Here is a 120,087-nt window from a genome sequence, read left to right on the forward strand (position 1 = left end):
TGCGCAGAAAAGTGCGTGATGACCCAGGGAGATTGAACATAGTTCAACTCCCAAAAATCAGTCGTCACACAAGAATATGACAAAGGAGGATTAAATATGGTAAATATTGAAAACTTTATTGCAAGTCTAAAATTGTCATGGATTAAAAAACTTCTCTTTGATACAGCCAAGTGGTAATCTATTATAGGAGCAGAAGTTGATATAAGTAATGTTATTAAATTTGGACCGTTGTATGCTTTACAAAAACTTGAAAAATCAAAGAATATGTTTTGGAGGGATGTAATTAAATCTTGGAAATGGTTAATATGTCTTTTTGAGAAAAAAAAATCTTCTGAACGTATGGTTAATAGTGTTTTATGGTACAATGAAAACATAAAGGTAAATAGAAAAACTTTATATCTGAAAGAATGGTGTGAAAATAATGTATATACAGTTAACTCAATGTTAGATGAGAATGGAGATATCATGAATTATAATCAATTCATGGAAATGTATAAAGTAAAATCTCATTTTTTGGAATTTTTTGGTTTAAGACAAGCATTGAAGAAAGCAATGAGAGTTAATGGAATAAACCAGTTTATAAAAGTTCAAGAACCTACTATTCCCATATATATAGCCCCTTTCATATATTTTAAAAGAAACAAGAAAAAACTGTACCAAATTTTTAATCATAGTGAAGAAAAACCTACAGGTCAAAAGAAGTGGGATATACAATTTGATATCTCTCAAGAAGAGTGGAATACAATTAATAAAAATGTTTTTACTATTACAAAGGATACAAAATTACAGTGGCTACAATATCGTATAAATCAAAAAATTTTAGTCACAAATTTATTTTTGTTCAAAATAAAGAAAATAGACAACGATTTATGTTCGTTTTGTGTAAAAGAAAGGGAATCAATAGAGCATGTTTTGTATGACTGTGAAAATGTTGTTTTATTTTGCAAGAATGTGCAGTCATGGTTTAGGGATTTTTTTTCAGTAAATATTGTTGTTGATAAAAAAACCTTTTTGCTGGGTAGCTCAGAAAATGAAATGATCAATTTGATTAATTATTATTTAAAGTACTTTGTGTATGGTTGCAAATGTAGAGGCAATCCGCCTTTGTTAAATAACTTTATTACCACTTGGACAAATGTGTACAAAGTAGAAAGGCAGTTAGCATGTAAAAATGATTATGTAGATGTTTTTGAGAAGAAATGGAATACATTTCATAAATTAAAAGATTTATAGATTTTAGATCATCCAGAATATATAATATGTAATTGTATATATTAATTAGCCTATGTATATCATCGGAAGTTATTATCAATGTCGTAACAGTACATTTGTTATACATTTAAAACCTTTAGTTTGTGACAACCTATTAGATTAATATTATTTTGTATAGTGTACATATGATAAGTCAGAGTAATTTCATTCCTTTCTAATTCTCTTCCGTTTTTCCTATCTTTGAATGAATGCCTATTAGAGTGGATGTGTGAGTAAATGGTAGATAAAATACCCTGTACCCCCTAGTCAGGTGGCTTTGTAAGGGCATGATGTTAAAACCCTGACTGTCATAATGTGAATAAATGTTGTATGAACCTTAAAAAAAAAAGGAAAAAAAAAAAAGATAGGTAATGAAAGAGAGAAGAGAAAGAATGAATGATAGAGGAGAAAGAATGAATGGGAGGAAAGAGAGAGAATAAATTAAAGATGAGAGAATGAAAGAGGAAAGAGAATGAATGAAAGAGGAGAGAAAAAATAAAGAGGAGAGAAAAAATTGAGGAGATGGAGAATGAATTAGAGAGGAAAGAAAATGAATGTGAAAGGATAGAGAGAATGAATGTGAAAGGATAGAGAGAGAATGAATGTGAAAGGATAGAGAGAGAATGAATGAGAAAGGAGAGAGAGAATGAATGAGAAAGGAGAGAGAGAATGAATGAGAAAGGAGAGAGAATGAAAGAGAGGATAGGGTGAATGGTTTTTGCGGTCTCATCCGAAGGACCGCCCCATTAAGTCGCCTCTTACGACAAGCAAGGGGGTACTGAGGAGCATGGCCCTTCATTTGAAAGCCCTTCACTCAAAGATGCTTTGTGCCAAGTATGGTTGACATTGACCCAGTGGTTCTAGAGAAGAAGATGAAAATGTGAAAAGTTTACAATAACGACAACGACACCGACGCCGACAGACAACGGACAAATTTTGATCTGAAAAGCTTACTTGAGCCTTCGGCTCAGATGAGCTAAAATGAGAGAGGAGAGAGAAAAATGAGGAGAGAGAGAATGAGAGAGGAGAGAGAATGAATGAGAGATGAGAGAGGAGAAAGAGAATGAATGAGAAAGGAGAAAGAGAGAATGAATGAGAGGAGAGAGAATGAATAAGAAAGGATAGAGAATGAAAGAGAAGAGAGAATGAATGAGAGAGGATAGAGTGAATGAATGAGCAGAGAGAATGAATGAGAGAAGAGAGTGAGAATGATGAGAGGAATGAGAAAGAATGAATGAGAGGAGAGAGAGAATGAATGAGAGAAGAGAGAAGGAATGAATGAGAGGAGAGAGAGAATGAATGAGAGAAGGTATGAATGAGAGAGGAGAGAATGTCTCATGATGTGGTGTCTTGGGGTGTGGTGTCTCAGGATGTGGTGTCTCGGGATGTGGTGTCTCGGATTGTGGTGTCTCGTGATGTGGTGTCTGGTGATGTGGTGTCTGGTGATGTGGTGTCTAGGGATGTGGTGTCTAGGGATGTGGTGTCTCGAGATGTGGTGTCTCATTATGTGGCATCTCATGACGTGGTGTCTCAGGATGTGATGTCTCAGGATGTGGTGTCTTGTAATGTGGTGTCTCGTGATGTGAAGTCTCGTGATGTGGTGTCTCAGGATGTGAAGTCTAGTGATGTGAAGTCTAGTGACGTGGTGTCTCAGGATGTGGTGTCTTGTGATGTGAGAGAGGGAGAATGAATGAGAGAAATGAGAAAGATTGAATGAGAGAAGAGAGATGGAATGAATGGGAGAGGAGAGAGAGAATGAATTAGAGAAGGAATGAATGAGAGGAGAATGTCTCATGATGTGGCATCTCGAGATATGGTGTCTCGTGATGTGGTGTCTCGTGATGTGGCGTCTCGTGATGTGCCGTCTCGTGATGTGGCGTCTCGTGATGTGACGTCTTGTGATTTGAGGTCTCAGTATGTGGTGTCTCAGGATGTGGTGTCTCGGGATGTGGTGTCTCAGGATGTGGTGTCTCAGGATGTCGTGTCTCAGGATGTGGTGTCTCGTGATGTGCTCATGAGTTTCACTTTTCAAGCCAATTTCATGATCTCACACGAGGGTTACAAATTATCATACTGGTCTGTCAATACAACCTATCATTGGGTTAAATGCTGACGTGTTTCATACCCATTGTTAGGTCGTATCATTATGAGAATATTGTAAAGGCAATGTACATGTATCTTTCTTTGTAAGAGCTTTTGTGAAGTCATACTTCTAAATATACTAAACTTGCTGTTTACAGACTTTGCAAACAATGATGTATGTACTTGTCCTCAGAGCAATTTGATTTTTTTTTTTATAAATCTAAAACTCTAATTTAACAATCTCTGTGTCAAAATACATATGTATATAGAAACTAAGTCATCATTTCCGATGACAGTACATACAACTTTTGGTCACAGTGAAGATCTAATTTTGAGTTTAAAATACATCATCATTGACCTCTCAATCAATAAATCTGAAAACATGTACATACTGTACAGCTTTCTGGAACTCAGAGAGACCGGAAACGCACACCCAAGGAGGCTGTAAATCCTGTTACTCGTGTGACCTCTAGGAGGCTGTAAATCCTGTTACTCGTGTGACCTCTAGGAGGCTGTAAATCCTGTTACTCGTGTGACCTCTAGGAGGTTGTAAATCCTGTTGCTCGTGTGACCTCTAGGAGGCTGTAAATCCTGTTACTCGTGTGACCTCTAGGAGGCTGTAAATCCTGTTGCTCGTGTGACCTCTAGGAGGCTGTAAATCCTGTTACTCGTGTGACCTCTAGGAGGCTGTAAATCCTGTCACAGGGGATGTTCACGTGACCTCTAGGAAAGAATCTGCTTCATGGTGGTGTCTATGGAAGCATGCCAGAGAGAGGTACAAAGTTTCTACCTACAATAACAAAAATACTATACACACAAAAATATACCATACTCCCTTCCCATGTCAGGGAGAGAACAGAATTACTGCCTTCCCATGTCAGGGAGAGACAACAGAATTACTGTCTTCCCATGTCAGAGAGAGACAACATAATCACTACCTTCCCATGTCAGGGAGAGACAACAGAATTACTGCCTTCCCATGTCAGAGAGAGACAACAGAATCACTGCCTTCCCATGTCAGGGAGAGAACAGAATTACTGCCTTCCCATGTCAGGGAGAGACAACAGAATCACTGCCTTCCCATGTGAGGGAGATACAACAGAATTACTGCCTTCCCATGTCAGAGAGACAACAGAATTACTGTCTTCCCACGTCAGAGAGAGACAACAGAATTACTGCCTTCTCATGTCGGGGAGAGACAACAAAATTAATGCCTTCTCATATGAAAGCCCAGAAGGCTCATTCGAGATTCGAAATTCAAAATACGAGATTCGAAATTCAAAATACGAGATTCGAATTCAAAATCCAAATTAACCAATCAAAATGTAGGTCACAATAGATTAAAGGTTAGAGGGTACATGCATATACATGTAAACTTAAAATATGACAGAAAGCTTATCCTTCTAATATGTTTACCAAATAACGAAACATTTCTTCAAAAACTATAAATGTTTTGATGTATGCTTAGCATGCAGACAGGTCCGTAGAAAGCGGGGAGGGAGGGGGACAGAAAACTTGTTCCAGCTCCCACATATTAACTCTGCACTTCATGTGATAACCAGGTCAAATAATGACGAATACACCTCATAATGTACCTAAACTGAAATCGTATATGAAGCCTATTAACCGATGATACCCCTCCAACAATTGATTTTTATTTTAATTTTATTCAGTTATCTGTATATATAAACAATGGAGGAAATTCGAACCATGAATATATATTTATCTCTTTTTACATTTTTTAGGCTCCAGGAAGCTTAACCACAGGAACTGGTAATTTTGTCTGTAATATAATAATAGTATGGGTCTATACTTTATCACCTAATATTTATTAGGGGGTGATATAGCATAGAACCCTACTATTACTATTACGGACAAATTACCGGTTCCTGAGATTATACATACTTGAACATAGAACATACATGTACAAATATACGTGGATAAATTAGTGTTCTGTAATAATGACTAATAACGCACGTAGTTAAGCTTCCTGAAACATAAAAAAATATATACAAACAAGAGACAAAATAGATGGGAGAGAAGTAATTATTCATGGTTCGAATTTCCTCTATTATTTACACCCAGGGGTACAAATATCCCCCTCACCCGTTCATTTTTTGTATGCGCCTAGGCGCATACAAAAAATGAACGGGTGAGGGGGATATTTGTACAGGCATCTGCATCTGAAGTGTGGACACTACTAACCCCCAACCCCCCTTCTGATTTTTTTCTGCGGCGATAAATTCTCCGAAATGTGTTAATTCCTTGTCGATCCCATCGCTATAATCGTTCCACGCTTATTGTAAGCTTTAGAGATTGGCCTTCTACCGGTATAATAGCATACAATTTGTTATACCAATAGAAGGCCAATCTCTAAAGCTTACAAAAAGTGTGAAACGATTATATAAATCGAAATTGGGATCTGATAGACAAGGAATCCACACATTTCAGAGAAATTATCGCATCAAAAAAAAAAATATCAGAAAAAGGGGGATGGGTGTTGGTATTAGTGTCGTGTCGATACTTCAAGTGCCTGTGGATATTTGGTCAAACAATAATATGCGTGGTTTGTTCCTAATTAGTTTTTCTCTCCCCTCCCCCCTTTTTGAAATTGCCGGCTGGCTACGGGTCTGGTTAAACACTCGATAATCAATAACGGTAATTACATTATGATTTTCCCTTCATACATGTAGTTCACAGGTGCTTGGGTTATTTTGGCCTTTTGGGGTAGGCAAGACATTGTGACATTCATCAGAGAAATTTTGAACAAAATAATTAAATCAACTCAAGTAGACTGTTCGGGTGATGGTGTCGGGGGGGGGGGGGGATTTATTATTCTTGATAAATTATAAGAATATGATCATTCAAGCTGAAAGAAATGGTATGCGGGTAAACCTATAGATTAATCTAAAATCAGAATCCATTGCTACGGGGTGTCATCAGTTAGTTTTATTCATATTAACCTTCGATTCCATTTCAATTAAAGTGTACTATTTGAGGTGTATTCGACCTGGTTCCATCCCCCTCTCCACTTTCTATGAACCTGACTTTCTACAGGCCTTTGTGCATATACATGTAATGACATGATTTATAATGTCAAAATATTGCCCTTAATATGAATCAGTGTGATAAGATAAGTTTTAAAACGTGGATAGATTATTTTTCTGTCGTAATGACACATGTAGTTAAGCTTCCTGGACCCTAAAAAATGTAAAAAGAAAATAGATGGGAGAGAAATATTTATTCCTGGTTTGAATTTCCTCTATTGTTTATATATAATAGATAAGTACTTCACACAAACACCCACAGCTACGGGCCTGTCTGCATGCTAAGCATACACCATAACATTTATAGTTTTAAAAGAAATGTTTCGTTGTTTGGTAAACATATTTTTAAAAAATAAGCTCTCTGTCATATTTTAAGTTTATATGCATGTACTCTCTACCCTTAAAAATATTGTGAACTACATTTTGATTGGTTAATTTGGATTTTGAATTTCGAATCTCGTATTATGAATTTCGAATCTCGTATTTTGAATTTCGAATGAGCCTTCTGGGCTTTCGTATTATCATGTCAAGGAGAGACAACAGAATTACTGTCTTCCCCTGTCAGAGAGACAACAGAATTACTGTCTTCCCCTGTCAGGGAGAGACAACAGAATTACTGTCTTCCCCTGTCAGGGAGAGACAACAAAATTACTGCCTTCCCATGTCAGAGAGAGACAACAGAATTACTGCCTTCCCACGTCAGGAAGAGACAACAAAATTACTGCCTTCCCATGTCAGGGAGAGACAACAGAATTATTGTCTTCCCATGTCAGAGAGAGAACAGAATGACTGTCTTTCCATGTCGGGGGGAGACAACAGAATTACTGTCTTTCCATGTCAGGGAGAGATAACAGAATTACTGCATTCCAATGTCAGGGAGAGACAACAGAATTACTGTCATCCCACGTCAGGAAGAGACAATATAATTACTGTCTTCCCATGCCTGGGAGAGACAACAAAATTAATGCCTTCTCATGTCAGGGAGAGACAACAGAATTAATGTCTTTCCATGTCGGGGAGAGACAAAATAATTACTATATACACATAAATACACCATACTACTTTCCCAAGTGAAGGAGAGACATTAGAATTACTGCCTTCCCATGTCAGGGAGAGACAAACGATTTACTGCCTTCCCATGTCAGGGAGAGATAACAGAATTACTGTCTTCCCATGTCAGAGAGAGAGACAACATAATTACTGCCTTCCCATGTCAGGGAGAGACAACAGAATTACTGCCTTCCCATGCCAGGGAGAGACAACAGAATTACTGCCTTCCCAAGTGAGGGAAAGACATTAGAATTACTGTCTTCCCATGTCAGAGAGAGACAACAGAATTACTGCCTTTCCATGTCAGAGAGAGAGAGAGAACAGAATTACTGTCTTCCCATGTCATTGAGAGACAACAGAATCACTGCCTTCCCATGTCAGGGAGAGACAACAGAATTACTACCTTCCCATGTCAGGGAGAGACAACAGAATTACTGTCTTCCCATGTCAGGGAGAGACAACAGAATTACTGCCTTCCCATGTCAGGGAGAGACAACAGAATTACTGCCTTCCCAAGTGAGGGAGAGACATTAGAATTACTGTCTTCCCATGTCAAGGAGAGACAATATACACATAAATATACCATACTATCTTCTATGAAGCCATGATTCGCAGAACTTTGCTTGAGATTGTATCAACCACCTTCAGGCTGCAACATACTTTCTTTGCATCGTATGAATCAAAGGTCCTGGCTGTGATAGGAGGTAGATAGACAAACCAAGAGTTCTCTGTGTAAAATATTGTCCAAAATTGACCAAATTCAGCAACCTGTGAATATTTCATACATCACAGAAAATTAGAAATTCAGCTCGTATTCAACATTTGCAAAAGAGGAAAATTTGTTTCAATTAATGTCCTGTATGTCCCCATATAAAACTTGTATCTCCTAATGTGGACCCATCCTACACCCAGGCGCTAAAATTTGAAAAAAAGGATTATGTGACATTTGTAATGTAATATTTAAAAACAAAAATATATCGACACCTTCTTATGACCCGATATTCTGCCCTATTCACAATGAAAAATGTTCGGCGCTTACGGCCTTTGAGCAGGGAGGGATATTTATCGTGCCACACCTGCTGTGACACGGGACCTTGGTTTTTGCGGTCTCATCCGAAGGACCACCCCATTTAGTCGCCTCTTACGACAATCAAGGGGTAATGATGACATATTCTAACCCGGATCCCCACGGGACAAGGTCACAGGAAAGGTCGAAGTAAAAAATAATACCATAATTAAATAGTTACCACAAATATGTATAAGTGTAAGAGTTGTCATAGAAATATTGTCAATAGTTGCCTTGAAACTAAGCTAAACACCAAATAGGAAAAAGTGGGGTCAAGGTCAAAGAAAATATCAAGATCAAAGAATATTGATGCAATTGAATAGATGTCACTAATATGTATCCGCATATAGTGTTTGATAAAAATATTTTGAATGATTTCTTTGAAACTGAGCCAAATGGAAAGTGACGGAAGGACAGAAGGGCGGAAGACGGATATGACAAACACTAAATGCCCCGGCCATATTCATGGTGGGGCATACAAACTTGAATTTCAGAAAGCTTTCATGTAAAGTTCAAACTGTTTTGGCACAGTAGTTCTTGAGACGATAATCCCTATATATTTGCATGTGAAACTTTCATCTCTGTTGTGACATCCCCATACCCCCGGGGCCATAATTTTAACAAATTTGAATCTGCACTATGTCAGGAAGCTTTCAAGTAAATCTTCTGGCCCAGTGGTCTTTGAAAAGAGTTTTCCTATATGTTTGCAAATAAAACTTTAAACCCATACTATGATCTCATATTACCTCCAAGGGCCTTGATTTTAACAAACTTGAATCTGTATAACATGTATGTCAGGAAGTTAGGCCTCAACCTACCCTGGGTCCATGATTTTTGCGAACTTGAATATGTATTATGTCAGGAAGCCTTCTTGTAAATTTCAACTTTTGTGGCCTTGTGGTTCTTTGCTTAATTTCTATATGACCCCACCTTTTTTTTGCCTTTTCGTGGTTATCTCCACCTTAAAGAGGACATAACCCTTCATTTGAATAAACTTTAATTTCCTTCACCCAAGTATGATTTGTGCCAAGTTTGGTTAAAAGTGGCCTAATTTTTCAAAAAGATTTTTAAAGGATGCCACCAAAGTTTTACTAATTCTTGATTATCTCCACTTCGAAAAGGACGCGGGGGTTAATATGCACCAAATAGAATCCTCTTTACCCAAGCATGCTTTGTGGCAAGTTTGGCAGAAATTAACCCCGTGGTTCTGGAGAAGTCGAAAATGTGAATGTGAACAGTTTACAGACGGACGGACGGACAGGCACAAAAAAGACGACCACTATCACCAGAAAAGCTCACTTGAGCTCTCAGCTCAGGTGAGGTAAAAACTACAAATGAAATCAGTTAAATAATGCATACCCTAGATGCCGTCTCCATCTTGAATTCGTTAGATCTGTTCTCGGAATACAGGTAGTGGACAAACGGAAGATCGTTCTAATGCTGTGAAGATTATCAGTATAAATATAATACTGTTCGATTGCTTCGAAGACTCTTTGATGATCAATACAAAATGAAATGCACTCCAATTCTCAGTCAGTGTCGCTCGCCCAACATCAAAACAGTGAAAGAAAGGTTGTCACAGGTTTACAAATCACGTGATCCACTGAGTAGATTTTACCAACATTTAGAGACGGATCCATAATTTTTCAAAGTGGAGTTTGGACCTTTTCTTTCGCCCAGAAAGGGCCCTTCTAAATCCTTCAATGGGGAGAGAGAGAGAGAGAGAGAGAGAGACGCGTGAGCGTGAAAAATCCTAATAGGCCTACACAGATGACATTGCACCTAGAGGAAATATTAAAGACGTGTTTGACTTGTTGCGCAAATGAATTGGATGAATGATATCTTTAATGCTAATGAGTCTAAGAGCAGTATTTGAATAATTGCGTGCATTTTAATTATGCTATTGATATTATGCACAGTAAATAAAAACTTGATTATTAGGAAGCCACTTAGACTTCCACATAAATTATTTATATCCATATAGAAAATTAGATAGTGCAAGGTTTTCATGGTAATTGATTTTTTTTATATAATGACAGAGAATTCCGAATATCCGAGTTCCTTAATTGATAGGAAGTTTTAGTGAAACTTAAGTCATTGCTCTTTAATTTGAATTACATACATCATGAATTATACTAGTAATTAAGGTTTGTAAATCATGAATGATATACTTGAATTATTGGGCTCTGTTATCGATAATAACATTTTTTTTCAACAAAAAATACATATTATGCATTGATATAAGAATACCTTTAATTATAATTCAATTAATGATATATTTAGCATTTTAGTTTAATTATATCATATTGTATCGTTTGATATAAATCAACAATTGAAAAATGAATTGCTAAATTATTCCACCCAGTAAGAAGAACATATCACTATTTCAACGAGAGAGCAAGAATTCAATTAATTTACTACTTTAATAACCATACTAAGATGTAATCACTGGAAATAGTTGGGGGGGGGGGGTGTAACTGAATTAATTAAAGAAAGCAATAACCGAATCAAATTCACGCACAATAGTTTTGAATTAGAAAGCATGTATACAGTCAGGGAATGAATGTGAACTCTGGTAATGTTCTGTTGAAAAGAAATGTGCAATAATATTTTCAACAAATGGAATGTATCATTCATTTAACTGGCCAGAAATAAGCTAGAGTTTCTTCTTGTTGTTTATAAAAAGACAGATGTTAAGGAAAATAAATGATTTTCTTATAATATGAAAATCGGTTGCTTGGTACAAGTAAAATTGAGTTTTCGCCTCCAGTAATTCAATTCAAGATGACAGTAATTCTGGAGTAATTACAGATAGATACACAGTAATTCTGGAGTAGTTACAGATAGATACACAGTAATTCTGGAGTAGTTACAGATAGATACACAGTAATTCTGGAGTAGTTACAGATAGATACACAGTAATTCTGGAGTAATTACAGATAGATACACAGTAATTCTGGAGTAATTACAGATAGATACACAGTAATTCTGGAGTAATTACAGATAGATACACAGTAATTCTGGAGTAATTACAGATATATGCACAGTAATTCTGGAGTAATTACAGATAGATACACAGCAATTCTGTAGTAGTTACAGATAGATACACAGTAATTCTGGAGTAATTACAGATATATGCACAGTAATTCTGGAGTAATTACAGATAGATACACAGTAATTCTGGAGTAATTACAGATATATGCACAGTAATTCTGTAGTAGTTACAAATAGATACACAGTAATTCTGGAGTAATTACAGATAGATACACAGTAATTCTGGAGTAGTTACAGATATATACACAGTAATTCTGGAGTAATTACAGATAGATGCACAGTAATTCTGGAGTAATTACAGATAGATACACAGTAATTCTGGAGTAATTACAGATAGATGCACAGTAATTCTGGAGTCGTTACAGATATATGCACAGTAATTCTGGAGTAGTTACAGATATATGCACAGTAATTCTGGAGTAATTACAGATAGATACACAGTAATTCTGGAGTAGTTACAGATATATGCACAGTAATTCTGGAGTAATTACAGATAGATATACAGTAATTCTGGAGTAGTTACAGATAAATACACAGTATAAATACACAGTAACTCTGGAGTAGTTACAGATAGATATACAGTAATTCTGGAGTAATTACAGATAGATACACAGTAATTCTGGAGTCGTTACAGATAGATACACAGTAATTCTGTAGTAATTACAGATAGATACACAGTAATTCTGGAGTAGTTACAGATAGATACACAGTAATTCTGGAGTAATTACAGATAGATACACAGTAATTCTGGAGTAATTACAGATAGATACACAGTAATTCTGGAGTAATTACAGATAGATATACAGTAATTCTGGAGTAGTTACAGATAAATACACAGTATAAATACACAGTAACTCTGGAGTAGTTACAGATAGATATACAGTAATTCTGGAGTAGTTACAGATAAATACACAGTAACTCTGGAGTAGTTACAGATAGAATACACTGTAATTCTGGAGTAATTACAGATAGATACACAGTAATTCTGGAGTAGTTACAGATAGATACACAGATATTCTGGAGTAATTACAGATAGATACACAGTAATTCTGGAGTAATTACAGATAGATACACAGTAATTCTGGAGTAATTACAGATAGATACACAGTAATTCTGGAGTAGTTACAGATAGATACACAGTAATTCTATATTCAGTAATCAGCACTCCTAACACCTGTTGGAAATTTCCATAAGGCTGATTCAAGAAACGAATAGGCATATTCTATTTATTAAAAAATTATCAAAACTTAGATAGATAGACGGACGGACGGACGGACGGACGGACAGACAGACAGAAGACAGACACACAAACAATTATGGACATTGATAGACGACTGCCATATCGATACCAAAAGTGCTGTAATTGTAAATTACCAACAATCAGACTGGTTCCCGGTTGAACAAGGACTACGGCAAGGAGGTGTCTTATCTGGATTTTTATACACAGTTTATATCAATGACTTACTTAACGAACTTGGTCACATCAATAAAAACTTCGGAATTCATAATATAGAGTCATCGACCCCTACTCCCGCAGATGATATTGCCTGTTTATCGTCAACTCCGCACTCACTCCAGAATATGTTGGATGCAGCATACAATTATTCTTGTAGATGGAGATTCTCTTTCAACGCTAAAAAATCATGTATTATAGTATTCGGTAAATCTCACAATATCGTCTCAAATCAATGGTTAGTGGGCGATGAAATCATTCCTGTAAAGAGTGACTACAATCACCTTGGGATCATTCAAAACTCTCATTTCAAATCTCTAACCAGGACAAAGGAGGCATGTGACAAAGGCAGACGATCTTATTACTCCATAAAACACTTATCTTCAGAAAATTCCAATCAAGTTACTCTTGTGAATCTTTATAAAAAGGTAGGCCTACCTTCTACATTATATGGATGTGAAATTTTGAATGATCTTAAAACCCAGGATTTTCAGATGTTGCGTTGACTTCAACATTTTATCGTTAAAGATATTCAAAGTTTAAATCTATCAACGCGGTCCGATATGTGTGAAAGCTTATTAGGTCTCAGACCTATCATATCTGAAATTGATAAAAAGAAACTATTGTTTTTAGGAAAACTGTGCAATTTCTCTCACAATGTGCTGGCGAAACAAATATTTCTCTTCAGACTCTTTACATTTTTGTGTAACCCATGGGAAACCACGCACGGATTCATTAAAGACATTCTAGTCATTCTGGATAAGTACTCCTTGACGCAATATCTTGCATCTTCCTTGGAATCTGGTGCCTTCCCAAACAAATATACCTGGAAAAAACCCTGTAAAATCCTCTATTTCTCTTTACGAAAATTGTGAATGGAATAAACGAACATATCTTGACTCAGACGTTACGCGATTTATACAGTTACATGATGGAAAGGGGTTGCCAAGAATTTGGAAAATCATATGGTCGACACAAGAAACCAAAATTATTAAAACCTTAGTTAAACTCTGGACAATACCTCCCATGATAAACATATATACATGCCAACTTTGTAACTCCGAATATAATGATATGTTTAAACACATTGCCTGCAGTTGTCCCAACTTTTCCTCAAACAGAGAACAATTTTGGGACGATATTACAAACCTTGATCTGTGTGTCTGTGCAGAATTCTGTGCCCTTGTTGAAGAAGATTTATATACATATATGTTAGGTAAAGCCCCAATTTATCCACTGTCAGAACAGAAGGAAAAAAAGTTACTACTTATATGTGGGAATTATTTAATTAAAGTTTTTGCTATATACAAAAGGTGCATATGAATTTCAACTAAAAGTTAGTATACAATAAGTTCCTTAAATATCACATTTCCTTTCTTTTTTATTCATTTACATGTAATTATGTAATGGTAGTTTTTTTCTTCTTCTTTGTTCTCACATTTTCATATTTGTACATATGTTGTATGATTCATCCCTAATGTAATATATATATTTGATATACTCTCTGCAAAGAGGAATAAAATATTGAATGAATGAATGAATGGGTCATAAAAAGTCATTTTGATTAAGACATACAAGTAAATATTTCTATTAAAACAGTGTCCTAAAAGGTAGGTTTAGGATAATTGTTTAATACACCATGGCACGAAGCTGTTGTTTTTTTTAGAGAGATTTTTCCTACATTTCGGTAGAGCATATTTTGATGATTTTCGTAGAGGGTATTTGTTTTCCTACGGTCTCGGGAGACGATCGTGGAGGCGATGTGATGGATTTTCCATTTCACTGAAAAGTTTTAGACATACACATGTATATTTTTTTCTTTCTGGTAGCAAGATTTTCAAGCTTCCTATATAGTGAAATGCGTGATTTTAACCAAAATTATAGAGTTATCTCTCTTTGTTTTGTCAAATAAATCAAGTTTTATGAAAATTGGTTGTTTTGAATGTTATCGGAAACTCCAGATTTGGCTATCGGCGATGAGGTTTATAGTAATGTAGAGGATATCAAGAATCACATGACATACTCAGCATTGACCATTTGATGAGCTGTATATGAAATAAAATAAGATGGAAAAGACTTCTCTTCTAATAAAAAGTGCATTTTATTTGCCCTTTTTTGCTTTTATAAACAAATTGTATGATCTCTTCATCGGGTCTTGCTTCTTTTCTATGTATCATACAATGAAGTTAGATTAAAAATGACTCTCACATACAAAAATACGCGGAGTTCTGCGTCGTTTTATTTACTAACAGAGACATATAATACTCTACTTATAGTGACAAACATGTAATCAGGCTTAAATTGCAATTTGTTGTTCAAATAAGAGTGATTATTTGAATTCATGTACGTACAAGTATATGTGGTGTGAAATTCAATGAATGCAATGAAAATGAGAAATGAATTGTGTCAAAAGAAACAAATATCAAACAATCAGGCAAAAACCAGACCTATAGCATAGTATCAAATGGTCAGTGAATAAATGTGTTAAGTACATGAAAAAACCCTTTTCTGCATAATTATCAGATTAAATTGCATTGGCACCAAATTGCATGCCGTGCATGGTCGGAAAACATTTCCTCATCTGATAGAGAATGAGTGTACCATCAAGTTAAGGTTTGGTCACGGTGGACAAAGGGGTGTGTATTTATCCCTGTCCATCTCGAAGGAGTTTTATGTTCGTGCATTTTAGTGCACGTGTCAGCCACTATACATTCTATGTAGAAATTAGCATTGTTACATCTAATTTACATGTGGATTGGTAATATCATTGGGATGGTTATCGGTACAATGTTTATCTCTACTGTCCAGGAAATCTCTTTGTAATGCTTTAATTCAGTGTCATATTGACTATGCGTGCACATCTCGGTACGAAGGTTTGACTGTTAATGGCTTATTTCCAATGGGGTCCTTCTGATCTTATAATATGACATACCTAACACATTTATATTATTCGTATAACAAAATGATGCGAACAAGAAAGATATTGAAAGACATCGATTTGAATTACATAAGAATACTTTAAATATCTTACATTTCAACAGTGCTGAGTATTGAAAATTGCTGGAATACAGAGCTTTGAATGAATAACAACTGTAATAACTATGTATGAACAAGGCAGTGTGGATCAATAATACAAGAAGTCGCTATCTGCCATTTTCTTCATTTCATTGAGTAAATGTTTCTTAACTGCAGATTTGAATGAAAATTCATTGTTTATACATTTTATTTGATCAGGGAGAGAATTCCAGTCTTTGATGCCGTTAAAATAAATAGTTTCTGATTCCATTTTCTCAACCCATGGTAAAAAGAAATTAAACTTACTTGATCTAGTTGATCTGGATGAACACTTTCATCTAAAATTATTTTTCAAATAATCTGGATATTTTTCATGAAAAATATTAAAGACGTGATTCAGTGAAGCTGTTTTACTCTATTGCTATAATGTTCAAATACTCCAGCTTATCAAATACTTCAGCGTTGATACTACTTCTAGGAGATAAATCTAATAACTTTGTTTTGAATAATCTGTAGTTTTTCCTAAGCTTAAACGGCACAACACCCCAATGCAGTGTTATTTACAAGCCGTTAATGTGATAATTCTTTGTTTGTCAATTAAATCTAATCTGTTTATGAAATGGCTAACAACTGTTTTCAACAAACTTCCGCCAGAGTTCGTTTGCTCACAATTCGTAGGTGACGTAATGAGGCCTCGACGGGGAGTTTGCTGTTTTCAAATCTTTTCGCCCGAGGTCTCATATGACGTCACATATAATGGCGCGTAAAATATCGAAGAAAATATGCATATCGCAAGATTTGAATTTCATTGCTTAACTACGCAAACTGTTTCATTTAAAACACATGTAAAGTAGTTTTAGGCATGAAATGAATAATTTTGCTGAAAAAATTAAAAAGTTTAAAAACATATGCGATGTGTCCTTTAAGATCGATATCTGAAAATTCGTGGCGTATCAAAACATCCTCTATCACTTCTTGCCATATGTATAGTAGTAAATTCGTCAGATATCTAATACAAACACAAAGTTCCTTACGGTTTGCACACAAATGTTGAAATTTCAGGGTAACTCGAATCAAATTGTAAAAGCAGTAGATATCTCAAAATGGATGGTATATCAAATGAATGAAGGTCTGAATTCAATCCGTATCATTTTTAAAGTAAACACTCAGTTGAAAAAGTTTATTCGTATTTTGCATTGCAACCTTATCTAATTGGGAATAATTGAGCATGAAATTTCATACTACTCCTCGTCCCCTTTAGAAATAAATCTGATAGATAATAATTTTCAAACTCATTAACCTTTATCTGGTAGCTGGCTATCAGTAATTATAACTTTTCTTACTTTTAGTAGCTGCCTACGAGTAGATAACTTTTCCTGGTTCAAGTAGCTGGCTACTAGTAGCCAACTTTTCTCTTTTTAAGTAGCCAGTTACTAGTAGCTGGTTACTAGTAGCCAACTTTACCGATCTTATCTAACAATCAATATAACGTATAAGAAACATGGACCTCGTAATTTTTTCTCTCCTACTTTGGCTATCCATTACAAATCTTAAGATATGTAAGCATTATATATATGTATACATATTAATAATGTAATTGAGTGTTACAACTTCACTAACGGTCAATCGTCAGTTGCAAATTAAAATTACCATCATGCCATGAAAAACAACATGAAAAAACCCATAATATCTGATTTTATGATGGCATAAAAAATTATTGCCTGTCGTAATTATCCCTCTGCCATCACAAAATTGTACAAACTAAGTACTTGGGGTTCAACGCGAGTGTTTTGGTCACGTGATGCAGGAAGAACTTTATTGTATGTGGCTCTGCTGGCTCTTGAGACTGTCTTACTTCTAACCGGGTTCTGAATTTCCGGATCCGGTGATATAGTTCTGTCATCCTCACTTCCAAAGCCAGACGAAAGAGGTGACTTCGCTTCCTGTTTACTGAACAAGCTGTACATAGACAGTTTAATACTAGAGGTGCTCCGCATGTTTGGAAGTGTTTCCGAATAGAGACTTCCGTTTGTCAATGTTTGATTGGAACCTCCGTGTGAAGTTTTGGCTCGTGACATGAAGGACTGCCTGCTTACAATAGTCGGCCGATACTGATTATGCGGGCTGACGTTGCGACTGTATACGCGTGAAACTTTGTGCATTTCGTTGTCTCGATAGCTTTGAACTTTGTCAATTCTCGGAACCTTTTTGTTGACATGAAATCGAGGTTGAGAACGACTTGTGGTGTTAGGTATCGGTATCACTCGTTTCATCCTCTCCTCCATCAGACGTGTCTGCGGCTGTCCCCCGCCATCCAGCACAGGGACATGGGTCCCTTCCCGCCTTATAGCCGAATTCACATCTGTTGTTGTTTCAGATTCAGCCAAAAGTTCGTGTCCACCAGTTGGCAACTCTCGCGGGACTAAAAACCAATTAAGGAGAAATGATACATCGTCATAATGGCTGACTTCCTTTAGAAATATGACTCCTTTTGAATCTAATCGTCCTACATGTATATGGGTAGCTCAGTAGGTTTACGTGTCGACTGCTGATCCGTCGTTTGTATATTCGAGTATAGCAGGGGTTTTAATGGTTTTCTGATTTCTTTCTCTTAAAAATGTATTTTTAAAACTAAATAAGGTAAATTTGAAACTTTTCAATTTCAAACGATTATTGTACATATCCTCCATTTTCCATCCATATCAGATTTCTCTGGTGTGTTATACCTACTTAACTTTACAATTATACCTCCTCTGAGATTTAATATACATGTATATATATTTGGCCCCGCTTTTAGGCGTGTTAATGTTTGTATTGATGTGTGTATACCATGTGTATATTGTGTTTGCACGTATGTAAACTGTGTAATTGTGTCTGCGGTGGGGTTTTTTTTGTGTGTACGCATGCGTATCTTTATCTACAGGAAGATTATACCAAATACCTATTGGATTTCATTCAAATCAGAGATGATAGATGTTATGACTGGCAAGAGTTTATTGAACTTTGGGAGGGATCTGTGGATGAGAATGAGATTGGGGGACTCGGCTGCACGTACCGTTTTTACGCTCTTAAGTTAATGCAATAGCAATACTAGTAAAATTCATAACTATGACGTCAAATTCGCAAATAATTGTTTTGGGGGAACATTGTGAAGTATTTATTCAAATTCCGTAGCTTCATTTATTTTACCTCATAATGAAAGGTGAAGATAACGAACAGTGATCAATCTCATAACTCCTATAAGCAATACAAAATAGATAGTTGGGCAAACACGGACCCCTGGATACACCAGAGGTGGGATCAGGTGCCTAGGAGGAGTAAACATCCCCTGTCGACCGGTCACACCCACCGTGAGCCCTATATCCTGATAATGTTTAATTTAATTCAATGTAAAAAAAATTCTTATATTTCTTTCTTTTTGAGGAGATGCACGTCATACAATATGGAGCTTCCACGGGATGTATTTTTATAAAAACTTTTAATTACAGAACTTACTAATGATGGGTTTCCTCTCCAGGCGCCTTCTCCAGTAGATCTTTCTGTAGCAGTAGAGGAAAATGACGACGACAAGATAGATGACAAATAGTATTAACAGGATAGGAAGCACGATCACTAACGTGTTGTCCGAGTCTGCTGGGGTGGCACTTGTAGCTACTAATGTGAAAGAAGAAAACCCGAGATTAATATGAACATTTCTCCATAATGTCCATCTACATAACTATGATATGATAGTGGGGTATCATAAAACGAATCTAAGAATCAAATTTTATATAAACTCTCTAATATATATATATGATATAATATTCACTTACCACAAGAAGCTGAAATATAGCACAAGAATATCATATAAGACTTAAATTTATACGTACATTTAATGGAAAGACATATCATTTGCAGAAGATTATACACAATGTTGAAACAGTATGGCGTCACGCAAAGAGACATCAAAAGCCCCAAACTCCCCGTCGAGGCCTCATTTCGTCACCCACTATTCGTAGCATATATTCAACATTGTGTAGGCTTTTGCAAACTTCCGCCAGAGTTCGTTTGCTTACAAACCAAACTATTTGTAAGCAAACGAACTCTGGTGGAAGTTTGCAAAAGCCTACGTTTATAAGGTGCGTGAAGACCCGGAAAAACAGCCTAGGTAGCTCCACCATCCTGTGACATCATAGGTTTAAAAAAATGATTAAACTTCCTGCATGTTAGAATTATATATCTTTTGAAGGAATTTTATTCAATGGATAAAATAATATATAAAAAAAAAAATCTGCGTAACTATTTGATACCAATAAAGTTTATATTTTCTGATATAATAATAGTATCTAAGAATCAATTATCTATAGTTCTAAAAATGTAAAGGGTAATAACTCTTATGCTGGTATTTTCTCGATTGTGTCAATTATACAATGATTTTTGGAGAGAAAAAATCTCGAAACTTTGTAGTATCATTTTATGCTTTTTTTATTCTATTGTTCTTTGTTTTAGTTTGTTTTTTTTATTGTTTTACATGTAAACGTTACACTGTAGGGTACTTGTCTTAATTAGATAAAGCGCTACATAAATGTTTTCCCCCGATGAATTTTGTTTCCCCGATATGCACAATTAATTCATCTATAATTATAAAGCAGCAGTGTATGAAACTTTGGACATTAAAATTTTGTCATCTTAACCATTTTATTTTTTATTATACTGTTTACTGAAAAGGTGCGATTTTCTAATGTTGACATATATACATCTGTTGATCTATGCCTGATATCTTTGAAAAGGTGGCAATATGTATATTTTCTTTGGTTGTTGATTAAACCAAACTGTATGAAGTGGAAATTAATATAGATATTCCATTTTGAACCATTAATATTGATAAGTCACATGAGAATGGAGCTACCTTAAAAATAATATATATATATATATATATATCAAAATACACAACTTCTTTGTGTATCATTATATTATAAACAATAGATTAATTCATGAGCAATACCATTACATCAATAAAATACTGATTAGATATAGGGATGTCAAGATTGCTGCAATATAGCTTTTTTTTTTATGAAACACGTTTAATTCTTACCTAACATTCTACTTTCCTTTCTGTCGAATTTACAGTCGTTAAAATAGATGTACATGTACTATATTTGTATTCATATGCGCATTACTTACAACTGCAGCCCGTTCATGTAAAAATACATCAAAGGCAAACCCATTGAAAATGTAGGTACAGCGTATATGTATATGTAAGTATGCATAGTCTATGGGTATATGCAAGTCTATGCTTAATATGTACAAATTCAATAAGAGGCCTATGAGCCACTTTGTGCACCTGAAAAATTGTAAAAACATGACCCAAAGCTGCCCTCGGGGATCATGGTATTAACAAACTTTAATTAATCTATACTACATGTAAATAAGAATGCATGCATATTCATTTAAAAAGAGAATTGTCTACATATTCAAAAATAAACGCTGCGCCCCCTTTAATCCGCCACTGATTCCTATCTCATAGATTAAGCGAATCGGACCACAGATACATGTACATGTACCTGATATTTGGACCCACCACTCTCTTTTAAATGTGCAAATCAAATTTCACAAGACATATTTCCTGAAAATTCGTGGATTCTATATTTGATACATGGATTCTATATCTGATACATCTTTTTTTCCCCTTCAATTCTCAATGTCGTCTTCCGCTTTTATCACAATCTTTTTAAAAAGATTGGTTGTTTATATATTGTTTAAAGTTCCGCTCGAGAATTTTTCAACCATATAAAGACGCCATCAGAATCTTAAGGTCCACAGTTTTAGTTGATTAATTACCTGCATATAACAAGGTGAGAAACACATTCAGTTTGTACTTGTTAAATATGACTAATATATTACCTGTTTGTGACAGACTGAGTAGAGCTCCTGAAGCCGGTATCACGTGAGCAGACTGAGAGGCTTGGCAGTGGTCAGGTGACTGGGATATATTGACGTAAGTTCCGGAAGATATGACCTAATATCAAGATAAAGTTACAACAATTTACCTGATGTAATGAATGTTACGGTACAAAAACAATAATCAGATATATTTACATGCAATGGTAGCAATAAACCTATGTAAGTTGTATTTCAGTTCTCAATAAGAGTCTTGACTTCTCCGTATGACATACGTATAACAATCTATTCTACAATCATGAGAAGAATACATGTTGAGGTTCATTATAAAATCATGATGGGAAAAATGTTTACGATATTGTATTATGGAGAATATTTATAAACGATGGAGATATTCTTAGATTGACATTTCAACAAAAACAACTCAAGACATGAAAGGTTATTTTTCACTTGCTTGTGATCATTATTCTTTTGATCGGACGTTCCTTAAAGAAGTCAAATATGAGAGAAAAAGACTTCAAAATATATAGGAATTAAGAAATTAAGGTTTCCGGTAGAGATATGATGATTAATCACAGTCCAGGTTTCCGGTACAGATATAATGTTTAATCACAGTCCAGGTTTCCGGTACAGATGATTAATCACAGTCCAGGTTTCCGGTACAGATGATTAATCACAGTCCAGGTTTCCGGTACAGATGATTAATCACAGTCCAGGTTTCCGGTACAGATGATTAATCACAGTCCAGGTTTCCGGTACAGATATAATGATTAATCACAGTCCAGGTTTCCGGTACAGATGATTAATCACAGTCCAGGTTTCCGGTACAGATGATTAATCACAGTCCAGGTTTCCGGTACAGATGATTAATCACAGTCCAGGTTTCCGGTACAGATGATTAATCACAGTCCAGGTTTCCGGTACAGATGATTAATCACAGTCCAGGTTTCCGGTACAGATATAATGATTAATCACAGTCCAGGTTTCCGGTACAGATGATTAATCACAGTCCAGGTTTCCGGTACAGATGATTAATCACAGTCCAGGTTTCCGGTACAGATGATTAATCACAGTCCAGGTTTCCGGTACAGATGATTAATCACAGTCCAGGTTTCCGGTACAGATGATTAATCACAGTCCAGGTTTCCGGTACAGATGATTAATCACAGTCCAGGTTTCCGGTACAGATGATTAATCACAGTCCAGGTTTCCGGTACAGATGATTAATCACAGTCCAGGTTTCCGGTACAGATGATTAATCACAGTCCAGGTTTCCGGTACAGATGATTAATCACAGTCCAGGTTTCCGGTACAGATATAATGATTAATCACAGTCCAGGTTTCCGGTACAGATGATTAATCACAGTCCAGGTTTCCGGTACAGATGATTAATCACAGTCCAGGTTTCCGGTACAGATGATTAATCACAGTCCAGGTTTCCGGTACAGATGATTAATCACAATCGGGAGACTTTTCCTGGAGATACACAGACGAGGAATGCAGAACCAGAGTACAGCCTGATTCTGAAGAATGTCCCCACAATCCTTAGGGAATCAGGAAGGAACTTCACATTCTGAGAGTAAAGCCTAATGGGAAAGCTAACGACGATATGTCGGCAAGATATAAAAATCACCAGTCCATGAAATGTCATCAGTAGTTCCATGGATTAGAAAAATCTTGGAAGTGATAGGTTTGGAAAGTGTTGCTACAGCAGTTTACAAAAGAAAGAGAAAAATAAACCACTCTCCCTTATTGAAATTGCAACCGAGGTCGTGTGTGTGCCGAGTATACCATGTGTCAAACCTTTTCATTCAATTTTTTATTCTTTGGCTCAAATGTCCACGACGTTTCGTGGTTTCGCTCTTTGGGGTTATCAATTCGATTTTAAAATATCCTCCGCTTTGAAAACGGGAATAACTTTTCTATCGGCTTCGCTTATCATACAAATTATGTCCCATTCTCCCATTGTGTATATACACCATAATACGACCAGCTAGTAACATAATCAGAAGCAATGACTAGTAACTTTACCAAACATATATATCTTCTTGTTGCAGCACCATCTACCGTTGTATCAAAGTTGTACAACCCGACATAGTAGTCACTTCCGGATTGAATATTAACTACACAACCCAGGTTTCCTCCAACTGAAAACGTAAAATGACGGGCAAGAATTAAAGACGTCTTTGGGTATAAATCCTTTGAGTTTGATTTAAAAAGTTTTTTTATAAAATGTGGCGATGATTTTTGGGTTTTCATTTCACGAAGAAAATTTAGAGGGTGTAAAATGATATTTTAAAAAAAAATACTTCGACATTGTTCAAAGCTAGAGTTGGGTGGTAACAACTACATGTTTTGGAACAATTTTGATACTAAATATGACCAAAACTAATTCACAAAGGATGCATGTCATGAACTCTCTCAATCATACACATTTCAAGATGTTAGCTTACATAGAAGTTAGGTCTTGTATATATTCAGCGTTCTGGATCCTGTATACACATGTTACATGTATCAAGACAGTGCTTGACGTCATTTCCGATTAATACTAGTAAATTACACTCCATCCACAAACCAATGTTCCCAAATTCTCATCACAAAACACAATAACTTTACCGGAGTACAGTACGACTTTGTTGCAGAGCGTGTAGTTGAGCGAGATCCGTGAGCTGTCGGAGCATCCGTCCCAATCTGAATCCGTCCCACAAGCTGTGGATCCGTCATAATATGTGTATGTAAAGGAACCCAGTACTGGGGAGGGACAGGTTGCCATGGCACTGCCCTCTGAACCTGCAAAAGAAGCATCAGAATTTAAAATCATGGGCAATCTTTTACATCATTAATTTTCTCAAACCACTGTACATCTCCATAGAAAAAGTTGCTTTGTAACGTGCAATATCTAAATAAAACTACATGTATTGTTGAATGCGTCTGAAATAAATTTCAATTTTGAAAATACATGAATTGCGACGCGTTACACCAGCATTTTTGTTGTTTATACCCTAATGTATTTTCAAAAATGAAACTATATATTTTTTTTATTTGCATTTTACTTTCATTTCTGTCGGAATAAATAGTCGCACTATATTTATGAAGATTAATACGCACTTTGTTTGCATTCACAAGGAAATTACTATCATTCCAATATTGGCATTAAAGATATCGAAGGTAAAAGCATTAGAAATGTAATACAAAACAGTACTGTGTACAGGTGTTGATATACGTGTTTTATTACCTTGTGCATGTACATGTATATACGTTTTAGTACATTGTTTATGATATGCATGTATATGTTTTAGTACATTGTTTATGATATATACGTGTTTTAGTACCTTGTTTAACTAGAACCTGGAATAGCCCTACAGGAATAGTAGTGGTGCAGACATCAGAGACACCGTACGTAGCAGACACGCTCCCTTTCATTCGTCCCAAATCTACACTGTCCTCTACAAGGAAGAGGTTTAGATGTAGAAATTTTGATACCAACAACTATGCTGCACAAACCTTGTCAAATGATGCAGTGTAAAATATATGGATTATGTTTTATTAAAATTTTCAAACTTAGATTTTAAATTATAATATAAATGTTTTACCTGTTTGTTGATAATAATAATAGGAATATTGCGTAACCATGGTGATATCCATACATATATACAGATAAAGCTGAAGAGTTCCAATAGCTCCATACGTTAGCGACACTGTCGTCACAGTTCTATCAAAAAAGTTTGAATATCCGTGTTAAGTGTACATACAGATATGTGTCAAGATGATATGGTATATTATCTACAGTAACTTATACGTATTAAAGGGATATGGACACGATTTGAGCTGAAAATTTTCAAAATTTTATTTTTTTTATTTTTAGACGGGGTCTATTAGTTTACTGTCAGTCGAGGCCTCAAAACGGAAGCCGTGCAGAGAACACATGAATTGAATCAACGTGGAAGAAAAGAGTGCATAAATTGCGCTGATCATTTTGTACACAGATTTGAAAAATATAAGAACAATATTTTGAAAAAAAACAATCTTTTTATTTTTCATTGATTTATTAGATGAATTTGAATTATCTTTCAAACAGAAACGATTGTTGTTTCCATGAGCAAATATTCTTACTTTGTTTAAATCCGACCTTTTCTACAGAAGAAACCGAGAATATGCGAATGTATCCGGAGTTTGTCGTGTCATTTATTCTATGCACGCAAAAAATTAGTTTTAACGCAAGCCAACAACATTACCCCCCGACAACTGTACAGGCAAGGTTTTTTTTGACGTTTTTCTTATTTATTTTGAGGTCAAAAGGTCAAAGTCTCTTTTTCACTATATACTGTAGATTTGAGCTTGCCTCTAACTTTTATATATGTACTTGTTGGTGCATGTTTATCAGACTTCAAATCCTGATGACATTCAAGACTCATGTTGCTTTTGATATCCAAAGGTAAAGGTCATTATCACACTAAATACCTACTGTGGCTATTCAGAGCTTCATAGTTATAAACTATATAAAATACGTGCATGATTTTACTTCGTGAATGCAAGCGTGCATAAATTTCCAAACTGCAACTCGGCCATACGCATCTTTGATGTTTAATATTTTGAAATTATATAATTTACAGCTCTTTATATTATATTACTTTAAAAAAGATGTCTGCCTTGTGGACTTGTATATTTATGATTGACTATCACATGTATATATCTTTCATTGCATAGGAAACTTCTAGTCTTAATGTGTGTCAAAAAATTTGAAATGATGTAAATAATTTGTGAAAATGTTTACAATTTTATGTACATATTTACAGTTCTAGTATTTTAGAAACTATTTCTATGCCCCCGAGATCGAAGGTCAGGGAACATATTGTTTATGTCCTGTCTGTCATTCTGTAATTCTGTCTGAAACTTTAACCTTGCTAATAACTTTTGAACAGTAAGTGATAGAGCTTTGATATTTCACATGAGTATTCCTTATGACAAAACCTTTCCGTGGGGTTCGAATCCTGCTCGCGCCGGTAAGTGAGAAAATTTCCCAGTTTACTTTCGGAAGGTCGGTGGTCTCTTCCCAGGTACATTGTATCTGGGTTCTCTCTTCCACTAATAATAAAAAAAAAAACTGGGCGCCACCATATAACTGAAAAATTGTTGAGTGTGGCGGAAAGCATCAATCAATCAACCTTTCCGTGGGTACCAACATTTTTTACCCTGTGACCTTGACCCTGGAGTTTGACCTACTTTTTGAAAACTTTAACCTTGCTAATAATTTTTGAACAGTAAGTGATAGAGGTTTGATTTTTCACATGAGTATTCCTTATGACAAGACCTTTCAGTGGATATCAACATTTTTTGACCCTGTGACCTCGACCTTGGAGTTTTACCTACTTTTTAAAAACTTTAACCTTGCCAAGAACTTTTGAATAGTAAGAGCCAGAGCTTTGATATTTCATATGAGTATTTCTTGTAACAAGACCTTTTTGTGGGTACCAACATTTTTGACCATTTGACCTTGACCTTAAAGTTTGACCTACATTTTAAAAATTTTAACCTTGCTAATAACTTTGGAACAGTAAGTGATATAGCTTTCATATTTCACATGAGTATTCCTTGTGACAAAACCTTTCCGTTTGTACTAAACATTTTGACCTTGACATTTGACCTACTTTTAAAAAGATTGACATTGCTCATAACTTCTAAATGGTAAATATTAGAGCTTTCATATTGTACATGAGCATTTCTTTTGACAAGATCTTTCTACTGGTACCAAGATATTTGTCTTTGTGACTTTGGCCATCTTCGGAATTGGCCATTATCGGGGGCATTTTGCGTTCACAAACACATCTTGTTTTATACAAGTTTGGAGTGTTTACATGTCCATCTCATTATAACCTTTTCTGTGATACTGAAAATAGCAATGGAAACCCAACATTGCAATTTATTTAACCCTGATCAGGCATCAATCTGTATTATTAACTCAAAATCTCACATTGCAACAGTATTATATTCTTTACACAATTATAGTTTACTGTTCTGTATCGATGTTATTACTATCCAACAGTAATGCTTTTACAATTGTTAATTGTCCAGATACTGGTATATGCATAATATTCTAAAATGCCTGAATTTGCAGCACTTCATGTCATATTGTTTCACTTGAGAAGACAGTTGTCTGGTTTGTGGACTTGTTTATTTGTGGACTGTAACATGTAAATATTTTTCATTGCATAGGAAACTTCTAGCCCAAATGTGTGTCAAAAAATCTGAAATTACTATGTTACTATGTTACCAATTTTGTTACAATGTTTACAATTCACATGTTCTTGTTTACAGTTTTAGTAGTTTAGAAAATTTCCTTTACTAAAGAAAGAATTGGGGTGTTTACATATCCACTTGATTTTAACCTTCCATGTGTTATTGATTGGATGTATTGTGCAATTCCAAAGTAAGCCATTATCAATTTTATCTTTAACATTTGGTTTCATTATGTTGGTCCATAAAAAATAAGCTATTAAACATATACTGTCATATGTCAAACTATCATATGTTATCTTTCTGTTCTGTTGACATATTAAACTTTGTTCCATACCTTTATCTATATTTCTTTTCATTTACTTTATTATAGCATTCATGCTTTTTCACAAGAGTTCAGCACCTGATTTAGCTATGAAAAGCTGAAGAGCTAAGTGCTCAAATCAAAATGGTGACCCTCACTATGCAAGGTGAAGATAACGAACAGTGATCAATCTCATAACTCCTATAAGCAATACAAATAGAGAGTTTGGGCAAACACGGACCCCTGGACACACCAGAGGTGGGATCAGGTGCCTAGGAGGAGTAAGCATCCCCTGTTGACCGATCACACCCGCCGTGAGCCCTATATAAGATACAAACCAAGAATATTGAGGTTTAATAAGGAAGGAACTATCTCGGTGAAATGATAACCAAGAATATCGAGTTCTGGATCATATTGATTAAACAAAACTGGCCACAAGACTAGGAGGTCACAATACAAGCATTCCTTTAGATATTCGTTTTGGCCTCAAAACCATAAAAAAAAGAACAGACTTCAAGAAAATTTCGATTTTGAACACTTCTTTTCTTGTATCAAAAACACGAATAGGAAGTTGTACGTAAATCTGTAATTCAAGACCTATGTCTGATTAAAGTATTTGTCTGGAGAGTTTTCATATGAATTGTTATATTAGCATAACTGCACCATTTATGAAAGTTATGCATTGAATAATTTGACCCCGTCTTTCAGTACTTTCAGGACTTTGATTAATGTTTAGAATGCTAAACTAAGGTATTACTAATGATCAGCAAAAATTTGAATGTGGGTAGTCAAGGTACATGGGAGATACAGAGGTCACAAGTCCTTGTTTTGTAAACAAGGCTCTTGCCATGTTTTTGTTTACATACATTGTAGGTTAAATAACAAGCAGATTTTTTTTCAATTTATAAGTGAATTCGTAACACAATTAAATAGTTTCAAGTGTTTGGCACATCTCGTTTTGTTTTAAACACGCTATTTTCTATTAAACAGTCTAATGTAAACAAAAGCATGACACGAGCCTTGTTTACATACATGTAACAAAGAATTGCGAGTGCCGTATCTCACTTAGAACTCAACAATTGATATTCAAAGTTTAGTTGACCATTAGATATACTTTAGTTAAGCATTTTAAACAATAAAAATGGAAAAATGAAAGTTGAGAAAATTTTCAGCTCAAATCGTGTCCATGCCCCTTTAAACATGAATAGTCACCCGCTGTTCTCAGTTGGAAATTCGAACTAGCAACCATTGTCTAATGAAATTAACAATCGGTGTAAAGTTCACGACCTTCAACAAAAGCTTCGGTAAGGTGTTATAACTTTTATGATTTTTTCCTTACCTGGCTAGATAGTTGGACCCGCTGACCGTGTCGCATGTCCAGTTGGTACTCGTGTCCCCCGTGCCGAACCCCTTCTGTGACATAAACATAATGCTCCCCGAAAACTGCACTGTTCCATACTCGCTGTCCGTCCAGCTCCCAGAGGACAGGGGAAAGGTGCAAGTACATGCTGTCAAAGGGAAACGAGAGGCCTATGGGCTACATCGCTCACTTTGGTGGTTTCAATTTCCTACTTATAAAATCTGGTCGAGATTTTGGTGTTGTAGTCTGCATTGTATATGAATTCTACACTTTTCGAGGAATGCGCTTTTATTTAACATATCGTGTCCTTGCGGTTCATTCTTGAAGGTGAATAATTATTTTTGTATATCAATTTTAAACTTACTTCTACCCCAACCTGAGACCAGGTCTCAAGACCATAAACTGAGAATATACATTAGTCAAAATATTTATTACTTCCTAAGTATATCTTAAGATTTATCTAACATAGATGTTGGGAAAAAATCTACTGGTTTATAAAAGCATTAAATGCAAACATATACAGCAAACTTTATTTCTTTACAAAAAATATTTCTAAAGTTTGTTACATTCGAAATTTAGACTAAAGCCTCTTCTCAGTTTCTGGTCTTGAGGTCAGGACTCAAGAAGCTGTCAATCATATGAGCTTGTACACAATGATTATCTTTGTATATTTAAAATTGGACAAATTGCATGCATATGATTGTTTAGTAAATATTCTTTAAAGAATTTCATTCTTATGCAAAACTTTGAACTTTAGGTCATATGACCCCTTCCAAATAATGTCAACAAATGAGAGTCCACGATACACGAGGAAGCGTGCAGAATTTGACATACTGAGTCCTTAAGTTCATTAAGAAGACATTTCCTAATAATATTAGTATATAATCGTATGTAAAAATTGAAAACTTCTGTACTTTATTGTGGTCGGGGTGGTGGAATGAACCATTCTGAATGCACATGTACGAGGTTGCTGCAACTGAATTCTGTAAACTGCATTCATGCGAATCACCAGCTGATTAAGCATCGTCGGACACGCACGGGTGATCTCGTCTTTAACTCATCACTGGTGAATGAAAAAAACGAGATCATCCGCGGTTATCTGACGATGCAGAGGAAGGTATCAAAAACAAATTTCCCATATATCTTCATGTAAAACTTTACACCCATCTTCACTACAGAAGGAAACTTCTATGCAAGTCATGACTTTTTATGGTCCAGACCTTTATTGTGGCCCCGGCATTGTTTCACGGGTCATGGCTTGAACAATGTTTATGTACATTACTTGACGATGTGTTAGCTTTTCTGGTTCTTGAGATTTTCTAAACACCCCGCCCGATTTTCTCTTTTATAGTACATGTCTATCATTGAAAGGAGCATCGTTGGAAACTCAGTGCGACCGACCGTTGGTTTCCGACGATGTGAAAGGAGGTGTGGCCCTTCATTCAAACAATTAATATTTACATGAATCCCCTTTTCAACACTCAAGGATGGTTACTTACCTAGTGATTCTTAAGATGAAAAGTTTACAGACGCACTAACAGACGTTGGGCAAACTTTGAGCAGAAATTGTACACTTTATCAATGAGTATCGAAAGTCCAAATTCACAATGTGTAGAAACTATTGAATGTTTCATTCGTAGTTTTATATGAAAATCAGTCGACATATCAACAATTAAACAACTACATGTATGGAACGGATAAAATTTACGTATTTACAATTTATCTTTTGAGTTATTGAATCCCAATCGCCCTGTTTTGAAATCATTGAAATTTACAACTAGGATATCGATCCACTGTTAATTTGGCTTTGATGATTTTGTACAGTACATTTTACGGATCATACCTGTAAATGGAATTAGACACAGCAAAATACAACACAAAAGCATCCTCTCAAGTCATTGTATCGTCAAGAATTAACATGGTTTAATACAAGTTACTCGATCTGTCTAAAACTGGAAAACTTATTTGCACTTATTAATTACTTCATACATTTCGGTATCCAAGTTTTTAAAAGTGTCTTTTACATTTAAAAGGCCGTGAAAAAGTGTTAAATTTCTATACCGAACCTTTCATGTGCTGCAAACAATGCAATATGAATGCATGGTCAGTTTTCATTGTTTTATTGAATATCACAATATAATTATTCCTATTTATAGTGCACATAATTACCAGGAGTGACGAGAAACCAAAAGAAATGAATGAAAAATACACGAATAAACCTTTAATGAAAAATGCACTTTATGATATGTCCGAAAATTGAAGTGACCCTACCGTAACAATGGTGATATTAATGGATATATTTTCACAAAATTTGCTGGGAAAATTGGAGGATTGCCCCAAAATTCCGTAGGCAAGAAAATCGATTTCACAGAACAAATACTTACCATTTAATTATCAGCATAAAATTATTATAAAACATCAGATATTTAAATCGGTATGTGGACTTTCAACTGCGCAATGCCTAAAAAATGCCGTTTAAATCAGTATTTAATCTTTCTAAAAAGTTTCTAAAAAGTTCATAAGGAGAGAAATTAATTTAGTGTCCATTTGACGAATATGACATAATCAGAATTGTATCCCAGTCTGTAGGAGTCAACCTAAATGCGAGTTCAGGTCAAGGGCAGTGCGATTTAGACGACTGTCAATTCAAAGCCCGGGACAATAAGATTTAGGCAGCTCACTGTCAATTCAAAGCCGGGTGCAATAAGATTTAGCCGAGTTCACTGTCAATCCAAAGCCCCGGGCAATACGATTTATACGAACTTACATTTGATCTCAACATTTAGCGAAAAAGTGAGCTTGTCCCGGTTTTCATGGCTATGACTTCGAAACTCTAACTTTTGGTCCGGTTTCCACGGCTTCTGGGTCCTAACTTTCGTCCCGGTGTCTATGGATTCGGGATCCTAACTTTAGTTCCGGTCTCTATGACTATGACCTCGGGATTCCAACTTTCATGCGTATCTCCATGACATTGGCCTCGGGATCAAAACTATTGCATGAAAGAGTCATTGATGAGAGAGAATGGCAGTTTCCACACGAACACGGGTTTTGGTGGGGCGATTCAAATCACGAGATCAGAGGATAACGATGGATACAAAATGTCTGAAAAATACATTAGAGCAGACTTCACCGAATGGTCATCTGCACGCCCTGACCGCTTTGGGAATTAAAAAAGAAATGTATGGATTCCGTAATGAATGATGAGAGAAAAGCAGGGTACCACGTGACCGAGCGGGCATCCACATTACCCTCTAATATACTACCACTGCCGATCCGAGGGATAGAAATCGGGCTGCAGTGATTAGAAGCAAGTGCGTTAACCACCCTGTTAACCATGATGCATAAGAAAGTAGTAATAAAATACACGTGTAATTGTAATCATTGCTTTATTTCCCGTGGCATTCAAAATATGAAGACAATTATTTATCCACTCCTCCAGAAAAATGTGCATGTATTGTAAATGATTGCAATTTAACAAACAGGGCATATGGATGAGTATAAATAGATTTCATAATTTATTTATTTTTTACAAGTCCAGCTTATAAAACTCTGCTGCATTCAGTCTGAAAATCTTTTTCTTGTCTTCAAATGCCATGGAACCTAAAAGTCTTTGCAACAAATTGAACACAGTCTTATAATCTGCCTTAGCGAGATTACAAACAGGCCAGTCTGATCCATACATACACCTGTCTACTCCGAAGCAACCCAACACATGCTGAAAAAAAAAATAAAGGCAGTCAAATATTGTACATTGTTTCAAACCTTTAACATTGATACTACAGTATAAACTGTCTAATCTGAAACCTGTGAAATCCGTTTCACTGGGCATTTCGACCCTTATTTTTATTCTCAATTTCATATTTTCATTGGTCTTCACATTGATTATTCTGACACACTGTGTTCCAACAAAAAAGTTGTCTCTCAGTGCATGTCGGATTAGACAAATTTCACTGTATAATGCAATATGAAGAACTAGGGCTATAATCTAAAAATGCATAAAATGCCCCTTTTCATTCCTAAGATGAAACAAAGGCCATTTTGTACATGTACCTAATTCTAAGCACAGATAACTGGCAGAGATAACATACCTTTATAAGTTTTCAAGCATTTCTTCAACAAAGTTCATTTTAGACAACAAGGCATGTAAATTTTGTATAGTATTTCATTTTTATGGGAAAATATTGTATTTTGATATGCATTCTGAATATGAGTATAACCCCTTCCTCCAAAAAATAAATGATAAGTTGGAATAATAATTAAGAAATGGCTACTTTGAATAAAAGTTTGACAAAAGTCTATCATGACATCACAATGTACAGTAAAACTCGAATATAGCGAACACGGATATAGCGAAATTACGGCTATAGCGAAGTGAATACGATTTCCCCGGCAAATTCTTTATATATTCTATATAAAAATCTGCATCTATAACGAACACGGATATAGCGAATTTACGGATATAACGAAGTAAATTCCTATTCCCCTTGATTAAAAATGAACGTAAAAATCACCTTTTATAACGAATTTATTTTTTTCATTTTAAACTCTTTGTGATTTTTAACAATCGTTTTCCATTGACAGAAAGGATCCACACTTATTACAAAATTTCTGTTTGTATTTTTTCCAAAAAAGGTTGTTAACGCAAAACAATACTTACACATACGTTTAGGAAATATATTGTCAGTATTGTTTACTATTCTCGTTAATTAAATTTGAAGTTTGATTCCATTTATTTTATTGTACACTCCTTTATTTGTGTAAAGCAACAAGTAAATGACAATAGACTGTACATGTATGTATTGCGCAAAATTTTGTTGACATTTCTCTCTCGACATGTTCTTGCATGACTTAATAATCCATCAAGATAAATTATCATATATAAATCAATGTGTATATTTCTTGTATAAAAATATTTCTTCTCGAAAATATATAGGCTTCATTTCATTTAAAGACGATACAAGCGTAAGTATATCGATTGCAGCTTTCTTCTACAATTGATATACATGTAGAACAAATCAGTTATATAATGAATTCGTAATATTTGAATTATGAATTCGCTATAAATGTATATTGAATTACGCCTATAGAGTATTTTTATTGAGGGTCCCCAGAAATTCGCTATATCAGAGTTTTACTGTACTACAACATTATATTATAAACAGAGATCTTAGTCATTTTGACACTATCTAAAATCCCACACTTGCATCATTATATGATAAAAGTTCAAAATGTGTATTTATTTCAATTTATCAGAGTTAAAACTAATAAATTAACAAATAAACTATACGAGTCATCACAATTTTTAAGATGCGACACATGCATATACAAAATCACATATCAACATCAGAAAATTGCAATTTTCCTTCAACAGCACTGTCAAATTCCGCATAAACCAGTTAAAACAATATAATAGTATTCATAATGATTTCATGAAACTGTTTCTTTACAAAACTATTCAAAATTTATGAAGAAAATAAAATCTGTCGGATAATGATCTTGATAAAGGATTCAATGAAAACAGAGTTATTGCCCTTGAATTTAATATTTTGAAATATATTATTGAATATTTATATATATAACTTAGACTTTTGAAATATTTTATGTTTCACAAGATTTTTTATAATAACTACTCTAAACTGGGTTGTGGATGGACGGAAAAGGGTAAAACTATATGCCCCGACCACTTTGTGGCAGGGGCATAAAAAGCTTGAATCAAAATCGTTTTCAATTTCCCCTTTTTGATCAAACTGAAAAAAGGCTCCAACTAATAGATACGTTTTTTCCCCTATCATTGCTCTCGAGAAAATAATTCTACTGTAATTACGTCAATATACGGCTGGAAATCTTCAGTCTTCCAGGATTCCCAGTCTGCTTCTGTTACGAGACCAGACCTGCAAGTGATTTAGTCATCGACAGTGTGTAAAAAATAGCATCAATTTCTATTCTAGAAGTTGGAATCTTTGCTGAAAATATAAAGGAATTGAGTTTAAGATAAAATAACTACATTTAAAACAACTTGACAAAGTTTTCTGTGTTTAATAAGGTTAGATAAAAGGCAAATACACTATATACAAGTGTAACTATACTGTAGTTTTATATCAACTCATATATTAAACAACGTGATAATAAAAACCAATCTGTGATACAACAGTTGTGGGGAGTCTATGCGTATACTGTTAGTAAGGAATTCCAAATCAGTCAGATGACTCGGCTCTTTAAAAAATTACCTGACAATTCCTCTGAAAGTTTTCATATAAAAGAATTAAAAGTTTGGTGATTTACAGTATAATTTTGTGACTTGCAGTATAATTCTGTGACTTACAGTATAATTATGTGACTTACAGTATAATTCTGTGACTTGCAGTATAATTCTGTGACTTGCAGTATAATTCTGTGACTTACAGCCTGCAGTATAATTCTGTGACTTACAGCTTACAGTATAATTCTATGACTTACAACTTACAGTATAATTCTGAGACTTATAGTATAATTCTGTGACTTACAGTATAATTATGTGACTTACAGTTTAATCTGTGACTTACAGTATAATTCTGTGACTTACAGTATAATTCTGAGACTTATAGTATAATTCTGTGACTTACAGTATAATTCTGTGACTTACAGTTTAATTCTGTGACTTACAGTATAATTCTGTGACTTACAACCTGCAGTATAATTCTGTGACTTACAGTATAATTCTGTGACTTACAACCTGCAGTATAATTCTGTGACTTACAGTGTATTTCTGTGACTTACAGTATAATTCTGTGACTTACAGTATACTTCTGTGACTTACAGTGTATTTCTGTGACTTACAGTGTATTTCTGTGACTTACAGTATAATTCTGTGACTTACAGTATAATTCTGTGACTTACAGTGTATTTCTGTGACTTACAGTATAATTCTGTGACTTACAGTATAATTCTGTGACTTACAGTTAACAGTACAGTTCTGTGACTTACAGCTTGCAATAGACATTTGGATATTTTGCTATAGCAGCAATTTCTTCTCTCCATCCATCAATTGTTTTGTCCTTAACATATGGCTTGGCAATGTGATCAACAACAAACTTTAACCTACAAATTGTAAATAAACCCAAAGGTATTAAAATCAGAAATCTAAATAGAAGCAAATGAGGTCATGAAGAGTCCATACATGTTGTGTCTACAGAATATTTCAGTTTTTGATGAAGAACTTAATTTATCTGGAACAATTTAATGATTGAGCTACACATATGAGGACAAAGGAAACTTATAACATACTTTAAAACATGTTCTTACAACAACAACAATATATATATATATATACATATATATACATATATATATATATATATATATATATATATATATATATATATATATATATATAAGGCTAATTTATAAATTACCCCTCCCCCTTTTTTCATAATTTTCATACCCCCCTCCCAACACAAACCAAATATGCATTAATCCCTTAAATACAAAGATAAAGATGTGTCTAAGACCTCTACATCAAATACTATCTTTCGTATTTACTTCTGGATTAGCCCAAATTTCTGCTATGTTATCAAAACTTAACAAATTTTATTCCTATGTCAAAAAAAAATCTGTAAGAGTTGCAATCAACCCTCTCTCTCTCTCTCTCTCTCTCTCTCTCTCTCTCTCTCGAGAGAGAGAGAGAGAGAGAGAGAGAGAGAGAGAATACTTGTTATCACAAAGGATGCATTCTCATTATGCATCAGATGTATATGTTGGGTACATGTAACTTGTGAATCTCCGTTACCATAAACACAATTTAAACTAGAGATTGTTTTTATGAAAAACTAATGTCTCCCCAGGTTCCCAAATTGGAAGTGCTTCAAATGAAACCTCTTCCCCTTAATGTACTACATGGTATGGAGGAAAAAACATAAGCAGGAACATAGACATTATGAACTCCATTAGGCCACATAGGAGAAGTGTTCACAAACTATTTTACACCCTCCACCCCTCAGATCTACTAAAACTTTAAGGAAAACAATTGGATCCTCCTGTCCCTACAATATGCACATCTGCAAATAGCAATAAAGTATTGTACAAAATATGAAGTCTATCGGATAAGTCATATAGGAGGAGAAGCATTCACAAGCTATTTTAACATACTCCATCCCTCTTAGATCCACTATAACTTTTAGGAAAATAATTGGATCCTCCTGTCTCACCAATATGCACATCTACAAATGGCAATGAAGCATTTTATGAAGTTTAAAATCTATCAGATAAGCCAAATAGGAGGAGAAGTGTTCACAAACTAATTTACATCCTCCATCCCTCTTACATCCACTTTAACTTTTAGAAAAATAATTGGATCCTCCTGTCCCTACAATATGCACATCTACAAATGGCAATGAAGCACTGTACAAAGTTTCAAGTCTATCTGATAACCCATATAGGAGGAAAAGCGTTCACAAGATTTTGTGACAGACAGATGGGTGGACGGAAAGTATAAAAACAATGTCTCCCCCTGAAAGACGGGAGACAAAATTGGCAATTTGTAAATAAATGTAGTTGCTTACGATAATGGCGAACCATTCTTCGAACACCACTAGTCTTACCTAGGAAACTTTGAAACCACATCTGGTATATATTTCAGCAAAGGAGGTCTGTAACATTAAATAATACACTTTAAAAAGTGCAGCATTACAAATAAAATTTTGTAAATAAAAGGATAAATAAATTGACTTTAAAATTTGGACATTTCCTTCTTCATGTACTATCTACAGTGTATATCTGTTCTCGCAGTGTATCTTCAGACAGAATTTCTTTTTTATATTTTCTACTCGATGTACATATTTTGTTGTGAGCAAAGTATGACACAAGTTTTCTGAAAGAAATGCCCACTGAACAATAAATGAAATAGAGTAAATCTATACACATTCTCTTCTGGTGTGTTGACAACACGCCAAGGGCAAATTGAGGATATTCTAAAGCTGCTATGTTGATGTACTCACTGGGATAAGTATTGTATTTTTCAGTGAGGTTACACACCCATAAGATGACTGGCATGAGGGTGCACACCAGTGAGATAATTGGTCTGGGGGTGCACATCCGTGACATGACACTGACCTGGGGGTGCACATCCATGAAATGGCTGGCCTGGGGGTACATACCTGTGAGATAACTGGCCTGGGGGTGCACACCCATGAGATGACTGGCATGGGGGAGGGGGGGGGGGGGAGGTGCACACCCATGAGATGGCTTGCCTTGGGGTACATACCTGTGAAATAACTGGCCTGGGGGTGCACAACCATGAGATGGCTGGCCTGGGATCTGTCTTTGTACAATTGGTTAATAAACATTACCTTAAGAGAAGATCGTATGGAATTTGCAGGTCTTCCAGCACCTTTAGTCCTCTGTGAACGTCCTCTCTTGTGATCCAGTCCGGCTTTTCCATGTCCAAAATATGGCGACATCCTTTAAACAAGGCATGACTCTGCATGTCATTGAGGACCTCTGGCAGCTACAAATGTCAGATATATTTAAGGAGAGAAAAAAAAAAACTTCATTGTTCATGTGTACATAAGTTATCTCCCTTCTTAACCTTCAAAATATCAAAACGTGGAAAATTCTGATGTTGCATGAATTCTTCCAGCCCATCCCATTTCTGGAGATTAATGGCTTACCTTTGGGCTGGTTAGATCTATTCCACCCACGACTCCTTTGATAAATGGATAACTCTCTGCCTGACTCATTACCCACTCTGAAATATGAAAAAAATAGATTACTAGGCCATCTGTTAATTCTAGAAAATAATATTAGCTATTAATATACATGACAAGTTGATATTCTCTCAACACCCCCTCCCATAATTCCTAGCTACCTAATTCCTAGATATTCCTTTGTTGAAAGAGGTATATTGTACAATTTGTGGGTTTTCTGTGAAACATAGTTGTGGACAGCAATATAATAGTGCATGATTCTAGATTTCAGTCAGTTTATACTCACTAGTACAACATGTACATAGTACCCACGACAATGAGTATAGTATGTTAGTCATAATGTTCCTGTCCAGATAAGGAAAGAACTCACAGTCTGTGTATACAAACATAAATGATATTGAAATTTTCAAGTTTTATTTTTTCTCATTCGCTGTCAACACAACATAGAGAACATATTAAACAAGCATTCAAAAACAATATTCACGCATGCGCAAGTAATTCATATAAATATATATCACAATCTTGATAATAAATAAATACAATTATAATAATAGACTACATATACATTTAACCCAGAGGGTTTACTCTTTCATACAATACTCTGATATAATAAGTTAATTTATATCTGATATTAATTACCAGTGCCTATGTCTATAAATACTGAAAAAGAAAATGTAATAAGAGGCCCACAGGTCTTATCGCTCACCTGAGTTAAAAGCATCACTTAACTATCCCCAAAGGCTATGAAATCAATAATAATTTTCCTATTCTGCATTCTAATTTTCGGATTATTTTCCTATTCTAAATTACAATATTCAGTAACAGTATAAAACAAGATATATTCTAAATAGATAAATGCCGCTGAAATTACTCATACTGATGGAAGACTTTACATGTATGTTACATTAACACGATATGACTAATTTGGACCTGGCCATGAGTCAGTAGTGCCCTTGGGTTGTGTAATTCACAATCTTCGTACATCCCCTTTTGCTTCTCCTAAATATGCATTTAGTTTTTATACAGTATCAGCAAACTCATCGTCGGAAACCCACGGCTGATTACGTTCCATTCCTCTCTCCATCAGAGAAGAACGAAGCGTAATCAGCCGTGAGTTTCCGACAATGCAGCGAACTTAAAAGCAAAATTTTTCATATTCACTATGATAATATTGGCCCCACTTAGGAACCAAAACCCTTAACCCTGAAATAATGAAATTTACAATTTTGATAAAAGGTTCCTTCTAAATACCTATTTGATAAGTCGACGTGCTAACCTAGAGCTACTTAGGTAGGTGATGATTTTTTGTAGATGCTCCCTCATAGTTTAACTATATTAGGAAATTTTCATCCCAACACATAGAATAGCCACATTTCTTAACTTTTATAATTATTTGACATTACTTGCTTCCTCTGGCGTGCCGTTCAGGCACTGGACAAACACAGCATGTCTGACAGGGGTCTTTTTCAGGTTATCCTCCAATTCACAGGCCGAAAAATCCCTGAATATCGCTGCCTCGGCTGATGTGGGCCACGGATATTGGAATTTTTTCAAATTCCATATGTCTTAAATGAAATATATAACATTAGAGATCATAAAGCTGTTATAATGAATCCCTTAAAGTAAACTGATGTAGGAGATGGGGGGGGGGGGGGGGAGGAATCACAGGGGGCAGAAGAGGAGGGAGATATAGGGAGAAGGAATTGAAGGTGCAGAAAGCAGAGGAAGATGGTGGGAGGGGGGGGGGGGGAGGAATTGAAGAGGCAGAAAGCGGAGGAAGATATGGGGGAGGAATTGAAAGGGGCAAAAAGAGGAGGGAGATATGGGGGAGGAATTGAAGGGGCAGAAAGCGAAGGGAGATATGGGGGAGGAATTGAAAGGGGCAAAAAGAGGAGGGAGATATGGGGGAGGAATTGAAAGGGGCAAAAAGAGGAGGGAGATATGGGGGAGGAATTGAAGGGGCAGAAAGTGAAGGGAGATATGGGGGAGGAATTGAAGGGGACAGAAAGAGGATCGAGGGAGATAAGAGGAGGGAGATAAGAGGAGGGAAAGGAAATCAAAAGCAGTATAAGGAGGAGGAAAAACGGGGGAATGAAAGGAATCCAAACAAATGGGATAAGAGATGAGAAAAGAGGAAGAAAAAAATAGGGGGAAAGGAGAGAGAAAAACGGGGCAGAAGAGTTGGGTCCCTCCTTCCTCCCACTGACACAGGGGCAATACTTTCATGATTTTACAAAACTTTGTTGATAATGATTTACAAGAAAAATACCTTTTTATCTTCCAAATATCATAAACATATGTAATGATTCATTGTCTACCGTATACCTGTATAAGTATAATGTATATTGTAGACAAATGATGGGGGTATGATATACAGATATAATCACGTGCAGTATCCCTCCCAATTTTACTGCATATTTTAAGTGTTTACAATGTTAACAAGTCTTACGAAAATGGGAATCCACACAATCTATTTCACTGATGTCACACATTGTTCATTATGAATGTCCGATGTCTTATCTGTTGAAATCGTCCGAAGTTTTATCTGTTGATATCGTCTTGAAAGTTGACTGTTTACATGGATGAATCAGGAGGCGGATCGTGCATTTTCTATCGGAAGTTCAGAAAACGAAGAAACCCAGATACATATATATCTACCCTTTCCGGAATAGACCCGCCATACACAAAAAACACGGACAAAGTGGTTACAGAATAATAATTTTACCCGCCATTCACACAACAACAACAACAACAAAAAATAAATTAAAAAAAATAAAAAATAAAAAAAAACACACACACACACACAAAAAAAGAACAACAACAAAAATTTAAACAAACACGGACAAATTTTAAGTGGTTATATTACAGACTACTAAAGAAGTGCCAGTTTATAGATCGAGTTTTTTTGTTAAAAATTCTTGGTGATGTTTGAGTCATTCTAGGGCATAAATGGAAAGGAGAGGGTCTGGAAAAAAAATTTAAAAATTATAATAATGGGAAATTTTGCTCTTTCAAAAGTGCATAGTGGGAAGGGTGTAAAAAGGCCATAATTGTTTTAACTGCTTCTCAAAGGGAAAGGGAAATATGGAGAGAGAGAGAGAGAGAGAGAGAGAGAGAGAGAGAGAGAGAGAGAGAGAGAGAGAGAGAGAGAGAGAGAGAGAGAGAGAGAGAGAGAGAGAGAGAGAGAGAGAGAGAGTATTAATTGAGAGAGAGAGAGATTATAATTGAGAGAGAGATTAATTGATTGAATATTGTTTAACGTCCCTCTCGAAAATATTTCACTCATTTGGAGACGTCACCACTGCCGGTGTCCAAAGGCTGTAAAATTTAGGCTGTGACACGGGACCACGGTTTTGGCGGTCTCATCCGAAGGACCGCCCCTATTAGTCGCCTCTTACGACAAGCAAAGGGATACTGAGGACCTATTCTAACCCGGATCCCCACGGGAGAGAGAGAGAGAGAGAGAGAGAGAGAGAGAGAGAGAGAGAGAGAGAGAGAGAGAGAGAGAGAGAGAGAGAGAGAGAGAGAGAGAGCATGATATCTATTTCAATAAAGGGGTCCCTTTATATATACAATGAACTCATTTTTACCGAGAATTATTCTAAAGTTCTATATATTATGTGTTTCTGCAAATACTTGTATAATTGCAGATACTTACAATTTACACACTTCGTCACAATCTATGCAAATACATATGAAAATGGTATATATCTACTCTATTCTATTCTCTGAAAAACAATTTGTGACAAGTTGCTATGACAAGTTTTTTTTCCTGCAGAATATGTATTACTGAACACCTTCCCCCCTTTTCATAAAAATAGTGAAGGAATCCGGATTCATTTTCATTTCAACTTTTATATATATTTTGCGGGAAAGATTTCACAACATACGCATGCGCATTGTCCTAGCTTCATGTTGTCAAGTATGGAGAACTACAAGGTACTCTCGTGAAGTTTTCATGTAAAAGTTTGAAGATTTTGTCAACTATGCATAATATTTATGTCAATTCGTGAAACTTGTACAATTTCAGATTTTGGAACAACTTGGCAAAGGTGTTCAGTTCACTATTCTGAAAGTGGAAAGTAAAATAGATGGCAAAACGTATGTCATCAAGAAGGTACTATTACCGTCTTCATTATATATTCCATAGTTTTGTATCTGTGCTTTTTCCAGCAGCAAATATGTTATTTTATAATAACATTGTATCGTGGTAACAGAAAAATCCATTTGACTAGTGGTAATTAGTATTATGTATTAAGTACAACACACTCATTGCTCTCGTTAGTTTAATACATGTAGAATGGTTTCAAGAGTATATCACACATATATCTCAGTTGTCCTGAGTAGGAGATTTAGTCTATGAGGAAAACAGGTGTAGTATTGTGTCGTGAAGATCCGCTTTCGCATTTGAATTCATTCTGTAAACACATATTAGGTATTTTCTAGTATACACACTTCACATAATTATATAGATTCCGGGTAGGTCAAAGGCCTTTGTTATAGGTATAACTTACCTGTTTAAATGTGAGGAAAACAGTATCACATAACTAAATTTGGTTTTTGCAGTTCACTAAAGATTTCAGTTATGTACGTAATATGTGTTGTTGGTTCTTTTTTATTTGTATGTGTAGGTGTACATAAATACTTAAATATATCTTGGAGTTAATGTCCAGACCAATTGGTATAAACATATTAGTATCATACTGTGGCATTTGAAAAATATTGTAAATTAATTTGCTTTAATGCAATTCATCTATTGCAGTCATATGTGGTTAGGTAAATTTTTTCCAATTTAAAACCACACATTAAAGCCATTATTACAACCTGTTTAGAAAAAGTAGTACATTGTACTTTCGTATCAAAATTCGATAAAATCATTGACATTCACTGACACGACAATGAACTTCATGGTTAATGCTTTTAATGTTAATGTGGTTTCAGATAAAGAAAATAAAATATAAATTTTTTTTGTTTTTAGTACTTAAGACAAATATATGAGTACACAATTATATTAACAGGTTGAATGCCATGATGAAAGTCAAGCAAATTTAGCCTTTCGAGAGGTAAGTCATAATAAAAGGCTCATCAAAACTCAATCCTGCATCCTTTATAGTTGCCGAATGATTTTATATGCAAGTGTCCTTGTCGTAATTGTTTACATTTTTAATTATTTCAAAACAACCCAGTGTTGCTATTAAGAGTTATACATTTACTTTTCTGATAATTTTAGAAATGGTAAGTGCCCTGTCTTTTAGAATTTAATGAAATGAATCACTTACTTTTCAGGCTGTTACTTTACAAGCTTTAGATCACCCATATACCTCAGGATACAAGGAGTTTTTTGTGACATGGGAAAAAGAGGTACATGTATGATGCAATTTACAACCCAAGCTCATTTACTGCAGAATAGAATAAGTTTTTCTCTCTCCCATCCAATGCATTTCACCCACTAGGGAGAAATTTACCATTGTAACAAATGGCTTTAAATAAGACGTCCACATATTTATAGAGTCAGTCAGTCACAGAATTTTATAGGCATGCATAATTTTGTTTTGGGCAGTTAGTGCAATTTCTTGTACATGCCAGTACTTATTAATTGACTTTTGTTTTCTTCCTTCAGAATTCCTCTATGTACATGATCATTGTTATGGATTACTTTCCCAAGGGTAATCTTGGTCATGTGGTCCAGAAAGCCAGGGAAGAGAAACAAGCTATTCCAGAGGAGGTAACTATTCTTAAGTAAAAGCTCAAAAGCCATAAAAACACTTATGTATTAGGATACTCGGCACACTGTTGATATGACAGATGATAGGCCCTCCTTCATTATGTCTCCCCTCTTTCAGGGGGAGACAATGTTTTTGTACTTCCTGTCCATCCGTCCGTCTGTCTGTCACAAAATCTTATGAACGCTTCTCCTCCAATATGACTTATCGGATAGACTTGAAACTTTGTACAATGCTTTATTCCCATTTGTAGATGTGCACATTGGTGGGACAGGAGGATCCTATTATTATTCTAAAAGTTATAGTGGGTCTAAGAGGGGTGGATGATGTTAAAATAGCTTTTGAACGCTTCTCCTCCTATATGGCTAATCCAACAGACTTGAAATTATGTACAATATTTCAATGCCGTTTGCAGATGTGTATATTGTAGAGACAGGAGGATCCAATTGTTATCTTTAAAGTTATAGTAGATCTGAGGGGTGGAGGGTGTAAACTAGTTTTTGAAGACTTCTCCTATATGGTTTATTGGAGTTCATAATATCTATGTTCCTGCTCATGCTTTCTCTTCCATAAAATGCAGTACATTAAGGCGAGGAGGATTCATTTGGAGCACTTCCAATTTGGGGAATTGGGGAGACATTTGTTTTTCATAAAAACAATCTCTAGTTGGATTGGTTTTATTGCATTTTGAAAACAGACTCTTATTGGTCGGCAAATGTTGGTCTTTCATTAAATCATCACAATTCTATATCATCTTTTGATGAAGCATTCAAATTCAAAATTGTTTTTGAAGTTTCTTTCTTAATCTTAATCAAAAAAGTCCCTTTTCATCTTGAAAAATCATGAAAAGATTTTAAAGAATGAATAAAACATTTATATTATGTTCTAACCCTGAAAATATGATTGGTTTTTCTCAAAACCAGAATTTGGTCTTATATATAATCATATATGAGAATTTATTACCTGAATAGGGTTCTTCTCTGAAAAGAGTAAAAAATACCAAAAGTTAGTGTATATTTTTGAACAACTGGTTACTCTTAATGAATTTGAGGCCTGTCTTGTTTTCGAATCTAAACTTCTATTTTATCATTGGACCATATTAAACTAATCACATTGTATTAAATTCTCTATTTCAGACTTTAAAAAAGTACATCGGACAACTAATGGAAGCCCTTGTATATGTACACAGTAAAAACATACTGCACAGGTAAGGGAAATACATGTAGTTTCCATGGTAAATACGCCAACAATAGTAGCACATGTACTTACAGTTGTGATTTTTTTCTCGACTTGTGAAATGTACAGACATATTTCTACAGATGGAAACACTTCATTTACAATTTTGTTATATATGGGGAAAAGATACTTCAAAATAGAGTACCTCAATAGATGGCAGAAATTGCATTGTTTTGATGTGAAACATTTGTTAAGGATGATACATCCCCTTGTTATAATGGCTTCTGCTGTATCTATAATCTATGATATACATGTAATCTTGAATTCAGAGATTTGAGGGTGAATAATGTGTACCTAGTGGAGGAGCCCTTGCTCCAGGAGGACATCCTGATTCTGGGAGACTTCGCCGTGGCATCCGTCATGTGTGACACGCGCACCTGTACCAGGCGAACCAGTAGTAGGTTTCACTTTACGTACTCTCAGAATCGGTATCCACTTAGTTTTCAGTATTTTTTGTCCTGATATATTGTGCATTATGTATGGATGAAAGACCAAGGTAATTGTTTCTTTCAGAGGGTCACATTCACAATTGTAAATTTTGTTCTATTTGAGTATGTTGTATGATGTAATTTCAATACATCACAGTGGTTCTTTTATTTCCCTGTAGAAACAGAGTTATCTGGGGATGAACATGATTGATCTATACTGGGAGTGTCGACTCACTGAATTTCACTGTTGATAATATATGTCATAATAGCTGACATGTCATTAAGGGTGTCAACAATTGATTTTTCTTTATGCATCAATTAGCTGCAAAACTGTAGTTCTCTGTAGGGGGGAATGGGATATGATTTTATACAAGAGAGCTACAGATCCACTCCTTATAAAAATTGTCTAAAAATAGTATATGCTTAAAACCAGGTGCCCATAGACAGACTAGTGTATTCCTACAATCTGCTTGTGGTGAACTGTAAATAAAATCATGTGTCAATTATTGTGGCATAAATTGTCAGCCATGATATTCAGTGAGCCAAATTTTTCAAAGTCATCTTAATTGTATTGTAATACAACTGTGCAATGAAATATTGATGAGCAATTACCTGTTCTATCTTTTGTTAAAAGTTAATATTTACATTTCCAGTGTTTTTGCCTTTGATATCTCTACAAATTGTAATGACAGTCATTTCCTCATTAATGCGCTGCAGATGTAAACAATGCATGTATGAATACAGATAGATATAGTTCATCTATTTTGATGGCTGTGTTTTCCTAACAGAAATGAAAGTAGAAAGTAAATAAAAGAAGTAAACTTAAGTTTTTAAAATACATGAGGGTATGAACTGCAATACTTCACACAGACATACTTTTCAAACACCTTTCATGTTGAAGTATGCCGGCGTGAAGCATCATGCCCTCATATATTTTCAAAATTCTTAAATGAATGTAAAAGTTCATGCGACAGAGTTGATATACCTTAGGTCAGTGACAGTGTATAATACAAATGATTGGTGTTTGATGTAGGGTTGACAAATTACCTGGCTCCTGAGTTGACAGAACTTGGAGCTGACTTCAGCGAGTCGACCGATGTGTGGTCCCTGGGTTGTATCCTATTTGACTTGACCACAGCCTCCTTTCTGGATGAAGCTGAGGCCGTCACTAAACTCGGGGAGGTCAGAGAAGACCCATACAAACTGGAGGAAGTATTTGAGGATGTTGCAAAGGTATGTTGAGTTATTTATTTTATTCATTATACATGCATTTGATTTATAGAAATTATTATTGTAAAATTAATATTTAATGATTTATTATGAATGATATGAAAATTTTCTGTTTCAGAATTTTTCTGGAGACTTAATTAATCTGATTCGTGTTTTACTGAAGAGAAATAATAGACCCACTGCAAAGTAAGAAATATTTTGTGTTACAGAATTTATGATTTTATTCAAAATATGAACCCAACCCCCAAAATATGGAATGGTATTCATTTACCCTTACTGTGGATTTACAGTAAGTGTGAACGAGACATGTCGGCAAGTACATGACGTGCTTCAGATAGTTCATTGGAAAGTCCCCGAGTGATTTTAAAGAGCGCTTTTGATAGGTCAGTTAAATTATAGGAAGGCGGTCCCAAGTATTTGGCATTATATTATCTCGTGCCTAACAAGTGTAAGTTTCAATATTTGATTTCAGTGTAAATTGCACCGTACGTAGCGTGAGATTCAATATCGGTTTTGATTTGACAACGGAGATTTGAGATTACGTTAATAAAATGTCTTGTAAAGTTTATCTTATATATACTAGATATCTGCATGTATAAAAGTGATGGGATATCTTATAAAGAAAAAAAATATAAGATGTCTTATAAAAGATACAAGATATCTCGTAAACTTTAGAAGATATAACTTTTATCAGATACCTTATAAATTTTATCTTTTAAACAGGAATAACCGTGTTATACTTATAATCCATCGCAGTATCAATAGGTATGGGAGGGGGAATACAGGGTGAAAAAGGCGAGCTCCGATATGTAAAGAAAAGGCAGGATAGCAATATCCCAGAATTCAAATAGTGCTGAATATTGAAAAGAAAAGAAAAAGACGGGATCGAAAATGCTGCGGGAAAAGGCAGGATCCGCAGTTGCCTCTATATCCCAATAAAAATTGAAATGTTACTCCCTTAAATTCCTGTAGATACTTGTGAGTTTTAAGTGATCAGAAATTTCAGTACATGTTTCTATAGGCGATTTTGTCCGTTTAAGAACAATGCTTTTGTTTTGTTGTCTCTTTCACATTCGCAGTTTCCATATCGTTATTTTAAAATAAATATCTCAGATATTTTCGAAATCTTGCAAAGCATTGAAAAAGATCGATGTCGGAAAAATTTCTAAATTCAAATAGTTAGGGGGAAGAGGGGGTAAAAACTCGTAAGTTTCTGTCATCCGACATCGATTACACGTTAGTGGGAAAAAAAGACAACTGACTTTAAAACCACATAATAATACATTTTAATAAACGTTAAATAGTTTCAATGTACACTTTCATTTGTTTTACTTTTTAATCAATTAGTTTCAACATACTTCATATTTAGTTTTGTATTGGGGTCTTGGTGAGAACTATGCGAACTCAGTTTTCTCTAACATTGAACATTTGATCTCACCCCTAAAATAATTTGTCAGATTAAGTAATAAGATCAATAGATATTCTACTTCGAGAAAACATTTGTTTTAAACACATGGCATGCTTTGATGTCTTTTACTGTTATATATACCCACATTTTCGTAAGAAATTCGGAAGTAACCATCGCTAGATACTGTTAATTGAATGAACAACGGCAAGTTCTGTGAATTCTAGCAAAAACTAAATTCCCCAAACCACCCCTCTCCTGTACATGTAACACATTATTAAAGAAATTCAGCATTTCGTTAGCATTCTATAACGTCATAATAAACCACAGCAAAGGTCGATTGTTAATGTTGCGATACTGGCGTACCTTTGAACCTATATGACTGGTCCACCCCTAACTGTATGTCCATAGGAGTTTGAAATTTTATCAATAAAGTTAATAAAATGTACTTGATTGACCAATCCATGAGCTATGGCTTGGTCAATCAAGTACATTTTATTAACTTTATTGATAAAATTTCAAGTTCCTATGGTATGTCCATGATTGCGATTACCCGTTGTACGAACGCGACACTCACTTTGTCAATTATATATATATATATATATATATATAATTGACAAAGTGAGTGTCGCGTTCGTACAACGGGTAATCGCACATATATATATATATATATATATATATATATATATATATAATACAGAAAAAACTCTAAACACTTTGTTGAAATATTTCGACCGCGTTACCGGTCTTCTTCACGAAAACACGACTGAAGAAGACCGGTAACCCGGTCAAAATATTTCAACAAAGCGTTAGAGTTTCTCTCTCTCTCTCTCTCTCTCTCTATATATATATATATTATATATATATATATATATATATATATATATATATAACTGACTCGGCCTAAATTGCAATAAAATCAGTAGCAAAGAAATTTTCAACACTTCGTTCGTGTTCAGACCACAGGGGCTCGTCACAAATTGACCCTCTCTATTCTATATTTACATTTATTTGTAAATATAGAATAGAAGATGTCAAATTTTAAAAAGACAAATATTTCGTGACGAGTCCCTGTGTTCAGACGAAATATGCTTAACATGCTTCTCTTGGATTTTCTTTGCAGTTTCTTGAAAGTAATTTCCCTAAAAATTTCTCGCAGTTCTACAAATTAAAGACACCTTTGGTACATTGTCAGGGGTACAAATATTTCTTCTTAATAAATTTTGTCTGATTTCTCTATTAATATACACTTGATTTCTTTTTAATTTCATACTCGATGAACAAAAGTACATCCGGTGTGAGCTTCGTTGGCGACATTTTCGGTGCAAGAGTTCCCATGATTGACAATTTTATAACGTGGCCTTTGCGACGCCTAATTTCTTACTGATTTTACCATCAAATAAACCCTCGGCATGTAATTTTAAAATCAACGTCATTGTTTTAGTTGGTATTGGTTTTCCCTTTTCGCAGTCTCTTCCATCGTGCTAAAAGATTATGTAATGACACGCTAGTGTAAAGACACGTGTGACCATCTAAAATTATTTTTATTCCCGCCCCTTTAAATATTGGTCCAATCGCAGTGATTGTTCTTTCCTTGATGCGTCAACATTGACAGATTTGTTTTGAAACCAACTATCCGAGACCTCGAATGAACTTGAGAAGCTGAGTCGTTCACACTTACTGTAAATTCACAGTAATAGGGTTATGAATTAAGGCACAGAGTATATAGAGTTAAGTTTTTAACAGACCAATTCTGGATTCTCGAAAGAAACTTAAGTCAAAACTTTACTTTTTTTACTAAAATTTTGACTTTTCAAATAAAAGAAAACTCAACCTTAAGTTTGAGATTTTTGTTATTGAGAAATCCAAGCCTGTACCTAAAGTAAGATTTTTTTATGAAGATCCTAATGAAGATCAACTGGACTCAAATCTCCATAACTTAATCTATTGTCTGGATAATAGTGTGTCATCTGGATGTCCTTTCAAGATGATATGATGTATCTGCCTGACCACTAATCCATATACTGTTGTTCACTTAGAGACTTTTCTACAAAGTATTTGATTGGATAATATGGTCCCTTTCAAAGTTTGCCAGACAAGCTGCATGTAGAAAACTCTTTGATTTTCAGAGATCTTGTTGAGAAAAATGTTTATGTGAAAAGTTGCATTGAGAAAAGTGATGCTTCACAGTTAGAGAAAAGGAAACGACAGAAGTCAGGAAAACGAGTGAAGGGTATGTTTGACAGAATAAGATTAAAACTGCAGATAGAAACATTTAATATGTTTTTCATATTTCAAAACACAAAACTGTATTGTATATGTATTTTGAAAGTTGTGTTTACACAAAAATTTATAAGATTTTTGTCTAAATACCAACTAACTCAAAAGCAGGGATTTTTATGCCTTCAAGGTCAAAGATTGATTGAGGGTATATTGTTTTTGGTCTCTCTATGGAAACTTATGTAACTGATAAAGGTTGAGTTCATTTACCACGGTCAAGGTCAAATTTGCTTGACTTAAAGTAGGGGGCACTGTTTAATAAACATTTCTTCTTCTTATACACATGTTTCAAAGATGTTCTGCACTTCAGAAGCAGAAATTTGACAAATGCCATGAAACTGTAATTTATACCTTAAGGTCCTGTTCCAAAAGACGGAAACGTATTAAAAGTGATGGAGTACATCGCTACCATGGTGGACTTTGAGGATTGTGTAGCGGAGGCACTGGAGTACCTAGTGGATCTCTCCAAACAAGATGAAAACTTCCAGCTGGACATCAATGGCAAGAGAATGATCAAGGCAGCCATGAGGAATAATCTTCCAGTCAAAGAAATCCAGACAGCCGGATGTAATCTACTTAACACTCTGGTCATATCAGGTAAATAAAAAATAGTGATGGGACCGTGAAAACATAAGTAACTCTGTTTATATCAATAATGTCAGAAGAGGGTAAGAATACATGTAATGTTTCAAATGCTTTCATTTTCAGCTGACAAAGATGATGTTATGTTTACTGCGGAGATCATATCTGTCATTCCCTTGGGCATGGAGGTTGGTGACTTGAAAGGATGCATGCACATATAAACTGTTATCACGCATTATAATGTAATATTGTAAATATCACTGGGATTAAAAATTATTTGAGTAAATCAATGCAAATACTGTCAAACCTTTTTATCTCAAACTCGATGGGGCTGAAATTCGAGATATCCAAGGATTCCAGATATTGAGGTTAAAATACATTAAGAAAATGTAGCTTGGACTTCTGACTCACTTTGACATACCCATGGTATTTGAGATATCGATGTTTGAGATAACAAAGTTCAACTGTAATTATATAATGCCATGGTCTTTATAGATTTTTTCATGGCACACATTTTAGATGTTTAACATGGCCATTTTGTTTTGTACAGGAACATGAGGATTTTGTTGAATTACAACAGGTGGCCTGTACCTTACTCATGGCAATAGCTGCCCAAGGTAAACATTTCTCAATCCTTTATCGTAACCCTGTATTTAATATTGAGTGCATGATCCAGGACCTGTCATTTCTCTGTTCAGCACTGCATTCTTAAAGAGAGGAAATTCTGAAATTCTTTCCGTTATGCATTTGATTTAAGTATATTTTTTGTTTCCTGTCAGATAATGCTGCCAGTATAGCTGGTTTGTATGGCGGTATAGAGAGGGTGTTGTCAGCACTGGATAAACACATCAGCAACCCAGAGCTCTGTTCCACTGCTTGTCACGCCCTCTGGAGTCTCGCTGTCAATGGTGAGGACAGTCAATCATTGCAGTAATTTTTTTTTTGACTGACTAAATATTTAAAAAAGAAAACGAACATTTGCTTCCGAATGTTTTCGATATTTCTACAAATGATCGTCAGTTAATACAGTAAAATATGTTAACAGCGAATACATTTATAATGAGTTCACGCTTACAGCAAAATGACTTTTATTCCCTGTAATTTAAAAAAAAATTAAAACATATTATGAACTTACTGGATATGATGAATTAAATTTATAACAAATCAGAATTGTTCATCACCATCACTTTGACACATGTATATGCCCGTGATTGTTAAGTGACTGGTAAATATCAATATCGTTTTCAAAGTCTTTGATGGTTGGTTTTTTCTTCCACAGAAAATAATGTGAAGATTGCTTCAGATGTCAATGCAATGGACAAAGTGTGTAAAGCTCTCAGACTCCACATGAATTCAGCGGAGGTTGCCGAGGCCGCCTCAGCAGCCCTTCTTTCCCTCACGCTCAATGGTACCTGCTTAGTTCCACGATTTAGAAATTCTGTTCATTTTGCAGACAAAACAAATCATTAAAGAAGAAAAATCATTTATGAAAAGTTGCACTTAATTTTGGACACATGATGCATGGGTTGATATATATTTTTGGCTTATTTATGTTGAAATAAGTATAGAATTCTTAAAAAGATAAGGGACTTATAAATTTTCTAAACGTCCAAATGTTGAAATATATTACTCCTCCTTATATATAACACTATACAAATTTTCCACACCATTTTGGGACTTAATTGAGAAAATCATGAGAATAAATTACTTTCCATATGGTAAATTGTATTCATTTTACTTATAAAAATATGAATTTGGTTTTCATCATTTTTTAACAAAATTTATTTGTAGAAAGTTTTTTTTAATGTTTCATAGTAATAGACTGATTGAAAAACTAGTCGGGTAAAACTTTAAAATTCTATAACATTATATTACTATTTCATGACATTTGAAACACTGCATAGTGATGAATCTCCTGGAATTATCCTGAACACTCTTCTTTCTGGATTTTTATAGATAAAAATTTTGACTTCATTGGTGACCTTGAATGTGTGGCCCTTCTTATTAATGCCATTGACACGCACTCCAAAAATGCCAAGGTGGTCAAGAATGCCTGTCTTGCTTTGGCCAGTCTTGTAGAACCTGATGGTATGTACAGAGTTAACTCCACAGTTTCATTTTATTGAATTGATAAGGTAAAGACCGGACTGGGGGGAAGTTGATCAGTTATATTGAAAATGAATGATTTCTTTACTCTTGCATGGAGAGCTATAGCAGACAAGCTTTTTTCAAAGATCAGTATTTAAATGAGCTGTCCATTAGAACTGTGAAAATTTTCCCCCTGTGTATGAAGTTCACAGCTTGAAACTTTGCTTATTTCATGTACTAGTACACTTGTATATGCTGAAAAACTTAAAATCTCTAGAAATCTTTTTTTTAATACTGGAAAACAGGAATACAGACTGCATTTGTACTCAATCTTTTCAACAAAGTAATATAAAATTTATCTACAAAGTTAAGGTTTTTGATGGATGTAAAATTATTAGAATTTTCCTTGAAATGAAATTCTTTCATAATTATATTTATTTATTTTACCTCCTTGTAGAGGAGAGTGTCTATATGGTTCTAACGGGTTGCTTATTTTACCTCCTTGTAGAGGAGAGTGCCTATAGAGTTCTAACAGATGGTGTTTATTTTACCTCCTTGTAGAGGAGAGTGCCTATAGAGTTCTAACAGATGATGTTTATTTTACCTCCTTGTAGAGGAGAGTGCCTATAGAGTTCTAACAGATGTTTATTTTACCTCCTTGTAGAGGAGAGTGCCTATAGAGTTCTAACAGATGAGGCACCAGATGGAGGTCACATTGCTGGTGTTCCAAAGATAATTAAAGCATATGAGCTGCATAAGGACAATGCGGAAGTGGTGGCCAGCATTGTTACCTTGGTAATGGAACTTGCAGAGTATGGTGAGTAAATCTTAAAATGACAGAATTATAAAATAAAAACAATAGCTTTATCAAATAATATTTGGATACATGTATATTATCATATGTGCAAATTAAAATTAGTATTTATACTTTATATGAGTAAGAAAACAAAATCAAGAATTCAGCAGAATGCATGTACATGATTGTACATAACTAGTATTCATTGTTCTTATAGATGAAATATGTATTGACTTACAAAGTTACAAAGTTAAAAGTACATTGAGAGAAGTTCAACAAAAATTTGTTAAGAATGAGGTGAGATACGGGCTGGTGCACTGCTTAATTTGTGCTTTGTATGAAGCCTGTGGAGAGGTGTCATTGTTGTCATGGCAATAGTTCAGAAAATCAAAAGTTCAGTAATTCATTCATTGTTTCATTTTGAGGCTGATTGATAATTATCTTATTTTATCATGTATTTCAAAAATTCATGTTGAAGCATTGATTATCAATATTATTGAACTTTTGCGTAACAACTGCTTTTTGTGCAAGTGACTGATTTTTTTTTTGGTGTGGATGTGTCAGTGACTTAGGAAAATAGCCGTTTTAGTTGCGTGTGTTTAAGATAGGCTTCACTAACTGTGAGTGTTTATCGATGTGAGTGAATTTTCTCCAGAAAAACACAAAATTAAAACAACAGACATTATACAAATAAAAATATATGTGTATATACATTAATTCAATAAAACTGAAATAGGGGTCATACAACAGGCATAAATACCTATAAAAGTCCTATTTCAATTTTAAAATAGATATATTTCTAATCATTATAAATGTTAATTAATTTCCCAATGCTTACAAGACCTGTGTGAAAATCATGCTGGATTGTCCTCCTTGCTTGTGGATGTTATGGTTTAATGTAGGCTTGTGTAATAAAATCTGTAAACAACTGTTGAGGGGGAGATCTTTAGTTACCATGGTTACTACTGTAGATATGTATGTAGTTTTCATTTTCACATACCAAAATTTTTTTAAAGTTTTCTTTGTATCAATGTAAAATCTCTTGTGAACATTTTTTCTCATGCATATGAAATCAACAATGCAGATCTCGCTGAGATAAAGTATTCCAAACATTTCTGGATCTAAAATAGAAGAGGTAGACATGATGGTTCTCTTAAAAGTTTTTGAAAATCATCAGTGATACAGCTTTTGCTTCAGTGGGAACGGTGCTTTGCATGTTGTTGTTGTATGATCGAGCTATGTGTACGTATTTTATGTTGCTTTAGATGACGTAAGAGCAGAAATGAGACATTTGAATGTGGGACCAGATTTGCTTTCTGAAATTTTCAAGCGTTTCAGAGATAATAGGGTAATGTATTTTTATGCCAAGGTTGTACTGTAAATATTGACAAATGTATTTTATACAGTAGTGTCTCAATCCACTGGACATCAATGATTAAAGATATTTCTTTACAAACTTTTACTGTAAATACTTAAAAGTTAAATTTTCTTCATAATCTATCGTCCATTATGTTGAATACAGCAAGATTAATGATAGTGAATTTGTTCAAAATGTTAGATTGAAAGAAATTCTTCATAGCATATCCCATGATAACGCAGCATAGCATGGTGCTATACCCTATACAGAACAGTCCGTTTCAAGAATTTGTATTCTTTTCAGGACATCATGGGTCCTTGTGAGAAGGCTCTGTCTAAACTGCAACAACCCTCTTCATCACAGAAAATCTCAGCATAATGATATATCATATGTCACCCCCACCCCCCCTACTTTTTCTCACCAGCGCAGGAGTTCCGACAGTTCCATGCTCACATAGGGAACACCAATGTTGATGGACTGTGACTGGTGCCAGATTTTAATACAGTTTATGTTAAGGCTAGGGACATGATATCGATATTTATCGTTGACTATGTTAGGCATTGTTTTGATGTATTATGTACTGATCTGTGATATGTTTTTAAGATTTTGCATTTTAATGTAAAATTGTTTGTATCTGATGCAAAATGACTGTTATAATTTTACACAGAATAAATTTAAACATGTTGTACAATTCTGTTGAATTTATCTTTCGAAATTTTTATTTTTGTAAATACATGTCAAACAAGTACATGTACACTGTACTTTGAAACTATAAATTCTCTTCAAAATATGGTATATGTATTATGTGCACTTTGTACAACGCCAGAAACATTCTGATATAGCCATGTAGAGACACAAAATGTCATAATGATGCAAAATATGATAGATAACATTTATAACCGTTTGTGGCATTGCAATTATCATCAAGATCACTATAAATTAGTCTTTATCACATGTTATGACAAACGGGATGATTTCAGCTTCTCCATCGTCAACTTCCCATATCTATGTAGCAATATTCTATTATCCCCTGTATATGGTGTTTATATATCTCTCAAATGATTCGATACACAAGAGCTTGTTCTGCATATGATCAGCTTTTAGATCGAGACAGGCTACTGACAAACAAGGTGATGTTACACGGATTTCAACAGTCTTGTTTAAAGTCAGCATTTTGCAAATCCTATGGTCGTTATAATGATCTTTGCCAATACAACCTATCAATGGGTCAAATACTGTCTGATGTGTTTTTAGCTCACCTGAGCTAAAAGCTCAAGTGAGCTTTTCTGATCACCCGTATTCCGGCGTCCGTCCGTCTTACCGTCTGTCCGTCCGTCTGTAAACTTTTAACATTTTTGACTTCTTCTCAAAAACCACTGGGCCAATTTCAACCAAAGTTGGCACAAAGCATCCTTAGGTAAAGGGAATTCTAAAATGTTAAAATAAAGTGCCAGACCACCTTCAAAGGGGAGATAATCAAGAAAAGGTAAAAATAGAGTAGGGTCATTAAAAAATCTTCTCAAGAACCACTGGGCCAGAAAAGATGAAATTTATAGATAAGCTTTATTGGGTAGTGCATATTCTAAATTGTTAAAATCATGCCCCCCGGGGGTTGGATGGGGCCACAATAGAGGATCAAAGTTTTACATACAAATATATAGGGAAAATCTTCTTAAAAACCACTGAACCAGAATATTTACATGAAAGTTTTCTGACATAATCCAGATTCAAGTTTGTTAAAATCCTGGTCCCCGGGGATCGGATGGGGCCACAATAGGCGATCAAAGTTTTACATACAAATATAGAGGGACAATCTTTGAAAATCTTCTCAACAAGAACCACTGAGCCAGAAAAGCTGATATTTACATGAAAGCTTCCTAACATAGTGCAGAGTTAAGTTTGTTCAAATCATGGCCCCCTGTGGTAGGATGGGGCCACAATAGGGGATCAAAGTTTTACATACAAATATATAGGGAAAATCTTTAAAAATCTTCTTCTCAAGAACCACTAAGCCAGAAAAGCTGATATTTACATGAAAGCTTTCTGACATAGTGTAGATTCAAGTTTGTTCAAATCATGGCCCCTGGGGCTAGGATGGGGCCACAATAGGGGATCAAAGTTTTACATACAAATATAATTATATAAGGAAAAATCATGGCCCCCAGGGGTAGGACGGGGTCAAAAGGGGGGGGGGGGGGTTCAAAGTTTTCCATACAAATATAAAGGGAAAAATCTTTAAATATGAGCCAAGGTGACTCAGGTGAGCAATGTGGCCCTTGGATCTCTTGATTAGATTGTTCCGAGCTCTAAATTAATTTGGCGAGCAATATTTCAACCACATTGATGAAAGGCGAAGATAACGAATAGAGATCAATCTAATAACTCCCATAAGGAATACAAAATAACGAGTTCGGAAAACACGAACCCTTGGACATACCTGTACCAGAGGTGGGATCAGGTGCCTAGGAGGAATAAGCATCCTCTGTCGACCGGTTACACCCGCCGTGATCCCCTATAACTTGATTTGATAAATGGAGTTCTCCGTAGTCAAAATCAGTGTGCCAAGAACAACCTAACAGTTCGTATGAAACACATCAGACAGCATTTGACCCAATGATAGGTGGTATCGGCAAACTAGATCGTTATAACGACCATAGAATTTGCGAATTGCTGACTTTAAACGAGACTGTTGAAACCCCTGCATCATCAACTTGTTAGTCAGTAGCCTGAACTGACCATACGCAGAACAAACTTTTGTGTATCGAATAAACAATATACATGTAAGCAGGTGGCAATGGAATATTGCAGCATAAATATGGGACGTTGACAATGGAGAAGCTGAAATCATTCCGTTTGTCATAAAGTTGAGTTGTTAGTTTGCCGTTAATATCTACTTTCAATAAAATACCAAAGTATGACGCAGAAGTGGACGACTCTGTGGTGTCTTTTATTTCGAGTTCACAGGGATATATCTAATCGACATATGAATGAAAATTATTATTATTGATAGATATAAAACGTCGTCGATATATCTAAATGTCGAATTGAAGACCACAGCAAGATATTTTTTCTTCTCACGTAGAAGTTTTTGAATAAATTCTGCTTCCTAAGAATATAAAAACAGGTCAGCTAATAAAGGAGAACAATTCGTGCCCATGGGGATTCCAACAGACTGTTGGAAGACCTGATTACCTATTGTCAATGAGGAACTCCAACATATATTTTAACTTCAGTGTATTTGTGCGTAGAATCAGAATGGTGTTTAACAAAGTAATTTTTTGGATGACTGATCACTAGATATGATTGATGTGCGATAATTGATTTGTATGCAAACGACCTCTGGCGGAAGTTTAATCACCCGTTTTCAAGTAATGTTACCCGTTGTTATATACTATCACCCTGGAGCGCGTGCTTTCTATTCTCAGAGGGTAACATTGTTTTTCAAATGCTTCTCGGCCAATCAGATTCGAGTATTTTACATGAAAGTATTATAATTAAAATTACTGGTTAAAAGGTGTATAACAGTATTAGAGTAAAAATATTTCGGACAACAAAGTTTTTCATTCGGACAAGTGCAAGTTTTAGTTAATGTCTATTTCTGAGAGAGGATTAAAATCCTATTGGAAATTTATACACTTCTTATCTCCTCTACCTTTGCGAGATCTGAATTTTCAAAGATTTTTTCTCTCGAAAACCAGCAATGGGTGGAACTGGTCACAATACTATAGTAGCCCAGTGGTAGAGTGTTCGCTTCGTAGCCGGGAGGTCGTGAGTTCGAGTCCCGCTTGCGCCATGGCCGCGTCTCACCTAACACGGAAACATAAGCAGTGATTGGTATTTGCACCTTCGCCAAACGCTCGGCATTTAGAAGCGAGAATCACGGGTCTTTCGGATATGACCTTAAAAACGGAGGTTCCGTGTCACGGCAGGCGTTGGCACGCTAAAGAACCTCCACGTCTTCGGCCTTGAACGCTAAACATAGGTCTATATCAACAGCTATCGTCTTATTGTTAGTGAACAATTTTCGACGGGACGTAAAACAAACAAAAAATCAACCAACCTATCTTTGGTTGTGTCATTTCAATGTCACGTGAGTGATATATCGGCCATGAGTTTATCGCAAGAAAGACAAATTTGGATAGTGTATCGGGCCACCTTTAAATAGCAAAACTCTTATCATTTCTACTCAGTACAGAGATCAAACAGACACATGTACTTAGAAATGGTTGTTGTTTTCCGCTGAGCTATGGTCGTTTACTATTATAAACACAATGGATATATTTGTTTATTTACATTAATTTTGCAATGATTTTTGCCTTTGCTATATCTACAAATTGTAATGATAGACATTTCCTCGTGAATGCATTGGAGCTCTGAACAATGCGCGTATGAATATTGATAAATATTGTACGTCTTTATCAACGGCTGGGAATTTGAACAAGAATGGTGAAAGTAAAATGTAAATATAAGATTGAAAATACTTGAGGGTATGAACTGCAATGCTTCACGCTGACATACTTGAAGTACACCGGCGTAAAGGTGTAGCAGTTCAAACTCTCGTGTATTTTCAAAAATCAGCCGAAAACATCGCGCTGCCCAACATCGAAGCTTATGAAAAAATACGGATGCTTTGAGGAAAACCCCCCAAAAAAGACAAAAATTTATATTTTATGAAAGTGTGCGAACTATGAATTTATTTCGTGTTTTATGACCTTGAAAGTGGCCTCTCAAAGATACTGTATATTTAGTAATCTACATGTAGAGGTCATAAAAACAAAATAATGACCGTAAGCAACGGTTTTTACTGCCATCTTATCGATTAATATTACGTGCACAAACACAAGTCGGACTTCAAATAGTTTAGTTACACCCTCCTGTCGAGACGAAATTTAATTTACGTACACAAATTTTTCAAAATATCAAGTGTAGTCTTGCACTCTAGAGAGTAGGGCTCGATAAGATTGGAAAGTATCACACAAGTCTTGATTCGTCTGAAGTACGTGAAAAAATAATCGTACATTAGATCCAATGGGAAATGATTTTGGCATAGAAAATTTCCAAGAAATATCTTGTTGAAAAGGTGCATAAAACAATTGTTTGTCAGAATATATGGCGAAGCTGTAGTTTACCAGACAAAGTCCAAGTGTCCCGCCGCAACGCGGAAAGGGACATAGAAAAATACCGGTGTCTGTGTATCCGTGCGTCCACGGTCCGTCAAAAATACCGGTGTCTGTGTATCCGTGCGTCCACGGTCCGTCATACTGTGGACGCAACTCCTCGGAAACCGTTCAACAGATTTTGTTCAAATTTTGACTAGGATTGTTAGTCACCACATGTAGTTAATTATAGTGTGTCACCATTTTGATTCGACAAATTTTACAGAAATTATTGGACTTTGTTGAATTTGTGCGTGCTACAAATGTCCACTATAGGGACACTTTGTGGACGCAACTCCTTGGACACCGCTGTCCGGATTTTGTTCAAAGTTTGCAGAATTGTTAGTCACAATATGTAGTTGATCATTTTACACCGCGATTTTGATTTTACAGGAGTAATGAAACTTTTGCGTTCAACTTTTTTTTTTTTTTGCAGCGGCTGGAAATATATGTGGGTACGCGTAACAATGTTTTTTTTTTTCTTGGTTCTTTATTTTCAGCAAAGGGAGATAACTCTTTTTAAAAAATAATTGCAATTAAATTAATTGTATCAAACTCTCTCATTTGTTTGAAAATGAATGACATGAACAATCACTATACAATAACACTTTTCTAGAATGTGATTCTTTGTTAATCTCCTGCACAGTTGCGAATCTAGCTGTCACCCCCTCTTTTTTTAACATGTTGCTGGTAGCGATTACGCAATATGTCAGGAACAGGGGGCGGGGTGGGTGGGGGACTTAGGGTACATTGTCTCAACAGTTTTATGTTTCAGAAGAAACACTGAAGAAATATAGAAAAGACTTATTTAATAAGCTCAAAAACTTTCGCACTGCTAATACTAAGGAATATTGGAAGATTCTTAATAATTCTAATAAGTCAACTACATGTTCAGTGAATATTGATGGGTTGTATAATTTTTTTTCAAATCAGTAAATGAAAATCAAAACACCGAAACAAATGAAGACACAAGTATATTATTCAATCATGTTAATGAAGTACTTGATTGTCCGATCACAAGAGATGGAACTGTCGACGCGATCAATAAGTTAAAAAAAATAATAACACAGCTCCAGTTGGTGACTATATTTTGAATAAACACAATAAAGCTACAATGCATATTTTTCTACCATTATATGAAATATTATTTAACATTTTTTTTATACTGGTATTGTTAAAAAAAGAGTGGTTGATTGGCATTCTTAAACCAGTCTATAAGAACAGGGGTGATCCATTAAAGTCAGAAAATTACAGACTAATCACTTTATTAAACTGTCTATGGAAAGCATTTACGTTTATTTTAAGTACTCGTTTGTAAAATTTTGCAGATGATTTATCACTTATTAAAGATAGTCATATGGGATTTATAAAAAGTTTCTCCACTCTAGACAATATCATAGTACTTCAGCTTTTAACCAGTACTCTTGTCAATAGCAAACAGAAATTATTCTGTGCATTTATAAATTTTAAACAGGTTTTTGATACTGTTTGGAGAGATGGGTGCTGGTGCAAACTTCGGAATAAATGGTAAATGCTTCAAATATATACAAACTATGTACAAATATATAAATTCAAAGATATGTGTTAATGGTATATTATCCAAATATTTTAATTGTAATGTTGGAGTTCGCCAAGGAGAAAACTTGCCCCCTTTTTGTACTCAATATACATAACCGATTAGAAGATAATTTGAAAGACAGAAATGTTATTGGTCTTACTACAATTACTGAAGGTATTTAAGAAATATTAGTTTTGTATATGAAGGTGTTTATCTTGTTTTATGCAGATGACACAGTTATTTTAGCAGAGTCTGCAAATGATTTGCAGTTAGCGTTAGACGAATTTAATAGCTATTGTAAACTATGGAAACTTACTGTGAATATTACTGAAACAGAAATTGTAATATTTTCAAAAGGTCGACAATCAAAATGTGTCTTCACTTACAATGGTTTATATGTTGAAATAATCAATGAGTTCAATATTTAGGAGTCATTTTTCACGAACTGGTTCAATTTGTAAAGCAAAAAAAAAAAAAAAAAAAAAAAAAAACCGCCGGTGCGTGCAAGCATAGAAAGCTATGTTTGGGGCTATAAGTTATAAGAAAAGTAAGATTATTTGATTAACCATTTGATTGTCAGTTAGATTTATTTGATAAAGTTGTGATGCCTGTTTTACTGTATCTATCGTTAATTTGGGGTTATGAAAATATTGATATTGTTGAACGTGTTCATTTACGTTTTATAAAATACATATGTATACTTAATTCAAAACGTAGCACACCAAGTTATATGGTTTACGGTGAAACTGGGCGATTTCCTTTGTATATAACAAATTTTACTAGAATGACCTCTTATTGGGCAAAACTTATCAACAGCAATGATAACAAATTGAGCATTATTATTTATATGTATGTACATAAATTGTCTGACAAAGGAAAAGTAACAAATCCATGGATTTCATTTTTGAAAAGTATATTAGACAAGTGTGGCCTCTCAAACATTTGGTATGAGCATGGAACAAGCACTTATAACACTATGTGGAATATGTCAACTGTTAACCAAGTGCTACGAGATCAATTTTTACAAAAATGACACGAAAATATATCTTAGACTTCAAAGGAAGTGATTTACAGAATTTTTAAAAACAATATTGAATGTGGCAAATATTTGACATTATTACCAAGAAAGTTACGAAAAGTATTTGTTAAAGTTAGAACTACAAACCATCACCTTTCTGTTGAAGTTGGCAGATGGAGTAATAGGTAATATTGAAAGGAATGAATGCTTTTGTATATTATGCAAATGTAACCAAATTGGAGATGAATTTCATTATATTCTGGAATGTAAAGCATTGTACAAATTACGTAGAGAGATTTCTTAGATATAGAATACTGTTCTGCCCCCAACACTAAAATATAAAGATTCGGTATCTCTTAGAAAGCTGTGTATGTTTATTTTGAAAATCAATAGTATTGCACATGCCTGTTCTCCTGATTTTTCATCTGTTTGACTCCTTGTATATATGTAAATATGTTTCATGTACCTCATGTACCATTCATGGTTTGAGCGAAATAAACTGAACTGAACAGAAATGAAATCCTGTTATATGAAAACATGGCAAATGAATTTTAATAACACGCCTAGCGATGTAACATTTCATACAGTACGTAACAGTGGGAGATCCGATACGCTTGACTTGAGTATTTAAAAGAAATAACAAATTCCAAGTTAAGTACGAGTAGATGGGGGTTTTTTTCTCAAAAGATAATTTGTGATCAATTTAAAGCACATATCAACGGAGTTTCCAAAATATATTATTAGAACGGGTGGATTTTCGTAAAAAGAATTTTTCTTCCTCTTTCGTGGAAAAAGAGGTAATCTATTTTGCAATGAAACATATAAAACCGATAGCATTTTCAGATTCTTCGCAGTTACACCAGTAGGTTTATAAGGGTATTATATACGAAGCAGTGCTGATAAAATGGCGCTATTCAATAGGACAAAATTTAATATTCGTAATATTTCCTCAACAGTTACCATTCCTAACTCACCCGTGGCGCGTCTGATGTACTATTTCGAGTGTGTGTGTACTCTGTTACAAATGAACACCTCGGACAGTCCGAATATCCATAGATTGAAACAGTACAACCTACACGGGTTCCTGACGGCGGCACAGAAGAAGGAACTGGTGGTCCTATGTCTGATTCTTTCTCCAGACAATTTGTTGAATAAATGCATTTTTGTGGACGAGAATCTGCGAGGAAGTCTTAACGAATTTTACGAAGTTTCTGCAGTCCAAAACCAATTGTTGGTAGCCAGAAGCATTATCGTTAACGGTCAACGAAAACGGGTGAACAAAATAATGATTTGTCGTTTTGCTTGGCTTCAGAAAAATTTCATCCAACCGATGCAGACGATGTCATTCTTGATGAGAATCGGGGCATTGTAAGGAAATGGTTAACTAACTATTCGGACGGTGTATGTAAGATTCTGCATGGAATCAAGAGGAAGGACAGAATCTAGAGCACATCGGATGTCTGCATTTTTTATTATTTATTTTTTGTGGTTGGATATTTCTTCTTCAATGTATTTCACAACCGTATTTCATTGTACTTCTGTAAAAGTATATTGTATATTAATGTACATAGTTATACATGTGAATGTCGTTTACATACATGTACAGCGTACATAGTATAACATTTCATTATATTTCAGGTTATTGTATATATGCATGTATTATCATACTACTTTATAAACAAGAGGTCCATGGGACACATGAGGATCTTGCTACACGGGAAAACGCAAATTTGTTATTTGAAATGTATGGAAAATAAAGGAAATATTCCAATATCTACGAATGAACATTTCTAAATGAGAAAATAAGGGCATAATTTGAAGCTATGGATCATCGTTGTTTTCTAGATATTAGACCACATACGACAAGGGATGAGGTCACCACAGTACAATAGGTAGACCCAAGAGTACAATAGGTAGACCCAAGAGGCCATTTTTATATGTACAATGTACCAGTGTATTTGTCTTGATATATGGAACATGAATATGATTATATATGATTTAAAGGTATGGCGTGGATCTTCATAGTCTTCAAGACATAAGACCAAATATGACTGAGTGAGGTCAGTTGTGGCTTGTAAAACGTTGCAATATTATACAAATCTTGATTTATGTACAGATAGCTTGTTATTCATATGTGTAAACTTGAAGTATGTTCGAATAATCTTTATCTATATTCGATAAATCTTTATTCATATGCAATAAATCCTGATTTATTGAATACACGTCAAGATCTATCAAATATACATCAAGATTTATCAAATCTAAATCAAGAATTTTGCATTTAAATAATGAGATTATCGAATATAGATAAGAATATACGCTTATAGATTTCAAGATTATCTAATATAAATCAAAAAATTTTGAATACACATCAAGATTTATTGAATATATACATTAAGATTTATCTAATATAAATCAAGATTTTAAAAAAATATAAATCAAGATTTTTTTTTAATATAAATCAAATTTTCTCATATAAATCACTATTTTCGCATATAAATCAGATTTATATATAATATTGCCACGTTTTACACGCCATAGTCAGGCACGTTTCAATAGGAATGTATGAATTACACACAAATAGCTCTAGATCTGTTACTCTGCTAAAGAAGATTTTAATACCTTTATTCTCATTTTTAAGTTATAATGTTTGATCCCCCATTATGGTTTTATTTTGTCTCCACTGGTCATGATATTAAAACATATTGCATAAATTTTGTGATACAGGGACTGGTGGTTCTTCTTACATTTTGCAAGACTCGCTGTTGTTGGGTTTTGAAAATGAAAATACAAAAATAAACAAGAAGTTGACTTTGACTGTTCACTTACGTCATTTATAGTTGAAAATGTTCTTTTGAAATGTTAATGATTCCCGAGTCTCCACTCGTCAATTTGTGCGTTTACAAACAACTATTTCCACGTGAATTCTTGTCTCGACGAGTATGTGTAAAATACCGCAAGATCAAGTGTCATTCTGGAATATTTACACCAATGGTGATGACTTAATCAAATGTGATATCGTCTTGGTTGCGGGATAAACCAATGGTTACCAAAGGAATAACAAATACATCTTGAGGCCAGTCCGCGTTGTACTTTATTACAGGATTAATATCTCCTTGATGGCGCTCTACTTTATTACAGGATTGATATCTCCTAGATGGCGCTGAGAAGCAAGAATACACTGTCACCTGTGTTCTAAATTCTATGAATATTTTGATGAAGTCTGCAGGGACCAGAATTTAACTTTTAAGTTTTGAAAACGTTTGATCATGGTAGCATATAAAAAGCAAAATGTTTCGTTTGTCCAAGTCTTAGGATACCCAAAATTTTGGACAAAATTATCATTTATTTTGAAACACTTTATCCCACAGGCCTTGTTTCATTTTCCAAATATATGGGTATACCGGGGTATCATATACTTATAAATAAATTTAAAGAACATCCATTAAAATGTCATCTTGTATGTGGGGGACTTTCAATCGTTGTTTGAAAATTCTGTGTAGAACAATTAAAAGCGACTATGCTATTTAAACAATCTTGGCATATAATCATTAGGTCAAAACAACCACTGATGCCGAACAGAACGGGCAAATATTACAGTAAACTCTCCCCATATAAATTAGTACCTGCCCTGATATACATGAAGCCTCTAAATCATTGAAGATACTGGGAAACAGGATCTATCCTGATATACATGAAGCCTCTAAATCATTGAAGATACTGGGAAACAGGATCTATCCAGTAAAATCGATATGTTTGATGCAATTGTGAAACCCTTTATTTTATTAAATGGATGCGGAGTACTATGGGGTTTAAACACGGGTACTGGAAGTTAATGTAAATATATAGTATGTGGATGTATAAAAAAGGAAGGATAGGACACTCTTTTTTTAGGCAAATTCGGGTTTGGGTTATTGTGGGCGTTTCTCAAACGGTCTGACGCGATGACCTTACTTTCAATATATGTACGGTTTCCAGGGCCGTAAGTAGGGTTCTAAATCAGGGGAGGCAGGGGATTGGGGGCCGCCGATTGACTTTACGACTGAAAATGACACTTTTTAAATCCCAATTTATCATGTTTGTGTTTCATTTGTACTATGTAAAGAATCGTAATATGGTGTCAAAGACAAAGGTGCTTGTCTTCATTTTAAACATATATCCTATAATATAACATTTATATAATTTTATTTTCTTTTTTGCCAAAAAATCAGACGAGGCAGTTGCCTCGTCTGCCTCATCGGCAGTTACGGCCCTGGTTTCGTTCCGCTCCAATGCCGTTCATTTGAAGAAGAAAATGTTGTTACACCTCCAAGTGCCTAAAAATTTCGCCTTTTTATACATGTACATACTATATATTTACATTAACTTCCAGTGCCTGTGGGTTTAAATATCAAACCACTTTTGTTAAGAGACTTTATTAAAACTTAAAGACACCTATCTACATGGTATTGGAGATCCTATTACAATTAATATAAAAGTACAGAGAACTAGGAAGATATCCTATTACAATTAATATAAAAGTACATGAAGTTTCCTTTGGACCAAATTATCGGTACAAATTTCACAGGAGACTTTATCATATAGTGAAAAACAGTCCTGGGTCTAATTACATAAAACAGATTTAATTGTGATTTATCTTACACAGGGAAGGATGAACAGCCACTGGACGTGACTTGGCACATAAAGTCTTTCACACTTTGTGATCAATTCAAATAAAGTTGGACCAGTGTTTTGTACAATACCTGAAAAGGAAGTACATCTGCAATAACAGGAATTGATTATCTAATTTAATTAAATGGAAAACTGGAAACCCGGCAAATTTTTAGTGACATATTTATGATCTTGGAAGGAATTTGCTAACAAACATGTTACATGTAGGTTTACAATTTACATGCTCAATTAACCATTAGGCCTTGGGATCTAGATTTCATGAAAAGATGCGCTCGGGTTTATTACAGAATTCTAGCATATTGTCGCTCCTTTAGAAAGAGTCGGCATCACATTGACGGCAATTTTGCAAAGAATGGAGATCTAAATATTCCGTGTGGCATAGTCACAAATTGTCGCTGGTGCATGAACAGTAAAACAAAATCAAAAGAAGAAAAGATTTTCAAAATTATTAGTCTGGGAATTGGTCATAACTGACAAAAGGATCAGGGTACAGTAAAATTGTATCAAAGCGTGAACTTTCTATCCCTCTGGGGCCATTTTAAACGCCCTATACCTAATAATAGCACGAGGGGGAAAAATGAGAAAATCATTTTATCGTTCTTATATGATCCGATACCCATATATCATTATATGTCATCATTACGTATCTTATTGCACCAATGTTGCTGTATTTCCAAAAAACCCAAGTAATAAAAGTAATAGAAGTATGCCAGAAACAAAGACCTCATACGTGAAGAAAATTTGTTGAAGTATAATGATTTGTTCCGTGAACGTCGCATAGACAATGATAGCTGCAGAACTGTAGCTCTCTGAAAAAATATTTTGACAACAGAGAGCTACAGATCCACCCCTTATTTATATAGCAATATTCCATTATCACCTGCATATAGTGTTTATATCTCTCAACTGATTCGATACGCAAGAGCTTTTTCTGCGTATAGTCAGTTTTTGAGTCGAGGCAAGCTGCTGACAAACAAGTTGATGGTACAGAGGTTTCAACAGTCTCGATTGAAGTCAGCATTTCGCAAATTCTATGTTCATTATAACGATCTAGTTCGTCAATACAACCTACCATTGGGTCAAATGCTGTCTGACATGTTTAATACCCATTGTTAGGCCGTTCTTGGCACACTGATTTTGACTACGAATAACTCCGTTTACCTGATCAGGATGTAGGGCTCACGGCGGGTATGACCGGTCGACAGGGGATGCTTACTCCTCCTAGGCACCTGATCTCACCTCTGGTGTGTCCAGGGGTCCGTGTTTGCCCAACTATCTATTTTGTATTGCTTGTAGGAAGTGTGAGATTGGTCACTGTTTGTTATTTTCACCTTTCATGTTGAAGAAAATACAAATCGACAGTTATCTATTACAAAAAGATTTTTTTTATTAGGATTTCTTGCTTCAAATAAATATATCCAAAACACACTTTTTCTGTGGTTAAAGTACTACATATACAATGAGGTGAACAAAAAAAGACATTAAATATAGTAGTAGCGATATCTCATTTGAAAAAGAACTATGAGACCTTGAAATACATCTTCTATAAAAATGATGAAAAAACAAAATTTGACACAACGTGGAATGGATGGAACCTTTTATTCAATTGAAATAGCTTTTGATATATTTATTCTCTCTCACTCTCTCTCTCATAAAACTTTTTCTGTAAATTAAAGATTGATGCATATGTCACTTGTGTTGATATTACAGAATAGAAGAAAATAAAGAATTATATATATATAAAAAGAATATAAAAACAGGTCAGCTAACAAAGGAGCACAATTCATGCCCATGGGAATTCCAACAGACTGTTGGAAGACCTGATCACCAAAGACTACGAAAATATTGTCAATTTGGAACTCCAGAATATTTTTGAAATTTCAAATTCAGAGTTCTAGTGTGTGGAATCAGAGTGGTGTTTAACAAAGTGATCATTCCCTGCCGACCGGTCACACCCGACATGAGTCCAATAAGATAAGTCGCACACTGATTCAAATTCACCACCGAAATACAGTGTATGATTTGAATTAATCACTGTTTAGGAATACAAAGTTGCGCGCAAGAATCCGGAGTAATACAATAACGATATGACCCGAACACCCAAGGCTGAAACGAATCTGCGTGAGCCGCGCCAGAATTATTGTTCTAAGAGACAGAAACTCGTGAAAAGATTCAACAATGGCACAACTTAGGAACACATTGTCGACACTCAAGGCCGAAACGAAGCAAACTGAGAAGGTAGAATCACAGGACTTTCGGATATAACCCAAGAACGGATGTCCCGTGTCGCGGCAGGCGTTGGCACGAGAAAGAACTCTCACTGCTACGGCTCTGAGCGCTAAGCAGAGGTCTAAATTTCACATAAAGTTGGTGATGTCTCAATATGAGTGAAAAGTTCTCGACGGGACGTAAAACAAACAAAGAATCAATCAATCAAAATTTAAGAGCAAACTTTTTAAATTTAGGTCAAACTCAAAGGCCAAGCTCACATGGTCAAATGTTATCGGATCAAATAAAATTTCTTGCCATAAGGAATCTATCTACCAAATGTGAAAACCCTACCTTAACTTGTGCCGAAAATATTTCATAGGCTATGTTTTCTTAAAAGCAGGTCAAATTCAAAGGTCAAATTCACAAGGTCAAAACCTTTGATATCAAAAGAAATGTCTTGTCACAAGGAATACAAATATGAAATATGAGAGCCCTTCCACTCTCCATTTAAAAGTTCAATAAGCAAGGTTCAAGTTTCAAACAAATAGGACAATAATGTAGTTTTCCCGCGTTACGAAGAATAGCGGGAAAACGTTGTATGGTAGGGACGTGTTCGAATGCATATGCACAGTAATACAAGGCATGGCCATAAGAAGGCCTATATAAAGTATCAATGTCATGAGTAAGGTCACAATAAGCCAGTCTCAAAAAGTGCACGTAGCACAGTTTTATATGCCCGCATAAAAATGCGGGCGTATTTTGCTATACCACTGTCGTCCATCTGTCTGTCCCTTTAAATTTGCTTCGTAACTCCTCCTAAACTCTTTGGGGGATTTTGATGAAACTTGGTACAAAGAAAGATCACAATGTGGAGCTTTGCATATTGCAAGAGGAATGCTGTCCAGTGTTTTTAAAGGAGTTGTGACCCTTGGAATTAATTTTTTCTATTAAAAATACTTTGCCGTCGCAACTCCTAAACCCTTTGGCGGATTTTGATGAAACTTATTAAAAAGAAAGATCGCAATGTGGAGATGTGCATATTACAAGGGTAATGCTGCACCTCTATTTTTGAAGGAGTTAGGGCCCTTGGACTTAGATTAATTTTATGCAAGTACCTTGTCTCCGCAGCTCCTCTTAAACCCTTTGGGGTTTTTTGATGAAACTTGGTACAAAGAAAGATCACAATGTGGAGCTATGCATATTGCAAGGGAAATGCTGTCCAATGTTTGTTAAAAGAGTTGTGGCCCTTGGAGTTAATTTTTTCTATTCAAAATATTTTGTCTTCGCAACTTCTTCCTAAACCCTTTGGGGATTTTAATGACTTTTTGGTACAAAGAAATATCATAGTGTGGAGGTGTGCATACTGCAAGGGGAATGCTGTCCAATGTTTTTTAAAGGACTTACGGCTCTTGGACTTGGTTTTTTCTATTCAAAATACTTTGTCTTCGCAAATCCTTCTAAACCCTATGAGGGAATTTGATGAAACTTGGTACTAAGAAAGATCACAATGTGGAGATGTGCATATTACAAGGGGAATGCTGCACCACTATTTGTAAAGGAGTTAGCGTCCTTGGACTTAGATTTATTATATGCAAGTACTTTGTCTTCGCAACCCCTCTTAAAACCTTTGGGGAATTCAATAAAACTTAATACAAAGGCAGATCACAATGTGTAGATGTGCTTGTTTCAAGGGGAATGCTGTTCCATTATTGTTGAAGGAGTTACAGCCCTTGGACTTGGATTTTTTTTAAATGCAAAATACATTGTTATGGCAACTCCGACGAAATCTTTTAGTGGATCTTGTTCAAATTCCTGGGTCAATAATGTATGCGGGCGTATCATGTACCGGTTTAGCAGTGCCTTATCTTTTTAAAATCATGAATAAGATCCGATATTCACCCTTAGACGTTACTTAACACTTGCTTTCGGACACAGGTTTCCATAATTTTTTCAAATATTTTACCTATGGTTTTTCCTAGGCGGTTTTTAACGTCAATGATGGGAGTCTTCTTAACACTTTGTTATTTATTCAGTACTTGCATATTACTTGTTCAAGTCAGTTACCGTGTAGTATATTTGTAAAGTTATTAAACGCCGGCTGTCCGGGCTTACACCAAAGTTGTGTTTGTTGTCTTGTACGCAAAAGAGTTGCATTCACAGAAGTGTATATTATACAAATTTGGCGCGCTTCCGCTTTTGGGGAGCATTCCGTATGCATCTAAAAAAAAAATTTAAAAATCAACGAGAGATATAGCTTTCAGTTAGAGAGATATCTCTCTCTTGGACTCGGAAAGAGATATCTGTACTGTTTTAATCTCTTACAATATTGCATTTTTTCTCTCAAAGTAAGAGATATCTCTCAAACTAATAGAGATATCTCTCAAACTAATCGAGATCTCTCAAACTAATAGAGCTATCTCTCAAACTAATAAAGATATCTCTCTAATTTAAAGATATAACACTTAACCTTAAGTGATATCAAAAATAACAAAAACCAAACTGGTCAAAAATGAGAGAGAGAGAGAGAGAGAGAGAGAGAGACAGACAGACAGAGAGAGAAGCCGCCTTTGTGGTTTTACGTGCTCGTCATCTAAGAAACCATACCCGTGGCATAGCTAATCCCCCGAGCATCAAACAGTACAGTTTGAAATTTAATGTGACGATTTTTAATAAACCCCACCGGTCGTAGTTTGTTTCACACACCCAGACGTAATGACATACATGGGTATCATTCAAAAGCCTTTGCCGAGAGAGACATTTCAAATAGACAATATATGTATTCTTGTCCAACTACACTTTACGTATGCCTACATCTGTACATCACAGGCGCTCAACGTTTTAAATATCATTATTTAAAAAAATGTCTTCCTAATTTGTTTACAGGAATACAGTTTTTTTAAATACATATATTTCAAACGTTGAGAGCCTGTGACCTACATAATGTTTTTGCTATTTTTTAAGGGGTAGTTTAAAAGACGTTTATTTAATATGTTTTATCGGTATAGAAGATCTGTCCATTATTTGTTTCATTCCACAGAGTACGCCCACTCCCTCATGCTCCCACACAGCTGTCAATATAAAAGAGGTAGGACATGAATTTTGAACTTATCAATACACAAAACAGAAATAAATTTAAATCAATTCATTAAAATCATTTCTGAGAGGGTATGTTCTTCAGGTTAATCGATCCATCCATGGACATTATATTACAGGTTTTGTTTTTCTCAATTGTATCTTTACCCAGACATTATATTACAGGTTTTGTTTTTCTCAATTGTATCTTTACCCACCCCTTACATTTATCTTGTGTTCCTTCTCTTTACAATTCTCTATACTGCAATCCACTTTAAGAGAATAAAGTTATTGTCCTTAATGCATTTATCTGATTATACAAAACACCAAATCCTGCCTCTGGAATTCAGCGGTTACGTTTAGATTAATTGATCGGGGCCAGTGACATGTATATGTTTACTGAGTTTGTCTTCCTTTCTTGGAAGATATTGCGTTTCATAATTATTCCAAGTGGAAACTATGTACGATTCATTTAACATAAATTCAACAAACATAATAATTAAGGGTTTTGACGTAAACAGGGCAATCAAGTACCAAATGTTTTGAATTCATTTTTCTATAAATTGGATAAAAGTTGTCTTCAAAGTCTAAAGAGAGAACAATTTTGCAAAATGTTGGGGTTCGTTCACCACGGAGAATGTGTCAGCGTTACACAGGCATAAATAACGTATTTGAGTAATACAGAAATATTTTGGTGAGAGTAACATCACCGACTAAATCTGAAACAAAAATATTGAAGCTTTGTAAACATGTATTATTTGTACAAGTTATCAAAGAAATAAAATTGGACTAAGATTCATAAATGTGCCTTCCATCAAATTATAAAGTTATGACAAACGGGATGACTTCAGCTTCTCCAATGTCAACTTCGTGTAGCAATATTCCATTATCACCTGCATATGGTGTTTATGTCTCTCAACTCATTCGATACACAAGGGCCTGTTCTTCGTATGATAAGTTTTTAAATCGAGACAGACTACTTACAAACAAGTTGGGTGTTATAAGGGTTTCAACAGTATCGTTTAAAGTCAGCATTTTGCAAATTCCATAGTCGTTGTAACGATCTAGTTTGCCAATACAAACTGTGATCGGGTCAAATGACTCAATTGCTGTCAGAGTGTTTCATAGCAATTGTTAGGCCGTTCTTTACACTTTACTACGGATTACTGTGTTTACCTGATCAAAATATGGGGCTCACGGCGGGTGTGACCGGTCAACAGGGGATGCTTACACCTCTTTGACACCTGATCCCACCTCTGGTGTGTCCAGGAGTTTGTGTTTGCCCAGTTCTTAATTTAGTATTTCTTATGGGAATTATGGACTTGGTCGCTGATCTTCACCTTATCATTATACAACAGTTTCCTTTTCTTCCTCATCATGTGAGTACATCTCTCATAACATCAAAAATTGCGATAAATTTAGACATCTGGGCACCTGTATTCGTTGACTGAATTGAATATGATTTTTTTTTTTTGGACATTTATAATGAGGCACACACATTTGATCATAAAACATGCTGGCAACATGAAAACACAACACAAAGTCCAGAATTATAACATTTACTTCAAAATTTTACAAAATCGATTTTATACCAGCTTTTAAACACAAAGTCTAATTCATTTACATTTTTAATATAATAATCTGCTGGTAATTGTAACACACAAACGTATTTCAAGAGACCCACGAACCTTTATGCTCACCTGAGTAAAATTGCTCTAACTTGAAAATAAACATTCTCCCTTTCCCTGTAGCCACGTTTGTATCATACGAAGGGTTACTGCTTTGATGACGACACTGTGCCTTTATTCAATCCTTTAGATGTTCTATCATCTTCACTAGCCAAAGGTTTCTGCTAGCTACATGTATCAGAAACCCTTGGCAAGCAAAGATGACATTTTCCTTAAATTAAAATCTGAACTCCACTCAAGTCTCCTCCTGACCCTAGCTTAGAGGTCACGAATACTGCACAGGTTCCTGTCTAGCTGCTGCTACGCATAAGACTTGTACTTATCTTACTCTTCAGAATATTTCTTACTCCAGTAAAACGCACTTATAATGAACATGTTTATAATGAATTCACACTTATTGTGAAGCAATATTTATTCTACGATTGAAGAATAAGGAAAATGTTATTGGATATAACAAAATTAGGTTATAATGAACTGTTTTTCACTGGTTTGCTCTGTGTTTTACTATAATTGAGTAAACTTCAAAAGACATTTTTTTGGCCCTGAAATTTGGTGTTTCATGATTTGAACAAATCTGAATCTACATTGCATGTGTCACTCTTTCACAGTGGTGGGAAAAAACTCTCAAAGAACTCCATCCTAATATTGTTATTTGATATAAGAATTTGAATTTTCTTCTATGTTCACATACTGGTGCAAGGTTGGTACAAAATGGCAATGCAATTCCAGATGAGAAGTTGAACAGCTTACAGACAGACAAACACACAGATGATGAACAAATTTGATTAGACTAGCTAATGTAAGCTAAGAGACCAGTGTTATAATCTGTGTTCACTTGAAGGCTGATGAGTAGTACTCATCTTCCAACTCGAACAGGTCCATGGCCATCTCATCCCTCAGGGTGGTGAGTTTGTTGTCCATATCTTGCTGCAGGGCCTTGCAGTTCTTGGTGTTTCTTGTGATTGAATCGTTCACGGATGGGAAGTCATTCAGAATCATGAACTGTTTCAAATCCGACACAGATTTCATCAGCGATTCTCCAGCTCTAACCTTTACAGTTAAAGAAAGTAAACCTGCTTAGTTACAGTATAAATTTGCTTAGTTACAAAGTAAATCTGCTTAGTTACAGTATAAACTTGCTTAGTTACAAAGTAAATCTGCTTAGTTACAGTATAAACTTGCTTAGTTAAAAAAGTAAATCTGCTTAGTTACAGTATAAACTTGCTTAGTTACAAAGTAAATCTGCTTAGTTACAGTATAAACTTGCTTAGTTACAAAGTAAATCTGCATAGTTAAAAAGTAAACCTCCATCATTACAAAGTAAAGCTGCTTATTAAAAGTGAAAACATTCCTTCTGTGTAATTATATATTTTTTCTTTTGCAGTAATAGTGTGTGTTTATCATGTACACTTGATTCCAAAATATGTCGACACATCATACTATATAAAATAACTCTAAGAGACCCCACTCACAATAACCCCCCCACTTCCCCATTAAAAAAGAAACCTTTTTCTTTTATAAGAATTGAATGTTATGTAATCCTAAACTTAGGACATGTACTTATTAACATACAAATGTCTCACAAAAAGAATTTTCAAAATGATGGACAAATAAGAAATATCCCTCATGAAAATAAACATCAGTCACTAAGATTGTCTAAATCTACATTCCTACAATGAATATTTGAAATCACTATGAACAGAACTATAGACATCATGTACTACTCTCTCGATTCTCCACCATCTTAATAACAAACCCGCGTCCAAATTAAATGATATTATTCAAAATTCTTTCATATGGTGTATACTTCCATAAAATGGTTATGATGTCTTCGTAAAAAGCTTTACTTATGTATAAAACATATGTAAATACAGTATAGTTTACGAAAACGTTGTGCCATTTTGACCTTACTTTATGCTACGTCATGAACAAGAGAGCTATGTCATGAACTCAATATGAAAATAATCCAATTTATGTCGCCATATGCTCAAAGTTTTATTAAACAAATGTGCACTATGATTTTTATTTGAAAAGTTTAATTGATTTTTTCGGAAAGTTTTAATCAATTGTAGATGATTCGATGTGGCGGATGCTGTGATTTGAAGGACGATTAGTGTAATTGTATCTAAGAATTGTAGAGCAACCCATATATATTCATTCAATTTTAACATTGTATTTACATTTGCATCCAATTTGCATTGTTTTAATCTAAATTAAATGAATATCATATATGTACGTAGCGCGTGGTTACCTAAGTTATTCTTGTGTGAATATGTACACTTTGTTCTTTTTTTCGAGCGCACTAAATGTTTTCAGCGAAGGAACACGCACTAACCAATACTACATTGGATTGTACATGTAGTAAAAAGAACATGAAATCCATTCAGAATATATGTGAAAAGAATATTATTAAACGAACTTTATTAAAAATTCAACACATGACAATGGGACCGAATGTGAACTTTATAGGATGTGATAAGATTTACAAACAATGTGATAAGTTCTACACAAGAGTTGACACTGACACCATGAAAAACCTAACAAAAAATAATCGTGCCGGTATTATATTCAATGTTTTAGCATATACACTTGCATCTAGTAATTAGACTCTATTTGAAAAAAAAAAATATACAGGCTCCTGACAATTATCTTTATATAACAAATCTTTCAATGCATTAGTATTTACGCAAAGGAAAAAAGTTTGAATCATAAATCAAATTCATTGTCTCAAACCACGTCCAAAGTCCGCATGGGAGAGGATCGTATATTTTTGAACCCCAACCCCCCTTTCTACCTTTTGATACATACCGATTTAGTCGGATATATGAAAACAACCTTGGTTTCCCTGTCTAATAAATCATTCAACAATTCCTTTTCGGCCAGTTTCTAATGATGAATGAAGCAGAGACTGTCTTCTGACAGTACCAAAGTCAATCACTATGACAGTGCATCAGCATATATAATGCCGTCAGTCAAGGATATTTATATTTTCCAGCAATTGTCAAAATAATGAAAGGTGTAAGATCTAATCAGTTTTTGACACTAAGGTTTTCACTATACTAGTGAAAAGGACTACTAGAATCTATGATTTACTAGTCCTGCTGATTTGTGACTAGTCCGGCTGCTGAAAGTAGACGGCCGAGTCGCGATGCGATGAGGGGAAGAGTGCGGGAGGGGCTTGTCTCCTCTTAAAGAGGGTGGGGTCCGGGAAAAAATTCAAAATCTAGATGCAAATTGTTCATTTGATACAAATAAATGAAAATTTTATGACCAAATCTAGCCTCTTTTCCCTGATTCTCTCATCAAACCATCATATTTATGCTTGAATATCATGAAGAATACGTCGATGTGTAGCATAGTACCGTATTTTGTCGAGTATGATATGCACTTTTTTTCAAGAATTTTTGGTGGGAAAAAGGGGTGCGCATTGTTTACCAAATAGTTTTTTTCAGGTGAAACTCGGCGGTTAAGTTATGTTTTACTCAGAGACATATCGTATGCTTGTTCACCTAATCGATCTCAAGAAAATTACTACAGAACGTAAAATTGTAGAAAATATTATACTTAACAATATGTAAATAATTAAATTATTATAAAACAGCCAATTAAGTTTCATTCGATCTTACATTCATATTAGATATTCATCATCATGCAAAAGTGACACGATATCATCAGACCGTGACCATGACCGGCACATGTTTTTCGAAGCCATCGTTGTGTACAAGGACTTCGTCACTTGATTTTGTCAGACACCTATTCAAGGTACTTTCTGCATGCTGCACGATTTCCATGGATCTGAGAATATGCGATTTTCTTTTGTAGTAAATGACACGCGACTGACGTACTTCATCAATCCACAGGGGCTTAGCCCCTGTGCATCTATCTCAATGCAGCGAAATTTCGGAGAGAGAAATTATGTTTGAATTCTTCATTTCACTACTGTCTCCAAATAATGGTAGTGTACGATCACAACACATTGAACAATTGTTCAATACCTTTACTTTATTTCTATAACGTCGGCTATTTGAATTATTTGAAGTTTAAACAAAGAAAATATCGAGTGTTCAAACTTTAATGCTACAAACTATCATGCTTTGCTAATATTAATATATCATTACCGCGCTGTATCCAAATTTCTGTGCTTTGTTGAGAACTTACATTATTTCCACAAAGATTTCTAGTGAAATTGAAATTGAAAAAAGCCAAGAATACTGCTTGGTTAGAATGTTTACATTAATCACCGGTAATTATGTATATTGGGGAAAAAGATATTAAACAATTGTTCCAATTTTATACAAATGATAATATTGTGCTCTGGTTTAGTCCTCATTACTTTGCGCACAAATTACATGCAACTTTAATTCCAGAGGGGAGGGGGTGTCCGGACCTCCACTCTAGATCCGCGCATTATTCGGATAGAGTCATTAACCGGTGTTTTGTGCTCATGCCACTAAATGCTAAGTGACCGACGGTGAGTGGGATGGTTAAAGTGTAAATGCAGGAAAAGAAAGTTCTCCTTATGTGTGAAAATCGCGTTCTAATACTTCAACACCAGTTCCACGATTTAATGATGAAAATAGTAACCAATGACTAGCTATCATGTATTTTTAAATAAGACTATGTCACAGAACACGTGAGTCAGTTATCGACAAATGTAAGGCGATTCTATAAACAAATTATTACAGCGACGTACATGTAGCAACAGGGGAATTTGTAGGGCTGTGCGGTGCACCGAAAATTTCGGTGCACCGCGATTCACATCATTCGATTCGATGCACCGATTACAAATTCCGGATTTCGGTTCGGTTCGGTTTAGATTTTACTTACACCAAAACAACAAATATGGCGTCCGAGTGATGTTGAAAACATGTGGTTTTTTATGCAACAGAGATTTAAATCACTACTGTGTTGAAAGTTAGCATTTTCACCACTCAGATACCAACAGAATATGGTCCGTAAGATCATTGCAGTTTATCTTTACATGACATATAGCATTTCTGTCAGTGGTGGAGTGAAATCAACATCGTAGGTAATGAAACAGATTTGACAGTTAATATGAGAGAAGTAAATCAATAAAGGAGAGATTTCCAAAGACTCTCAATTGATAGAATTGTTGAATTTTTGCATATCAATGAAAACAATATCATATACATTTTAGATTCACTATAAATTTGTTTAATAATCCAAAACTTATGCAGCACATTAATATAACAAATTTTGATAGACTGTCAGTGTTTTCTTTTTTCTATCAAAGTTATAAAATGCCATTATGAATAGATATGATGCTTACAAATGACGACACATAGTTATATAACTTGAATAAAATCAAATCAAATATGCTACTCATTAAAATTGTTAATTTTTGTGGTGTCATTAGATAAATTGGACCGAACATGAACCGAATCGAAAATAACCGAACCGTGCTGTTCTGAATCGAAACCGAACCGAATCGAGCTAACCCTGAATCGTCCCAGCCCTAGGAATTTGGCCCACACATTCTTTTGTTTTGAGAACGTAGTTTTTCCTTAAACTTTACATGCGAATTTTGATTTATCCACCCTTAATGGTAGAACTGAATGCTTGCGAAAATTTAAGCATGAAACGATTAGAATTGTAGATCTGTTGACATTGATTGCAAATGCAGTCAGAGTCGTTCGTTTCTACTAAAAATGTTTTCTTATGGTTTTGTTTGTTTTTTTTTTTTTTTATACATGTAATGATCGGGGTTCCTCTTTGAACACACAATACAAGCGTATACTTTATCTTTTAGCTTACAAATGAGTTGTAATTTAGATATCTATATACTACATCGTTCATCTATCAACTACCAACATTCACTCTTATAGCAGGGTAGATGCGAATATTTCATTACCATATATATCATGGAGTAACTTCTCCTAAAAGAGTTCGACAACTTTGTAATATAAACGACAGATCGATGACGTTGAAATTGTTTTGATAGGAAACATGCATGTCATAAAACTACAAGTACTGCAGCATGTAAATAATGAACAATATATTGTAATGAATTGATTTTCAAGTGTATATATTTAAAGCCTGTATGTTTGACTTGCTACTAATTCAATTTTTACGGGGAAAATATAACCAAATTTTGCATTCGAACTCTCGCACTATTGTGCTCTGGTATAAAGGTACCGATTAAGCTATCGCGCTTTCATTTTCGATATTATTAAACTTTTTTATTTTATAAACAAAGATTGCATTCGGTTGCAGACGTGCATTTTTTTTAAAAGCCAGGACAAATCCATAATAAACTTCTTACTAAATAACATACATACTATGTATCATGAGTGGGTTTTTAATTCAGATGGACAATCATTAGATGTGTCTGACATAATGCCTAATACAATATTAGAATAGCATTTGAAATTACACATGCAACATACCCAATAAGTTTTAATTAGCCTAAATGTACGTTAGAATATTATGACTGGCAAGGCATATTTAGACATGTATTTAGATACGCATTGTAGCCTCCACAGTATATGCACACCAATTTTGAGGGATAATTCATATCATAAACCATCTATGATAAAAAAGAATATGCGATTGAACTTTGCCACGTGTTACATTAATTGCGTTGATATCATTGCGTATCTATATCAAACATAAAACGAATAAAATTGGAATCGGAAATATCTGTGTCGAAGATTCCAATTCTCTGATTACACACTATCTTCTTCAATGCAAACTACGTAGAGTCTTATAAAATTTAATATGCTGTAAAAATACATATTATTTATTCATTAAACTTGTATATTTGAACACCATCAACGTTGAAATTTTTATTACAGATGAACGCGGGAAATGGTTAAACGTTAAATTTAATAGTCTGCTCATTTACCAACCAAGTCGAAATTTTACTCATTACTGACTTTCAACACGATTAATTTGTACACAAAACATCTTTGTGGTTGTTGCATGTGCTCTATCTTAAAAATGGTTTCAAAGGCATAAAAAACGGCTAATTTCGGCGATTTCGGTAAATCATGTCAATCGGAGAGAAGGAAAATGACGTCACAGAACATATTACGTCACTAATTTCCATATGTATCATCAGGGCCAATGCCCTAGTGCATAATCATAATGATTAAACCAAGTAAAACCACATTTTAAATTTATCCTAATTTTGTGGCGAAATTTGGGCCTTAATGTACCTTGCTCTTTGGCATTTCATTTCTACAAAAGATTTAGAGCTACAGATATTGTATTTTTTGTGCAAATAAATGCTTTTAAAGATTGGATATCTTAAACAAAGAGTGTAATATCAAGCATATCTATATCGGGTGTGCAAATTCAAAAGACTCATGTGTAAAAAAAAAATTTCAATATGTTTTAAGATACAACAATAATTTTATTAGAAGTTAAAAAATTTCAAAACCAGTGACTCTAGGATGTTCACAATATAGAATGTAATTAATGCATGTGAGCAGAATTTGATGCATGCTGAAGATAAACACTTACTATGTTGGCTGAGCGGACCTGCATTTCATATTGATCCTCCTCTGTTTGAGTGTACTTAGAAATCTGAGAATCTTCATCCATCTGAGTAAAAAAACAAGGTCTCTTTCACGAAATTTTCATCAGAAGACATTTCGAGATTGTGAAGGAATGGTAAACCTATACACTAATTTTTTGTTCTCTAAATTGATAGATATATTTTAGTATAAGAGAGGAGAAAATCTACAGCTAGATCAGGAATCGAACCGGGACCCCTGCAATACTAGTCAGGTGCTCTAACCACTAAGCTATGCAGACCGACAACCACAGTCCGTATAGCCCTAACTACAACAATATATTGATAATCATACAAAAAAGATTTATCGCACCAATTTTGGGCCCTTGAGGACATGTAGAGCATAAATCATTAAGAAGCTGTCTACGATAGAACCAAAATAAATAGTATATTGTCTAAAAAAAAAATTCAATAGATCTAAAAATAGAAACAGGGAAAACTAAGTGTCACTCATTTCCATGATTATCCATGGACTTCAGTAAAAATCTTTATCATAGTCAAGTTAGGTTATCTAGAATATATACTGTATACCAAGTTTCACAAATCCTGACACATGTTCATGAATAGCCATTTGCATGGTACTATTGTAGACAGCCTCAAAAACATAAAGAGAAAAAGTCCAAATGGATAGCATTATTATAACATAAAAAAGACAAGAGTACCGCAAACGGTACATAATACGCTCGTGAAATGCTTACATAGGGTGTGTTTCTTGTGCTATAATTTGTATAACTTTGCTTCAGGTATTATCTGCCATCATGAAGCTGTGACAAACTTTCATATGAACAAAGGGTCTTAACTTAAAAATCAAGATTTCCTCAAAATGGACCAAGTTCAACAACCTGTAATTTTTTCAAAAATGGAAGAAAATCAAAATCCTTCCCCAGATTCACATCTTCAATACCCATACAAACACTCCACAAAATAAGATGGTCCTCACTTGAAAACTGTGGGAGGAGTTGGGAGGACAAATTATGTACCCTCCATAGAATATTAATTTCCAAATAGACCAAGTTCAACAACCTGTAATTTTCTCAAAAATTGTAGAAAATCAAAATCCATCCCACATGCACATCTTCAATACCCATACAAACACTCCACAAAATAAGAAGGCTCTCACTTGAAAACTGTGAGAGGAGTAGGGTGGACAAATTATGTACCCTCCATAGAATAATTATTTCCAAATAAAGGGGCAAAACTCCTGGAAAAAAGGTCGATATGGATCAAAATTGCAGTATGATTTAGAGTGACCCACAAAGAAGCTACACAGCAAGTTTCAGCATGATATGTGAAAGGGAAATGAAATTATAAAGAGAAAACTCCGAACAGATGGACGTAGACATCACTGTACCATAATATATCCCGTCTAAAGACGGGCGTATAACAAAAAAAACTTTTACACAGAAGTTTGTAGCAGCTAGGGATACTAGAACTGTCCTCGTGGGACTAACACCCCCCCCCCCCCCCCCCCCCCCCAGGGAACATAAGATCATGGTGGGAAATAGTGAATTTGTGTTCACTGAAGAATAAACACCTCCTTTCGACATGAATATTGTTGAGAGCAATTAATGTAAATGCAAGACTATGTATTCTGCATTAGTGTGTTACTCAGAATATTAAAGATATGCTTAATATAATTTCTGAGTTCTGACTAATATTACATGAATAACTACTATTCAGCGTACATGAGCCAGAAAACAATTTATCTTTTGATAACAAAATCATCCACAGACAGATGGGCAGACAGATGGACTGATGATTCCATTATACTCTCTCCTAAACTAATGCAGCAGTCTCTGTGAAAGAAGAGATCATTACAAAATCTAAAAGAAATTGACAAGTCAATGAAGTTGAAAAACACACCACCAAAATGAAAACATCCATAATTTCCTTGACTGTTGATGTATCTTAATAAAAATGACAGGAGCACCACTTCATTATATACAAAATCTTTACAAAAAGTTTGAATCAAATCTGATCATTGGTTGTTTTTTTAATATACTCTGGAAACTGACAACACCCCTTCAAAATAGAAAAAAATCCATACTTTCCTGAATATTAAAAAAATATCTAAATCAAAATAGCAGGTGCACAACCTCATTATTCATATATGTTATACATATAGTTTTCATTGGTGTTAAAGATATCTCTGGACAAATGATGTTTACGGACACACAGACAAGGTGATTCCAGTATACCTTCAAAAACCTCGTTGGGGGGGGGGGGGGGGGGGGGGTGTATAATATTTATTCAGAGGTGGAAATGAAATATAATATTTACATTCCTGTATGTTTAATCATACGATATCTACATGTAAATAGTTATCAGTAAAATAATATTCAAAGAAGTGCTACAGTCTTCATGAAAACTTCATTAAGTTACTATTGATCAGTCACACTTGTGACATTTCTACAAATCCAATGTTGTATGAGGTAATAATTCAAATTTTAGCAATAGACATCATTTCAAAAGATTTTACGCACTCACATGTCATCCTCACACTCTTTTCTTCTCAATTAAATCAGGATTTGAGTTTACATATAGACTGCCTGTTAATCTACAGATAGGATTACTCTGTTAATCTACAGAAAGGCTTACTCTGTTAATCTACAGATAGGCTTACTAGATGTTAATCTACAGATAGGATTACTGTTAATCTACAGATAGGCTTACCCTGTTAATCTACAGATAGGATTACTCTGTTAATCTACAGACAGACTTACTCTGTTAATCTATAGATAGGCTTACTAGATGTTAATCTACATATATACTGTTTGTTAATCAACAGATAGACTTACTCTGTTAATGTACAGATAGATTTACTCTCTTAATCTACATATAGGCTTATTCTCAGTCTGTTAATCTACAGACAGGCTTACTCTGTTAATCTACAGACATGCTTATTCTGTTGATCTACAGATAGGATTACTCTCTTAATATACAGATAGGCTTATTCTTAGTCTGTTAATCTACAGATAGACTTACTCTGTTAATCTACAGATAGGCTTACTCTCTTAATCTACAGATAGACTTACTCTTGCTAATTTGATAATCTCCTCAAAATTGACCAGCATTGACTGGATGTCATCTTTCAGCTTTTTGTTGTAGGACTTCAGAAGTGCCTCTTTGCTTTGTGGCAGGCTTCTTGCCTGCGACATTGTGATGCGTTTATTGACCACAGTCAATGGATTGTATCACATTGCCTTCACGTTCCTGAAATGAACAAAAAACGAGATAATTTCACAGTGCTAATAATTCTTATAATTGATTTAACCATCATAAATCCAAGTATGCATGTACTGTGTGTACGTTTCTGACAGAATTTAATCATTAGTTCATTTTCTGGCTCAAACTGCAGCCCCATCTTTCAGTTGCCTGCCTATCTTGCATTTTTCCTATCCCATTTAGATAATACAATATTTTTGGAGTATTCAGAACGGGATAGAAGAGAAAATCCAGAGCTATCTGTGGATAAAATCCATGGCTATGTGTTAAGTTAATGTCTTTCCGTTTTAGCATGAAAATATCTTTTTTTAAAAAGTATAATGATATATGATATACATATATATTTTTTACATCTGATCAGTTCATCCAATATGAAATCACATTCATATTGAGCTTTTTAAATAACATATACTGGGATGCAAATAAGCACTTGCCCACTCGCCATTGCGACTAAAATGTCTCTGCGAGATCCTAAAAATCAAATTCTAATTGCCCACTTGGTCATGTGTTGGTGACCATAAAATTCCATTTGTAAATTTTCCCATTTTAGTTCCTAGTTAAAGTAAGATGCTGCTATTAACAAATCTGACTATTTACAACGTTAGGACTAAGGCATGCGGTAATCATGACCATCAACACATGTTCACCTTCTGTATCCAACATGGCACACATTTTGGCAGTGTTTTAATCTTTTAGTTTGTAGCTTTTTCAACACATTCAAATACATTTTGAAACAAATGAATAACAAACTTTTAAAATAGGTATTCTACAACATAATTTTACTATAACATTACATGCAGTTTCACAAACAGAACGGTGAAAGTCAAGGTATAAGAGGCGTCAATGGTCCTGAAAATCGTTATAAAATTAAGTTCTATGCACTGGTTCAGTTTAAAGCATAAATTGGTAGACGTATTCAGGGGATATATATTACAGAACAAGTTAATTTATCTTCATTAAACTGTTAAGGAGAAATAACCATCGTTGGAAATGCTTGGTCGGTCACATTTCTTTCACACAAAAGTGGTGCGACTAACTGTGGATTTCCGACCATGAGGAATAACACACCTGAGAAATTCGACATGAATGAAAATTGGTAGATTTGTACAACATTTTGAAATTGAAAACTTTTAAATTTACTTTAATCAAAAATATGCAGTTTTAGTAGAAAGTAATCGGGGCAGGGATTGAAAACCCATACTGGACTTAAACCTGCGTTCAACAGATGATCAGCAGTCGACCTATTAACCAAATGAGCTACCCAGCAATACATCATTTGCTTTCTTGTGCGTGTTTTTTTTTTTTTTTTATAGTTTAAAAAGTTAGAAAACAACAACAAAATATTTCAACACGATTAACAATTTTAGAACAAACATAAATGACTAAATAAAAACATCAAATGCTGTAAGTAATTATTTAGCATAACATTATATAAGCAGAGCACCCAAACACTCACTCAACAGCCAAGCTTTTTGTTAAAATCGAAAGTAGAAGTTAAGGACGGTATTAGATAGTTTGATCACTGATTGATTTCCATTCGATCAAAAGGTGCATAAACTTCGTATCAATAATCAATTTCATGAAAGTAATAACACGTCTATATGATATCTAGTTTTAAAATATTTACTATCTGAATTGACAATCAGCTGATAATGTTAGCCCCGTCGAAAGCTAGATAACTTTAGTTCGACTTACTTAATAATATGAAAACGAGATTCGGTCTCTTCCGGGTCAGTCATTATGGTATGGAAAGACGTGAATTTGTTGTGAACAGAATAAATCAGTTGTCATCATAGACATTCTGTCGTATATTTTTGAGTTTTAATACCATATTTATTTAAACTGAATATTCAAAATGGATTTCTGCATATGTAGATCACATAATATGACGAATTTCTGTAGTATTGGGCAGAAGTTGTCACTTTATTTTGGTATGATAAACGAACAGGCATTGTAGTATACACATTATATTTCCATATACTGGATTTCATAAAGGAGTATAACCGATAATCATTGATTTTGTGACAGCAATTTATGAAGCGGTTGATTAAGGAAATTCCTATTTTCATTAGATCTTATTTGATAACGGTTTTGCATTCATGCTGCTTGTGCCGAGTCGTGTCGACCTGTTGACTGAAGAGCATTTTTTTTTTTTTTTCAGCCTATGAAAAAGAAAGGGAAAAAGAAGGTGGCAGCAGCCCCATTAGTGGCCAAAAAAGTTGCTGAACCTAAAAAAGTCGTTAACCCCTTGCTTGAAAAGAGACCACGAAACTATGGAATAGGTAAAGCATCTTTGTAATCAATATTCACAATCCAAGATTCCTCTGACCCTTACTGTGATATGTCAGAATGGAAGAGGGAATTTCTTTGCCTACCTTTGACAACTTGATTTTGCAGATCAAGCTTTCAAGACTTGAGAATTAAGCGATTAATCTGCAAGTAAATTATGATCTGAGAAGTTGGCATAATAATCACAGAAGTTGACATAAAAGATCTGCCAAGCTTCACTTCACATCAATCGCCATGAAGGATATCGCAAAATAGTTGTGATTTTTAAAATACAATTCGCTTTATGTCATCTTGTTGGATAATTTATTGATATGTCGTCTTGTCAGATTACAAGGATTGATTGATTAAATGTTGTTTTGCGTCCCTCTCGAGAATATTTTGAACATTTACATTGAAACGTCCCATTGCCAGTGAAGGGCTGCAAAATTTAGGTCTATGCTCAGCGCTTACGGTCTTTGAAAAGGGAGGGATCTTTATCGTGCCACACCTGCTGTGACACGGGACCTCTATTTTTTCGATATCATTCAAAGGACCACCCATTTAGTCACCTCTTACAACAAGTAAAGGTTACTGAGGACCTATTTTAACCCGGATGAAGGCATATATAGGCGGTACCTTCTGCCTAATCCTTATTTTGTTAAATATGTAATGAAATACTGTTTTAGTGTAAAAAAAGCTTTATTTCAGTCTGTCTGGTGAGGGCAAACACACTCCTCCAAATTTTATTCGTTTAAAATGACATTAGTGCAGGAGAACAATTTATACAATTGAATTTCATACATGACATGTCATTCTTTTCTTTATGATTTTTTAATGAGTTAAAACTCGGAGATTTGTTACAGCACATTTTCATTTTGAGAACTACACAGATATTTTGGAAATATTTTGCTGAACTCGGAACTTTTGTGTTTGCAGGTCAAGATATTCAGCCTCAACGTGACTTGAGTCGCTTCGTAAGATGGCCCAAATACATCCGTCTCCAGCGTCAAAGAGCAGTGTTGATGCAGAGACTGAAGGTCCCTCCACCAATCAACCAATTCAGTGGTTCACAGGCCCTTGACAGGCAGACAGGTACAAGGAATCTACCGTTATTTATTAGATAGAGAACTTGTAGCTCTCTACATCATTGTGTTATATGCTCAGAATTATATGTTCAGCAGATTTTGTATAGGAAATCCAAGCGATGATTAAAAAAAATTTTGCTGACAATGGTAGACTCCATTTCTGAAGGATATTAACTACCAAGATCTCTGAGCTTGGATGTTGTGGTATAATGATATGAATATTTTTACAAGAAATTCGCAGGGGGTGCACATGTAGTAACTTTCCCGTGTGAATGTATCCAGCAAATGCTGAGGACACCCTGGATAGATTTTTCTTCTTTACTTCTTTAGATAATAGTCTCATACTAATGAAGAAAGATGAAAATAGAAAGATCCTTCTTAATTTCTAAGTCAGAATAGCTGGTCCGTGTCACAGATTAAATTTGATAATGTCGTGGATATTGTGTAAAGATTTCCATTTCAGTTTGTAAGTCATACAAGCTACAAAGTAAGCAGATGGGCAATGGGGAGGGGGATTAATCGGATAAATCAGATGCACCTTTTCAATCGAAAAATAATCGAAATTTATTCATTTCAAATTTATGGCATTTAAAAATATTTAATTTACTTTATTTTTTACCCAAATTAGAATGAAATTATAAGATTGATCGATTGATTCAACATACCAGAAAGCAAATGCTTGTCGAATTTTACTTAGTCCGGAGAATTCTTCAATGTTTGACACCTGTGTAAATACTGCATTTTGCGTTGGTGTTGGATTTATCCAATTAACTTGGAGGGGTGGTCACATCAAGTTTCCAAAAACGCTAATGATAGTGTAGAAATCGAAGACTATTCTTTAATATAAGGTGGGACAGATTAGGAATGGAAGAATTGCTTTTGGAACATTTCATTATGTACATGATTTGTGTAAGTTTGCTGAATATTAATATAAATGTCCATAATTGAGGTGGGGATTTGATGGAAATTTGTATTTAGGAATGTTCAATATTTTAGGATACCCCTATGTAGTATGTTTAAATCAATATCTATACTTACCTGCATCAACTTCTTGCATTTTCCCCAAACTACTTACGATCTTGTCTGAACTTTTGAGACCACCCCTGTGGTATCATACCCGTGTGTATACCCTAATGTGCAAGCACTTCCGCTTCAGTTTTGTTCAGGCATCTTTGAATTAAAACGGCATGTTTTTTTCTATGAATAAAATTTTTTGCAGAGTTGAAATTGAATCCAAGTGGTGATGTGAATACAGTTTCTGAGAATTTTGTGATTTCTCTAAATCTACACATTGATCTCTGAACTTGGATCAAACAAAATGAACATTGTAGCAACAGATTTCATTATAAACAAAAGTACATGGTTTCATTACAAACAAAAGTACATGGTTTCATTACAAACAAAAGAACATGGTTTCATTATAAACAAAAGTACATTGTTTCAAATTTTGTAGCTACTCAGTTGTTCCGTCTGATGGATAAGTACAAGCCTGAATCCAGACAGCAGAAAAAGGCTCGTCTAAAAGCCCGGGCTGAGGAGAGGGCTGCAGGAAAGGAGGACAAGCCTACCAAACGACCCCCTGTCATGAGGTCAGGGGTCAACACAGTGACTGCCTTAGTGGAGCAGAAGAAAGCTCAGCTGGTTGTCATTGCCCATGATGTTGACCCAATTGAAGTGAGTATGATTGTTTTAACACATTTAATGATTTTGATGAAAGTTATACAACTTATCTCGCAAGGTCATAAACACCTTTAGTCCAAAGGATTTTGAAAATTAATTCCCAACAACTTACTAGAGGCAGAGGCTCAGATGAGCTTCCAGATGCAAATTTGTTTTTCTTTTCGATGATGTGTCTCAACATCTATTCCTATCTTTTACAAATGGACTTCTAAACCATCTCAATACTCATGGGTAAAGAGGGAGAATATTCAAAGAGAGAATCGATGGAGGATCAGGGTTCGAAATTACCTCATGTCTGTAAGTCCGAGACTAGTAAAAAAAAACGTGTCGGACTAGTGAACTCTCTATAGCACTTGTCCGTATGGACTAGTGAAAATCCGGAAACCAATCTTGAATTGGTAAAGATTTTATCAAGATTTGTCTGAGTCTCTTAGATGTTTGAACTTATGGTCGATTACCTGCATGGTTAAGTGTTTGCGTGACTATGACATGCTGATCTTCTAAACACACCGAGTGCGTTCAAGACCACTGTTCTTCGAACGAGCACAAATTGTCAAATTCCTGCCGATTCCGAACGCCGAGTACACATCACGAGAACGGGTTTGAGGTGCAAGAATTGCAACTAGTGTGGTATGAGAACATGCACGTTTGTGCGCACATTTTCTCGACATTCGTGACTCTAACACAGTAGTTCATAACACTATAGCTCATGACTTGGTCAATCGAATGAATTTTATTGACTTTATTGATAAAATTTCCAACTCCTGTGACTCTAAAAACTGAGCACAAAAACAATGGGAACGTCGATCTCGAATGCACTTATGGACGTTTATAAAAGGATAAGTCGGAGGTTAATATTGTATGCTTCTGAAGATTTTGAATGCGAAATAAAATATGGTGGTCTTTTTCTTCTCTAGGTGTCAGAAACTGAATTGTTTGCTACTGTGATGTTTGGTTTCATTAAATACTACTGAATAAAATGAAGATAATTTAATATGATGTACTGGACGGACTAGTGAAATGCTTTGCGGACTAGTGAACATCAACAGTGACTAGTCTGTACGGACGAGTGCTTGAAAAGTTGATTTCGAACCCTGATGATGGGACCACCCCTTGAGGTTTAAGGTCGTAGCCAAGATCATAGTGTATTCTTAATAGGGGCCTCCATGGCTGAGTGGTTAGAGTATCGTGCTCAAAATTACGCGACCTCTCACCTCTGGTCGGCGCGGGTTCGAATCCAGCTCGTGCTGGTAAGTGAGAAAGTTTCCCAGTTTACTTTCGGAAAGTCGGTGTTCTCTTCCCAGGTATCTGGGTTCTCTCTTCCACCAATAAAAACTGGGCGCCACCAGATAACTGAAAAATTGTTGAGTGTGGTGGAAAACAATCAATCACTCTTAATAATTCCCCAGTCCTGACAAGTTTAATCAGCAGTTGTTTTCCAGTTTGTATAATTGATACGCAAGTATTTTCATATAGTCTTAATACAAGCATGTTCAAACAGTGGTTCTTACATGAAGCACATTGAGGAACCAGAGTCCTTTTCACTACTTAAAACATCTCTGGCGAATGCTATAGAACTTGGAGGTTTTGATTAATGATTGATTCCATGAAATATTCTGTTTTTCACAGATTGTTATATTCCTACCAGCTTTGTGCAGGAAGATGGGAGTACCATACTGCATTGTGAAAGGAAAGGCAAGGTTGGGACGTGTAGTGCACAGGAAGACTACCACGTGTCTGGCCTTCACCAATGTCAATTCGTAAGTCAAAAACATCAGAATTCTCTGTAGTCGATTTTATCTCAAGGAGAAAGGATAGTGTACATTGATTTAAATGTATGATTTCCGTGCATCCAAGATCGGTTTGAAACCATTTCTTTTTCATTGGAGCAGTCACTTGACTTTGTGCTATTGTTTGGCATAATTTCCAGGGTCCCATTACACATAAAAACTTGGAACCAAGACATTAGAATTGTTAAGTTTTCTTATGATTGATAGCTTACTAAGAGGTTTTATTACACATAACATAACGCCACCACCCTCTCCTCCCGAAATGCTTCTTTGGTCCCATTTATGATTTACAACCATCAAATTGTCACCGACATTGAATTTTAGTGCCAGAACACTATAATCCCGTGGGGATCCGGGTTAGAATAGGTCCTCAGTACCCCTTGCTTGTCGTAAGAGGCAACTAAATGAGGCGGTCCTTCGGATGAGACAGCAAAAACCAAGGCCCCGTGTCGCAGCATGTGTGGCACGATAAAGATCCCTCCCTGCTCAAAGGCCATAAGCGCTGAGCATAGTCCTAAATTTTGCAGCCCTTCACCGGCAGTGGTGAGGTCTCCATATGAGTGAAAGATTCTCGAGAGGGACATTAAACAATATTTAATCAATCAATCAATAATCAGAACACTATGTATATAAAGCTGGACTGAATTAACATTTGGTTTTGTAATAAATCAATAAATTTTATTGCAGAGAGGATAAAAATGCACTGAATAAACTGTGTGAGGCTGTAAAGACCAACTTTAATGACAGATACGACGAGGTGAGTTTGTGTGTGTACTGTTGTTTACGGCACTCCATCAGAGACACAGTGATGAATGAATTTCTTCACCTGAATAACTCATGTGGATTATTTTTGAGCTTTTTAACTCTGAGTGTTTCTGATGAATCTATAGGGTAATCACAAACAATTCATGTGAAGTTTCTAGATGAATAAGGTAAACTTTTAAAAGTTTTTCTGATGAAAAATCAATCTCAAATTGGTGGGTTTTTTTTTATATGAATGGATTACAGATATAAGGTTTAAGTTTGGGTTTTGTTGAGCTATTTTTTATTTCTCGAGATCAAAGATTGGAGAGCATATTGTTTTGTCATTCTGTCCAAAACATTAAACTTGCCCATAACCTTGCAAGAGTAAGGGATTGGGCTCTCATATTTCATATGTGCATTCCTTGTGACAAAACCTTTCTTTTTTCACCTTGTGACCTTGGAGTTTGACCTATATTTCAAAACTTGACTTGCTTTCTAAATTTTGTGTGTTGAGTGATATGGCTCTCACAAATTGCATTCCTTGTAACAAGACTTTTTGGTACTAATGTTTTTGACTTCACTGACATTTTGCCTAGTTTTATTTGTTGTCATTAGAGATGTAGTAATGTTTTTGACTTGACTGCCATTTTGCCTAGTTTTGTTTGTTGTCATTAGAGATGTAGTAATGTTTTTGACTTGACATTGACATTTTGCCTAGTTTTATTTGTTGTCATTAGAAGTGTTGTAATGTTTTTGACATTGACATTTTGCCTAGTTTTATTTGTTGTCATTAGAGGTGTTGTAATGTTTTTGACTTGACATTGACATTTTGCCTAGTTTTATTTGTTGTCATTAGAGGTGTTGTAATGTTTTTGACTTGACTGACATTTTGCCTAGTTTTGTTTGTTGTCATTAGAGGTGTTGTAATGTTTTTGACTTGATGTTGACATTTTGCCTAGTTTTGTTTGTTGCCATTAGAGATGTAGTAATGTTTTTGACTTGACATTGACATTTTGCCTAGTTTTGTTTGTTGCCATTAGAGATGTAGTGTTTCACAAGCATTCACAAATTGTTTAGAAACTTGATACATCTAAAACTGTTATGCCCTGAAGTCATGATGAATTTAACTTTTCCCGAAGCTGATTTGTTCGTGAAGAGCTTCTTAAGCTATCTGACGACTTCAGGGCCCCAAAGGTTTGTTACCCTACTTATGAAAATATCCCCCCCCCCCAATAAAAACCCAACAACATATTAATCCTGTTGTTTCTTGTCTTACAGATTCGTCGACATTGGGGAGGTGGTCAGATGGGATCTAAATCTCAAGCTCGCATTAACAAACTTGAAAAAATCAAGGCTCGTGAACTTGCCCAGAAAATGGGATAAAAGACTGGATAATAAATAATGGCTGAATAGCTTTCTGTGTTCCTATTTCTTTGGAGTCTGCTGCATAGCATAAGAAAACACACACTTGTAAGGATCACTTGGATAATTTTCATTCTGCCCCCCATCGAAGAAGAGAGGCATATTGGTTTGCACCTGTCGGTTGGTCAGTCGGTAGACCACATGCTGTCCGCTCAATATCTTAAGAACCAATCACTTGATCGTAATTATATTTCATGTGGGGGTTGGTTATGAGTAGAAGAGGACCCCTAGTATTTTTCAGGTCAAAAGGTCAAGGGTCAATCTACTCTGGACATAGGAATATCTTGAGAACCCTTTTGCTTGACAGACATCAAACTTAGTACACTGGTACATCCCAAGGATTAGATGATTCCTATTGATTTTGAGGTCACATGGTCAAGGGTCAAACTGAGCATAGGAATATACTGACCACTCAATGTCTAGAGAACCCTTTGCTTAGTACATCTTTAGGAAAAAATGACCCCTCTTGATTTTGAGGTCACATGCTCAATGGTCAAATGGGACACAGGACAGACATCAAACTTGGTACACTGGTACATCTTCAGGAGAAGATGACTCCTATTAATTTTAAGGTCACATGGTTGAGGGTCAAACTGGACATTGGAATATACTGTCAACTCAATATCTTGAGAAACCTTTGCTTGACAGATATTAGGGCTGTGCGGTGCACCGAATATTTCGGTGCACCGCGATTCATGCCATTCGATTCGATGCACCGATTACAAATTCCGGATTTCGGTTCGGTTCGGTTTAGATTTTACATACACCAAAACAACAAATATGGCGTCCGAGTGATGTGCAGAACATGTGGTTTTTCATGCAACAGAGATTTAAATCACTACTGTGTTGAGCGTAAGCATTTTCGCCACTCAGATACCAACAGAATATGATCCGTAAGATCATTGCAGTTTATCTTTACATGACAAATAGTATTTCTGTCAGTGGTGGAGTGAAATCAACATCGTAGGTAATGACACAGATTTGACAGTTAATATGAGAGCAGTAAATCAATAAAGGAGAGATTTTCAAAGACTCTCTCAATTGATAAAATTGTTGAATTTTTACATATCAATGAAAACAATATCATATACATTTTAGATGCACTATAGATTTGTTTAATAATGCAAAACTTATGCAGCACATTAATATAACAAATCTTAATAGACTAAGACTGTCAGTGTTTTCTTTTTTCTATCAAAGTTATAAAATGCCATTATAAATAGATATGATGTTTACAAATGACGACATATAGTTATATAACTTGAATAAAATGAAATCAAATATGCTACTCATTAAAATTGTTAATTTTTGTGCTGTCATTAGATAAATTGGACCTAACATGAACCGAATCGAAAATAACCGAACCGTGCTGTTCTGAATCGAAACCGAACCGAATCGAGGAAACCCTGAATCGTCCCAGCCCTAACAGATATCAACCTTCATACACTGGTACATCTTAAGGAGAAGATTTGAGGTCAAACTGAACATGGGAATATACTGTCCGTTCAATATCTTGAGAACCCTTTGCTTGACAGACATCAAACTTGGTACACTGGTACATCTTCAGGAGAAGATGACTCCTATTGATTTTGAGGTCACATGGTCAAGGGTCAAACTGGACATATACTGCCCCCTCTATCTTGAGAACCATTTACTTGACAGACATTAAACTTGGTACACTGGTACATCTTTAGGAGGAGATGACCCCTATTGATTTTGAGGTCACGTGGTCAATGGTTGGACATGGTAATATATTGTCTCCTATATTTTAAATATTATTTGCTTGATTGACACCAAACTTTGTACACTGGTACAGCATAAGGAGTACATGACCCCTATTGATTTTCAGGCCACATGGTCAATCCACTCTTGACATTGTCTGCTCAATATTTTGAATTGATACTACTATCAATTAAATGATGTATGTGTATAACCTTTTTTCAATTTTGTACCATGGGGGGCATATGTGTTTTACAATCATCTCGTTTCAAAAAATGTGCAAATATCCAAGTTTATTGTAACATTGCCAAAAGTTCCATAGAAGTCCCAGCCCAGTCTCCAGTCATCTGTAACGTATCTGTATCCTGACAGCCCAGTCTCCAGTCGTCTGTAACATATCTATCCTCGCAGCTCAGTCTCCAGTCGTCTGTAACCTACCTATCCTCACAGCTCGGTATCCAGTCATCTGTAACATATCTATCCTCACAGCTCAGTCTCCAGTCATCTGTAACGTATCTATCCTCACAGCCCAGTCTCCAGTCATCTGTAACCTATCTATCCTCACAGCTCAGTCATCTGTAACGTGTCTATCCTCACAGCCCAGTCTCCAGTCATCTGTAACCTATCTATCCTCACAGCTCAGTCATCTCTAACGTGTCTATCCTCACAGCCCAGTCTCCAGTCATCCGTAACCTATCTATCCTCACAGCCCAGTCTCCAGTCATCTGTAGCCTATCTATCCTCACAGCCCAGTCTCCAATCGTCTGTAACGCATCTGTATCCTCACAGCTCAGTCATATGTATCGTATCTTTATCCTCACAGCCCAGTCTCCAGTCATCTGTAACGTATCTATCCTCACACCCCAATCTCCAGTCGTCTGTAACATATCTATCCTCGCAGCTCAGTCTCCAGTCATCTGTAACCTATCTATCCTCACACCCCAGTCTCCAGTCATCTGTAACGTATCTGTATCCTCACAGCCTAGTCTCCAGTCGTCGGTAACCTATCTATCCTCACAGCTGTCTCCAGTCGTCTGTAACCTATCTGTATCCTCACAGTTTGTCTCCAGTCGTCTGTAACGTATCTGTATCCTCACAGCCTAGTCTCCAGTCGTCGGTAACCTATCTATCCTCACAGCTGTCTCCAGTCGTCTGTAACCTATCTGTATCCTCACAGTTTGTCTCCAGTCGTCTGTAACGTATCTGTATCCTCACAGCCTAGTCTCCAGTCGTCGGTAACCTATCTATCCTCACAGCTGTCTCCAGTCGTCTGTAACCTATCTGTATCCTCACAGTTTGTCTCCAGTCGTCTGTAACGTATCTGTATCCTCACAGCCTAGTCTCCAGTCGTCTGTAACGTATCTGTGTCCTCACAGCCTAGTCTCCAGTCATCTGTAACGTATCTATCCTCACAGCCCAGTCTCCAGTCATCTGTAACGTATCTATCCTCACAGCCCAGTCTCCAGTCATCTGTAACGTATCTATCCTCACAGCCCAGTCTCCAGTCACCTGTAACCTATCTATCCTCACAGCCCAGTCTCCAGTCATTTGTAACCTATCTATCCTCACAGCCCAGTCTCCAGTCATCTGTAACGTGTCTATCCTCACAGCCCAGTCTCCAGTCATCTGTAACCTATCTATCCTCACAGCCCAGTCTCCAGTCATTTGTAACCTATCTATCCTCACAGCCCAGTCTCCAGTCATCTGTAACGTATCTATCCTCACAGCCCAGTCTCCAGTCACCTGTAACCTATCTATCCTCACAGCCCAGTCTCCAGTCATTTGTAACCTATCTATCCTCACAGCCCAGTCTCCAGTCATCTGTAACGTGTCTATCCTCACAGCCCAGTCTCCAGTCATCTGTAACCTATCTATCCTCACAGCCCAGTCTCCAGTCATTTGTAACCTATCTATCCTCACAGCCCAGTCTCCAGTCATCTGTAACCTATCTATCCTCACAGCTCAGTCTCCAGTCGTCTGTAACCTATCTATCCTCACAGCCCAGTCTCCATTCGTCTGTAACGTATCTGTATCCTCACAGCCCAGTCTCCAGTCATCTGTAACCTATCTATCCTCACAGCTCAGTCTCCAGTCGTCTGTAACCTATCTATCCTCACAGCTCAGTCTCCAGTCGTCTGTAACCTATATATCCTCAGCTCAGTCTCCAGTCGTCGGTAACGTGTCTATCCTCTGTGTGATAAACATAAATGGCAGGGTTTCAATGCTGTAGCTTCTAATTATTGAAAATTGTGTCCAAATAGTTAACAGTACCCAAATCTCCAAGAAATGCTAATTTATCTAGATGTAAGACCCAAATTAGACTCGATACAAGTATGTATGTAATTTTTTCCACGCAAATGGATTTAAGTGCCTACTAAAGCTGTGATGACTAAAATCTGCTCACTGCTGTACTATAATTAATAAGAACTTCATCCAATTCTAATGTTACATAATGTCTCGATTAGCATTCTTTTCGGTGCAAAAATGCCAGGCAAGATGGCAAAAATTAAGATAATGCTTACTCTTTCGACTAAAACTTTCATTTTCTTGTAACATTTAGTTGTTTTATAGCTGACTTCTTACAAAGGTCAGCAATATGGAAATTAAAATGTAATTGAGAATCAGGGTAACTTGTGATTCACTACAGTTTCCCTTAAGGTGGGTCCTTAGTCCTGGATTTTTGGGGTTTAGGTAGCATTTTTTTTGTTTGGAATCAATAGATTAACATTCAGAGTAATGAGAAAAGGCAAATTAGTTAAGGATTTCCAGATTTATTTTCATTACAGACACTACTGAAGTAATGTACCCTATGTAGATTTTTATGAAATTCATTGGAAACAGTTATCTGTTGTTATTTTAAAATAAAAACAACAACAAAAATTTTAAATTGCATTTATTTATCAGGAAACATGTCAAGAACTAAAACACATGTCATTTTCACTATGTTCATCAAGTTTTAGTATAATAAGTGCAAAATATTGAATTAGCCTTACTCTCCAAAATGTTGAAAAACAAACAAATATGGACACAATTTCCTTATAGCATGGTTTACATATCATTTTTTCTGGTTATATTAGTAAATGTACATCTGTTATAGTTATTTATGAAAAAAAATCCATACCTTTCCTTAATAATTTCAAATCTATAGCTTCCAGAGTATGTATACCCCCATGAAAACCCTAAGTCTGGTACCATACAACTGAGCTATTCAAAACCACTCATGGATTAAAATTTTATGTAATTTCATGAAAAGACACAGATTATAATTCCTTATCACCTTGGTAAAATGTTTGTGAAAAATATAGGAAATCTATTGCATAATGGACTTGATAAATAATTTAATGAAAACAGAGTTATTGTCCTTGGATTCAATATTTTGAAACGCATAATTGACTATTCAAATATAACTAAGACTTTTGAAATATTTTATGGCTAACAAGATTTTTTACAATGACTATTGAAAAAGACTCCAACAAAATTTATGTTCCAGTCATTAAATTATTGACTTTGCACAATCTTATGACGTCACAGGAGTGTGGAACTACGTTAAATCAAAAGATACTAGTAAATCTAGGTCTCTACTTTTCTTCCCCAGGGACTGAAACTGATCAAAATTTGCTCTTATTGTATTGAGATTGAATCAATTTACGCGTTTATAATAAAAAGGTGGAAAACTCCCCAACTTAAACATGCATCGCTAAAATTGCTGTCCTGAAGACCGAGACCATAGTGTTTAAGGTGGCTCATTACACCCCCCCACCCCCAAAAAAAATTCCCCACCGCAACGCGAAGGGAACAAATACTGGTGTATTTTGGTTCGACAAATTCTACAGGAGTTATGGGACTTTGTTGAATTTGTACTTGCTACACTTGTAAAAGGAACACTTTGTGGACGCAGCTCTTCAGAAACCGCACAACGGATTTTGTTTAAATTTTGTAGGATCGTTAGTCACCATATGTAGTTGATCATATTGCGCCGGCATTTTGATTCGACAAATTTTACAGGATCATGCAGCCGGAGTTATGGGACTTTTGTGCTTCAACTTTTTTGCGGCGGTGGGGGACATATATACATGTATATGGCTACGCTTAGGAATCTTGCATTTAACGTTTTGTTAGAAAACCTCGTTCGAAGCATGAGAGTGATGCAAACTCGATTTTATGTGAACCCCCCCCCCCGAAGATCAAAAAGGTGTTTTGTTTGCTTGAAGAGTCCAAATTTTGCGATGACATGGATATCTAATCGAGCATGCCTAAAAGAATCGGACGATCTAAAAAAAAATTAATGCAACAGTATTTATAAAAAAAAAATAAAAATGAAACGTTTGTAATTATATATATACATTTTTAAAGAAAAAGCATGTCAATTAGAGAATATAATATATACATGACAATGTATTTGAAAACGGAATTGAATTGAAACTGCCAAAATTCAGAAATAACTATACAATTTTTTGAAATTTGAACAAAGCCCGATCGGAATTGTAAAAAAAAAAAAAAAATTATCATCAATTGATGCAAAATGATGTCAGATGGAGTTTTACGAAGAGGCTTACTTTTACAATCGATTGCTGACTCTTACAATTTAAAGGGATAAACTGAACTACAGAAATTGGACCAAAAGATATACAGACCGCTTCAGTAAAAACACCAATCCGATTATTACGTTTATTAATAGAGTATTGTAAACTTTTTAGCAACTCCTATTCTGTCTACATTTGTTCAACACTTTCGCAATGCATAACTCGTATTAATCCATTGCGAATTTACAGTATATCATAAATGTATCATAGCGTGCTCAATATAAGCTGGCGAACACGAATTATCCTGACATTTCTAAATAATGTGTCATCAGCCCTCAAAGTTTAAAAGTTCTCTATATATCACATCTTAGGATCCTGGGGCGCGTTTTACAAAAGAACTTACGACTTACGACCAACTTTACATACTGGAATTTACCAGTTTATTGTATGATCATTCACTCCAAATCCAATTGTTTTTAACAAAAATGTTGAAAATTAAGCCTTAGAAAAGTTTTACTTCATTCATTCAAAGTAATAACTGTGTAATAGAATTTAAGACTTGCGACTTTGTCGTAAGTTGTTTTGTAAAACGGGCCCCTGGCTCCCCTAGGAACAAAGCAACACCCACCCACCCACACACAAACCTACCTTTGAATGGCAGCTCTATATTAGGCGATCAAAAAGGTGAGGGGTAGCTTGTCGAGATATATTTTTTCATAGCCCCTCCCTCTCATTTTGAAAAAAAGTTACGTCCTTGTTCCCCTCTCTTCCGTGTTGAATATCTAGGTCTAAAGGTGTGGACAACCAATACGTGATGTGTAATTGTATGCATGTATATCAATTAATATACACAGTAGAATCAACAATGTTTGTGGCAATTCAATGACTCATGAAAATTGGCCCCCATGAAAAACGATTATTCCCCAGTGTACTAGTATATTCTATACATTATCGATATAAGCATTTGACATGCGCTTGTCCTTTAGAAATGCCATACCCCGTGGATAACCGGATTAGAATGGCTCCTCAATACCCCTTGTTTGTCGTAAGAGGCGACTAAATGGGGCGATCCTTCCGATAAGACTGGAAAAACCCACAGGGGCTCGGTTGTCAAATATTGAAAGTTTTGTATTATTTGTTCCCGAATAATAAATTGAAGTTTTGCATGATTTGTGTCCGAATAATAAATTATATAAATAAAATCCACCACCAAAATCCGCTTTTTTTTTTTAGAGGTTTTAAAAAAGGTGTATCATGTGTACATTACTTTTTTTAATGTACACATGATACACCTTTTTTAAAACCTCTAAAAAAAAAAAGCAGATTTTGGTGGTGGATTTTATTTATATAATTTATTATTCGGGAACAAATAATACAAAACTTTCAATATCTGACAACCGAGCCCCTGTGGAAAAACCAAGGCCCCGTGTGACAAAGAGTGTGGCACGATAAATATCCACCCCTGCTCAAAGTCCGTAAGCGCAGAGCATGGGCCTACACCTTGCAGCCCATCACCGTCAATGATGACGTCTCCATTTGATTCATTGGTTGCTTCCGGGATGTTTCACTCATATTGAGAGGTCACCATCTGTAGGTGAAGTATCACAAAGGTAGACCCGGCCTATATTTAGCGCTCAGCGCCTTAGTAGTGAGGGCTCTTTATTGTGCCAACTCACGGCCAACACATGCCGCGACACGGAAACTCCGTTGTTAAGGTGATACCTGAACGACCCGTGATTCTCGTTTCTAAATGCCGAGCGTTTTGCGAAGTAGCAATCACTACCTATTTTGACAGCTTAGGTTTCTCATATGATTGGAAAATACTCAAAAGGGACGTTAAACAATATTAAATCAATCAATATTAGGTTTGACGTGGCCATGGCACGAACGGGGCTTGAATTCACGACCTCCTGGTTACGAAGCGAACACTCTACTACTGAGCTACCACAATCCCATATGAATGAAAAATTTTCGAGTGGGACATCAAACAACATGAATGCGGTAAAGTCTTTGAATTTTGCAAATACCACTTCCAATTTTTTTCATATTTGGAGTTGGTCCCTTTATATTATAAAAGTCAGCCGTCGATTGTAAAAGTAAGCCTCTTCGTAAAACTCCAATACCCTTATATAATTTGTCAAATCATATTATTTTTCATAGTTGATCATATTGACAAAACTTTGGTAAAGTTTTTAACATAAAAATACTGTTTAATACGGCATATATACCTTTAACAATCGGCCAATATTTTAAAGGTGAGGAACAAAAACCGCCACGAGAACTATCACTTAATTGAGTCTATGTAAAATAATATTTTACACAAAATTCGCAGCATGGGTTCGAGCCCAGACGCTTTGCTTTAAAAAAAAAAAGAAGGGGGGGTGTAGGCCCAGTGATCGACTGAGCCAAGATTATAGATTTTTACAGAGATATATGATAATGTAACATCACTACGCGAGTTTGTTGAAGTTAAAGGGGTTTGAGTAACGAGACTATTCAATCTTCATCCCCTGACCTGCCGTTGACCGAAAGTCTGTAAATCGGAGCTTATTTACTTATAAAATACAGGTTAAAGAGCGGGCCCCTGATAGTTGGAACTTTGATATATATCCACTAAAACTATGAATGTTAACGGGAAATGGCATTGAGATTTCACAAATATAGAATTCAGGAATTATTTCTTATTTAAAATTTAGTGTTTTTATACATTAAAAGGGGGAATAAAAGGGATGCAAACATCATGTGTCCGTAATTAAGAAATACTTTATTTTCACATTGGCTTATCGATTTTATCTTGAACAAACATGAATTTTTTTTTTGCTGATCTGACGCAAACCGGGCTGGGTGCCATCTAAAACATGGCTTCGGGTAGGAGACCCAATATTACATTCTAACGCCTAGATTTTACATTTCAAAACATTTCTCGACCTCGAAGATTGTCCTGTAACATCGACGAAAACTCGTATTTTATTTCTTAATTCCTCCACGATTATTATAGAAATCAAAGAAATGCCGCGTCCATTATTCTCCAACATATGAATCCTGTAAGAGACACAAACTTAAAGAGTAGGACACGGATCCGTGGACATAACAGAGGCGGGATCAGGTGCTTAGGAGGAGTAAGCACCCCCTGTTGACCGGTCACACCCGCCAATCAATAGCGCAGTGATAACATCAAACTTCTACATAAAAAATAAATATATGGGTTAAAAACGTAATACTAAACAAAACCACATCGGTTTGAGACCTTTGACCTGATTAGGTGTTGTGTATTGCCTTTGATTAAAAGGCTTTAAAATGTATATTCTATCTTTATATGACCTAATGTTTTTACACTTCCTGTTTTGCTGATACAAAACTGAAATTTGGTCACTGATAATTTTATTTAATTATAAAAATTAGTCAAATATATTTGATAATGGTTTTTTAATATACTTTTATGTAAAATACTCGAATCTGATTAGTCGGGAGAAGCATTTGAAAAAACATCTTGTTACCCTCTGAGAATAGAAAGCACGAGATCCAGGACCCATATTTACTAAAGTTCGTAGACGTAGACGTAAACGTAGGATTTACATCTGACTTAAGATTAGAGTTACGTACTCGTGAATTGGTATTTACAAAACCGTTCGTAGCCGCAAACGTAACTTACGATGTACGATTGCACGTACGCGTGCGCAGTGGCTATTTTCACTTCGAAGCGTAAAAAGTGTGAATTTGCTCATTTACTTTGAATTCCCTGCGCTACCGCCGCATTATGACGAAAAAGAACACAGAATTTTGTGAGAAAGCAACGAATTTCAACGTATACGTATGCCTGCCAACGGCATGTCGATCAACTGTACCATTATTCAGTGTTGTTTACAAATCCAAATGGAAGGTTCATCAAATTTAACGCATTTGACTTGTGCATGGATCTGCGATGCTGTAGGTGTTCAAAAAGAAGTCGGCATGGACTGACAAGTAAGTTAAGTTGTTTGTGTAGTAATAACCTTAAATGTTTTACCACTGACTACTCGTCACTAGGCCCCTAAATAATGTTAAATTGACTTCAAGGGGATTCAGTACATGACACACATGGTAAAATCACAGTCCCTTATTCATTTTGTTCTCAACCTATGTAGCTGCTATAATGCCTGGATCTTAATTTCTAAATAGTGAGCTCATATACATATGTGTTATTTACAATTTGATATGTGCCCACTATTAACACATTAAGACACAAGCTCATTTGTGTACATGGTAACTTCAAACTTTTGACAATACCACAATTGAAATTCAAAATTATTTATCCCATTTTTTTAATTTCATGACTGGGACAACATCAAAGCAGTATCATAGCTACCTGTACACAAGTACGCACATGCTTTCACATCATTTCGCAAAAAGAAAAACAAGAATATTGGTGAAAAATTAATCTAAAATATACATTATATATACAGGCACTAATTCTAAAATGTGTGATTTGTACGTGCCTCTCTATTGCATGGTTATAAAATATGAAATTATTATTGTTTTAACAATATATACTCTGGGTGAACAGGTAGATAGGATGAATGGACTTGGTACCAGATGAGAACAGTTACAGTCTCTTTTAGCATCATTTCAATTATATTGCTTGTGCACATCCATGTGCAAAACTTTCAGAAAATATTGTGAAACAAAATCGCATTCAAAATTTCAAATACAGTTGTACAACTGTGTGAAGTCAGTGTTAATTTATTTAATGTAGAATAACATTGACTATATATTAATTGGAGATATTAGGTGTGATATACATGTAACATGCACTAGATATCCAAGTTAGCTGACCTCTTTTATTTTTCAAAGGGTCATAAAGGTGGTCAAGAAATAAATTGCCATCAGACAGCAGCATTCCTTGATTTAGATGCATTTCTCTTCATGTCCTCTCCTGAAAGATTTTCCATGATGCCTCAGGGTTAGGATTGGGATGCAAGATGTACAGTACATATATATGATGTAAGTATATCCACTGTTTGTACACATTTAATCATTTCTGTACTTACAAAGTTTTAAAAAATCCAAAACAAATTATGGTACATGATGTAATGATTTTTGTAATGCATTGATGATTAAATCCTTAGGCAAAGATTTAAGAATTAACATACATTTATGAGTTTTTATGATCAAAGTTTGTCCATTTTGCAAGTTTTGTACCTGTCTGTCTAAGCATATCTTCACCTTTTTGGCAAATAGAAATTTAACCAATCTAAGGACATACACTATGTTTCTTTGAAATTATTTTTTATCTCCTCGATATTAAAAATTCTTGCATGATTTCCAAAATAATAGCTGTAATTTTGTCACCAAAATTTTAAATCAACACTCAATAAAAATTGCTCTATATCATATATTTCTGATCAGTAATAACACATGTATTCAGTTATTTGAAACACCTTTTAATCTCAAAGCAAGCAAATGAATATATGTAATTTTGGTGATTAAATAATTATTATCTTGCAAGCCAATAATTCTTCTTTATATATTTCTTTACACTAAAAGCGGTTATCAAATGTACTTTTATTAGGTCACCTGAGTTTACTCAGTAACCTATTGCAATTAGTTTTCATTCGTTGTGCGTTAACAATTGAACATTTTTAACTTCTTAATAACTACCAGTCCAATTCTTTTCAAATTTGGTATGAAGCATCATTGGGACAAGGGGGACCAATTTTCAAAAATCTTCTTATCAAGAAACACACATATATAAGAAAAACTAAATGCATAGTGATGTAGAGCAGGCAGGCCTCTACCAAAATTGTAAATTTCATGATCTCCGAGGTAGGGGTTTTGACCCCAGGGCGGGGCAAATCTTGTTATATAGTGTTTATGTGTATAAAACACTTAAATTACATCTTCTTTAATGCTATTGATACTAAATTGAAACTAAATGGATAGAGCAGGTAGTCTTTTACCAAAATTGTAAATTTGATTTCCCCCAGAGTAAGGGTTTTGACCCCAGGGTGGGGCCAAACTTAGTATATAGTATTTATGTGTAAGTTTGCTGATACTGTATAAAATATAAATGCAGAAAAGGATGTACAAAAAATGGTGAATTTCACAACCCAGGGTTATGACTTTAAGATGAGTCCAAATTAGTCATATCTTTTGATGTTTTCATGTGAATACACCTATTTAAAGCCTTTCATCAGTGTATGCACTTTGAGGGATGTGAAGTTTTAAGAACACATCTTGTTTTATACTGTTGCTGAACATTAGAATATAAATAACAGGAAATTTTTTCTAGATTTCATAGTCCATGGAAGTAATGATACTTTTCCACTAGTATTCAGGTGACCGATAAGGCCTGTGGTCTTCTTGTTAGGTTTCTGTTGTTTGTTTTTTTTATTTTACTAAAGAAATATTTTTATTAGTCAGTAATACATATTCCTTTGCCATTGGGAGATTTTGAGAGATAAAAATGGTTGCCATCACTTTCACAACAAATATGCCCCTTTAAATTTATAATGTTGTACTACCATGTATTATATGTCAGCCTGAGTAGCTTAGTGCAAAGGTACCAGGTTCAATACTCAATTTTGCTAAAGATTTTTCTCACCTTCTTTGCTACAGTAAAATCCCATTCATATACCTTACTGCAGTACATATCAGCTGATTTTACATTTTTACTTGCCACAACCAGGGACTATCAAAATATGTTAACTCTAGACTAATTAAACCTGAGAATTTTGTAGAAAGAAAATAGAATGCAAGTGAATTGTACCTGAAATATCACAAAAATTTATCTTTTATTTATAAACGTGAATGACCTTAACTGAAACTTACCATTCTTGGTTAAAAAGTATTTTTTTCTGGTTTGGAAAGAAGCCAATTTCATTACAAGGAAAATGTTTAATGAAAAAATACTAAAGTTGACCTTGCCTTGGGGTCATTTGAAATCTTTTTCTTAATATGGGCTCTTGGGTTATAAATCATTAAAATTAGAAATTGTAGGTGATACTTAATGATATCTTCCCAGATATGGTGTACGGTAGATAAATATAATGTAAATAAAATCAGTATTATCACAATTTTACAGTTTATTTAACTAACAATTATGTTGCATGTATTTTTCAAGCCTTATGAAATTTGATTGCAGTGTAATGACAGTTGTTTATTTAAATCAGTGTAATACTATTATTTTTCTAGGTCTATGGGTACATTGCTGTATTGGCCTGAAAAATCTTTTGCGAAACCGAGAAATGTTCATCTTCCATTGCCTTGATTGTGTAAAAGGACGAGCAGAGGAATGATTCAAAAATATATGGCAGGATTGAGAATCTAACCCATGACCCGTAGTCTGGTACTCTACCCACTGATCAATCCATGCTGATGGTCCATCTGCTACATTGATGTCATCTTATATATTTATTTATTCATTTATATCATATGGACATTTAAAAATTGACAGTAAAATAAAAAAAAGTTTGATATTCAGCAAAATAAAATTTGTTACAATACATGTTTAAGAAATTAAGTACATGTACATGCATTGTTATGCATACAATTATGTACATGTAATTATATTTGTTAATAGATAACTTTTTAGATGAATTTTCATGTTGTTATTGATATTGACATGTACATGTATTACTTCCATTTCTAGAATGATTTTAACATCTTGATATTAAAAAGATGACATAATAAATAAATCTTAAATATTTGTCAACAAAGTTGTCTGGTGGGTTAAAATTTGTAAAGAGGAGCATTAGTACATATGTCGGTTTAATGTGAGAAGCCTTCAGAATGAACTTTTATCAGTGAGATTTTTGTAAATTGGAGGGGGGGGGGGGATGGGCTTCAACAAAATAATATGTATGTTGAAGGCATCATCCTTGGAGTTTGGTAATATACACTGCAAAGACTTTTACCTAGCTGATCACATATAAAGGTCAATTACATACAAATCATGAATGGTAGAAAGATTCATATATATGCATTATCAATGAAGGTTTGACTCCTGTAGGATTATAGTTAAAGGAAATGGCACTCTGAAAGATTGAAAGTCTACACATGACTACACTAGTAGGCATCACAATTGCTCTCTGAAACAAATTACACAAAATTGTATTCTTGGAATGAAATGCATATCTTTTTTTTTTTTAAAGAAATATTTATTTAGAGGCTCATTTCCCTGTTGTGTAAGTTACAATGTAACAAAGTTATTTGGACTACCAATATTTGCTTATAACCACAAAGAAAAGATCACATATCTATAAGTAGAAATGGTTTCTCTATAGCTGTCAATCACCATGTATTCTTGTACACAGTGACTCTCTTCTTTTCAAATCTAAAACATTGCATGTTTGATTGCATATATATACATTAATTCTACCATGTTTGGAAAATTAAAAAAAATGTATTTCCCTGAAAGATGCTAGACCTACCCTGTATAATAAGATAAATGGCAAATATTCTTTTTTTTTTTTTTTTAAATAACCTGCATGACTAAAATAAAAAGCTTCCCAATTATTTCTAAAGGCAAGGTTAGATCCACCCAGTCTGATTAAAATCAAATTTCGCATTTTGCTCGATATACGGACATACGGACAGCGACTGTCCGTATATCGAGCGAAGTGAGAAGTTTGATTTTAAATCAGACTGAGATCCGCCACAAGGTAAATTAGATCGGGCTCAAAATTTAGAGAATTGTCACACAATTGCAGATGATCTCAAAGAAAACGATAATCTGAATAAATACAATTAATTTGTGTATTACTAACCCGCTTATATGCATCTAGAGGGTTTGTAAGGTCTTTACGCAAGAAATTATCGATAAAAATGACAAGTCGCCATTTGCTTTGTTTATTCTTAAAGTTACGATCAGCTTACGTGTACTAGTATAGCACACGTAGAGTTACGCTTATTTCTGACGTAAATCTACGTCTAAAACTGTTAGTGAATACCGTCCCACACGTAAACGTACGCTACGTCTAGATTTACGCTACGTTTACGTCTACGAACTTTAGTAAATATGGGCCCAGGGTAATAGTAGCTAGGATAGGGTAGTAGTATTTGACGACGGGTGATATTATAAAAATTATCACATGTGTCAAATTTATGCGCGTACTTTTCGCCGTAGATTGTTAGACGACGTCGTTTGAGTGTTTGTAATAAACGCGAATACCCACATTGATATACGAAATATCGCATGACAGTGATTGATCAAATGTCAACAGACGTAAGTCTTTCTGCTGTGTTGTTTATATAACATTCAGTATAATAAAACATATATTGCATGTAGTTGAAAGTAACATTGAAATTTTTCACCCCGAGAAACCATTGTCAACCGAGGCGTAGCCGACTGAAAGATGTTTGACATTCATCGGCAAAGCAATCATCTGAGTTCCAATAAACAAATATGGTGATGCACAGACAATTAACCCCTACTACACGTATTTGTGTAGTTTTGTTGGACTGTGCATTTCACTGCATCGCATTGACATATTCCGTCAACATCAAACTAATTACTTGAAATATCTTCTTTTTTGAAAGTCTCACTCTTTTCGTCAGGAATATTCGTCATTCCGTTTCGGAAATTGCCATGCCGTCACGAAGTGACATGATTCTTAGCGAGATAGGGAGATGATTTCTGAGCTTGTTTTGGTGTATGATGCAGGATAAACTCCTCGGTCTCGAAATGTTTGAAATATAACCTGAGCTTCGACTTTTATATTTCAAAACAACATTTCTCGACCTTGGAGATTATATACTGCAACACCCACGAAAACGCGATCTTTATTTCTTAATTAATATTTGCTACTCCAACTACAAATGAAGACATGCCTGTCTATGTTCCCAGAAAGTTAGTGAATAAATTATGCAAATAGTACTAGTGTTTGGGACCAACCAACCCCCAACCCCTCACACACACACACACATAAATCTTATTACATATAGGGCGATGATTTTGCAATTCTTAATACTCATAGATATACACCGCATCAATTGTTGTTGAATCTCTATTACACAAACTGTGTGAAGTTTAAGGTCTCAAGCCGACTCAACTACCGCCAACCCATGACGAGCTGTCCGTTCATTTGAAGCCATGTTTTAGATAATGCCGGATCTAATATTTCTGCATGTTGTGAAATAACCCTTACATATTTAAACAACTAACGTTGCTTAGTAAGAGTAGATCGCCATTGAACCCGAGCCCGACAGCATCTCCCAATCATGGTGAGACACGAAAGGTTTTGGGGGCGTTTCTCAGCCGCTTACTTCGACCAATTCACCGACTGCGACAGCGTCGGGTAACCCAGGGGCCCGGGTTGGCCTTTTTTCCAAGAGGAACCCGGGCCGAGATGGATGTTTACATTTTTTGACGACACATTCACCCACACCTACACAGCGACCTGGGAGACATGCGGCTACACGTGGCCTGAAGGACGGACCCCTCCCTAAGCGGCCGCGCAGTCACACCCTCGGTGTGCTAGCAGTGGGGAGTGGGGAAGTCTGGAGGGCCCCCAATCGTTCAGTGTTAGTGGTAGATTTGTGTTACTATATTTACCACAGCATTGTCACTTTTGGGGTTTGTTATCTTCACTAATTCTGAGGTATGTACGGGTACTTGTCTGAATGTGTATTATCTACAGGTAACAGGTGGAAGGGTTATTAAAATGTTATGTACAGTCACCTATGCACGGATATATTGTATTAAGGAGTGGCCTGACCTTGATGTAATCGATTAAATCTGATTATGATGTACAATTTGCGAGTGCTGTGATAATTAGGCGATGGTCTTTGATTGTTTTTTCTTATTTCGTCTTTGTTATATAGTGAAATTCCCCCGATTAGGCCCACAGAAAATCTGGTATATGAATACATGTAGTAGAATTTCCTCCTAATTCAATTCCGGTTACGTTTATAACAAAGGATTGGAATTTTGTTCTTTTAAATAATTTAATATGTAATTCATCTTGAACTGATTCTGTTTTTATAACTATTATTATTAACTTAAATTTAAAACAAAATAAAGATGTCTAATTTTAATTACTAAGTTGGAAATAAAACATCCGTAGCTTCTTTTATATGACATTGAGATAATATAATAATAGGGGCGGATCACGGATCTAAAGTTATAGGATCTGGGGGACCATTCTGAGTCAGACGGTCCCAAAAGCCGGTGGACAGGTATTTCAGCTGGTGTAGAGCACCTGGCAAGTGATTCAGAGGTCCCGGGTTCGAACCCTACTCTGGTCTGACCCCTCCATTACCCACCCCCCTCCCTGTTACATATGTAATGTAAACCTCGGTGTTGAACATTAATTTCTAAACTACTGACTCCTTACCGGTCCTAGAATGGTGATCTCTATAAATAGATTATATATATGTTACCGGGTGTTAAATCAGAAACCCATACCCGTCACAAGGTTTATTTTTATCTCAATCAGAATAACATCATCCAAAGATCATTCAGAAAATTATCCAAATGTTATCCAAAAGATTCTACAACAAGTAACAACAAACATTAAACATGCACACATTACAAAAGACGCACGCCATAAAATCACGGACAGGCATGACAAGAACTAATTTTACTTAATTTACTACATTTTAAAAAATGGCAAGACAAACACACAAAACACCAGGTAAACAACACATAACACACTACTACCAAATGCGTGGTGTTCGAATCTGGATGGATCTATATGTAGTTCTGGTGTATATCTATCAATTAATACAAACAAATAGAAATAAAATAATACCACTCTTACACTCACTCTATGCATGCAATCCTAACATAATTAGTAACTGACCTGATTAGTAGACTATAGTATGCAAGTTCAAATACCCAAAGTTTATAAAGGGGCATCGAAACGATTCGAGCTGAAAATTTTTCTAATTTTATTTTTCCATTTTGAATGTTTTGAATGCTTAACTAATAAGATCTTTCTAATGGTCATCAAAAATTGCCGAGGTACATGGGAGATACAGGACTCGCAATTCTTTGTAATGTAAACAAGGCTCGTGCCATATTGTCGTTTACATAGGTTAAATATACTTGTAAAGGAGAGATTTTCAATTTACAAGCTAATTCAGAACACAAGTTAATAACAGTTTCTGTCATTTGATACCTTGACACCTCATCTACAGGATAGCCTATAACTCCCGCTCTGTTCTACTGTAGTTAACTGACACTGTTGCATGCGTGGGTCTTATGGAGTATTGTGCAGTGTATGCCATTCCAGAACTTGTCTATTTTACTTTTAAAATCGTTGGTGTCTTTGGCACACACTGCCCACTCTGGCAATCCGTTCCACTCATTTACTACCCTCAAGCCAAACGAGTACTTTCTGATATTTAAGGGACTGCAGTGTCTCTTTGCCAGCTTCTTGTTATATTCTTGTGTTCTGTGAGTCTTGGCTAGAGGCAGTAGTTTTGTTTTTGGTCTACTCGGTCCCTTCCTGTTAATATTTGTCACATTTCAATTTGATTGAACTATGCTAGTAAATAACCAGTGTGCGAAATTAACGGTGGACCGATAGACAATGTGTATAGAAAACCCCGTCGGTCTATATCTACCAAAACGTCGATAGTCCGACTTGTCTATCGGAAATCTGACTAAGTAATTGTTATATCGTTGATTTGTTTCTGTCCACCCCTTTTCATAATCAAATGTTCCACAATCTAATAATGAATCATTCGATTGAGAGTATTCCATTTTTTTTTTTTTTAAAAGAGGGGGATATCTAACAGAATCACCTCGATATGTACTTTCGCTTTCATCTTCGTGTGCCCTCGGTCAATTTCGCTGATCTAAACGTCGTTTTCTTTAGTATCGAGTAAAAGATAAAATAGAATAAATAAATCCAAGTTTCATTAGCAGAAACGCCGCTAATCACAGTCTTCGTTATAACAAGAAACTTGGTGGCAATTTCTACATGTGTATATGGACATGTTTTTGCTCTTTGTTGGTTGTACTTTGTTTTATGTCCCGCTCGAGAATCTTTCACTCATATGTAGATGTCACTGGGGTGCAACATTAATTAAGGTATATGCTAACATTGGTGTTTACGACCTTCGAGCAGGATGTGATCTTTATCGCACCACACCTGCTGTGACACGTGGCCTCGGCTTTTTTTCGGTCTCATCCAAGGGGCCATTCCATTAAGTCGCCTCTCACGACTGTTCTTTTAGAATGGTGAAAACAGCTGATATTGGCAAGGTTTTCCACGTACCTATATCTTGCATCTTCAGAAATTAGTTTTCATGTGCTAATTTTAGTGTTTTTATTTCGGTCTATCATAACAAAGAATTGTGAGTGCTGTATCTCACTTGTAACTCAACAACTGATACAGGGTTGATCATTAGAAATACTTTAGTTAAGCATTATAAACAATAAAAAATGGCCATGGAAAAATAAAATTTGTGAAAATTTTCAACTAAAATCGTGTACATTCTCCTTTAAATGAAGTGTAACAAAACTGCCCAATTCTATTTTTAAATTCAATTTGAATCTTTCACTGACCAAGAATTGTCATGTGACCAATGATTAAGAAACTAACTTGTGTCTACTTGCGGCTAGTGGTCGCCATCTTGCCAGCGATACCAGATACCCTCGACCCATTTTGTAAAGAATTGTGAATCCCAAATTAAGAGATAAAAACAATATTCATTTTTTAAAAATGAAATCAAATTTGTTTTCATTCTTTCATCGTTTTTTTTTTAATCAAAGAAGGAGACATGATTTATCTCAAATTAAGGGTGGGGGGGGGGCGCCAGAAACACCCTCTTAAATTTACCACTAGTCTAGCAGCGGAATTGAAACTGAAATTCAGAGCACAAATTTGTTTGTATAATAATTTTATCATATGATTTACCATATAAATACATATCAAAACTATGTTCTCAGAAAACCCATGATACAAATCAAATAATATCATTCAGAGAATTTATGGTCCCCTCCCGCCTTCCCGCTTAAGGACAGAAGAAGGAGAGGAAAAGACCTTTCTGTGACAAGTTGACCTTTGATATAAAATATGGAACGAAGTGTTACAGACAGACGGACAGACACAAATTAATACCCACCGCTTATGTAATGTTTAAAAAAAAATATTTATTTTAATCGAAAATACACTCTTTCCTATGCATATTTAATTTGCGGTGTTGGTTGATTTGAACCCGATTGCCTTTTCTTCCTTCTTTCTATAAAGTGAAGGTCCGCTACTACGGCATTGTCTCCCTTTGGATAAAAAGCATGTGCGCGAGGGGGAGTCCATGTCGCTATTTACAAGTTAAAAAATCATGCACTGCTACTTTATTGTGTTTACAAATTCTTCCGTGGGGACCCGGGTTAGAATAAATCCTCAGTACCCCTTGGTTGTCGATAGCCATAAAAATGATGAATGTTTACATTTCACAGCTTGAGTTTCATATTTCCTCATACATGTATACAAGTCTATAGACGTGTGAATCACTAGTTCGTACAGATATTGGACATACACACCTTAGTTAGGGAACATGATTATGTAATTAGTGTCGTACAGACATTGGGCATACATACCTTAGTTAGGGAACATGATTATGTAATTAGTGTCGTACAGACATTGGACATACACACATTAGTTAGGGAACATGATTATGTAATTAGTGTCGTACAGACATTGGGCATACACACCTTAGTTAGGGAACATGATTATGTAATTAGTGTCGTACAGATATTGGGCATACACACCTTAGTTAGGGGACATGATTATGTAATTAGTGTCGTACAGATATTGGACATACGCAACTTAGTTAGGGAACATGATTATGTAATTAGTGTCGTACAGATATTGGACATACACACCTTAGTTAGGGAACATGCTTATGTAATTAGTCAATAGTGTCGTACAGACATTGGGCATACACACCTTAGTTAGGGAACATGATTATGTAATTAGTGTCGTACCGATATTGGACATACACACCTTCGTTAGGGAACACATGATTATGTAATTATTGTCGTACAGACATTGGTCACCCACACCTTATAGCTAGAGAACATGATTGTAATTAGTGTCGTACAGACCTTGGACATACACACATTAGTTAAGGAACATGATTGTAATTATTGTGTTTGTTTGAACTTTCCACACTGTTGTAAAAAAAAAAAAAAAAAAAAGCGTGGACTGTACTAAATAGTTTGATATTTTGATCCACAGATAAGGACTCGTCACGTATTCATCTATAAAGTACAATGTACAAAAAAAAGTAATAAAATGTTATACATTAAGGATTGTTTTGCTAAAGCTTTTTTTTTTTTTTTTTTTTTTTTTTATATACAAAAAATAGTGTGCAACTACTAAAAGTCCACACGGACACTTTGGGTTTGCGATAATATTACATCTATGCAGATCAGAATTCAAAATACCTTGTTATTCATGTATTAGTAGTATATTTCTTTCAGTATTTTCCAGTATAACTATTGATGTATTGATTATGTTAACTAGCATCCCTCAGAGAAGAATCAATATTGTCATAGTAGTTTGATATAGTGTGAAGTCCTACTAAGGTCGCACTTCATGCCTTTATGTATACTGTAATGTTAAATTATTTTAGCAAACAACTGTGTAATCATATATTTATTGATTGTCAGGGGAGACCACTCATTTTTCAGATTGATGGCATTTGTAATTAAGTTAGTACATGGTAATCTCCCCTTTATCATTATACATAATATATATTTATTGCGGCTTAATAAATGACAAATTTATCACACAAATTTGTATTTGTGTTCAGCCAGATCACTAATATTACCGGTACATAAATATCTACTTTCAATAAAATATCTAAGTATGAAGCAGAAGTGGACGACCCTGTGGTGTTTTTTATTTCCAATTCACGGGGATATATCGAATCAATATGAATGAAATTTATTATTGTTAATCGATAAAACGTCGTCGATATATCTAAATGTCGAATTGAAGGCCACAATCAAGATGTTTTTTCTTCTCACGTAGAAGTCTGCTTCATAAGAATGTATTTATAAATCATTTTAACTTTGACCTCTACCAGAGGCGAATCCAGATTCCAATCAGGGTTTATAAAGCACAAAGACGGCAGCAGAAATTATTGATAGTTTCTGTGAGTGAAAAAAGATGAAACAAAAATTACTTGCATATAAAAATAGTGGACTTTGTTTAATTGTTTGAATTTTTATCCACTGGGATCGCCTAACGCATCAGGCAGAATTCATCTTTAAAAATAGAATGTCGTCATGATTGTAAGAATTATTAATACATAGTTCCAGTCGAAGTCACTACGTCAGCTTAGTGACAATTCTTTTGGTTTAAAAACGCCATAGTGAAATTGTAGTGGCGGATCCATAAATTCTAAACGAGGGGCGCAGTAAAAGTTTGGGGGTCTAGGTTTGTCTTAAAGCCCCCTCCCCCCTCCCCCCGCCGGGGGGTATAGGTCGAAGTCGTGATTAGGTCCCAGAGGGCGAAACTACCTAATTCTACATATTTGTACACGTACAAGTGTTTGGGGACATTTTTATATGTAAGAAATGTGTCATATTTATGAGGGATGGGGAAGCGTGCCCCATCCGCCACTGAATTGTGATCAAAATGCTGATGACTATCATCTACAATATGGGTAGGTTGTGCAGAAAATGTATGGTTATCGCGCTGCTCGTTCAACAATTTTTGTGCACTTTCGATTTGTATTGGCAGGTCCATATGTTTCCTGTTTATTATTGTGGATAGTTTTATAAATAGATGATTTGGCAAACAACTTTAACCAATGAACTGTTTGTTTTTCAAGGTTATGTGCATCTACCCGTTTTCTTTAAATTATTTAAACATTTTACAGTCATTTGAAGTGGAATTAATCTTAGCTTTCAAACAAGAAAGATTATTGTCAACAATAATATATATATATATATATATATATATATATATATATATATATATATATATATATATATAAATCGATAAACCATCATGGATAAAAATATCTTTTGCTGACCTGACATAAACTAGTAATTTATAACGTAATTTGGTGCCTTCTAAAACATGGCTTCGGATGAGACACCCTACTCCGGATCCACTATAGGGCATGTTAGTTTGATGTTCCTCGAAAGTCATTGAACGTATACTAAAAATAGTGCATGTATTTGAAAAATGATACATATCTTACCAAAATTGATATTATTTGTATACGAAATACAAGGGTGCGATGTGTGCAACATTTGAATCTTCGATCCCCTTAACATAAATTGTTGAATCTCTATCCCCCAGATTAGTTTAAGGTTTCAAACTAGATCTACCAATGCCTATCGATCATTTTACTCATTGGGGGGGGGGGGGGGGTAGGGGTCATCATGCTAGTTACTGAATATTATTGTCTCTTTAAATGTATAAAAAAAACTTCACAGTTTTTAAAATTTTGAAGATATAGTAAATAAGATAACTTAAACCAGAGAGAGAGAGAGAGAGAGAGAGAGAGAGAGAGAGAGAGAGAGATGGATGTAATTTTCATGCTCTTGAATTCTATGATGGGTGGAACATTGTGTTTTGACTGTCTATTTGTTCAAATACATTAACTTAACTCTTTATAATAACTTTTATAACATACTACAAATTCGGTGAACGGAAAGTTTTAAAAGGTCTTTGTAAGAATTTCAGGTCAAGGTCACAGCCTGCTTCCAAAGTCCATGGTCATAATCGGTGTATAAAATATTTTTTAGCACTTTACAGTTAGGCCTTTATTAGGAAATATCACGCAGTGAATATATAGGTTTGCCTTAAAATGTTAATAATTGAAAGTTAAAATCAAACTTGATGATTTGTTTTACCTAAAAAATCCACTGGTGGAATTTAAACTTATTGGGGTGGAGTTAGCAAAACAACAAAGTATTAACTGATTGCCTGCTGAACACAGCTTAAGCAGCCATACTCACATTGGCTGCCAGTTACAAAACTCCCTATGATTAAAAATTACGAACGAACGCTCGAGGATTTAATTGTTTAACCATTATCCCAGGGAACAGAACAACCCCCACCCACCCCCGCATAGAGCGTGATCCGATCAATATCAGAGCAGTCTGGTTTAATTGTTAATAGTACCCCACGTCTTCATGAGTTGCAACTAGTTAAAGCGGTTTAAAGTAT

General features: G+C 35.1%; 5 protein-coding genes, 1 long non-coding RNA gene and 1 other non-coding gene across 9 annotated transcripts; 4 read left to right on the plus strand and 3 right to left on the minus strand.

Annotated features, from left to right (window-relative positions):
- Window positions 1–17,184: 17,184 nt before the first annotated feature.
- On the minus strand, window positions 17,185–31,786 carry LOC125682176 (uncharacterized). Its single transcript, XM_048922594.2, has 10 exons — window positions 31,640–31,786; window positions 29,776–29,944; window positions 25,492–25,610; window positions 25,231–25,344; window positions 24,515–24,688; window positions 23,930–24,045; window positions 21,902–22,016; window positions 19,831–19,839; window positions 19,514–19,672; window positions 17,185–18,440 (listed from the first exon to the last, which is right to left on the minus strand). The coding sequence occupies exons 1-10, from the start codon at window positions 31,680–31,682 to the stop codon at window positions 17,749–17,751; spliced, it is 1,710 nt and encodes a 569-aa protein (XP_048778551.2). The 5' UTR covers window positions 31,683–31,786; the 3' UTR covers window positions 17,185–17,748.
- Window positions 31,787–33,165: 1,379 nt separating this feature from the next.
- On the minus strand, window positions 33,166–42,226 carry LOC125681587 (uncharacterized protein y4mH-like). Its single transcript, XM_048921744.2, has 8 exons — window positions 41,926–42,226; window positions 40,880–41,041; window positions 39,441–39,517; window positions 39,120–39,277; window positions 38,373–38,420; window positions 36,760–36,873; window positions 35,621–35,687; window positions 33,166–33,511 (listed from the first exon to the last, which is right to left on the minus strand). The coding sequence occupies exons 1-8, from the start codon at window positions 41,966–41,968 to the stop codon at window positions 33,323–33,325; spliced, it is 858 nt and encodes a 285-aa protein (XP_048777701.1). The 5' UTR covers window positions 41,969–42,226; the 3' UTR covers window positions 33,166–33,322.
- Window positions 42,227–43,361: 1,135 nt separating this feature from the next.
- Window positions 43,362–57,292, plus strand: LOC125681620 (serine/threonine kinase-like domain-containing protein STKLD1). Of its 2 annotated transcripts, XM_048921776.2 has the most exons (19): window positions 43,363–43,415; window positions 43,507–43,593; window positions 44,495–44,539; window positions 44,763–44,837; window positions 45,097–45,201; window positions 46,336–46,406; window positions 46,705–46,832; window positions 47,897–48,096; window positions 48,212–48,279; window positions 51,628–51,731; window positions 52,136–52,375; window positions 52,487–52,548; window positions 52,911–52,977; window positions 53,140–53,268; window positions 53,640–53,768; window positions 54,317–54,448; window positions 55,113–55,265; window positions 55,462–55,541; window positions 56,905–57,292. In XM_048921776.2, the coding sequence occupies exons 1-19, from the start codon at window positions 43,389–43,391 to the stop codon at window positions 56,977–56,979; spliced, it is 1,977 nt and encodes a 658-aa protein (XP_048777733.2). In that variant the 5' UTR covers window positions 43,363–43,388; the 3' UTR covers window positions 56,980–57,292. The 2 variants fall into 2 exon arrangements, with proteins under 2 accessions (XP_048777734.2, XP_048777733.2); XM_048921777.2 differs by lacking the exon at window positions 55,462–55,541 and having other exon boundaries at window positions 43,362–43,415.
- An 18,538-nt stretch (window positions 57,293–75,830) lies between these two features.
- Window positions 75,831–88,377, minus strand: LOC125681225 (mediator of RNA polymerase II transcription subunit 22-like). 2 transcript variants are annotated; one of them, XM_048921220.2, is made up of 4 exons: window positions 88,194–88,377; window positions 86,548–86,725; window positions 83,461–83,541; window positions 75,831–77,025 (listed from the first exon to the last, which is right to left on the minus strand). In XM_048921220.2, exons 2-4 carry the CDS (start codon window positions 86,668–86,670, stop codon window positions 76,807–76,809), a joined length of 423 nt encoding a protein of 140 aa, XP_048777177.1. In that variant the 5' UTR covers window positions 86,671–86,725; window positions 88,194–88,377; the 3' UTR covers window positions 75,831–76,806. The 2 variants fall into 2 exon arrangements, with proteins under 2 accessions (XP_048777177.1, XP_056012013.1); XM_056156038.1 differs by having other exon boundaries at window positions 86,548–86,907; window positions 87,999–88,226.
- Window positions 88,378–88,434: 57 nt separating this feature from the next.
- Window positions 88,435–95,718, plus strand: LOC125678109 (60S ribosomal protein L7a-like). The gene is made up of 7 exons (XM_048916243.2): window positions 88,435–88,480; window positions 88,899–89,019; window positions 89,942–90,097; window positions 91,544–91,764; window positions 93,400–93,530; window positions 94,248–94,317; window positions 95,583–95,718. Exons 1-7 carry the CDS (start codon window positions 88,478–88,480, stop codon window positions 95,685–95,687), a joined length of 807 nt encoding a protein of 268 aa, XP_048772200.1. The 5' UTR covers window positions 88,435–88,477; the 3' UTR covers window positions 95,688–95,718.
- On the plus strand, window positions 94,361–94,434 carry LOC125682615 (small nucleolar RNA SNORD36). The gene has a single exon (XR_007372621.2). It is a non-coding gene; the product is annotated as a small nucleolar RNA SNORD36 (small nucleolar RNA).
- A 9,803-nt stretch (window positions 95,719–105,521) lies between the features above and the next one.
- LOC130052067 (uncharacterized) lies at window positions 105,522–109,662 on the plus strand. The gene is made up of 3 exons (XR_008800421.1): window positions 105,522–105,931; window positions 106,799–106,948; window positions 109,139–109,662. It is a non-coding gene; the product is annotated as an uncharacterized LOC130052067 (long non-coding RNA).
- Window positions 109,663–120,087: the final 10,425 nt, after the last annotated feature.

The sequence above is a fragment of the Ostrea edulis genome, chromosome 2 (genome assembly GCF_947568905.1).
Source record: "Ostrea edulis chromosome 2, xbOstEdul1.1, whole genome shotgun sequence".
Classification (NCBI taxonomy): domain Eukaryota; kingdom Metazoa; phylum Mollusca; class Bivalvia; order Ostreida; family Ostreidae; genus Ostrea; species Ostrea edulis.

What these genes read in the sequence shown, in the direction of transcription:
- LOC125682176 (XM_048922594.2), bottom strand. Translation starts at nt 31,682, where the DNA reads ATGCTTTTGTGTTGTATTTTGCTGTGTCTAATTCCATTTACAG. An exon ending in GTGTCTAATTCCATTTACAG is followed by an intron (nt 29,945 to 31,639) that starts GTATGATCCGTA and finishes TCCCTTTGACAG; the next exon opens with CATGTACTTGCACCTTTCCC. An exon ending in TTATTATTATCAACAAACAG is followed by an intron (nt 25,345 to 25,491) that starts GTAAAACATTTA and finishes TCTTCCTTGTAG; the next exon opens with AGGACAGTGTAGATTTGGGA.
- LOC125681587 (XM_048921744.2), bottom strand. Translation starts at nt 41,968, where the DNA reads ATGTGTGACATCAGTGAAATAGATTGTGTGGATTCCCATTTTC. An exon ending in TTGTGTGGATTCCCATTTTC is followed by an intron (nt 41,042 to 41,925) that starts GTAAGACTTGTT and finishes ATTTCATTTAAG; the next exon opens with ACATATGGAATTTGAAAAAA. An exon ending in ATTTCCAGCCGTATATTGAC is followed by an intron (nt 33,512 to 35,620) that starts GTAATTACAGTA and finishes TTTTTTTTTCAG; the next exon opens with CATGTGTTGGGTTGCTTCGG.
- LOC125681620 (XM_048921776.2), top strand. Translation starts at nt 43,389, where the DNA reads ATGTTGTCAAGTATGGAGAACTACAAG. An exon ending in TCTTTCCCTCACGCTCAATG is followed by an intron (nt 53,769 to 54,316) that starts GTACCTGCTTAG and finishes GGATTTTTATAG; the next exon opens with ATAAAAATTTTGACTTCATT. An exon ending in AAAAATTTGTTAAGAATGAG is followed by an intron (nt 55,542 to 56,904) that starts GTGAGATACGGG and finishes TATTCTTTTCAG; the next exon opens with GACATCATGGGTCCTTGTGA.
- LOC125681225 (XM_048921220.2), bottom strand. Translation starts at nt 86,670, where the DNA reads ATGTCGCAGGCAAGAAGCCTGCCACAAAGCAAAGAGGCACTTCTGAAG. An exon ending in AGATTATCAAATTAGCAAGA is followed by an intron (nt 83,542 to 86,547) that starts GTAAGTCTATCT and finishes TTTTTTACTCAG; the next exon opens with ATGGATGAAGATTCTCAGAT. An exon ending in AGGTCCGCTCAGCCAACATA is followed by an intron (nt 77,026 to 83,460) that starts GTAAGTGTTTAT and finishes TTAACTGTAAAG; the next exon opens with GTTAGAGCTGGAGAATCGCT.
- LOC125678109 (XM_048916243.2), top strand. An exon ending in ACCACGAAACTATGGAATAG is followed by an intron (nt 89,020 to 89,941) that starts GTAAAGCATCTT and finishes TTGTGTTTGCAG; the next exon opens with GTCAAGATATTCAGCCTCAA. An exon ending in GGCCCTTGACAGGCAGACAG is followed by an intron (nt 90,098 to 91,543) that starts GTACAAGGAATC and finishes CAAATTTTGTAG; the next exon opens with CTACTCAGTTGTTCCGTCTG.